General features: G+C 43.9%; 1 protein-coding gene across 1 annotated transcript; it reads right to left on the reverse strand.

Moving 5' to 3' along the window:
- Positions 1-8,642: 8,642 nt before the first annotated feature.
- RASGEF1C (RasGEF domain family member 1C) lies at positions 8,643-85,129 on the reverse strand. The gene is made up of 13 exons (XM_067304741.1): positions 85,063-85,129; positions 36,851-37,033; positions 34,831-34,953; positions 32,744-32,881; positions 27,249-27,461; positions 24,134-24,208; positions 19,565-19,660; positions 18,595-18,697; positions 18,415-18,494; positions 17,432-17,527; positions 12,263-12,358; positions 10,733-10,856; positions 8,643-8,719 (listed from the first exon to the last, which is right to left on the reverse strand). The coding sequence occupies exons 2-13, from the start codon at positions 37,025-37,027 to the stop codon at positions 8,643-8,645; spliced, it is 1,398 nt and encodes a 465-aa protein (XP_067160842.1). The 5' UTR covers positions 37,028-37,033; positions 85,063-85,129.
- Positions 85,130-144,179: the final 59,050 nt, after the last annotated feature.

Here is a 144,179-nt window from a genome sequence, read left to right on the forward strand (position 1 = left end):
TGAGTCTGGGACTCCTATTTGGGAAAACATTTTATTATGGGAGCTATTAAGAAACTTTGTCTTTTTCTTGTGATGTACAGTGCAGTGCAATCTCCTGAATGTACGAGGATGAAGAGAACAGCAGTAAAGCAGGAACAAGAGGAAGAGCAGAAACCACAGGTACTTTTGGGTTTACATGCATATTCATGAAATGCCCTGTTCAGTCAGGGATGTCTTTGTATTTTTAGTGTCTCAGAGCAACAACAGCTTCTTTACGTTCTGTAGATTTGTAGTTGTTGAAAGTCTCTCCTACAGATAAAACTGAACAAAAAAAGATCCACACTGCTGAGCCTTTTTTTTATTATTATTATTAGACACTCACATTACAAAATTTAGAAACCATAGACAGTTCAGGCAAACTGTTAAAACACAGTATAAATTAAGGTTTTTTAATATATAAATTCTATACATAGGTAAGTTAGCTCAAACATGACTGACAAAAGGATTTCATAACAATCTTACCACAACTGTATAAAAAGGCATGGGAGTAGGATGGGCACTATAATCATGAATGCAGGTTAAGACATTTTCCACAACAGCTATAAAGCGTAACAATGACCATGCTATTTTTGCGGTGTTTATGTGGGGTACAGTATGCATGTTACCATTAACATTTTGCAAGGTCTATGTACAGTCACAAAATCATAATAGCCACTTTCAAGTAACCTTACTCTTTTCTGTCTGTGCAATTAATAAAGTGTCAATATTTGTTGGAGGACTTCTAATTAAGCAAAGCTATATGTTTTGAGTATTATGGATGGTGTAGTGATTTCAATTTGTCCTGAAAAAGCTATTCATAATATAAAATAGTTTAATTTAAAGAAAAAGATACAGGAAAACCACTGCCCCTCATTACTAAGGCTCACGTGATCAGTGTCTACCAGTCTTTAAATCCATATTTCTTTTATTTCTCATCTTGACTCATACTTAAAAATTCACTTATAATTCAGTTCCCATTTTTCTAAGCACAGTTGTAAAAACGAGTTGTACCAGCAGAAATGTAAAACTAAAATTTTGATAACATTATAGGGTTTATTTTTGGAATGTACACACTCCCCAGGTGACCTGGGACATGTCATTCAAACTCTGTATTTCTCTATCTGAAAATAAGGATAGTGCTACTTACCCATTTTACTCTATGCTTTTAGGTCTGTGAATAAATGTTTCAGTAATATGTTTTTGGGAGTTTGCGTATAAGACAGCTGGAACTGTCACATTTCATAGAACTTGCTAAAAGCGCAAAAAATCTTAAAAATCTTATTTCTCACCTTTATAAATTGATGAATACTTGGTAAGAGTTAAGAGTTCTGAAACCTAGAAGCTGATTTATTTTTCCATCAGTGTTGCATACTAGCACTTCTATTTCTTTTTACAGACTGACTCCTAAGGGAAATAATTGCACATCTGTAAGAATCATATCTTCAAATGCTTAAATTTAATAGCTGTGTGCTTGTATCTTTCACTAAGTTTTAAAAATTAGGAGGATTCAATTGAAACAATTTCTTCTAGTTCAAGGTGAGGACATATGGTAGGTGATAACCCAACTTGGGCTGCTATGGAAACGCAGATGATGTCAACTGTCCAGGCTATAACCCCAGTTTTCTCAGCTGTGTTTACCTGTGTGCCAAGAATCAAGGAACCATCATATGCTTAGTTATTTCAGAAAGAATGGAATTTTAGAAGCATAATTAAGTAATTAAAGCAGTGATGTAATACTGACCAGTTACAGTTCACTGAGGAAGTCATTTTTCTCTGGAGGGAACCTGGACTTTGGAATTTTCTGGACAGCAATCCATTAAAATGGCTGTGCACATTTTAGGAGGGAGTTTCCTGTCCAAATATTTTACTTACAGGAGTTCTGATCTCTGAACTTTATAGTCTTCTGCATTCAAGAAGGCCTGGGAACATTGTTCTATTGCAATATTAGTCTGGGCTGGCAGTTTGAGGGCCACAGGGATGAAAGGGGAAGGACTCCCTATATTATATTCTGACAACTCTGGGGTATGATTATAGAGCCAGCATGTGGCAGAGAACTTGAAAAATGTCCCTCTAGCATTTTGCAAGAGCTGTTTATGGAGGAAAATATCACCTCTGTGGAGGGAAAGACATCAGGTGGAGAGATAGCGGTCTAAGCCACCCTGAATTTACAGCATTGCAGTCTGAGTCTGGCCACAGTGCAAGGCAGAGGATATAGACAGGAGTTACTCATCCTCAGCTTTTTTCAGTAACTGAGGTTATAGCCTGAGTTTCAGTGTCTTGCACTTGTGTAGAGTGCATGAATCATACAAGCTATTAGCTTTTAATATATATCTTGCATAATAAATAAAAATGCAAGATGTGATGCATTATACAAGCATGAACTTATTGTATTCAGTATTTCTGCATATCTGAAAATAGATAAGAGCTCTATTTTTAGAAGAATAGTAAGAAAGAAATGCAAAATGGATTAGCCTCCAGATTGGTTCCATTAAAAAAAAAAAGGTAACCTGCTTACTGGCTCATCTGCTCGGCGTGGGGACTGGCTCTCTACACTAAACAACACTAAAGCAAAAGTATTGATACAGCTTTCTGCATCAATATTTCACTGTATTCTCTCCTGGCTTGGTCTGCCTAGCTGCCATTGATATTAATGGCAATAGCATATGCACAGGTATCTTCTTCCATTCTGCTGCCATGCAGTGAAATAGGAAAGTTAACAACCATCAAGATATTTTCCATATTTTTTTAAGTACTTATTTTTCCTTGCTGCTTAGATCTTCCAATCTCTGTCAACTAAGTAAAAAAGTCTCCACTGTTTCCATTCCTCTAGAAGAACCCCTTTTAGTTCAAAGAATTTTCTCATAATTATTCTGCTGGATGGAGGAGGAAGCACACTTTGCCTCAGGTGAGCTTCCAGGAACTTCCTGCCTTTCAAAAGGGATGTGTCCTAGCTTAGGCAACCTAAGGGACCAGGCTCAGATAGGAATTTGCATGTCAGGTTTGTGCAGGATTGTCTAATCTCCTCTGTATCACCATGTTATTATAAATGCTGCCATACAGACACCAGATAGGTCTGTGTTGTTACCCATTCACATTCTGCATCAACTACTGAGGTAATTTCACTCAACAGATAACCCTAAAAAGGACAGAAGAAAAGAAAGTTTTTGGCCCCCAATTGAGCCTCTTCCATGTTTCCTTGTCACCTCCTAATTCCATTCTGTGATTACAATGGAACTCATCAGTTCGAAATCAAGAGGAGTTTAATTTCCAATGAAGGACACTCCTGAGACAGTAAGGCTAATTTCTACCAGTCTAAAAAGAGAAAAAAAATTCTTAAACCTTTTGAAGGTCAAATTCTGCTCTCAGACACATGATTTAATTCACAGGACCAAATGCAGTCTTTCAGTTTGCTGCTGAAATTTCAACAATGTTAAAGAAAACGTTTGCCAAGGCTGAATTTTCACCCTATGAAGTGCACCTGCCTATCTGAGAGTTGCACCTGGCTCAAAAGAAAGGCCAAGGACTATACCAGTTGCCAATGTAATTTAATCCCTATGAATAACTTTAAACTGTTCTGCAGTTACTAGTTGCTGGACTGCTCCAAAGCCTGTCAAAACCAATTGGAGTCTTTCCTCTAGCATGTCTCTGTACTTCAGATTAGTCTCTCTCTCTCCGTGGAACCCAGTCATTGTTAGGCCAGATAATATTAACTGTGTAATATTTTTACACTGATATGCCTAACCATATCTTTTCTACTAACAGATATTCTTTTTGACAACTGCAATTACATATTCAGTAATCTGAGCTCTGTTCTAAACTGGATTTACAGGCATGTGCAAACCAGTTCTCACGTGCTTTAATAAAAGGCGTATAAACCATTGCAAGAAAACATGATAAAGTAACCAGGGTATCAGTAATGGACAGGCTTGATTTTAAGTGGGTGACTATCTTATCACTACTGATCACATAATAAAATATTTTCAAGATGAGAAGAATATCTGAACGTTTAAGTTGTTTGAAGTGCCGTAGCAGCTGTGTCCACGCTTTGTTACAGCGCAGTCTCAGAAGTGGTCGAGAGTGCGGTTCTCCCCCAGGTCTGCATGTTCTCTATCCATGCGGGGAGCTCCCAGCCAGCTGTATGACACTAGTGTGTCACTTGCCTAAGAGAGGGATAATGATATGCTAATCGCAGTGTACTCGGGTACATGGGGTTCTTGTGTGCTAGACTCACTTCAAGGGTTTTTGCCAGTATGAAAAGAAATCTGATCTGGAGGTCGGCCTGCAGTCAGTCAAGCCACACCTGGCAGACCTATGCTTAACCATCCATCCACCTTTAATTAGCTCATGCGACTGATGCTGATGTAAAATTGAGAGCATGGTTTTCAGATTATGCACCTTTTGAAAGGCATTGAGCAAGTTCATCTACTGACTTCAACCCAAGCTGAAGGCACAAGAGTTTCATCATTATTTTTCACTGGGCTTTGGATCCAGCCCCATGCTGCAGAATGGCATCCTCAAGAAATAAAAAAGCATGGTTTTTGCAACTCCTCTAATCACACTAGAGGAGGTGCAGAAGAAGTGGTATTTGGTTTTCTCTTAAATATTGCCATGTGCACAGAAGTTACGTTAATGCAGCTGAAAGGCTCCGTATTATATATTCACATTTTACTAGCTTAGGGTTTTGATACTACACTACAGAACTATAGCTCTAGTTTCGCTCTGTTCTCTGTGTAGCATTAGCTCAAGCAGTTGTCAAGGAGGCAAATCCACTGAAAACAGTGGAGTTAGAAAGCCATGACATTACCATCAGTAAGCTGTCTAGATGTTAGTCTAATGACTACATGGCTTACAGTGGCTAGAGCTTGGTGTTAAGTGATACTGCTTTCTTTTATACATGGTAAGAGTTCTTTTCATGTTACTAGCAAAAGAAAAGTTAATTATTGGAGGTTTTTTTCTCATTTTGTATCTTGTGTAATGTTAACACAAGACTGTTGGAAGAAATCCATTCCCCAAATTGTCATCCTTTATTTTCAGTTGTATTCTCACTTTGTTAAACCTGCCAGTGAAGAAAGGCTCTAACCACTCTCCTGTCTTCTGGAGTTGTCCTCTCTAGTTAGGCCAGATAGGAATTACAAATGAAACTGACAGCTGTGATTTAAGGCTTGACCTTGTTTCTATTTAAATCAATGGGATTTTGGCCACTGAATTATGTAAAGACAAGCCACGATTCCTAAAGCCCAATTTTAGAAGGCCCTGTCTTCTCACTTTAAGCTGTTTTGTGCACTCATCTCCAAGTCATCTTGCAAGGTGCAGTCATCATCTCTGAAAATCAAATACTAAGGATCTGTATGCCACGTATCTCTATAAAACAATGATTGCCTCGGTATTCATTGAGAGGTAAGGGTGTTCAGCACCTCTGAAAAAAGTCTGTTTAAATGTGTAACTACATAAAGGCTTAAAGATAATTTGGTGCTTTTGAAAGTCTCACTATGCCCTTAATACCTCTGTAAATCTGACCTTTATGCTCCCATTTTAAGCACTGAGGTTTGAGAGTTTTGGAGTATGAAAGTGGTTCAGTTTGCAGCAGTGACAAACTTTATGAGATCTAATTTAAATCATACTAATAAAATTGTCTGAATTCATGGAAGGTGCCAAAGAATGTAAAGTATTTTCATGGGAAATCACATTTGAATTCATGTTCCGAGTGTTCCAGTCTCAGCTGTCCCAGCCTCCTTTGGCTCATTAAAAAAGGAGTGAGGATTTGCATTTCAAAAAGCAGTTTTTAAGAAAGGGCCCATCTACCTACATTGGATTTCAGATAAATAAAAAACCATTTCCTCCATGAAGTCACATTGTGCCAGTTAAAAAGATGTAGACATTAAGAAAAAATGACCATTTAGACCACAAAAAAATGACACACATAAGCCTTAGCATTGTTATAGATATGTTTATAGTTATTGCTCTGGATTTGGTTGGAATTTAACAAGCTTTTAATGGCATCATTTTGGAAATGGTTCTGCTTAAAGGAATGGCTGTGTGTGTACCTTTCTCTGTATAGCTCATGTACAAAAATTAACAAGCAGCTTATCAACACCATCCTTACACTTCGTTCTTCCATACACAGGCTTGAGTAAATGGATGACATTTTTATGTTCCCCTGGCTGGAACTCATGCTCTGATAGACTTATATGAAAAGGAGAATGGAAGCTCTGCCTCAAGCCCCTATGCATGCACATCTAGAAGTGGTCCTGCTCATCTCAAATGGCAGAACTGACAAGTACAAGAGCAGCATATTCCTGGTGGCCATGATCCAGACTGCACAGGCCTTCACAGATCAAAACGCAACAGAAGAACTGCATTACAGACACTACCAAGCTTTAGTATTTCACACAGAGCATGTCTCAGGCAGCTGTACCCTGGATCACCTCAATAGTCTGAGTTGTCCTCAAACACTAGCTCGCTAATGCCACACATTTCAACAACTCACTCAGGCACAGAAAACTGTTGTAAGGTCTGGCAGTGGGAAGGAATAGTCCCAGTTTCTGGCTGAACGCATAGGCCAACACAGCTAAGTTTTGTGATTAGCTTCACTTTTCAAAACACTACAGCCATTTGGACTTACTCTCTATTGAAATAAAGCTATTAATGATTTCAAAGAAAGGGCTGTGTCTTCTATTGTAGACAGAGAAAGACTGGAACATCTGAAAGGCCAGCATCAAGTCATTAATAAAATGCTGAGTTTAGTTTCACGTGGCATTAGGTTTCACTTAAGCTTTTGGTGGTCTTTTCTAGGGCAGGTGGGAGCAGTCCTTCCACATACAAACAATTAGTCTACTGTTAGGGCTTAGTTTTGAATCTAATATCCACATAGTCCATTGTAATTTAATATATGTGTTAAGATAGCACCACGACCATTGTACAAGTATAAACACAGACATAGTTCCTACTTCATATTATCTGTAAAGAAGTGGTGAATATGGTTTAGACACTAAAAATAAGAAAGAAAAAAAATGGTTATCTGCTCATGAATGACAAATTCTTTAGCTTAGTGCATTGGTTTCTAGAATGATACCCTTTGTCTTTTTTAAACCATACCATATAGTTCCCAAACTTAGAGCTATTATCTCCCCCTTCCTATTCTCTAGCATCATGTTGCAAAATAAACAGGACTGTATTAACTGGAACCTGATAGATTTTTTTTACATGATAATGCAATTTCTTTTTCTTTGAGTGTGATAAAGCCCTCTAAAGAACACATATCTCAGTATCAACCAAATTAGGGAATACACTACATACATTAACTAGAAGTGAGCTGAGTCTGGAGCCATTTTCTTCTTCAGCTTCAGATGTGGTAGGGGGGTCTTTAAGCAATACCATCTGCACTCTATGCCCTCCTCAAATCTGCCAAGATTCACAGTAAGAAAAGCAACAACAGTGGTGGGAAGAAGAACTAAGCACTAATCAAACTTCAAATTGTTCTCTGTAAAAATTCATGGGATTTGTACGACTCTCCCATGCTGATGAGATCTTTATGTGATGTGTGTATATATTTATATTTATATATATACATATATATGAGCGAGTGATATGAGTTTCATCCGCTGGAAGCTTATACTTGTTGCAGTCAGTGCATTGTTCAACAAGGCTGGGGGACTGCTGATGTAAGATTAAGTCCTTCTTTCTTCATACAGCAATTAACCAGATTGCTGCTTTGTCTGATTTAATTTTATAATCCTCAGAGGGTTTAAAGAGATCTGAAGCACCTGCTTCTAAAATAAGCATGTATATTTTTTGCTTTCTTTTTTTTTTAATACTTTTTCATTCTTTTTTGCAGTACCATTGTTCTCCATGCTCCTGGTTTTCTTATGTTTTCCTTCAGAGGCAAGCGTTACAGTGATCCTGATGCAGTTCGGGCACAGCCACAAATAGTCTGTCCTTCCTCTGTCTCCTAGTTAGAAAAGCATCATTGTGCACACAGTTCTGTTGATTTCAGTGGATGAATCCAGTTCATCCGTCATGTTAGGCAGTCAAAAAACCAACAAAAACCCAAACAAAACAAATTGTCTAAATCCCAAACAGGCATCTTTGGAATCAGTAGTGCAAAATGTTTACGGATTTTTTTCCTTGACCTACTGCAATAACCTCTTAGTCTTCAAGTCTTTCCTAAAATAGTGGATCTGCAAATTTAAAACATAAGAACAATGATAAGAAAGCAACTGTAAAAGTTTTTTTTTTTAAACCACTGCTTTTATTTTTGACTCTCTTTGGATTTTCTTTTACACCAAACATCTTTATGGTACCCTTATAAAGACATGTAAACTGTGGGAAGATCCAATTAACCTTGGACATTTTTCATCTACACCAGGCTTCTTTTGCATGGGTAAAGAATTGTAAAAATGCACTAGTGTAGGGGTTTCTTTAAATGGTGGATAATTTGAGATGAAGATTAGATTTTATTAGTGCAGCCCCAGCTCTGTAAATTAGTTACAAATTGAAAAGACCTCCATCAGAGGTCACATTTTAAGTGCCAGCACTTTACAAGCTTCAGGCCCAGTTAAGAGATTCCCTGACCATCAGTGCAGCACTTTGGCGGTACTTTAGAAGCGAGCTGATAAAATGAGTGGTTACCTTAAGGATTTCCACCTGTCTTTTTCAGTTTGGTTTTCTGGACTTTCACTTTCATAGGAAGCCAGGTACAAACCTGGAAAAGATGAAGATGTGTTATTTCAGCATATCTCTGTGGTGTCTTGTAGGTCCTATGCATTTTGTCTGTTCTTGCTACTGTACCACACAAGAAATTGAACTTTTTAAAACTTCATGGTCCATCAGGTAGCTGGTAGTGAGTAGGACACTCATGTTCAAAACATTTCTGCCTTTGGAAATCTGTTATGCTAATCCTGATGGAACAGTAAACGAGCCCAGAGTTGAAGATGTTAGTATGAATTTGTTACAACAATATTAAACAGTTAAATGGTCTCTGATTTTGAATAGAGATCTGCACCTATTTATTCCATCACAATACTGCTACCAAGGGTGTTATCAGAACATAAAAAAAAAGAGAGAGAGAGGACTGACAGCTAAACAAACTCTTTTACATTAAGAATCTTCCTGTCGCTTAACACAATTTAATCTTCCTCAGCAATCTTTCCAAGGCATTAAGGGACACGGTATCTTAAAAGGATACAAACCACCCCTCAAGATAAGAATGAGTTACAGAAGCCAGAACAGGAACACAGGAGTAGAAAATAGTTTTTTTTTTCTTCCTTGAAAAACTTTGCACTGTATGCTGCATTTTACGATGCCAAAATCTGTCTAGGCTGTAGAGTCTCCTCTGCATAAGCTGGAAGTGCATTAACATCTCACTGTCTTTACAGACTTTTTAAAAGCAGGTGGTGATTTGTGTTCACACACATTTCCTCATTTGATTATTTAGTTATGCTTTATTCTTTAATGCTAGAATCAGTACTCAGTATTCAAATCAGTGCTATAATTCAAGAGCATTTTTATATTTAAGAGTTGGCCTGCTATTCCTCCACATTGTGACTAGCACAGTACAGCTGTATTTTGCATAACAGTGCTGCATCTCTCTTTAGTATGTTCTCTCATTTTTTATTCAGGGCAGATCTTCCTGAACTGCTCTTCCCTCTGGCTACCAGGAGAGTTGTGATTTCTGCAGAGGGCGTCTCATGAAAGCAGTATGAATATGGTGCAGCATGTGGGGGAGAGAAACTGTGAACACTACTTCTGAGATACCCCTGACTTTCACTGTCTGCTCTTCAAGAGCCTAAATACAGAACAAATGCCCTGCCTGTCTCCTTTCAATATATAGTACTTCAATCACATTAATTATTCCATTTTGGCAGTCATTTCTCTTGGGATTTAGGCAGGATTTTTGAGACCGCATGTTGTCTTCTGAAGTAGTCTATGAAATAAAAACTGTCTGGTCTGATTAACTTGAACGAGTACAGAAAACTGCCTATAGAATCAAAAGGAAAAATAAATCCAACACCAGTTTAGCTTATGGGAACATAGCTTTAGACAATTTCTGTGTGTGACATGATATACCAAGAGGCAACTGATATCTGCCCATATGAAATGATGCAGTCTGACATGCTGGCTATTAAACTGAAACAGAAAACAGGACAGATAATAAAAAGACAATCAGAGAAATGATTTCAAAACAGGGCTTTCATTAGCTACAGTTTAAATTAATTACTAGAAAAGGTTTTTCTTAAAAATTATTTTCTGTAGATAACATTTCTTTGCTGCTGTGAAGGAGGTCAGCTACTACCCCTGCCCTAAGCTCTGTTGGTTGAAGAGATGACAGTGTTGGTTTGCAGAAGAGATTAGGCCTGGCTCCATCAATCACAGAATGAGTTTGGCTAGAGGACAAGTGACATCCATAGCAGTCCATGACATGGTTGTGTGTGGCCTCTTTCCGTGACTACAAAAATAGGGCCATCACAGCAACTTACTAGACAGTGCCTCACAGAGAAGTTACGGACAAGAAAAAAGCAACCAGCCAGCAGCTTCATGAGCCAGAAGGTAGTATTTGCATATGGATAGAGTGAGGACAAACAAGCTGCGAGACAGGAAAGCTACAGATGAACTTAGACTGGTCAGTGACAGAGATCACCAGAGCATGGATCAGGGTGTTAATGAGTAGCGATGAAGAGACCTATTTTCAGTGATTAGAGTTTGTACAGGGTCTTACCATCCTCAGTAAAAATGGGAGCAGTATGCAAGTAGTGGATGATATTAGGGTCCTGTTCAAAGGGACATTCCACTTGCTTCCAGGTTATAAATTCTCCTACTTGCTTAGCCAGTTCCAGAAATTTCTGTAAACATAAAACCATTCCATCAAGTTACAGTGAGATCATGTCACTAAAACAGCTGCATCTGAGCAGATCAGGATCCAGGATCCCTAATGCCAGCTACAGGGATATTAGGGAAAAGCAACCTTGTATAGTTTTAGATGGGTGCCTTTTCCTAGTTCATTTACAAGAGAAAGAGGCAGGAAAGGGTGTGCTGCATTTCTTCTTACAGGCAGTCTCAGTTTGTACTTGAAAAAAAAATGCATCCATGAACAAGTTATGGGTTACACATACGTACTTGAGAGCAGAGGGCATAAACTTTGATGGAACAGGAAGGAGCAGAATTTAATATAAATACATAAAGCAGATTGAATCCAACTCCTTGCCGCTCCTTGCCTTCAAACAGAAAACACGCATGGCAGAAGTGTTCTGATATAATTTAAGGGGATGCCGAGCTCAATATCCTATGCATTACTCACTATCTCACAATGCCAATAACTAAAGGAGAAGTTTAATGTAACCAACAAAAGACACACTGAAGAAGTAATTTACAAAAAATCTGAGAGCTGAAAAACTGTTTTCTCATTGACACTGGGCAGTTCTTTTGGAAGTCCCTCATCTCTGTCCTTCCACAGAAATACAAGAAAGTAGCAATTGCAATGCACAACACAATATAAAAAGTCTGGGTGCCTGCACATTGCAGTTAGCAACAAGTAGCACTAGAGTAAACCCATCCTCTCCGGCACAGAACTGGGATTATGCAGGATACGTGACTAATACTACCTAGTGCCATGCCTGCAGGGAGGATATAAGTCCTTCTAGGGGAGTTAATGGAAATTCTTTCATGTAAAACTTACAGGCAGGAAATAACACACTGATCCTTACACCAACAGCATGACTTTTACCCCATGAACACCGTGATTCTGTGTTCTGTATATAAAATCAGCTCATATTCTAAATTTCTCTAATGACTGCAACTAATTTTTGTCTTTATAAAAAATGAGAAAGGGCTAAAAATGCAGCTAAAGTATAAAGCATTTTATATTGACTTGTTTATTTGTGTATATAGGGAAAACATAGTTTTTCTTGTTTTCTGAAGAAGTCATTTCCTCCTCCAAGCCATTATGTATAATCATTTATACTGCTGACACTACATTTCTATCAGCCAACCCACATGAAGCAAGTTAGGATCTGCCATTCACTCAACATTTGAAAACCCCTCAGTTTGGTTTTTGATCTGCTTGTAATGTTTATATAAAATATACTTTTTTTTAAGACATTCTAGGATTGGTTTAACCTTCAAGCACAGTCACTCAAGACTGCCTGTTTTGACATATCCGGTCTTTGCCGGTCTGCACTGAAATTACAGGCAAGTGGTCTTAGATAGTGCTGTCAGAATGGGATAGATAAAAACATTTTTCAGATCTTACTTCAAAGTTGACATGTCCATTTGGAAGGCGATTAGCACATCCTTCATTCAAAAAATAAATGTCTTTGATCAATAGGCTGAAGAAGGGGATCACAATCTGTAAAGAGAAATGGCATAACTATTATCTTTCCAGCTCAGTATTTTCTCTGCATGAAAGAAGAACTCAATCAGGAGAGAAGAGAAAAAAGAAACATTAACTTTTCAGTGTGCTGTGCACTTAAAAAGCAGTATAGTGATAGGCAAGCAAAAGGGCAGCAGGGTACAGAGACACCTTCAGCAATCAGGAGATGACTGTACTCTGGAATAAATAGGCTCTGAGCACAATGGCAGGTAAGATGACTAAGAAAATACTAGTAACCCAGTTTCTTAACTCTCAGTATATCAGTAGTATCACTGAGCATAGAAAGAACAAAATTAAACTGCAGACCTTTCCTCTCTCTGTTGGGGTCTTTATCAGTAAAGACGTTGAATAGACAAATCAAGCAATTTAAAAACATTTGGGAACCAAAGAACAGCAAGGGAGGAAATACTTAGCACAGATACAGTTAGGTGACCACTATTGTCCCAGAACAAGGAAAGATGGAATAATAAAATTTGGTGGCCAAGGACTTATCTACAGACACAGTTTATCACCAGGAACAGTTGCATTTTCAACAGCTCCATTCATGGCTTTCTCTTGAGGCATGAAACTGCCTTTGTAGCAGCTGTTTAGTACAACCTGCTTCTCCAAATTAACCTGTAGAGGGTAGGGTTGAAAATACACAGTTTATTGAAAGGAGAGTGCCAACAGTAGGCAGAGAGATCTGAAAATAAGCCCTGGGCATCATCCGGGGCAAACTGGCATATTTTATTGATCCTTCTCTTTAACCTATCAGAGTCAGATCTTGATTTGCTATAGAAAACGTCTACTTCAGCGCTAAGGTAAAACTCTTGAAATTAATGGAATTGCAGCAGGCATAAATTCGATGCCAGATGTGCTACAGCAGAAAGTAGTGGCCGCGCTCCTGAAGTGCATCCCCAGCAGTTCAGCAGAGTGCCAGGGCACAGCAGACTTCCTCCGAGCCCTCTCGTGACACAGCTCTGAGTTGTGAGAACGTGAAGGACCAAGCCATGACAACGCTGACCTCCAGTAAGGGTTCTGGGACCCGATGTTCAGATCTGAGTCTTCACGACTCCTCTGCAGCAGCACTGTGATAGAAAAAGGCTGCATGGAGGGTTTGAGCACCCAGATCTGTGAGCATTTTCCTGCAGCAGCCATCTCTGTCTTTTAAGCCAGTAAGCACAGACATAATCACCATGAACGGATAGGAAAGCACATCATGTTGCAGAGTTTCCAAATGTTTCCGCTGGCCTACTGTAAATTAACTGAACTGTAGCTTGTTAAGTGTGCACCACAGTTCAAGTGCCTTCACGGCATGCAAGGCTGGCCAAGGGAGCTGCTGACAACAAAGCAATCGTTCAGTTAAGTACTTAATGTCCTACAGTTATTCCATCTCATGCTGAACATCAGCTGAAACGGTATCTGAAATGGACCTAGAACAGGGCGGCAGCTGCTATTTTTCAGTCTGTGGCCTTCATGTTGCAACAGCGAGTGCAAGCAACTCACACATGCTAAAACACTGATTGAGGGAAGGCCTCGTCAAGCCGCTGCCTGCTTTTGCTGTGAAAATGGAAGCCAATTTCTCCTTCAGCTAAAATACTACACGTAGGGAACTGCTAAAGATTTGCATTTCTGCTGGCTTTTTTATGGGACAGCTATAGACAAACTCTCTGATGTCAGTACAACAGCCATAAAAGGCTGGACTGACACTCCAGGAGCTACTGGCATTATCCTGGTACACCACACTGATATAATAAAGAAATGGGGACAAAGCAAACTCAGTATTTTGGACCTAACCCCACAAAGTGCTGGGCCCTCCTATCAGAGTCAGGTGGGGTGATTTCTAGTCACGAGCTGAGCCAAATGTGTTTCAGGGCTCATTTTTATATCATCCAAACTAGATGAATCAACCTGAGGTAAAGAATGCAATTCAGTATATGGTTTGTTTTCTACCAAAAATGCTGATACCCAGTAACCATTATGGCAGCGGTCTTACAAAGTGGAAAGATATTCACAGAGAGCTGGAGCCAGATACTGATCACCAGCTAGGAATTGCTGCCAGGTTCTGCCTAATGTTTTTGTGCAGGTCCATGTGAGCTTGTTCTGCCCTGCTCCACGCTGCCTGGGAGCTAGGTCACCATAATTAGTGGTACTAAACATAAACTAAAAGCCTTGCTGAGAGGGAAGGTATATTAATGTGGGCTCCATGCCATGTTAATAGAGCTACAAAGCCACCAGTCAGCTCAGAACATGGGTAGAGCTTGTTCTCATCCGCATCCAAAAGGCAGCAAAGACATCCCCTAGGACACCAATTCTCTGCACATATTTCCATAGGATTTCTGTCTTTGGGTCATCATTTATCTCCCCAATAAAAGTATGTCACTCTGCCTGTTTTGTTTCCCAAATTTCTGTAGTAAAGGCAACAAAAGTGGATATAGCTGCACTTTAATGCTGGCTTTAATCCAGGCACTTTGCTAGCATAAAATCTGGGCTAATGCCAGAAACTCATATTTCACTCCCTTTTGATTGCCCACCCTGAACCACCCAACTCACCCGCACGCTGGAGGACAACTGCCTCCTGCAGAACGAAGGAAGCTAATGAGATCAGGCATGTTCTTCTCCATGGCGTCAGACAGCAACAACACACAGTACCGCACTGTACACGCTCCCAACATTTCAAAGCCATTCAGAGAAACGGCATTAGCACAGTGCAGTGTTTCCCAGTGGAATGACTTAATTTGGGGGATGACACAGGTCAGCTGCCCGCATAGATAAAGGCAGCCTTAATTCCTGCCAAATACACTCCTCTGAATTCTGCATGAAACAACCCTTTTTCTTTACCAGTTCTCTCACTCTGCACTATGGTAGCTTTATTTCTGCCGCTGTATTGCAGTCTCGCAGCTTGGAGAGCTGCATGGCAATGCCTTCCTAGAAGCCTGCTCGTGAACAAATACAAATATCCTAGTTGTGCCGTTTACACACAGGCAGAAAGGCTGGATTGTGGTGGTGCCCAAGTGCGGCTGGTTCATCCCGTCTCTCCCTGAGGATGTCATTTAGCCCCCAAGCTGTGCCTCTGTTTAAGTGCTGTACAAAACTCAGCAGCCAAGGTAGCAGCCCTAAGGAAAAAAGGAAGTAACGTTTCTGGTGAAGTTGCCAGTTAAATATTAGCTCCTCCAAGCTAAAAGCAGTTTGTCTTCCTGCAAGACATAAGCCATGGCGCAATCTGTCGGTCTGTGACGAGCGCTCCTTCCAGAGCTCCTTCCTTCTCCAGCGGGTGGACAGGGCCCCGCAGCCTCCATGTGTGCTTTGTGGTGGCCACTTGTCGAGAAGGGGGTGGAGGAGGTTGGGATCTCAAACTGTTATAAGCCTGACCCAATTTGAAAATAAATATTTTGCTTCAAAAGGTAAGCTTTGCTCATAGCTTGTCACGAAACAAGGTAACATTTTAGATCAAAAAAGTGGTCATGTTCTTACAATTTTATTCATTCCAGTAAAATAAACAAGTAGGAATCTTGCTTATAATAAGCAACAAAATTTCTTAATTCCTAAAGCACAAATTACAGGTTCTGCTGTATCTGGCACTGTAATATACCCAGCATGATTAGCTACTAAGTCATACGTTTGAACATTTTCTTAAGCTAATATGTTATGTACACAAAGGAAACAGAGCATGGGCTTTTTAATGTAAAATAGATTCCTTTCAATCTAGTAACCTCTTTGCCCTTAGTCTTAACTAGCTGGGGTAGAGAAATGACAGAGATTGCTAACTTCCACAGGAAATTAAATCAAACAATAAAGCAGCTGGCTCAAATATGAGATTGTCACAGAAGAACTAGATTGCAGAAGCATCTCAGAATGACAAGTCCTAGCTGCAGCATGCGAGAGTTAAAAGAATTTCTCTGCTGCTCATAAACATCCAAACCATCATCTCCTCTTTGCCTAGAAAAGTGTTTTTCAGAACAACTCTGTGCACTCCCATCAGAGCTGAGTCAGCCCGTGACCAGATTCTGATCTTGTTTTGCTGTAATGCTGTGAGTTTTCATTCACTTCAGCAGATTTACATCAAATTTACAGTAGTATGAGATCAGCATCTGGGCTGCCTCTTCTAGCAAATGAACATTCAATTCTGTATTATGCTTGTGGATGCAGTATCTACTTTTCCTTAGTTTTGTTCTGTGCAGAGGTTGCCCATTTACAGCTACATGCAATTACAATGTTAAAAACAAACTTAATCTCATAAAAGAAAAAAGAGAACCAAATAGAGAAATAAAAAAGAAAATGAACAAGAAACACACCAGGGCACAAACAATGCAAGATCCTGCACCAAAATCTGATCAATCTGATCTATTCCCATATCAGAGACATCTCAGAAAGATACATATCTGCCATAAACACTGATAGAACACTTCAATTCTTGCTCAGCAAGATGGCAACAACCAAAGGAAATGAAAATTCATAAGGGCAGAATTTCACCCAGATCTGCTGCAATGGGGTCAGACTAAACTTGTTGGTGTGACTTGCGGTAAGTCATCTTTCCCTAACATAAGTGGAGAACCACCCCATCATCTCCGAGTGCTGCACCCTTTGCTCCCTATCTCAAATCACACACTACACAATACGGACTTGTCTGCACAGAGACGCTGGCTGGCACAGTTGTAACAAAATCGCCCTTCCACCCGGGCCTGCCGGGTTGATGCTCCATACCAAAATAAAAGTCATTTTAGTCTGGAATACATCTTCCACCTGGAAGCTGTTTGGTTCATCAATCTAGACAAAGTGAATTTTCAAGGGATGCTTGCACCAAAGAAGTCCTCCCTGCTGTGTGTCCCCCTGCCTCACTCCCCAGCATCTGAGGAGCAAGCCCACAAAAGCTCTGTGATCCATTTCAGACTCCCCTTGGCCGCAGACTGACATTTCTGATCCAATTCAGCAGTGCACTAGCCTTGGCCCCGGGGAAGCAGGAGAGCTGTTCATGCAAAGCACTCGCATCAAGTGCTTCAGTTGTTGACCCCAGCAGTGATGCTCCCCTCCCCATCCGTTGGGAGGCCCAGGAGCTGGGGTCACACCTACCTTCTCCCTGTTGCTGTGGGCAGTGAGGGATCTGTGAGCAGCCCCCCGCAGTGCTGTCCTGTAGTTATAGAAGTTACCAGTAGGGTCCATCTGGTGCTAGATCCACAAAAGAAGACACTTCGGTTAGAAAGTGAACTGTGTGCTCCAAAGACAGCTTTACCCATAGCTTTCCAAACCCTAACAGAGCCTAGCCTGCATCTTTGGAAAACCACCACATGCAAAAACCAGACGTGTGATCCACAGATACAATGAAAGCTCTAGAGGCACAGGCTGTGTTTGTTCGTACCTTTGATTTTATATTAATAAATGACTGAGCTTTTATTTGGAGAACAATTTATTTGTAGAATGAGGTGACTTACTTGGATTACAGGAGGACTGCACATTTTATATATGCCAAATCCTGGTTCTCTCAATAACAAAACCCAACCAACCGGATCCAATTCTTTGAATAGGTGGTGCAAAAATGTGCCCCCTAACCTCTGCTGATAGCAAGCCAAATTCCAGGGGGAAGGAGGGTCAGTCACTAGCAGTACTGCATAGCTGTACTTCCACGTAGCTAACAAACTCCCAAAGTCACGCATCCCTTTTGATCTTGTTCTATGTCCCAGGTAAAGCTTGGGAGCTTTACACTCACCATTGCGTCCATGGCCAAAGATAGCATATTACAAGGCAGAATCAGTGCTGTGAATGTGCCCTTCATAATATATTTTGTGTAGAATACACCTGTTTCTGACCTGTCCTCTCCAAGCCATTCCTCATTTTCTTTTAGTTTCTGAACTGTTTATCACTTTTTTTTTTTGCTATATGTTTCAGTGCTCCGATTCCCCTCTGCATATCAGCAGCTTTCCACACTACCCGCTAGGCACCGGCAGCCAGAATCTGGCCCTCTGCCTGTGAAACATGTCTACAAGCATCTCATACCTGCATAGCAATGTGAAAATTCACAAACAACAAAAAAAGTTGTTTGTTTGTTTGTTTTTTACCTCGAGAATGAAAAATTTGGCTGTTTTCACTTTTGACCAAGTCTTCTTTAGCCTGGAAACTGGACTCATGTTCATTCCAGCTATAGGAAGGAAGAAGAAAAAGGACAGTGGGTGCAATTCAGATTTTCCCTTTTCATCCACGATAGACGATGGAGAACTCTGTTGAGAAGCAGTACTTACAAATGATTGCCATCAGCGAATTAAAATTCCCTATGTTAAAACACTCTCGGGCGACGTCGATGAAGAACTCTATGACTTGTGCTCGCTGTTTCTTTTTTGCAGGCTGCAAATTAAAAAAAAAAAAGCTGTAACAAGAATATGCAGAATTGGAGGGCATCTCCAGTATTTGTTCCACACAAGTGGGCTCATCACCATGGACTTTCCTAAGGGCAGGATTTCCTGCCCATATAACAGCAGCTTCTTTGTCCCAGGAAGACTTTGTTTCACTGCATTAAACCCCTTCTGCTGTTCTGGGCCTTTTAAGAAGAAGGTCAGGCCAAGTGGTAGTTTGCATTTTCAAACCACATGTTCACTGTGCTGGAACACCCCACCTTTCCAAAGAAGTTCTCCAAATAGCAATGCTTTTGAGCCATAGGCAATCTGGGCTGCTCATCCCATTACTATTTCTCCCTTGCACATCCTTTTCAAAGGAGAAAACATTCAGTTCATTTTGATGGGGTCAAGTTAAAAAAAAAAGAAACAACTAAAACCATTACCAAGTTAAAAAACCCCTAGTCACAACTACAGGAACAGACAACAGGACAAAGAGCCATGCAATGGAAATTCACCTGCAGAGCAAAGCTTTAGGCGGACAGATAACAAATATTGCTCCACTAGAATCTTTTCCAGTAGAACTCACACGGGCTAATTCAAGGCTTTTTTTCCTCTATTTTTCCCTGCAGGGTTCATTAGTCCACACTGTGCTCCTACTACATCAAGAGAACCATGTATCCCCTGCGTGTCGCCAGCTCTGTTTCGCAATATGCTTATCATTTATCAGGTTGCTTCTGCGAGTGAGATATTACTAAAACTTACTGCCTGATGCTTGGCTAGGTTATAAGAAATAATCCCCAGGTTTGCTTATTAACATACCATCTCCAACTGGCACTTCAAGCATGTGGTAAAACACGGCCACATACATTTTACTTACCATGCAAATTTCTGTTGCTACAAGATAGCAGAGTCTATTGAACCATTTCACATAGGCCTCAAGGTTACTTGTCTTCTTCTGTTCACTGAAACAAGTCTGGGGGAGGAAAAAGGACAGAGAGACATTTAACTTGCAGTTAGCTGTCTGAGTGCTACGATACATGCTACGCAATGGTAATCACTTTGTCACATCTCTCTGACGCACTTGGAGGATGGTGCATTAAGGGCAGAGTTCAGAAAGTCAGTGGGCAGGTGGGTGGCTGGTGGATGGCTCTAGCTGAGTATGTCACTATGCAATTCATGTCAGCAGATGGAAAACAGCCCCGTTTTGCCTGCAGCAAGTGTTCACCAATGCACTGCGCACTGATCCTTGCTCAGTGGGATATTAACAGGCACTGCAGGATCCACAGAGCAACAACAATATGCAGAAAAATTAAATAGGACAAGCACAATCTTCCGCAACACGTTCACCTGGAACCTTCCATTCCAGGACCTTCTTCATGTTAGTAAATACAATCACCCGCAGCCCCTTTCTGGAGGGGAGAGTCCATAATTTAGTGAGGTGAACAGGAGGAGAGCAAGAGACAGTTATAATTGCTTCTTTGTGGGAAAAAATTATTTCCCTTGTTCTCTTGAGCATTCAGGATAATTCGCTCTCTGCTGACGGCTCTGTCTTGCCGGCTGCTCTGGAAACAGCCACTTACGCGCGTGAGAAACTTCGTCAGAAAGGGCCATTATAAGAAGTGCATTCTCCACTTTCTATACAGAATTATATATAAATTCCCACAACTGACACAGGCTGTGGGAGCAGATATTTGGCTGAACTCTTCCAGTTCCTTTGACTTCAACAGATAATTTGACTTCAGTGGAGGTATGGCAGTTCACACAGCCTAAAGATGTTGCTCAGGATCATGAGAATTCGAGTTCCTTTCCCAGACCTAAATTCTGAGAAAGTCCTAGGACTCACTGTTCTCTAGATTTCACGTGATTTATTTAAACATTCATTAACATCCACTAGAGGGTATCAGAGAATACTGAATTTTTCTTTTATTAAGATGAGCATTTCCCAGAGCTGCCATAAATATGTGCCACTAAGAAGAAAATCACAGTGCGTGAACACAGATTCATTAATGGCAATAAGAATGCCCGTATTACATAAGTTAAATACCTAAAAGCCTTTAAGGAATGTGGACTAATATGATTCCCAAAGTAACTGAAAAAAATATATTCATCTATGATTCTGTAGACAGGTGTTCAGAAACAGAAATCACAGAAATCATGAGGAAAGTCTTAACAAGCCTAAAATTCCTAGCTACTTTAAGACTAAATTACATATTCAATAGGAAAAATGCATTTTGAAAGCATCTCAAAAGTAACTATCAGCAAGTAATACATGAATATCAAACCAAGCAAAAGAAACCCAAACCATCCCCAGCCTATCAACAGCCATTGCTTTTCTTGCTCTCTGTGATACTTCTCATTCCCTGTTACAGCAAAAAAACTACACGAAACTTAGACTTTGCTCTGAACACAGTATTTCCATCATAACACTGCTGTCCTCTGCCAGGGCATAGAAACCACAGCTAATGCCACAAAACTTGTGAAGAATGTGCCCATTTAAAGTTGAACCTGACTGCTTTTTAAAGTTTAAGCTTTATAAATGGCAACAGTAATCTCCGCGGGTCAGGGCATGACCGGTCACTCTGCGTAAGGGCTGGGAAGGTTTGTGCTGCTCTGCCAGGTCCCACGTGATCTCTCAGCATAACACACCGTAGTGCAGAGGTTCTTCTCAGTCATTGCTGGGACTCCCCAACAGCCTGGCAGAAGGGAGAGAAAAGCTCCAGACTACCTCTACTTTCATCAGCCTTGCTGACTTTAGCCCCAATAACTGAGTCATGCCATGCCTTGTCGTAGTTTTTGCTTTACTACGTAGGTCCTTATTAGGGGGAAGATATTGCCTTCGACTTCAAAGGCAATACAGTGATGCATCCCTTGCTCTTGCCTCTGCTCTTTTCCCTGTTATTAAGGACTCCAATGAAGTCACAAGTGTGGTACTCATTTGCATTTGAAGAACCTGCATAACTATATATTCCTGTCATATTTTGAAAAATCTCTTATTTATCTTGGTCTATTGAGATGATTTGCTCAGATATCCCAACCTGCCATTATTTTCAGGCTCCCTGCCTTTCTTTCAGGCTCTCTGCTCTAGTCCTTCCTGTCCACCCTAGCTGATGTTTCCTTACATTTACTTTGTAACCTTAATTTCTCTTTACATCTTGATATTCCTCTGTGCCGGCACTGTGCTTGAAATTACAGATATAGCTATTGCCAGATGATGCACACAGCCATGGTGCATACCTCAGTTTATCACTGCACATTTCCTTCTTCCTCTCAGCATCCCTCCCCGCCATGGCTTTAGCCAATTTGATTTCACTCACTGCTGCTTCTCCTCCCATTTTTCCAAAATTCAGTCAAATTCAGTGCCTTCATTTGATCCCTTTCATTTCACTTGCAACAGAGATGATGACTTCCTGAGACACTTGTCCTTTTTCAGTTGTCCCTCATGTTCACAGCAGGTTGCTGAAGTCTCATGAAGGCTGGTTTGTCCTTTTCACTGTGTAACATTCCCAAGCAAAGATTTATGAAGACCAGCGTAGGGGGTAGTGGTTGATGGGTGTCTGAGAGCAACTACGAGGTAGTATGCTCAACTTCACCTGTTAAACTTCTTAGCTGTGACCTCTTCTTGTTGCTAGCAACCTCATCCTCCTAGGTACACCAGACATGATGGCATAGAGGTGATAGGAAAATGCAAAGCTTGTGTGCTGTAAGGATCAAGAAACACTAAGACTAGTTGCTGCCTTGTAGCCAAGAGCACATGCCACCCATGAAGTCATTTCTTGAAGTTCGTTAAGTGACTCATTAAGCTCATTAATTGTGACTCTCCTTGACAGAAGTGGCTGGCTGAAGGATATAGCAGCTACAGGGTCTCTTCTAGATGTGCCAGGCTGGTAACCAGCACAGGGATAGTCAGAGGGCTGCAGCAACCAATAAATCACTCATTGTGAGGGTGGCTCACTCTCACCATGGACAGTCCAGCAGCTCCACATGGGAGCCCATGACTCCTCCTCCAGCCTCTCCTCTTCCTTCTCCTAGCAGTAGGAGACTGCAGGAGCTGTTCCTGGGCACCATGACATTGGAAACCAGCCGAGTTTCTGCTTTTTCAAGTGGCAGAAGAATGATTTTATTGTCATTAAATCTGAGTGGAAAATGCTTAACTGCAAGTTCCTAGATTCTATCTAAAAAGAGATGATTTTTAGTCCATCTTTGATACACTGGTAACTCCTATGGAGACAGCAAAATTACTACAGGTATCAAAAAGAGACAGAATTCTTCTCGCCCCAGGACTCTTGACTAAAATTTGACTTGTGTTGGCTAAGCTGATAATAAATGTCATTTTCTCAGTGATCAAAAGCTCCAACAGTAATATTTTTCATTAAGAAAGTCTCCTTAATACACATCTAAGCCCAAGAAAGCATTTTCCTCAACACACATTTCTGTGAAGTTCTTTACTAATAATGACAATTATTTTTATGGCACTCAGAGCTTTCTTATTTCTGACACACCTTAGATATCTGAGGGTTCCTTCCTAAAGGATGTGATCAATGCTCAGAATACCTGAAACAACAGCTCTGCCCACTCCCAGCCAAGTGCAGAATTTCCAGAATTCCAGTGAGAGGAGAGAGCCCAGTGTTGCACTTTTTATCCATCCATCCATCCATCCATTTCTTCATCAATACAAATTATTCTCTTTGGACAGGACTAAAAACAGAGGTCTTTCTGTTATTTTCAGCATCTAAAGATGAAATTCTGCCATTGATGCATGATCTCTGTGGGAGCCCATATGCAGTTCTGCGAATGAATTTTCCACCCTTTCTTTTCTGACAGTATGTGAAATCTCAGACTCTCACTCTCTGGCCAGGAATCATTTTTCCTTATTGAGGCACTCACTGAAGTGCTGCTTCAAATCCCACTGGAATCAGTGGAAAGGCTCCAACTGGCTTCTCTGGACTTTGGATGAAGCCCTGATCAGGCACTCCATCCCCTACAGCGCTTTGGGTCAAAAGCTATTGTGTAGAGAGAGAAGAGTACGTTGATTCATGACGCACTGACTCATTACTGTGGTGTCTGGGCACACACTATGGGCATTACATCATGTCCAAAGTCTTTACGCCTTCATCACTGGGAACAGATATTCCCTGGTTCTTTACAGCCACAAGCCATCTGCCCTGATCAAAACACGTTAGGAGGAACGAGCAAGAGGCCAGGATATCGGGATGCTGGCCGTCTCCGGCTGGGACATATTCTCATCAGGAAGGAATGGCAATGACCTGCCAATGAGAGAGCTCTACCAAAGGTCCTGTCCCTGCTGCGAGAATATAGATGTCTGCCAGTGGGTCTGGTCCTGCTTGACATGTGCCCCAGGCCCTGTTCTTTTGGATCTCATTAGGTCAGTTCATCTGGAACAAACACAGTTATTGCAGGAGATATTTTGCATGCAGTCAAATCATACCTTGGTGCCATCCAAAGGGTCTTTATGTACAAACGCCTGCACAAATTCCTCAGGTCCAATGTGACTTAGCCTTTCCTTTTAGAGGGGAAAAAAGAGAGAGACAGCAAGAATGAGAAAGTACCCCAGAATCTCTTCTGTTTCTCTTGGTAAGACATTCCCGTTATCTGTCAGCTTTGAAAGGGTGTTACTGAACTGGTAGACAGCCAACTAGCACCAGACATTAAAATTCATAAGAGCAATCAGAGTTATTTCAGCAGAAAGAGGAGAATGAGAATAAAAATGTCGCATTACTGACAAGCCACAGTAAGAGCCCTCTCCACTGCACAGAGAGAAAGGTGCAGGATGCACAAAGTCCCATCTGGGAGTCAGGAGACCTCAGTTCTGCGCTTAGTGCTGCCATAGACCTGCTGTGGTCTAGCATCTCTCAATAGCTTTGTTTCCCAGCTGTTAAAATGGCAGTAATGCTGTGATCTGGTAACCATAGCAATCACTAGCTCCTCTGCACACACAGTGCTCTGACCCTACCTCCCTACCCAATGAAGCTCAGGTGGTGCCCTGGGGTACTGGCTCTGTGCCACTGAGGAAGGAAGGCATTAAAGATGCATGTGCTTACATTAGAGGCATTAGTTACATAGTAGTGTCCCAGGCACTACCCAAAAAAACAGTAAATAAAGAATACATAAGGGACAGTCCATCTCCACCAGCTCCTGAACAAAGCTGGCAGTCTCAGTCATGCCTCTGGGCGCTGTTCAGGAAGGACAGTGGTTATATTCCTCCACATCAAGAGGAAAGGACCACAGATGGGTTGCAGACTAAAAATAAGCTGGCATTTGTGATCCTGCCTCTATGGGAGCTCCCTTCGGTTCCCCAAAGAACTAAGTTTGCTGACAAAAGAGGGAAGGAAGTTCCTGATACTGTTTTGTGAAAGGTTTGTTTGGCATTGGCCCTGCAGCCCTGGAGGAGCTGAGCAGCTCTCCAGTGCTTCTGGAACATACGGTCATGGCAGCGAAGCTGTCCTTGACCCGACGGCTAACTTCTTTGCCACCGTGGTAAACTGCTTCCACTGCACCCCAGCTATTTCTCTGAGACTTGACATCTATCATATTGATAGATCTCGAAACTGTTGAGAAAAAACATGACGTGAGCTATGGTATTTTACAGCAGTTAGCATCGTGATTAATTATACTGAGTCTGGCTGCTGCTGAGCCTATTTAGCCTATTTCTTAATGAACTAGGCCCTCAGGGCCACATTTTCATATACACGCCTTAACTCCTTTTGAGTTCTGCTTCTGCCCATCAGCACAATTCAGTTGATGCTATGAAAAGGGGAGAGAAGATCACTTCCATCTTCTGCGAACAGAAGAAGCTAGTGCTAGTGATTGAGCTATTGGTGGGGCAGCACAGCCGGTAAAAGCTCAATGGTCTGGGAGCCAGAAGATGGGCACCAGTTATCCCTGCCCTGGGTCTTGGGCCTTTCACGTCTCATCTGTACATCTCTTTCCCCAGCCTGTGACAGTAATACTATGGTCTGCAAAATGCTTTGGAAGGCCCCTCATGAAAGCTGAGCTGTTAGTATGATCCCACTGGGTTACTAGATGTCAAAGGTGGTATTTTTAAGGAAGCGGTATGTCACTTCAACTCCCCATTTAGCAGTTCAGTTCCCTGAGACACGCTTATTAGAAGCAAGTACTTCCGAAAGATTACAGGCCTCCAAGATATGCCAGAGGAGATATTTTGGAACTCATACAGCCCAATCTTAAGACACTCAAGCAACAATAAAATCAATGGCAGTTTTACTTAAGTGGACACTTTATGGCTACTCTTATGGTATTTCTCTTGGCTTCTCACCTTGACACTCTGATAACAGTACAGAACTCTTACTAAAAAATAACTGTTATTAAATAAATAGCAAGTAATTCTTACTGACAAATCAGCACTAGACAGTTTCAGTGCAGAGTAATTGGTGCACAAGGTGCAATACGTGAAAGAGAAGACAGAGCACTGAGTATAGTAAAGTGGAACGAAAACCTCTGGCTGCATCACGGTTTCAAGAGTGCAGTTTGGTCACAGGGACTCTCCCCCTAGAGGGTAGTTGTATTGTGGAGGAAAAGAAAAACAAGAAAAAACTCCAGGCAAAAGGAGCTGTACTATCTAGCTTAAGCGATATAAAACTAAGAGTGCCAAAGCTGCATGTTCTCAAAACAAACCATGACCCTAAATCAGGGGTTTCTGAGCTATTCCAATTCTTGAGAAACAGAATATGAACTACTTTCAGAATTTCCAAAGCTAATTCAATGATATTCACTCCAATCTACAGTCCAGGCTTTCATTTAATGTTGTTTTTTTTTCCCAGTCTTCCTCTCAAAAATGAACAGTGTCTACTGGAGGACAGGCAGTGGGAAATTGTTAGAGCACTGAGACAGCAGCAGTAAGGTCGTGTACTCTTCCGTGGACCTCCGGGTCTATATGGAGGACCTGATAGTGGGAGAAGAATTATGTGCAACACAACATTGTCAAAGGTGTTGGCACTGAACTGGAGCAATTACCATCAAAAGCCTGTTTGAGAATGAGCTACCATTCAAGGAGAGAAACAGCAGAACTTTGTGTGGAAGTGGGGAGTGGTTTTTGTGTTTGCACACCCTTGTATGTGCATACAGAAAGTCCCAAAGGGAAGAATGAAGAACATATTAGGCAACTTGAATGCTTTGTGTATCTGCAGGAATAGATTTGAACTGCTAAAATTTCTTCCAAATTAATAAAAGAGCTAATAATCAGCCATTCCAATAATATCTTCAGGTTGTGGGGCTCAAAGCATCTTATAGAAGTCAACAAATGGACCCCCTTGACCTTTCTGGGAATATGACTCACATTTTACAAATATGCAAGCTGAAGAATAGAAAGAGGTAAAGTGACCTGTCCCAAGATACACAGAAACACTCTGATGTATCTCTTGCTTCTCAAGCATCTCTCTTAACCTGCCTCCTTCTGCAGTGCTGATACAGCATGGGATGTGCTGCAGCAGTGCAGGCATTTTGGTTGTGTCTGGAATACTTAGCAGCTGATGGCTTAAAAAAAAAATCTCTGACTGCAGAAGTTGGAAACCATTCCTACTTACCAACTCCACATGTGTGAGCTGCTGAGCCAGAGTGTAGGGGTCACTGCAGACACTCAGGATTTCTCTCTGGATTGATGGAGCTTTGCTTTTAAAGGCAACCAGCTTATCGGAGACAGCAGCACTGATCTTGACAATCCCTTCTTGCCCATGGCTGAGGGTTGCAAGCTTCTGATTCAGGGTTTGCAAAAGCTGATTCATTTTTTTCCAGTAGGCCTGGAAAAATGGAGAGAGAAAGAAACATAAACCACTCATAGAACTTGATAATAGTGTCTTTTATGTTGAACTTTCCTACTGCAAAATACTTCTAAGCCAGCAACAGGTCACCACTTTAGTTTCAAAGAGCCTATTTCAGAATAACCAGTTGCCTTAATTACAGTTCTGTGCTCTGGACCACAGAAGCAGACTGCAGTCAAGAGAAGAGGCAATCAGGACTGGTGGGTTGGGCTGGCAGCAGTACTAACATACTCCTGGCAACATCAGTGCTGGTGGGATAGGAGGAGAGGTAATGCTATTAATACGAGTTATACCAGCTTCTGGAGCAGAGCAGCATTCGGGCCCCATCCTTTATGTTAGGTAGAGTTCTTGGCCAACACTTAGCTGTTAATGTTGCCTAGTAAATTCCTGTTTACTAGGAATAAGAAATGTTTCTAATGATATACTCTCCATCCCTTTGAGCTGAGAGCAGTGGAAGCATGCTGTTATTCCTACTCTGTTGGAGAGGTCTGAGCATTGCATAGCTTTGAGTATTTAATATCCAAAATGTTAATTGCTATTGGAGGAAGCTCATATCGTATTCCAAGCACAGCCATGTGCTCAGCAGGATGATCATTACTAAGTTGCTCAGGTTGCTCTCAGAGCTGGAACAGCTCTTCACAGACAATAAGTGGAGCCGCTGGCCATGGAGGATGGGCAGAAATGCCTTCAACTCTTCATGACTGACAGATGTAGACATTATAAAACTGAGATAAATGAGAGAACAGGTGGATGGGCTCTAAAGACAGGATTAACTGGCAAAGTCCTTGGGCTAAAGCCTCATGTGGAGCAGAGGGTGGCTGTATCCTGCTGAACAACAAGGCCTCACGGGCTCTCCCTGGAGGAGAAAGGAGCATCAGTCACGTGTGGGATGGGTACTTGTTTGACTTCAGAGAGCACGGTCCCTTGGGAAAACAGTTTGCATGCTGGCCCACTGTGAGCTCCCCCTCCCAGCACACAGCTAGACAGTGGAGAGATGCCCTGGCTGATCACAAGTGGAAAAATTCCTCACTCCTCCTCCAAACAGAACTGAGCCACATCAAGCTGTCAGTAACACCAGTTTGTAAGCTGTCAGTGCATAATCTGAGCTGGCACAGAGCCCTCCTCTGCTACATCTGTACTACGCAGGTGGACACCATGGCACCCTCCATGCAGTCATGATCATCACACCAGCGACTTGGACAGAGCGTGCCTTCCCATGAAGACCAACACACACCTGTGTCACATCCCAAGTTGGATACAGCCCAAACGCACACTTGGAAAGTGCCCTTGAGCTCCATGATTTAGATACAGCCTTTGTCTTCAGACTCTTCGAGACTGTGGATACTCTGAAGTTGTAGGTGTTGACAGCACTCATGTTTTAGGTGTCCAAGCTACCAGGAGCCAGGCTCAGTGCTCTTCTCACCTACACAGGATCCCATCTGCATACAGGAAGCACTGTCTCCTACTGCTTCACAGGCTAGAATAACATGCTCTCATCTGCCCTGTTTTCATTATGGTCTGAGGCTGGAAACCCTCAGAACATCAAAGTGCTTCCACTTTTGCTGCAAGACTTTGTAACATTTGCTCGACTCTTCTAGCAGAAGGATTGGCATTATTGAGGTACCTCTCATTTCATGCATGGAAGATGCCCTCTTGAGCTGGGCTGGAGCATGGTCCAGTGAGCAGGATGTGGTCAGCCTATTTTGCAAAATATAGCTGACAAGCCCAAAATGAAGTAAATACCTGGAAGGCAGGAGGGACTCCTCTAGGAAAATGTTCAACACATGTTCCATTTAGAGGCAAATCACAGAGGAGGAGTGAGGAAGAGTGAAAAAATAATAATTGAAGTAATTTCTAAGAAAATAGGAATCATTCCTTCAAATTTCATCTGCTCCTGATGTACACTGGCTCCCAGGAAGACACTGCCAGGCTTCCTTCATGTAAATCCTCACTCAAACAGATGGTCACTCCTTTGATTTACAAAGGCCAGCCTGGACCCACACCACCGAACAGCATCCGAATGTTTCTTTGGTTTACATCCCAGGTGTGTTTGCAAATCTCAGCATAGCTTTTGAAGTCCTATGAATAGAATAGTATTTTTTAGTTGAAATTCAAATGGTGACATCTTTTGGTATTTTGTGAACATATTCTGCGAACTGGGGGAATTAATTTTTTTTGGTGGTGGGGGGGACACTGACATCAAAGTTTTCTACAGAACATCAGACACTTGCTCTGAAACTTTAAGCTGAAAACCCAGTTCTCTTTCAAAATGCAGTTTGGATGAGAAATCTTTGACTAGCCATGTCAGCACCAAATCCTTCACTGTTTGGATGAAAAGCCAGATAGCAGCATAAAATTGCTTGAAAGACAAGTATATCAGCAAGTCTTTCAATAAACCCTCATCAAGAGATCTAGTTTCACCTAGTTTTGTAGGAAATACGGCACAAAAATATATACAGACAAGAGTAAATGAAGATTCAGGTAGGCCGATCAGCAAAGGAGAATGAAATAAATCAGACACTTAACGAACACAAAAAAGATTATTCATAAATTAGAGCTTTTAAAGAAACTCACAAAAAGTTTGTTGAGTGCACCCTTTCCTGGATAGCTTTTCTATGAATATTGGGGGAGGAATAATAAAAAAAAAAAAGGGAAACACAACGTTTTTTGCCCTCTTAAAAGCATTTCCTGCCTTCTTTATAATATATTCACTAAGTCAAAATGACTTTTTTCATTACCTTTGACATGCTGGTAATTACCTTGCCACAAAGTGAACCCCCATTGTATGGGAGCTGCGTGCTGGACTCACTATCAACCTATTTTTCTTCACTCCCACATTAACAGTCAAAAGAAGCATGCTACTGTTTAATATTTAAAGAAAATGTTTCATTCTTAACTGAGAAAGTTCCTCTGAAGACAGCAGGCCTCAGCAGGTGGCTTAGGAGCTCAAATTTTAATTAAAATTTCTAACTCTAAATGCAAATCACAGCACTTACTAAGAAATGCTTCTCAGCATGGACACCCTTACAAGCATATCACAGAGCCTTTAGAAAGTGGACTATACAAAGGACAGGAGCATATACTGGAGGGGAAAATCCAGCATTAACCTACATGGACTAGAAGACCTAACAAATCTTTCAATCTTTAATTTCTATGATTCACAATGGGAACAACTTTCTTCTAAACAATGGGCACAACCACTCTTTCATGCTGTCCCTCCGAAAAGGAAATTTGCATTTGCAGGATAAAAGCTGTTCCTTAAATTAATTATTGATTTCACTCAGGCATAATCACTTGCAATTACAGTGCCTAGTAATATTTGAAAAACAATGATTTGGACCTAATCCAGCCTGAGGCCCCTCAGAGCACCTCTGAGCACCAGTACATAGAGCTATGCACTATGTGTGCACACGAAGGTGGGCAGCAATTGCTCAGGTCTGGCAAATAAACTGTTGCTTTGTATGCCAAAGGTCTTTCTTCATGGCTCTTTACCAGGAACATGGTTTAAAGAAGGCCGCAGGATGGGTCACCTCCCTCCCGCAGATGCGGTCAAGGCCACCCTAGCCCCTTCTGTTCCCTTCAGCTCCACCGAAGCGTCACGCCGCTTTTCCCCACGCTCTTCTCTCCCGTGGGCTGGCCAGCCCGACCAGCAGAGCCGTGCCAGCCTACAGCCAGCCCCAGAGTGCCAGCAGCGATGCCGGCCCAGTCCAAGAGCAGCTGTTTCCATTTCTCTTGTGTTTCATGTGGGTAGGAGGGTCCTATTTCATTTCCATTCTGCTTCAGCCCTGCTAATTGTTTCTCTTTTCTCTCCACCCCTCTCTTTTCCAGCCTCATGGGTATGTGCTTTTTGTTATACTGAATTGCACACATCTGTGGCCTGAAGCCAGGCCTTGATGTAGCCAATCGAGCTGAATTCTTCCACATCTCATGGTTAACCTAGAAGTAATTAGAGACTCTCAATGTGCTGTTTGCCCATATCCTTATTATTTTCATGGATTTTGTGGTATTTTTAATGTTTCTGAATTAATTTAAGGGGTTCGCCCACCAATTTGCATGCAGGTCTCTCAGAGACTCTCTGTTCACTGTGTCCTGCTCTGCCGCACACATACCTCGTGTATCTGAACGCCAAGAGGGAACCTGTATAACCATCTAGGCCAAACTTCTGTCCAGCAGGCCACATGCTGCTGTCTTTTGCCACTTTTATGCCCCAGAGAACCTGAGTGTCCATAAACATTTTTTAAAAATGTAAGGACTGTCCCTTGCTATCTCTCCAGGTCAGCAAAACAGACTGGATTCAAAAGGAGCTAATGTCCTGGCCCCCATAGGTCCTGTGGTCTTTAATGCGGATCCCAGAGGCATTAGGCTGTGATCGGAGTCTGCTACTCTATATCTGCTCACTCTCTGTCTGTGTCCCAGCTTTACAATATGAACCAGTTCTAGCATCAAGCCTGTGAAATGTTTTGCAAAGGACAGGAACGTGCAAGCCAAACCCTTGTTGGATTCACTAATGAAAAGATGATGACAAAAAGCAAAGATTGTTTCAAAAAAATTACCAGACTGTGAAGAGATGTAAACTAAGGAATGAAAAATTAGATTTCTGGGCAGGAGATCAAGGACGTACTGAAACGGGAGAAGGTGAGACAAAATAGGACCACGAATGTCCCTTGCTGATTCCACTTTCACAACCACTCATTTTCATTGAGAGAGGAAGCCTTCTTCAGGTACCTTCAAGCAACTGGTGATCTTCTTTAGCTCCCCCATGCAGTAACTTGAAGACTGGCTGCTTGCTCCACTCCTCATTTGCTAAATTAGACATCCAGGAACACTCCATGAGCCACTGCTTGGGCAGAATGGTTGGTCTTCAGTCATGATACTTAACTCCTCTGCTAGACTAGAATTTGGGAGATCACAGGGAGATTGCTATTTGAACTGTGAATGCCACATTCAGCCTATGCTATAACTCAAATCTTCCATCTGTAAAATGGGAAAGTTATTCTCGTAGAAAGTGGTGTGCAGTGGATAAATTCCACTGATAACTCTGATGTGTCCCCATGTCACTGCCACACGAATACCTAAACTGAGACACATGACTTTTGGGGAAGCTACTACAAGTTTTTACCAGCAGAGAACAAAATTGTAAGAGTTCCCAGGAACAGGCATGGAACAGAACATGGCAAGTAACAGGAGAAAAAGTAGGAGGAACCACGTGGGATAAATGAATTTAACATCTCCAAGCAATGTTCCCAGCCAGACATCCTCACCTCATCACATGGGGCTATCCTGTGAATCATGTCTTTCAGATGGCCGATCATCCGCTCTTCCTGAAAATCATATGGGAATGTTTCCGTCCACTCTGTCAGCAACTGTAAGATTTTGGGTCCAAATTTTCTGATCCGTGCCTGAAAAGGAAACCAGAGTGATGGATAGGGGGCAAGGAGGGGAATGGAGGGAACAACACTGTTGGTGCCTTCGTACTATCTCAATACACAGCCAGAGTGGCTGCTTCCAAAGCTTTCATCCTCCATTATCCAAGAACATGAAAAGAGGAAATTGCGTTAAACAATAAACTGTATTTTTATTTACAGAAAACACAGAACAAAACAAACAGCCTTCTTCTGCATACGTACTGTAGCTGAAGTGTACCCTGTAATCAGGAAAAATTATACTCTTGAGCTCCACAGAGCTCTGCTTTTCAACCAAGGTGGTTAAAATGCATATTTCAGCTTTCCACCAACAACAGGTTTCAATGAACCACATCTCTAAAAATAACTGCTGTCAGCTAGCATTAAACTCACGCTCAAAGACCAGCAGGTGGCTACTAAAAGGAAAGCTTTACTGGAAACTACAAAGGTCTGGGGATACATTTGCTCCAGCTGTGTAAACTGCTATTATGAATTGAAGGAGAGGACTTTATGCAAGTCACAGGACATGGCTCAAGGGATGGGAGGTCACTTGCATGCAGCCAGTTTCAAAGTCAGCCCCACTCTCAGGAACACAAAATCAGCTGCGTCCCACCAACTGTGCCTTACTACAGGGCTGTCCGAAATGCAGCTTCACTCAGAAGCAGCTTCGCTTCAGGCAGATTGGGAGATTTTTGTATTAAGACAATAAGATAATGTCTCTCATTTCTTGCAAAGTTTGATGAGCAGTGATAGTCTGCAGTGCTCACGTCTGAATCCTCATATACGTGCTTCAGGCATTGCACCTGCTTTAGAGAACATAACCTATCACACCTCAGAAAAATTGTTTTGGATGCTGCACCTGACACAAATTTTTGTATTGCGCTCAGACTGTATGTGCAAATCAAATATCAGACTTCTGCGTAGGCTGGCTGATTGCATGCTGTAGGGAAGGTGGAGCTCCTGTTACTCTTGCAACCAGCTGCCTGGGCAAAATCAAGCACACGTGCTCAGATGTTGGTGATTGATTCAGCATTGGATGCCAAAAACACTGTGTTTCAAAGCTGGGAAGGCTGATCCTGAGACACATTTCAGAATTCTGTTTGAGGTTTTTTGGTAAAATTGCAACTGATGCACATTATTCTCTCCTCCACTGCACTGAAGATATATCTCCTGCTCCAGGCAATGCACTGGACAGGTTTTCCTCAATACTCCAAGGAGAGCTGAGTGGAATCTGGCACTGAACAGGATCCAACGGGATCCGTCTCGCCCGCCGTGCCTTTGGGATTGCCAGAGGACACACGTGTGTTGTCACACACTGTATCAGTCTGCTCAGTCCTTAGGCAAATCAGGAGGAGCAGAGACGCAGTAACAGCTTGGATTTTCCCATTTTGTTAGCTTGTCAGAGCCTCGCTGCTGCTTCAGCTCGCTCCCGGTGCGCCAGACAGAGCCCTGCTCCGCAGCCCGGCTGCCCAAATGGCCTGTCAGTGCCGACAAGGGAGGGCTAGTGGGGAGCTGCACGCTCTTACGCTGCATTCGCAGTGACAGCAAAGGCCAAGGGGAGCTGTTACACACTGTACCAGAAGCAAGAAAGCAAAACGGCAGACGCATTAAGTAAAAATGGGAGAGTGCTGTGCTGACGTCGGCGACTGACAGTGCTGCGTTTACATCCTACCTCCTCGCATCCTGCAGGCTTCATCAGAGCCTTAAAATAAGAAGGAAAATCACCAGGGAAGACTGAGACGGGGGAAAGGGAAATTAGAAGAGGATTCATTGTGACCAGTGCCTGGGGCACCGCTCTGGACGCTGATACTAGGATGCCTCAACATCAGGATCTCAGCAACAACTATCGCCCTTATGAGAACACTTTTGTTCAACCCAAAGGGAGTCGAGGGACTCTCTGCCCCTTGAAAATACCTCACATTTTTCTGCTGTAAAGCCAAACTAACCTTGTCCAGCACCGGGTCGTCCAGCCGCTGCTGCTCAATGCACTTGTGACAGACTCGGGACAGAAGCTCGTGAGGTTCGATGAAGAGCCTGGAACTCAGCAGGAATGTAAAGATATAGGCTTTCTGCAGAAAAGAGACAAGCAGACCTACCGTAAGCCAGCCACCCGGTGGCTAAGATTAGCCAGAAACCCCCTGAACTCCATGGTTTTTGCTATGCTCCTACTGCAAAACAGTTTCCCCACTCAAAAAGCAATACAGACGCTGGAGCATAGTCCCTGCTTAGAGAGGACACAGCTTTTCATTAGACATGTCAGTAAGTCATGACTTACGGCTGCCAGGTGGATGTCTGCTCTTCTGTGTTTATTAAATACAAACTTTTGAACATTTACATTTCTTTTAAACAGCAAAACCCATTAGAGCAAACAATCTGCTCTTTTATAGCACGGCATTTGCACTGGGACAAAGCTGTATGTCTAAAAGACCTAAGGATTCCTGACCCTGAAACTGGTTACAGCGGGCGCATCCTGCCATTCCCATGAGCCAGTGGCATCTCCTACCTTCTCAGCACCCATTTCCAACCCTTGCTTGCCCAAACCCTTGGATATCTGCTGTGCGGAGGTCCAGTGAAGACCACCTCTAGCTCACTCTGCAAGAGCCAGCCCAGGTATTGGAGACAGCAGAAGCAGGGACAGATGGAGGCCAGCGACAGGTAAGTGAGCATTGCTCAGGCAGCCCTGGGCCACGCTGGCTTGGGAGCTGTAGACACCCCCACATTAGTAATATCTCCCCTTCACCGCCCTGCAGGTCTCACCTTGCCTGCTTTAGGGAAAGTTTCACTCGTTCTACTAACTCCCCCAAATTTGTTTCTAACACCCAAGCTGTATCATATGCAGTACCATTTCACTGAAGCTGTAGGAAGCAAGACTTTTGGATAAATCACTGGATTATTTAAAATACTCCTGGAGTGAATTTAAAATATATGCATGAATCCTCATTCGTTTGCATCCCAACCCCTCTTGGCGCCTGGATTATCTTCTTTTCCCCAGACCTAGCCATGCTCCTGAGCAGTAGGTGAAATTATTTCATATCACACATTGCTTACCGGAAATCTCACAGCCTAATCTCGCCATTACCTACTTTTATTGCCTCTCTGTTCTTTTTTAATTGATATGCTCCTTTATGACTTATTTTTAGCTGATCAGAAGCTGAGCTGCGGCTAATTTAAAACAAGCTGTCTGCTCTGCATTGATAACTTTAGTGGTCCTCTAAACTGCCCAGAAGCCAGTGCTATTCTGGCGCTTTGAAATACAAGCCTTTCCACAGGGACACATTAGCACTTAAAAGTCTTCCAGTCAAACTCTGCCCTAAATTCCACTGAGGATGTGCAAATCCAGTGAAGTCAATGGCTTGCAGGACCATAAACCTGCTTTCAGTTTAGATCCTTATATTATCAGTGAAGAAACACTGAATTTTCACTGAAGGAACAAAGATTAGGATCTGAGCTTTGCTGTCCAGTGACTGTAAAGTCTCTGTGCATACATCCATATAACCCTAGGTAAATTAAGAACCCATCAAAATTTCTCTATTTTTGCTGAGGGAATGCTTTATACATGCAGAGAAACCTTGATGGTTTTAGCAGCTGCTGAAATTCAGCTAATTTAATACCAGTTCAGACTCAAAGTTTTTTGCTTCAATCTTCATCTAAACCTCTCTGGGATGAACTGCTATTTTTTGAAGTTCTCCTACCGCTACATCACTAATTCATCATCACCGCAGCTTTTTTTTTTTTCCTGTTCTCTTGTTTAAAGGCAGTATCAACTTTGGGATCCGCTCTTTCATGGAAACAATTACAGAGCAGTGCAACAGCATTTAAAGCCGTGCATCAATTTACCAAGCTTTAATTGTATGCAGTTTTTAAATAAGCCCTCTTAATTCAAAATTGAACACATTTGCATTTTTGCATAAAGTGCTGTCCCAATTCATCAAAATTAAACTGTTTATTATACTGTGAATTGCTTACTTCAGGGTAGTAATCAGTGGTAGGTATAAGATGCTGGATTAGAGCATCCAGAGATGCTGAGGTAAGGTTTCCATCCTGGAAGATCAGTCCTCCTTGTTCATCTTCTTTTGAAGTATGTAGATGAGGGCTGAAGCCACATGGGGTAAACATGCTGGTAGACCTCAGTGTTTGGGGCATCCCTTCCTGCAACAGAGAGAAATTCATGTCAGGGACAAGATCTATCAGATTTACAGCCAGAGTCTCAACTGTCCTCTGCTGATGACTTGAAAAACACAAGCCGCTAACAAGAGTTTCCTGTTCACAAAATTAACATGATCCCTCCATGACACCCTCTGTGATACCCTCTTTTACAGTTGCCACCAGCAGATCACACCTGCGATGGGAAATACTCCCACAGGAAAATGCAACATTCTGCTTTTGCTTTTGGGCCACAAAATGACGGCGGCTGCTTTGGGCTCCCATCCCAGGCGAGATCTGTGGTAACCTCCCTTTCGCTATAGCCCAGGGCAGTGCCGGGCAGAAGAGGTGAGATACTTGGCACTCCAATTCAGCAGGCTCCTGAGGAGAGCAAAGCAGTAGCTTTGAACCTCCATCCCTCTGAGAACGAGCCTGAGAGGATTTAGGGGGAGAGAAGGGGGAAAAATGGTGCCAGCCAGGGCTTGCTCAGGAAGGACCTTGAGAAGCGCTCTGTGGCTGCTGAGGGACAGGAGAGTCGCCCGAGTAAGCAGTCGGGGGCGAGGGCAGATACAGGAGGATATGGTCAGCCAAGTGGAGGATGGAAAAAGGAAAAGAGAGGTGGGAGGAATGGAGAACGTGGGAGCTGAAGAAGAGATTAAAAAGCAAAGAAAAGAGAAATGATGAATAGGGAAAAGCCAGACACCTGCACTATTTTTGGAACCTAAAGTTACTCAGTCCTAGATCTATACTTAGGCACTAAATATATGTTTCAAAAAGATCCTGAGCACTCATCGACTTCACTAGAGCTGCAGGATCCTCAGCACCTTTGAAAAGGAGGCCACGCAAACTCAGAGCACGCAGCCCACCTTCCAGCTCCCTTTATTTCAGTTTTCTGGGCTGTACTGGTTTACTTTCCAGGCTCCATCTCGATTTTGTGGCTTACGATCAACTTGAACTGTTTATTCTGCTGATCAAAGTTGCTTTGCTTCCAAATTGATGTGAGGGGTGGAAGATTTTGCCCTGAGGGCTTTAAAGCATCTCCAGCTGCCTCTGCAATCCCCCACCTCAAAGCTGCTCTGCTCCCAGCTGGAGGCTGCATCACAGGACTTGGACCAGGAGAAGGATGGTGCTTTCTCACTCCCTGATCAGCCAGCGCATCGGCCCGAGCAAGGGTCTTTGCAAACAACACCCCTCTGTGACCTGCCAATCTGCTTCTAAATTTGATTTTCCTTGGGGTGAGGAAGGATGGGAAAATGCCGAAAGGGAAGAGTCCTAGCGCCACTCTCTACTCCCCTAAGCAGCAACAAAACATCATTCAGGACTCCAGCTCTCCCTCCCAAGCATCAGCTCTGCCTGCTTGAAGGACCACGTCTGCCCCACGACCCACCAGCCCAGCACGGACCTCCCTGTGGCTAGTGCTCAGCAACAGGGAGTGAGGGGACATGCTTTATTTTCCAATATCTTTCTCGACTGTTTGCTCTACCCTGTTCCACCTGGGTTTCTGCCTCTTTCCCACCTCACAAAACTTCAAAAGCTGCCCCACAGATTTGACTTGAAAACTCAGGTTTGTGTTTCTCCCTCACATATACCAGGGGACGTGCTATAATGCAGACAGCAAGCTCCACTTTAGTTACCTGTACAGCATGTTGTATTTATTCCTGCAAATACCCCTGTGTGCCCAAAGTGCCTCTTGGCCTGGCACAACCCAACTACTCCCCAAAGCTCAGGCTGCCAAACTTGCCCAGTCCAAGGGGTGCCGAAGACGCGAAGGGCAACGCGTCTGCGAGCCAGACAGGTGGGAAGCCCCAGGAGAGGCTGGGAGCTGAGCCCAAGCACCGTGGGAGCTCAGGCTTTGCTAGCAAAACACGGGTGACTTGATCCCTCAGAGGAGAGCCCGTTCCCCGGGAGCCGCGGTTGAGTTTCTGCATCACGCCGCATCTCCTGGGAGGCGCACAGCCTGCCACCGGGATTAGCAACCAGGAAGAAACCGCAAGAGGCAAATCCAGCAAATTCCTGCCTCAACGAAAAAAACAAACAGATGACAGGGATTTTAGTTTATTTTAAAGACCAGAACATCCAAATGTCATCCGAGCCAGAATGGAAGCTGAAGTATCTCATTTTAATGAACATGCAGATGTGCTCATTAATAAGACTCCAAGAGCAACTAATTGCTGCTTTTTGTACACAGCTCAGACTTAGTGTAGTAAATAGGAACGACTGCCAAATCCCGTTTGTTATTTCTAATGCTCTCTATGTTACGTCTTGTTTCTATGGCAATAATCCCAAGAAAGATTACATGTCCATATAGATCAAGAAATAAATCTCATGGACATCTAGCTGTCTAGATGAGGAAAAGAAAAAGTTAAAACCACTGTGAATTTATAGGACACTTCCTTGCTTCAATCTAAAATAGAGGACTCTAAGTAATAATTTATACAGTGTAATCCCTCACTGTCAACGCCATTTTTATTATCAAATAGAAACACATTTGAACAGAATATTGTCTGAACTTTTGCATCTCATCACGAGGAAACTTGATGAAACACATAGCAATGCTACGTAAGAAGAAGTTACTGTTATTTTTAAAACTGAATAAAAACAGCTGCACAGCTGTTGTTGACACAGTTTTGAGTATTGTTAAGAAATCAAATTTGACCTTCTACTCTCAAGTTCCTGGGCTAATCTAAAATTTACTGGTGAGGCCTGTGGCATATCTGAGCTGCTGCCTGGATGCTACCACACCTGCCACTTACGGGAGTCACACTTTTGGCATAAGAGAAAGGTACATATGTTGCAGTCCCGAAGGTGTTAACATCAAGCCGTTTTGCTCACCGCTGTCTGATGCTGTTACGGTAGGGTGAAGACCAACCATACAGAGACTAAGAACCTCTTGCACTACTAAGCTCGGTAATAACTACTATTTGTATTAGGCAGATAGGAGTTTAGGACAGTGACTTCTCTGCTTAAAACATCTCATTTCTTTTTCTGTTTATTCAGTTTCTGAAGCACTCTTTTGAAAAGCGCCTAACAGAAATAAGATCTTGCTTTGAAACAGAGTCTAGGTACGATTGCCTGCAGTAGGCAGATGGCTAGGCTATGCTGTCAATCAGTGGCAGAATACAGAAATGAGGAAAGTACTGAGAGAGTGGAAAACAAGCAAGCAAACAAGAACCCCAAGGAGATTTGTCTTGCTGTACCCACTGGTTTGTGGCATGGAAAAGGTAGCAGGTGTAGACAGAGCCAGACCCTTCTTGGAGGAGGAGCACAGTGAAAGGACAAGAGGCAACAGTCACGGGGTGCAAGAGGGAAATTCCAGTTGAACATAAAAAAAAAAATCCCTCCCATGAGCATAGTGTGAAGTCAGAACAGGGGCTCAGGGAAGATATTCAATCTCCATCCCGTGAGGTTTTCAAAACTCAACTATTCAAGGCCCTGAGCAACCTGAGCAAACTTTGAAGTTAGCCCTGCTTTGAGCAGGAGGTTGGACTAGAGATCACAAAAGGCCCCTTCTGATTAACTTTTCTATGATTCCAATACATGTCTTTTCTCAAACTGCTGCAATGTTATTCCATTTCTGGAATATACTCTTTCAGGGAGAGACTATCATGTGATAAAATGAAAGCTTCTTTTAAAGTTTAAACCATGGCAAGTAAAAATCTAGTCCAGGTCATTAGATATTTGTAAAGAAGTTCATTTTGGATGTAAAACTTTCTTCCACTATGCCTGGACACAACAGCCCACATGTGGTAAAAAGGCCAAGAACTGCATTTCAAGACCACTTGCACCTAACCTGAAATCAATGAGATTTAAGCATGTGAAAATTCAGTAGGTAAGTGCTTTTCTGAACTGCAGTCCAATTCAACATACAGTGTTTTGGTGAGCCTCTCATTTCAGAAAGTAGTGGGTTTAGGCCTGCAGGTGCTACCTGTGTGCCTGTACCCCCTTCAAAATCTTTTGTATCATTTGCCCAGTTTCAACCACAATTTTCAGGAGTAGATAGAGATCTCAAAAGCCCTTGAGTTCCTGTAAGTGCCACAAAGCTGAGCAGCTGAGTACAGGGGAAAGACCCAAAGCAGTGACCCTGTGGGCAGACAGCGGTGATGTGAGCTGACCTGTACCACTGCACTCCAGAGGACCTGTTTGGAGGGGAGAGACCTTAAGGAAACACCAGCTGCAGGAGCAGCATCAACCTGCCTTGCTAAGTACAGGAAAATCTACTCACGCAATAGAAAGCCAAAACCCCTTGTGCAAATTCTGCTGCTCTTACCCATACTTATTAAGACTGGAAATTTTCACCAGTAAACTTACTGGAAGGCTGGTGCCCCGTCTTTGGAAAGATGCTCTGCTATACACTGGACCCCAAACCTGATGTAGTGCTTGTGGATTCGGAAGGAGCATGGACACTTTGCTCACAGCATGCAACCTCTGGTGGCAGTGACAAGGGTAAAATATAGCATGCGCCTTGAAGAACCGCTTTGATAAATGGGCTCTGGGGGGAGTGCTGCTGGTAGGTGGTCTTAGCAAAGGGCACACTTCCACACCCCGCCACAGAAAATGATTGACGATACAGGTAGCTGCACACATACCAGCGTTCAAACTACCCCAGTGTTGTAAAAGACTGAGACCTGGAGCTGAGCAAACACCTATAAACATTTAGGGGAAAAAAAAACAACAAAAAGCACACCCTGCAAGGGAAGGGAACCTGCTGGGACCAGGCTCAGATAGCGAGTCTCCTGCTGGATGGGAGAGGGCAGGACGTGTAGCTCCTTGCTTTTGGAAGAGCCAGGTTATAAAATGGAAGAAAGCAGGTTGGACTCTGCACTGACGCCAGCACAAAGGCAACATAAAATGCTACTGAGCCGGTACTGTAGCATTTTCACCGAAATGTTATGACCACCCACAGTGGCACAGGGTAATCAGTAATCCCAGCCCAATGCAGGTCTGCTGAGCGAGAAGGCACAAGCCAGGTTCCTCCTTGTCTGTCTGTGTGTGTTGCAACACAGAGTCCCGGGGACCCTCTGTCCCCAGCAATGAGGAGGATATCGATGTTGTACCGGGCTGCTTGATGCTCTCCATGATGTTAGCGTTGTGCGTTCAGCCAAGGATATCCTGATCGGGAAATGCAACAGCTCGGGCGATGTCTTGTTCAACAAGGGCTCTTCTGAATAGTAAAAATGGGCTTTGCTGAGAGTGAGCCCACCTCCATTGCAGAGAAAATGCACTTTTGTGGTGTTATATGAATAACCGAAACAGAGAATCTTCTCCCTTCCTGTTCTTGTATTTCTTTCTACCTCTCTTCTCTAACTACTCATTAGTCCTTACCTTTCACCAGTTTTGAAGTGCTTTTTTCTGTACATTCTTTTAATATATTTCATACATTAAGATTTGAAAAGAAATAAAAAATGATAGCAATATACTCCTTTTTAATCCTTCTTTCTCCACTGGCCAGGACAGCTCAGTATCCAACACAGAGAGGAAGGCAGGTAATCCACAAGACGCTTCTCACTGCAAATTATGCTGCTTACACAAAAACATTTAAGTAACGACTTGATTCACGGAGCCAAAAATTGGAATGAAATGATGACCAAGCCAGCTGCAAACTCGGCACTTGCAACGCACTACAAGTATGTCAAAACCTCTGGGAAATGGTTTTCCATGCCCAAACCTAGGAAAAGTGAGCAGGGCACAACTTAAAGAAACAGCTGCCTAATCACGCACATAATGTGGGCCCATCTATCCGCCAAAAGCCTGTCTCCTCTCCCATTGCCATTTCTCCAGTCCCAAATGCAGACCGCCGCGCGAAAGGTGCGATGTGCTGGAGGACGGCGAAGGGGCTGCCAGCTCTGCCCTGCCCGGTGCCAGCCAGATGAGCTGCGGCAGAGCTGCCAACGTAAATACCTCGCCAGCACTCGCTGACTCCAGCAACTGTTGCCACAAATGTCCCTGTGGCAAGTACAGTTAATGCTTACGTGGATGCAAAATGTGTTTAATGTGTTTTTCAGCGGCTTTGATGTGATAAGTGTTTTATCCTTTTATCAAAAACTTAATTGCACTGTTTACTTTTGATCTGTGTTTCATCTTTGCCTTCCATCTGCTCTGCCTCTCTCAAGGGGAAACAAGGAGCCGGTACCTACCATGTGACGAACGGAGCAGGGCTGCAAACTCACCTTCCCTCCCACTTAACCTTCAGATTAACAAAATAAATAAAAACCTTCCCACTCCAGGGATGAAGTGCACAAGCTTTTGAAGATTTCCCACCAAAAGTACAGGAGCTGGAGAGGATGGTATGGGAAGGTCTGGTGGCTGGAGTGTCTGCCTGCGACGCGGGAGAGGCTCCTGTTTTGCTCCCTCTCCCTGACCGCAACGGCGGGCTCCTCCTCACAAGGACTCAGGACACATGAGGCAATGTCCAGTGACCATGAGCAGGGCGTTTGCCGAGGGCATGGGAGACCCAAGGTCGAGCGTAAGGCAACAGACTTGAACAAAAAACCCTAATCTAGTGTGAGCTGGACTGCTTCATACACCAGTCTGCAAACAGAGGTGGGGGACATCTCCCACCCCATTCCATCTTGACCCTGCAACATCTTTATCAGTCCAACTTTCACCAAAACCAGAGCTCAATGAAGTGAAAATAGTTCACGCTAAATGAACGTTTTGGAAGAAAGAACATCTTGGAAAATTCCTGGCCAGCTTTCATAATCAAACCTATTATCCAACCAGTGCTATTCACTTCATGTGAAGCTTGAAGAGCTTTGCTGAAGCATTTGCTCTGTTATGAAAGAATCAGGAACTGCAGGATGGAGGAGCAAGAGAAGAGAGGAGATCACAAGCAGCCGTCTCCTCTACATGGATGTTGGCCCAGATGATCCAAGGAACTGCGTGTAGCTGCTGAGGAGTGCTTGCAGTGCGGATTAGATGTATAGGTCTCTTCTCCATTGACGTTTAGTTGCACTGCAGTACCATCGAGACTGAGGGCCTCCTTGTTCTCATTCGCATACAGACGAGCCCTGCCCCAAGTGAAAACCAGTATGAGACAGACAAATCGTAGAAAGGGAAACTAGAGCATCAGGCAATCTACTCAATGCCACAGGTGGGAGAGAAACCAACTCCCAGTCGTATTCAGTTGACCCCGGGGTCCAAACTATAGCTGGAGTCACCAATGAGGTAGCTTATAAAAAAAGCTTTGAACCCTGAACTGACACTAGAGTAGGTAAAGCCTGAAGGAGTCAGAAACAATTACACTGTGGAGCAGGTCCTACAATGAAGGCAAGTTTGGGGCCCTCCTCACTGACAGCTTCCCAGACAGCCTGCAGGCAAAACCAGAGCCAGGAGGATTTCGCTGTTAGTAAACACATTATTTGGCAGGAAGACACTTTATCAATGATGGCTGAAAAAGACAGACACCTGTGTTTAAGATTAGGCTGAAGATACTTCTGTAGGCTCATTATGCCAGAGCTTTCACAGCTCTGTAATTGTCGGATGTAAAAACTGGCTTTTACACCTTAGGCTTATAGCTCCCAGTGCCTCCTTGACTGTTGACAATCAGCTTGGCCGTGGTGACTGTTGCAAGTATTAGGACTCGGACACCATGGGAATACATCCTCCACCGTGCCCAGCAGAGCAGAGGGGAAGCACTGAACCGGTCCATGTCGCTCATGCTTCTGCTTTTTCTGTGGCTGGCCAAGCCAGAAAACATCCTGCTGAGACCTTGTCCAACAGCACTGGCCCTTCTCTGCTTTCCCATGTCCTGCCGCTTCTTTTCATGCTGACTCCCTCCACTACGTCCAACATGCTCCCCTTTTTGGTACCCCCTTAGTAAAACACGCTCTGCGGTCCAAAGCCTCCTGCGAGTCACTGCCACGCACAGACCTGCCCGTCCAGTCCCTTGCATAGGCACTGCCCTGCTGGTATCTCACTCATCAGTCGATCAGGTGCTACTGGGATGCTCCGGGAAGGAAGGACACGGCGTGACAGCTCATGCTAACTGTTCTCGTCCTACAAAAGCATATAAATCTATCTCTCACCAAATGATGATATAACAGCATGTTGCTAAACCAGGGCAGGGAGCAGTGCCACCATGTCCAATATGATCTGTGGGAGCCAAAGATCAGTGTTTCTAATAAAAGCAGTATTAGACTGCAGAGAAATCCAGGGTTTCTAACCGAGTGTTTCTTAGGTAAGGTCTCTGAGGAGATAGGTATTTGTCAGAGTAAGTTTGGCTGGGACTACTGTATGATATAGCTTCCTGAAGTGGACGTTGAAACTAACTGCCCGCTTGGAAAAAATCTGCTTGGAGCACGTAAAGCAAACTCTGGCATACAGCTGCACTTCCAGCCTCTCCTCGAAATGAGACCTCTGCTCAGCCAGGGACCTGTGACATGCCTGCTTCCTCGTGCAAGCTTCAGTGCTGGGGTCTGCACTTCACCGGGGTGCACCCGTTAGATAAAACAACAGCCTCCCTATGGGCACAGGCCACAGCTGGTGCAAGAGCACCTAGTTCAAGTGGAAGATACCTGTGCTAACACAGAGCCCTACTGCAAAGATGGAAAGCTGCAACACAAGCATTTTGGGGATATCGTCCATGCTGACAACCCCCTAGAACATGATGAGAGGGAAGAAGTTGAGAGAGAGGGAGGGAGCGCTGTCCTTCTGCTGGATGCGCTGTCCGGAGGTGCAGGCAGTACCATCGCTGCTTCACCGCTTGGCCGCACGCTCCCTTTGGGTCCCAGCAGGACGAGGAGCGAGTCCGCCAGCCATTCTCCATAACGCACTCGCTCTCCATCCCATCCGCTGCAGAAACCCGCTCTGCGCTCTCAGCATGAGACATAATAGGGTCTCATCTGCCTCGCGTAGCTAACCACCACCGTCAGACAAGTCCTAAACACCAGTAGGCTCAGCAGAGACTTCAGTAACACATGCTCATTTTTTTTACATTAATTTCAGTAATTTTCAAGCTATTCATCTCTGCAGGCAAAAAAACTTAGGAAGATAATCAAAACAACTTAAAATTCAGACCTTTCTCTATTTCTTTTGTAAGGAGGGAAGCAGAGGAAGGAGGAGAAAAAAAATCTCCAGGGTTTCAGAAAATAAAAGGAAAACCACTGCAAAGTAATTGCTTCCATTTGTCAAGGCCACGGTTATAAATGTTTTTTTCCAGCAAGAGTACCTGGCATTAACAAACTCATAATGTATTTGATGCTGATGTAATTAGGAAACTGATAGCAGATGTAACTTTCTTTTCACCTTTTCAACAGTCCATAAAGGATTCAATTTACAGTCCATGAAGTTGTGAGATTGCACAAAACTCCACCTCTCAATCCCAATAATGTTGGAAATGGTAAAATGAGCAATATAATGAAGCTACACAACTTAGAAACACAAAAGAATCAGAAGGGATAAGAAGGGAAGGACTGGAAAGGTGGGAAAGAAAACGTTTAACTGCAATATTCTCCAAACTAAATGACAGTGATTACATCTAGAAGCAGGCAGGCTCTCTCACTTTTCCTATTCATACCTTGCATTGGCTGAGGCACTTCTACTCGGATTCACAGGAACGGAATTACAAGAAAAGGAAGACAATTCAGGGACTTTGGTTTTCAGGTATCTAATCAGAATTAAATGAAAATTCTATTTCCTTTGATGCCACCTGGTTCTCACCTCTAAGTCATCTCCTTTTCCAAATCATTCGCTCCCCTAAATCAGGTACATCCACAGCTCTCTCACGTGGAGTCTCCTTTGGGTGTTGAGAACAGGAAGCAGAAAGAAAACGTCTGCTGAACCTAAACCACCAAGAGTAAAAAGCAAACTTGTGTAAAATAAAGAAAATGAGAGCAGAAGAGTTCCAAAATGTGCCGTGGCACATGGCGACCCCTGAGGGGAGGTACATGGGTTAGGAGGAGACTTAGGATGCCTGCAAAACTTTTTTCTGCATAAAATTTCTCTTGAGGGGAGGGGAAATCCCAATACACACCTGGTTTGGCCCAAACCAAAGTGCTCTGGAGAAGAACCATCCTGGGAGTTTCTGGAGCTTGATGTTTGGGCAAGTCACTCCCCATCCCCGTTCCTGCAGAAGGGAGGCAACACGCGGCAAAGCCCCGGCCCTTAGGACAACGTGGCTCCAAAGAGGATGTGCTGGGAAGCTCCAGCCATGGAGAAGAACAAGGGTAGCAAAGTAACTGCACTACAGTTCCCACAGGGCACTGAGGAAGCATGTAAAACCCCAACCCTTTTAATCCAGTTTTCCCAGGAAAAAAACAAACCAGAAGGACCTCTTCCATAAAAAAAAAAATCAGCTAAACACTCACATACTAAACAAATCCTGACACATTTCCAATTTCCCCATGAAAAAGTGTTCTAACCACAAAGAATAATTCCAAAGCTTTAGTCCGGAAACACGGCCCAGGACCTCTGAACCAGCACCTATGTCGCTCCAGAAGTGACCTGAACACACAGACAGCCCGCACATCTCCATCCCTCTCCCTGTAAACAGTTGGGCAGATTGTGGAGCACAGACTCACATTTTTGGCACGCACAAAAAGGAATCTGGTTTCTTCCTTTGCAGCAATCCTCTAAGCCAGAAGAGCCCTGCACAAGCAGCGATAGCAGCTTAACTCCGTTCCACAAAAGACGTTGCAATGTGACAAAGGTTCAGCTCAAAATCCATAGAAATCACTAGGCTCTGAATCTCACGTATTTAGTGAGGGCTAGAACAAGAGCTTTTATTCTCTGATACATGCACATAACTGCATTCAAAGTCAGCCACACGGAGAGGCACGTGTATATCTACCAGCTGAATTTGTTCTGTCGTGACAGTGAGAATGATCATAGCTACTGTTGTGCTAGAGGTGTATGACAAATATCCTGCAATCAAAATACTGCAGTGAAAAAACAACTACTCCAACCAATTACCTAGAAATCTGATGGACATGCTTCAGAAAGAGGCCCAATTTATAGGTAAGGAGGAGGCATTAAATCAATTACCGCTACAGTGCTTGCAAGAACAAGGTCACCTTGCTGAAGGAATATTTCTGTTTATGCTCATGTCTGAGTATTTTGTTCGACAGAGAAAAACGAAAACCTGATTATCATGAATTTGGTGGACTGGTCTGAAGAAGAATGTAAATCAGAAGTGAGAAGATTTATAGCCCATTAAATTGAACTCCAATCAAAATCCCATTCAGGCAACAGTTCCCTGGGGGCTTCAATTTGTTAGTGCCACATTTTTTTAATAACTTTCTTTTTCATGTAACATCAGCAATAATAAAAGCCCTTCAATAACAAGCAGAGCAGTGAACACGTTATTTATCTTAAAATGCCATCATTGCTTAGAATCAAAAAGAATTGAAACCACACACTGTAATCACTCAGAAACAACCCCACATAAAACTACACTGGATGTAAAGGTTTTTTCTTGGTCTCGGAACAATTTCTGTTCTCCTTAAATTGGTGCAAGTCTGAAGTATTTCTCCCTACTGTAAGAGAGTGAGTTGGGATTAATCCTGGCACGAGACTGAACACAGCCTCTGACGTCTCCGAATCGTGAGCTCAAGCCTGTACGACTCACTTTCCTAATATTGGCATGTGCATGTGAAGTACAGGGCCTGTGGCGTATTTGTGCCTCATCATCGTCAGATTTTTAAAAACATTATAAGGAGAACCCCGCCAACGTATTCCAGATGCCCTTGACAGCACTCAAACGTACGCTAAATGCAGCAGTCTGGATGTCTCTCGCTTACGTTAGGCTACTAAATGCATTTTCTGCTCTAACCTGCCCTCAGTCCCCTTACGCCTCCCCCTGGTCCCCGAGTTCCTGGTAAAACTCTTAGACAACACAAAGACTATTCTAGGGGACGGGAACTAATTTTTTTTTTTTTTGCTTTAAGATGCGGATAAATAGAATGCAAATAGAATAAGGGAAATTGGAGTGTTTAAAGCGGGAATGAATAATTCTATCTTTTGGTAAACAGAGAATTGTAAAATTCACCCTGAGCAAAGTCAGGGCTGTCCCAGGCACAAATAAAAAGGGAAATCCGGGAACAAAACCAAACAGGCCGTGTTCCCAGAAACCTCCGACATCAACAGGAGCCTTTTGGCTCATTCGGTTGTGTCCAAAGGGCCATCACTGAGACTGCCTGGAAATCAGTCAAAACTTGGATTTTCTTGCTTCGATAGAAGAGGTGGCGAGGAGAGGAAGTTATTTAATGATAACTAACCGCTGTCGATCTGGAGAGTCGTGTGGTTTCGCAGGGCAGTCTGAGCTGCGACATTATCAAAATCGCACTTAGAAGCAAGAAAGCTGATGTGGGAATTTTATCTGATATCCAAATACAGGGGTATGATGCTGCTACCGCCTTCAGTCCCCTTCTCTCAAGGGCAGCCTCTTCGCAAACAAGCCTGGAGGAACCGGAGGGGCTTAAAAGCAGCAAGGCAGAGTCAGGCCCCTGCAACGCCGTCGGCGTTGCACAAGCAGGGGCGCCTCTCCCCATCCAAATGAACGCCGTCTCCGCCGGATGCTGCAAGAATTACAATGGAAAGCCCGTAAATAAAGCAAAAACGCAGACCTAAGTCCTACTCTCATGACATCTCAGTGAGAACAGGCCCTGACAGGAATAAAAAAAACCCAAAAAACTCCCACACTAAGCAAAGCAATTCTGCTATTTATGCAGAAGGAAGAAGGAAAGCTGTATATCAAACAAATAATTACACGAGCAGCTTTATCAGTCCCCGCTGATTGCTCTCAGCTCGGTTTGATGACTCTGCCCGCGCTCCGCAGGTTGTTCAGAGAGGTGCATGTCACAACATTTCATTCACACTCCTTTCATTTATTCGCACCTACTGCTACCTGTCTCGTATTCAAAAATCTTAGCATACATTTGTAAATTGGTCTCCTGGAGTCTGGCAGGGAGGTTTAAAAACCTATAAATCATATTTTTATATTCACACAAACAAACTCAGGCAGACTCCACATGCATATATGAATGCATAATGATATATTTTGGCATTATATAGATGCACTCATAAAGGCGCACACACTTTTATATAAGCATATGCACACACAGACAACCCCCCCAACATGTAAATACAGAAATTCAAATAACTGTTTATCACTGCTCTAGTTTGGGTGGGACAAGACATTTTACTTGGCTTTGGGCATTTTTTCCAGATGCACTAGAATATTTAAGGGAAGAGGGTCTAATCTTTATCTCAGAAAACGTCAATACAGTCTGAAGAGCAGCATAAGCTCTGCCAGTTACCAGTGTCAGCTTATCACTACCGTTAATTACACTGTATTTGAGAAATGTTCAGCTACCCGATTAACATGACCATCATATAGATTTTTGCTCTTAATTGCCACAGTCTGAGGGCATCCTTTAGATCTACGCCCTGCCGCGAGGCCTCCTTCGCCGCGAGCCCCTCTGCGTTTCGGCGTGCAGTTCCCTGCCGGCAGGACAGACCGACAGAGCCCTGGATTTACGGCACTCGCATCCCCCTGCCTATTTTTGCCTTCTCAAGAGCTTTGCAAGGGGTTGAGGGAGCAAGACCAAGCGTGCCGGCCTCCGCTTCCCACCGGGGAGGAGCGGCGGAGCACAGGGCTTACGCCAGCGTAGCCGGCACAAGGCTCTGCTCTTAGCTGGAGATTTGGGTTATTCCATTCTAGCACGCCCAGAGGACTTCCGACAACAAGTCGGCGCTCATGCCGGAGAGCTGGCATACGGATGCGTCTCCCTAAAAGAAATGGCACCTCAGTGGCACAAGACGGCAGAGCCGCAATGTCTGCTGCGGCCGCCCCCGAGCTCGGACACGTTGGCTCTGTAACACGCTTGGCCCACGCAAGCGCAACGTGCTTTTGGCCAGCCAAGGGGTCTTCTGCTGACAGATTCTCCCCGGCTGGATTAAGCGTATAAGAGAGACGCTGCTGGCAGTTGAAGTAACGCAACAAGGCTGCAGTTGGCTAATAAACCCCTCGCGCTGGAAACGGGAAATTTCAGCTGCAGCCCAAGCTCCGGCACCTCCCATCCGCGGCTCCCCCGATGAGGGTGCTCGGCCGACGCGGGTGCCCCGGGCTCCCCACCGCCTTCCCCTTCCCCTGTGGGCGAGGGGGCGCGCGGGAGCCAGCTGCCGAGCTCACTAATTGCTCGTTAGCGGGAATCAGCTTGGTGAGCCACTTGTGTGATCACCGCTAAGGGCCTGGCACTGAAAGGGGCTGCAGGCAGCAGTTCTGTGCTTCCCATCGGAGCGCCGGTGACAGGACGTTCTGGCTCCAGGAGGAGCAGCAGGAGATCGAATATCCATCCAAAAACTGCTATTGTCAGTTATTCTCAGTGCCCCTATAAAAGTTACAATCTTCGGGAATGAGCACAAGCCTTCCGAGGTCTGAGCTCGGGACCTCGGTGAAAGGCAAGCGCATTGGAGGCGCTGACTTGAAATACAAGGGGACGAATCCTTTCTTGGCATCGCTCCACTGACTTCGGTAGTGTAAAAGCCAGGGGTGACTTTGGGCCAAGACATACACGGAATAAGCTAAATTCTGCACTGCACTTGCCGACCTCATAAGTCACCAGCAGTTGAAACGCAGGTGACAAAGCCAACTTTCCTGAAGGGCGGGTTCGCTCGGCGGTGGGAGACCGAGCCGAGCTGTGTGAGCGCGCCACCGAGATATTTCCCACATAATCTACATTCATTCCATACTTTTTGGAAGTGCTCCTTGAAAGACAGTGTCAAGGGTGCAAATGCTATGGATCAGCGAGATATGCGATCCAGACTGTTTTTAACTCTTTATTCTGGTGTTTTGAGAAGCCCCAAACACTCTCGGTTTTTCCTCGTCCATCCAAGGCTACAAGGACTTGCTTGGTTTATAGACAGCCTGGATGGCTACGTATACGCACGCCGTTAACTCTTTAAGCAGGATATCCCATACAAGAATGCTTTGTCTATGTATAAGGCCCGCACGAAATATTATATTCATTCATTTTGCTTATTTCTCAAGCAATAGTGAATTTTTTTAAAGCAGCAACATCCAACACTACTATATTGTACTGTTTAAATAATATAACTACCTACTTGATACAAAATTTGAATAAACACTAGAGAAGTTATCCTGTGGTTAAATGTCTCACCCTCGCTTAATCTTCTAAGGCTCCAGACCTGCACAGACAGAGACACAACCAGGCTTTAAACACTGTAGGAGAATTTCTGGTGAAGTTATGCATATACAGATATGCAAATACATATAGGATTTGCAAAAGGAAGAGTCTAATGTCACCTGTAATCTCTCAAGCACATGGATTTACACATGCAATTGAAGAAAATCATTGACTTTCCACATACCAGCAAGGGAAATTAGATGAATCACATGCTCAAATTAGGTCTGGCACCCCCACATAACCGGGGCCAAATTCTGACAATCTTATTTCTCTTCAGTGGCCTCAAAGGGCCCTTGAAATCAGTGCGACTACTCCCAATCTACGCTTCTATTTCATGTGAATAAGGAGATTCAGCTCTGATCCCCAGATACCAACAATTACTCGTATAAATATTCACAGCAAGTTTGCATGTTGCCTTTAAAAATACAGTCTCTGGTATTTGCAAATTTTCTCGAGGTGCTAATACCCAAAGCAGAAATGTGCTACTTGTCTTGAAGCATTTATTCAGCTAAATAATCATTTCAATTTGAATAATTCTAAAGGAGCTGAGCCAGCCGCCTGTTTCAAACAAAGAATATTGACGGGAGTGAGCAAACATGGGCTTATGCTCAATTTAAGGCAGTAACTAAAAGAAACATACAGCATGTTCTCAAACAGATACAAAACAAGCGGGCATATGTGCTAGGAGAAAGAGAGGCCTCAGAAGCTGTTTTTGCACTGATCTCTATTATTATTTAAATTCTGCATTTCCAATGTCCAAAGTTCCTTTTTAGGAGTCCCTGCTATATTTTTAGAGCGCCCCGAAACTTCACAGTCGGTGTTTCCTTGATGCCACGCAGAACGACCGAGAGAACCCATTTAGAAAGGAGCCGGAGAGGTAACCAGCTGGAAACCCCCGATGAAGGAAACGACTTGTTACCTCCCCGAGGGAGATGGGGGTGAGTAAAAGCTAACGGCAGGATAATCAGCAACTCTTCAGGGGTATCAGTTTATAGGGCACGAGCATATTTAACCATGAGACTTTTTTGCATATCAAGGGACTACGGGAGAAGGTGTGACAGGCAAATGCAGCTTATGAAAATATGGCTATCTGTAAAGCCGATAGCTTCTTTGCACGTGAAAACACAATCCTCCCGACGCTCAGCTTGGCAGCTGAAGGCTAAATAACATCAATGCATCTGGTTCGGGCAGCCTGCGCAGTGAAATCGCTTCTTATGACATTTACACTGTTTTCAGCAGATGTGCCTGGGACTCAGAGAAACAAGCTGTTTTGGGGGATTTCAAGGATCTCCTCTCAAAATATCAAAAGAAGAAAAAAGAAATACCCATACTTCAAAACAACACGGTGGAACTGGATACTTTTTAATGATCAGTGAAGAAAAACAACCCTGAAACGGCTCAAAAAAATGTCAAGCTATGTTCCAAGAACAGAAAGGGATGCAATTCAGTTTTAGACAGAGCTGTGGGCATTTAAGTTCCTCAAAGAATTTTAACAGATTGAATTGCAGAGCTGCTGCAGCGACTGGGCACATTTGGGTGCCCTTCAAACACCGAACGCAGCGCTGGGCAGGTCTGCAGCCGCGCCACCTCACCTGGCCATTTCCCCGTCTCTCTGCAGGGCTGAGAGTCCCTCTCCGGTCTGCTGTGGGAGACCTTCCGGGGAAATACGGAGACTCACGCTTGCATTTTCACGTGACGTTTCTCCTTTGCAGTTCGCCCATATCCGATTTCCTACCCTGCAGCAATCGGCGCTTTGTTTGAATGCTCTTTTCAATAAAAATATCTGTGAAGATATCTCCCCTTCCCGCCAATACTCCAGTTCACTTCCATTCTGCACATTTAAATACTCGCCCCAGTAGCCGGTGCGAGAGCGGAGGAGCTTTGGCCAGGTCTGTGCTCGGACCTTCCTGCCAACCTCGGCACAAAACTCTCCTTCCCCTCCTGCACCGAACGGGTTGGCAGTATTGCTGCAGACTATTAAGTGGTATGAAAGGGAGCTGATTATTGAAAGCTTCTCACTGGGATAAGCACTCAAACGCACGATTTTATTATTAGAATCTGTTTTGTTGAAAAGGAGGATATTAGCCAAGATTATCTCATTCTGTTTTGTGATCGCTTCTGTGAAATCTTTCATTTTGGCCAAATCCAGAAATTTGGGGGAAATTAAGTTATTTATCCTATTATGGCACTTTTACCATGCTAATGACTAATATACTACTTCATTGTCAGGGAATTTTTAAATGTGCCTGTCATTCATAAATATATAATTGCTATCTTGTTTACAACTTTTATGTCAACATATTAAATACTTGGATGGATACCACATAATTACCTGGAGAGAAAAAATTCCCTCTTACACGTGATCCGATGCACCAACATTTTCCAAACTATAGCCCATTTTACTAGCTGAGTCATTTCTCAGCGGGAACTCGATTCAGAAATTCCCCAATCCTCCGCTTTTTAAGCATTCTTTTTATGTTACAATGGCTCTTCATTCCACTCCACTGACACACCACGGGCGGTGAAAAGCTCAAGTCAAAAGGTTATTCTGGAACTCAGTCCATCATTATTCAATGCCCATTTCTACAAAAGTGGCCAGGAGCTTTTAAGTTCAGAGCTACCCTCAGATAACGAGAGGTTTTGCTCTAGCACCACGTTTCCATACTCTCTAGAAGCCCACCATTTTTCTTCTCTCACATCTGCCAATCTTGGATAATTTTCACCTTCTCAAGGCAGTTCAATGACACTTTTGATTTGCAAGTAAGTTCAGGCAGGGATTTTAGCGGATGAGTAGCTTCGCTCTCTGCATGCATTTTGCTATCACATTAGTATTGGCCCTCTTCCAAACGGGAGGCTTGTCAGCATCCCAGCGAGGTCTTTGTACTCAGACCAAGCCTTCTGCTCAGCTGTGGGCACTATCTGTAAAGCGACTCTATGAAAATGACATCATTGTGTGGCAAACTTGTTCTTCCTACCGTAAATTTGTTTGGCACGCAAGTCAAACCCAAGCTTCTTCAAATTGTCAGCATCTTGAGCTCAGTCTTGCAGCTAAACGCCACGTCGTGCTCCTTCTAGTCCACGTCTAACGCATCAGCAACAGCGAGAACGGAGCAATCAAACCTGAGCTGGCGTTTTTTTCTGATGACTCACAAAGCTGATTAAAACGCAGTTGCTCTCCCAGATCCGCACTGGCTCCAAACTGCAGCGAATGTATCAAAGAGGTGTCTCTTAATTCCCCACCCTTTGTTCCAAAAATTAAACACACACAGAGAAGAGACAGATGCGGTAATGGAGTGCACATTTTCCCGTCATTTGTAACCAATCCAGCCCTTAACTAATGGGACTTAATGTCGTCGTACATTACGATTTCAGATGGGTGTCTTTGCTCCCGCTGAGTTACGCTCTCCATGAGTAGCAGTAACAAAACAGCGCGCTCACAAATTGAAGCATTGAGAAATAAGGCCACTGTTAGACTCTGTAAGTTAAAATGACATTTAGCAGCATAACAGCCACATAACCGCAAGATACAGACTCTTAACCCATAGCAGGCTTATTTCTAACGCTGTGTTTGTCACAGGTGACAAGAAATTACTCCCCAGACAGCACTGACACATAATAGAGAAACCTTCAGTCTCTCCGAAGGCAAAAATATTTGTCCTTGTCACCCAGGCGAAGGATGGTAACCCCAGCCCGGCGTGTGCTGTAATCACACATGCACAGCGAAACCAGGGAGAAGAAAATTAAAGCAACAAAGAGGTAGCGCCTACCTTTTGAATCAATTTATCTTAGGGCATGCCTGTAACCCTTCTCTGTGAGACACTGCTGCCGGGCAATGGCAACGTCTTTAAAAGTCTCCCTAGCAGCCAGCAAGTATCGACCTCTAAAAAGCCAGCCCGGCTCTTCTCTGCAAGCCTTGGATGTGACTCAGCGTGGGAATATGCCTTCAAAGCAAGGATTTCAGAAAGCACTCTCTTAAAAAACTTGCAAACAAACAACTTAGTTCCTTGCAAATCGTTCTTCCTTTCATTTTTGTTTTTAATTGCACCAGGAATGAGTTTTTCTGGGCTACTATTTTAAGAGTTTAGGCCCAGAGGAAGTTCTGCCAAGTCCTAGCAAAACACAACGCAATTTTAAAATTACAGCCTCACAAATTGCTGCTTAGAAGAATGATCATCTTTTAATGATCGGGCAGGCTGTCTCAAATCGCTGCTTTACATCAGTTAGAGAAAGGGCCACAAGAACGTGTAGCGGTCACTGTTCCAACTCCTCACAGCCTGGGACGTCAAAGACATCAGAACATCTCCACATTATTAATCAAAATCCCAGAGAATTGCTCTGCACCATTGTTATTCAGTGTGAATTTGGTGAAATATCAGAACGGTACTGATGCAAGTCTGTTCATGTCTTGTTACAACTCCAGAATGATACCACACGGCTACAATAAATAATAAGAAATGATGTCTCCCAGATATGATTAAGACCCTTTGTATTAAATAAATCTGAGCTGGAGTGAGCACTAGAGAATATCACACAGAGACTGGGCACACTAGAGATCATCTAACCAAATCCAATACTCCAGACACAGCAATCTGGATTCAGCTGGATGTGGGACTGAAAGACCAGTGATGGATGATCTCTGGGTCTCAGCACAGATGGCAGAGACATCTATTTTCATTCCTACAGACCCCTCAGCAGCTTTCAGTGCTGTCAACAATAATGTCACCTGGCAGAAGCAAAGTTGTCCTGGATAGCACCGTGACACGGTTCTACCAAATACATAGGAGTGATGGCACCACCACTATCAAGCCCCTCTCTTGGATCACCTTCTGCTCTGCCCCCATTTAGCATCTCCAGGTACCACAACGCGATGGGACATGCAATGAGGATTTGAGAAACCAGCAACAGACAGCCAAGATAGTGCCGCCTGCCCGTTCCTCTACGCAGCCATACCGTACCACCAAGACGACGCACTGCATCTGCAAGGACGACGACCGGCTGGGAAGCAGCTGGCTGCAACTGAGCATAGCCTTAAGAGAAGTGATGCTACTCAGCCAAGGAAAGTGGTTTTGAGGAAGTTCCAGCTACAACGCAGGCTCTTCTGGCCAAAGGCCTAAACAAGCCAGTCCCCTGCGCACGTTCCTCCCAGGCCAGGCCGAGGGAACAGCCATCCGACGTGCCAGCCACGCTGCTTACAGCCTTGCTGGAAGGCTGTGGGCCAGCACGGCACTTCACGGCCCCCTTCAGCCTGTGCCTTCCTCCAGCCAGCGCCTTCCTCCAGCCAGCTACAGGCTCCCCGTGGCCGCAGCCACAGCTTGGGACACAGCACTCGTCAGGCAGAAGCACCGTTACGCTGCTGCACGCTTCGGCTAGACTTGAACTTACGCCTTGAGCTGAATACCCAGAGTCTGCGCCAACTGCTGCCTCCAGGCAAGCAGGATGTGAGGATGAAAGCAGGGAAGAGGTGGATTGACCAGTGGGCGTTTGATCAAAGCACAAGCTGATTTATCCAGGGAGAGAATTCACCACTGAATTTGCCCCAAAAGGAGGGGCAAATTCACTTCTAAGACTTGACAGACTTGGGAAAAAAAAAAAAAGAAGAGCTTGAGCCTGTGTCCCAGTTTTCTGGCTTTAGGAATCTGCAGAGCCCTACTTGCCATGGTGGCTGTAACCTGGAGCATTACGCTGCCCAAGATTTATGTTTAAAGCATATTAGTAACACTTTTTAATGATGAGGGAGGCATTTCAGCAAACAGTAAATTCTGCAGAAGCTCTGTTTGGCAGAGTTATCAATAATCCTATTAATGACAAGGTGCAATTTACAGCAAACTGGAAGTGGAACGGAGATGCAGGACTTAAGTGAAACAAAAAGATAATACAGCATTATTCCATTGACTGTGCGTTCTCTTAATTGCCTTGTTATGCACACTCAGGGCACGCAATCTATCATGGATGAAGCTGCTTGTTTGTAAAGCAGCACACAGGAATTTTTAATCCAAGATCCCTCTAGCTGCATTTCAGGATTTATTTCAAAATTGCCTTTAATTTTTTCTAAATTCCCTGCAAGTTTATCCTAATACTGGGAACCACTCCTCTGAAAAGATGAACTGCTGTGCTTAGTTGTGTTACTCACACTCAATTATGTGACTGCTTACTGAACCTTTATTTAATAAGGCTACACAGAGGCATAACTTGCAAAACAGATTCCAGATCCCTTTTGTTGCTCTTTTGCTGCCCCAGGTTTATGGCAGGGCAGTTGATGCTCAGGACAAAACCTGACTGCTGCTCATTCGTATCTGCTAAAGCAACCTGTGCCCAGCTTGCCAGGTTCAGCGTGCATGCAATAACACAAGCATCAAGAACGCCCTTTGTGCAAATATAAATAACTCTACCAAACTGAATGCCCTAATTTTAACATAGCAAGCAAACTTCACCCCTAAGAATGTATCTGACTTTCACACTAATACATGAAAGACACTGGAAGCTTTCAAGACCATACAAAGATATATTTGAGGCTTTAAAATTATTTAAATGATTTGTTTTCTTTTCAACATTAAGTCATCTTCAGGTGTCTGTGTGGGAGGGCAGACAGACGGTTACTCAGTTGAGGAGCTTTGTTACCATTATACATGGAAGGGCCTAATCAGCGGTCTGAAATCCTGAAGATGGGCTTTAGACCAGGCAAAAGTCCAAACGCAGGAGGAAAGACTACAGAAACATCATTTAAGGGAACGGCTCAGATCTAGCTTTTGTGTGGTTTTGCTTCTGTTCAGATTCCCAAGACTCTCACAGATGGATTTGGTCATTACCCTATGAATAACTAAAAAGCCCAAGGTGCACATTTTAATACCATATATAGTGCTAAGAATGTAAACTATGCTGGGAATGAAAATGATGAATGAATTTATTTTATTTGTAGTTTTAATTATCAGCTGAATTCCATTTACCACCTAGAATGTGAATATGTTTTATTACAATAATAAGCCTCAGGCATGAAGCCAAAAAAGACCTATCAAGCAAAGGGGAGGGGGCATTAAATTGCGCTGGCTTGCGTAGAAAGCACTTGACATTTCTCCATTTCATTTCCTAGGTGCAACATCATAAATAAGCTCAATAAACTGTTGCTTACAGCCCTGGCCAATTTGAAACCCTACCCAATAGATTTATTTCAAGTATACTCTGTCCTCCAAAGCTGCTGGGAAACAACAACTTATCATTGCCAACCTACTTCTGGACCCTACACTGTCTGTAGCATCAGCAAGCCGTTCCCAGTGCTTGTTTGCACAAAGTTGCTAACAGTGACTGGAAGCTGATGGTTGCCTGCACTCATCACTGAAGAGGTAACAGATAAGCTGAGTGGCTTTTAACTGCTGTACATCACTTGTTCTGTCAAAAGCAGAGACCCCATTAAAATGCAAGAATAGGTCTAGATTCTTTCAATTCATATTGCACCACTCAAGAGAACTAACAAAATATTCCTTGCTTCGTATTACGACACTGGCCAATCTTTTTCTATAGCTTTACTCATAGCAACTAAGTTAATTTGTATTGGAGGATTTCAAAGTTATTCAAACTTTCTCCTGCAGAAACTGTCAGCTTGACTTTACATGCCTTTGGCAAGCACAGAGCAAAAATCAGCTGAGGGTGTTTCTCCAGGTGGGCACTTGTTAAAATATGCCCACGTGTTTGGCATCCTCCACACAGATGACTGATGTTAACAGGATTGGACTGGGACTTTCCAATTTGTAAAGAGTTCTTAGCTTAAAACAAGCTGCAGATGAGATAGTCACGGTCTGCTCTATTAGTTCAGGTATACAGTGGAATCAGAGAAACCCACTCAGTCCGGGGATCCTACACCTTTTTGGAAAGCACGGCAACCGCTTTGTACAGCTGATGCATACTGGTACCCTCACGCGGCACGAAGGAGTCGCAAAGCATACCTATCTTCAGGTTCTCCGATGCGGAGGACATAAAGCTATTGCAGACTCCTGCTGCTAAGATGCTCTGGTTGACATTCCTGCTTAAAAATAAATAAATAAATAAATAAATAAATAAAATAATAAAAAAAAAAAAAATCAAACCCTGCCCCATCCATCCCTCCAATCCGTTTGCTGCCCACCATCCTCTGCAGGCCCAGAGTCCTATGGCAGCATTTCCCTCTTGCACACATGCAAGGCAACAGTTTGGCCTCTCATCCCAGCTGGAGCTGCCAGGCAGAGGGAGACAGTCCAAGAGATTTTGGCATTTCCATGGCTCTCCATGAATGACTTCAAAGGAATGCGCAGATCCTATCTTCAGGAGCTTAGCTGAAACTGTAATGCCCACGTAGGCAAGCTTGTTCCAGTCTTTTATCCTTTAAGTTGCAGGAACATCATGCAGCTGTGGAGAGAGAATTCAGAACCACATTTGCCAAAGCCTCCTACTCTGGGTGTGCAGGAGGTCTTCCAGCTGCCAGAGCTATATGGATGATGGTGCAACACCTATAGCCTATCTTATGGGACTCAGAGATGTTCATTCCAACATACACAGCAACAACCATTTTGCTTAGTAAGTATTCAAATCCCGTCCTGTTTTCAGTTCCAGAATTACTTTTACTAGTTAGTTTACACAACATAATTACATTTCCACAAACACAAAGCCTGTTTCCTGTCATGCCTTTACATTCAAATAAACAGCTCAATAACACACAAACGCACGTGTCTGACGGATGGCAAGCACCTGGGAGCTTCGGGTGCAACTTTACGTGAAGAAACTTTGCCTGCAAAGCAAAGAACGGGAGCTGCACCTGTCATGAACAGTAAATACGCTGCATTGAAAAACTACATGTGGGTTCCTACGTGCAACTGCTAAGCCCAGGGGAAGCTCCATATGCTGTTAAATTCCTATTTAGTGCTGTCAGACAAAGGCTCCTTGGGCTCTGCGCAACCTGCTACGGATGGGCCCAGCACAGTCCTCGCTCATGGCTCCATGCGAACGGGGTGGCAAAGAAAAGGAAGGCGCAAGGTTCCCGCTCCCGGAGGAAAGCTCGGGCTGCGCCAAGCCGTGCTGCCGCCTAACGAAACGCTCCGGCTCGGCTCCGCATTAGCAGTCTGGAGCACAACTTTACCTTCCCGCCTCGGAGAGCAGCCCTTGCTTTGCATAAATCTTTAATGAAACGCTCTGCCTCAAGCACTGATGCCTACGCACAAAAGGCAGAGTTGAAGGAAAACATGGTTTTGCCTCCAAAAAACCAGAGCACTTCTACAGATAGCACATGAAAATTACATTTGCTACACCTCTCCGGGATCCCCGAGGCTCCGTTAAAGACAGGGTACAGCATTAAGGAAAGTGAGGCGCTGGGAATAATTGTAAGTACTTTCCAGAAAGGCAGGGAGGAGGCTAGTTTAACTGTGGCACACGTTAAAACACAGCAGGGTCGATCCAGCCTTCTGATGTGCGTGTCTAGTTTCTGCATGTGCAGGAGATTATAGGCTGCGCGTGCGGCGTTGCCAGCCCCGAACGCTCCTCAGCGACGAAGCAGGCTTCCCGCGGATCAGCAGGCTGACGTTAAAGCCTCGAGATCTAAAAACACACACGCAAGTCCATCAATTTTATGTTTCCTCTGGGATTCTGGGCGTTTATGGTGAATGCTGTCAAGCGTTTCCCCTGTTTCTTTCGCCAGTGTAAAGGCTGTAAATGCCCATCTCCCTGCTCGCCCCCAGCACAAACCAAGTAGAAATAATAACTGAAATTGCACCATTGCGATCCAGGACTAGGAATTATGGTTTTAAGATAAAACTCTAAGTATTATGAAACTAAAGATAAAATTGCAGTGGCCAGCAACACAGTGCGATAAGGACAGTTATGGTTCTGCTGCAAAGCAGTGACTGGGACATGTTGCAAGGCCTGTGGAGCTGAGCATGCAGCCTGGTATGCAAAGAAACCAAGTATTTAAGGCTTTGTACTGTAACACTTGATTGATGTTTTCAAAGCAGTCTACAGGAATTAAGACATGTATCTTCCATTAATCTTAATGGAAAATGTTTGCTTAAATCCCCAAGACTGCTTTGAAAAAGAAATATCTCAGCTTCACAGTCTGGGTTGGATGCCTGAACTTTCATTTTAATATTCACATCTGCATGCAGGCCCCAGGTCAGTAAATCATTTAAACATGTGCTTCAACATGCAACAGCCAATATGTGCTCAAAATTAAGTAAACATATGAGGGTCGCATTGAGCGGAGATGGGCTCGCTCACATAGTTCTGTGTTTTGCTGAACTGGTGCCTAAAACGTGCACAGAGGTGGCCATAAGGAAGTCAGTATTTTGACAACAAATACCATCGTGTTACCGTACTTATTCTTGTAAAGCGAGATGAAAGGCAATCTTGGAGACACGCTCTGAGACATGCTCACGTCTCCGAGACATCAGATACTTGTGAATCTTGGCTTTGTCATACATATTTTGGGCTCCCAAATCAGGGATCTGAGAACTAAGTTGAAAAACTGGGCCCGATTTAATATTTTTGATATATCCCTTGAGACTTTCTGAGTATCAAGAATCCTGGACTAGGTTTTCTTTATCACTTAATAAGCTATGGTGAGGATTAAAAATAAAACAACCAAAAGACGCAATCCCTTGAAATAACAGTAACAGAGTAGTACAAACCATCCTCCCCAACTGGATTTAAAATATGCCAACTAGAGAGGGCTTGGGTAATTCAATGTACTTTCAGCTCCCTTACCTCTGCAAGCGCCCATCTGCCTCGCTGGCAGCACGGGACGCCCGGGGACAAGAACTTAACTGAGTGGCCAAAGCTAGGAAGGATAGTTGCTCCCTTTAGGATCAAGTGTTTTGGGAAGAATCACCCATTCGGACCTAACCTCAGGCTTGGGCACTGAGGTATCTGGAGAGTGGAAGTATTTGCATCCAGTCATCCAGTTCTCACCCCAGTCAGCACAAGAGTTTGACGATGAATTAATGACTCCGTGCACACAAACTGTTAGCCTTTTTTTAAAAGCCAAACAACTACTTGCGGCTGCATTTTAAAACTCAGAACCCAACACCAGATATAGAAAAGCTCAACAGTTTTTATTTGCAGATGCACCCAAGATAAAGCGTAAGCAGGTAAGACAGCAGTTTGCTGATAAATGTAAACTGGTGTGACCACGAGCAGTGGGAAGGGGAGATCCTGCTCCCTCCCCAACCGCTGCCTGCTGCTTCCCTTGCAACAGATACGGCAACTGGGAGACAAGTGGGATGAAGCCATCCAGGCCAGTCTGCTGATCGAGCAGAAAATTAACACATCAAAAGAAAAAAAAAAAAACACCCAGGGATTCCTCTGCCCCTTATCAAAACTCAATGTCCCCCACAGGATCAGCCCGCTGGCTCGGCTCCCCTGTCAGCCACCCAGTCCACCAAGCTGAGGCAAGGGAGCGGGAGGAGATGCACATCCGGGAAAGAGGAAAGGGACTGCTCTTCTTGGCATCAGTTCCCAGTTTCACTGAAGTAGGGCAAAACTTCAAACCACGCTCTTGGTGAGCAAGTAGCACCCAGCACGTGTAGGGGCAGACACAACTGGCGCTTTTTGGGGCTAGCCAACAGACAGCGGCAGCTTTGCAGAATAACGCATAACCAGGGCATGCAGAAACACGCGCATAAATCACAGCACGTGGCTGGCAATCTGTGCAATTCTTTCGCCCAGCGGTGCCAAGAGGCACGCTCAAATGCGAATCGCACATTTGGCCTGTCAATCCGTACAGCTGTTAAGGTCGGCCGAAGCCCCGCCAAGCACAGAGGAGCGCCACTTTTAACACCAAATCCTGCCCTCCCAAATACATTCTGCTCCATGCACTCTTGTAACGTGGAAGGAAGAACACACGTGATAGAAAGGCAACAGGATTCACCCGACCAGGGTGCTTTTATGGAAGAGGTGTCAAACGGATAGGGCCCATTTGCACCGCAAGTACTGGTCACAGGCTCAAGCTGACAGAAATCCACTGCAGCAGCTAGCTGTGGGACAACTGCACACACTTCCACCACCTTCCTGGGGCAGGCGTTGCAGTCTGAGCTGCATCCATGTTGTACCAGGGACAGACACCCAGCTACTGCCAAAAAACGGAAACAATCTTTTACTCTTTGCATTGGTGCTTCCAGCAGATAGAAAGCTGCAATATTTTCCGCAGCCCTTTACTCATATTCTCTGTGGCACCCAGACTCTTCAGCAGACTTTCTTGAAAAATCACAGCAAAGGCAGCTTCAGGATCTCTCTTCCTATCCGCGCCTTCCCGAACATACACCTACCCCTACATTATGGCAAAACAAGGACTTTTGCGAGCAGGTACCAGGGGTCACAGTGCACATGCAGACCACTGTGATCATCTTGTCTAACCCTGAGTATAAAATGGGGTTTCCTTGAATTCATTTCTGCGTGAATGACAACACCCTTTTCAGAAAAAGAAACTTGCCTTGATCCATCCGAATAATACCACTGATGGCGAATCAGCTGCAGCACCACTGGCAGATTGCTCCACGGCTCGCTGATTATGCTCAGTGGGGATAAGTATACGGCTCAAACAGGCTGGTTCAGGCACCACTGAAGACAAATCAGGGCAGGAAGCGATGGCTAAAGTGGTGCATCCACCTGTACAGGAACCACAAGAGCACCTTGGCTCAAGGAGAACAGCAATAGGTGCCTTTACAGCTTCAGAGAACTGAGCTCCAGAAGATCTGCTGCCCCAAGTCTTGTTTGTTCTTCCCCGTGGCAATATCCTGCTCCCGCGTGGATGGGCCGCTTCACGCTGCGGTCCCAAACGTGCATTTGGTATGCATGACGGCGCTCCTGAGGGCAGCGCCTACACGAAGCAATGCGAAACATGCTGACAAAGGCAAGAGAAGTGACCTGGAAATGACAAAGTGAAGCAAAGCAAGGAGCATAGATGAGGTGGCAGAGCAGAAACATTTGCATGGTTATATCGATAAAGCCCGCCGAGGAAAGGCAATGGGTTTTGTCTGATACAGCTGGTGCAGTGCAGGCGTTGCTAGGTGTCTCCAGTTTGGGCACGAGCTCTGTAGACTGGCAGCCAGAAGATTAATATTGCGCCGCCCAGAAGTAGCGGGGGCTACACAGAGCAGAAAAAAAAATTGCTACTTTAGTTTTCTATCACGTAGAATATTGCATTGAACAGCACACGTAGCATCCTGAGCACAGGAGCAGCTTCCTGGCAGCAAGCACAGATCTGCCACACCGTTCTTAGAAGCGTAAGCTGTAATTCTTAAAGCTGAGGTCCCTTTTCATATCAAGAAGCAGCAGGGGAAAAAAAAAAAAAAAAAAAAATCACTTGTAACATCCAAAAAAGATCAGTTGTAAAAATCAAAGATCAAACCTAACAAAAAAAAAAAAGCAACTTTTCATGACAGATGATGTTTTAAACACTGCAAGACAGAAGAGAGTTCCCTTAAATAGGTGCCAGTTAATTAATGAGATTTGGTAAGAGAGCGCGTTTCCTGTGCAACAGACTACAGACTTCCACTTGGAAAGTACATCATGTTAGACTGGAGAAAGGCCTATTATTCTGGAATAAAAGACTGCCCACTGGAGGGGTCATACTAAAATAAGTATTCCAAGAATATCTTCATCCAGGAAGACAAGCAGTATATTTTCAAGTAGAGACTAAGCAACCCTTAAATATCCTGATATCTCTTAAAGGAATGAGTACAGTAAAAGATTAATCTTCTAGTAGCCAAAGAAAACACAGTGGCTGGGCCTGTCGGTTTATACAGAAGCTCAGGAGACAGCGGGATGAGCTGCCTCTTGTGCGTACAAGACCCTTGGGGCATCTGCATGCTCTATAGCACAGAGTCACAAACCGGCACCGTACCCAGCGCTAACCCGGCAGACATCACGCCTCTCAGCCCCTCTCAGTACCCTGGGACCACAGAGAACTTTTATTTAAGCAGAGAGCTATGATCTGAGCGGGTTTGTGCAGAGTTAGCCCAAGCATTTGGGCACCATGCTGCATTGCAGAGTACGGACCAGACGGGGCGAGCACCCACAGCACCGTGGACCGACCTGGGCTGTTATCAGCAGGGTGCAAGGTAGTGGTGGAGACCACACAGGGGATACATGCTCCCACTTCACACTGGGGGAGAAGACAGACATGGCAGCTTTGTATCACAGTCCCCCAGTGCCTGACACCCTAAACTCTGCGAGATGTCAACCCGGAGGGAGTCATGCTCACTGAGTGCTTCACCCAGTGGGCTCCTAAGCTTATAACTCACAGGGGCAGACACTGTCTTGCCAACAAACACACAGGTATCCATTCCTTGAGCCAAAAGTTGATAATCCTTAGCAGATTCCTGACACGGAAATACTATTTGAGTTATTCTCCAGAATAATAAGCATCATTGTTACCTCCTAAGGACTGTATCTCTGAGCTCCCCCCTGCAAACAGCCAAAGTCAACTTGCTGGGATGCCAAACTCTTGACTTTCATGATGGTAAATTATTCACAGCAGAAGTGTCACGTTAGCAGTGCAAATTCCACACCATTATAAATATTTTCGAGTCATGACTTTCCTTCTCTTACACTTACAGAGTCTTAGACCACACTGGTCTCTTTAACCTGCAAGGCTGTTCCCACACGGAGGACTGCCCCCAACTTACCGGAACATAGAGCAAAACTCAGAAGAGCTCTCAACATTTTCAGAAAGAAGCGTTAATATTTATTTCTTACAGTACTTTCACTGATTTTTCAAGTTCCCTCAAATACATTCTCTTTTCTGACCAGAAGGCCCAATTATGCAAACATTCCATCTTCGGTATAATCAATATATTGATACAGAAGTGAAGACCTCTCAGTACATCTTTTTACAGCTTTAAGACCCTGACTTTTCCCTACGGCAATGTGAATTAAATCTATTCTAAACCTTAACTGTCCTTCTGTATCAGTGATTTCCAATTCAATTGCTTTGCACTGTCAAATACACACATGCATACACATATGTACATGCACATCTTCTATGAATAGAGTAAGAGATACCCGAGTCCTTTAAGATTCTTTCCAAAGCCTTTTACCATTTTCCTATCAATTAACCATACTGAAACATCTGTGTTGTTCAATGCCTTTACAACAGGTTTCTCTCTACACAGTGGTCAGAGAAAGACAGGACCATGTTACAGAACCATGTGTTAATCTTTTCATACGCAGATACTAAGTCCTGGCTTGCCTATAATCTCTTTTTTTTTTTTTTTTTGCTAACGTATCTGTGGAAGAAAAAAAACCCTTAGTATGGCTTGTTCACAACTCCACTTACGCATGCTTATTTTTGGTAGTTCATAGCAGGACTGCTGAGCCCCGGTATCAGAAACATCACCGTATCCTCAGCGATTTGTCTGGCGTGGCCAGTACTAGTTGTCAAGACAGATTTTTGGACATGTTAACAGGATGACCAGGACTGTATGGCAACAGGACACAAGAAAGGTATTTTAGAGCAGCTGGAGCGGCTGCGACGCACCGTACCCCGATCGCCCCAATGTGTCACCCCCCGAGATGGCAGCAGTGACAGAGCCCCGCTTTCCACCTCCACGCCTGGCTTCGCGCGGGCAGCCGCACTGCGGTGGGGCCGCGGGCAGCTTGCTGAGAGGTGGGCAGCAAACGAACCTGGCACAGACACAACAGGGCTGGAAGTCCGCAAGGGTCTTCTCTTCCACTCAGCTCACATCAAAACAGCTGGGGAAACAACAGGGAGACTCAGTTCCTGGATGTTCCCCAAAACATTGATCTACAGTCAACCCTCTGAGAAGCTACTTGCGTTTCCATAATGTCTTCAGGACCACACTAGTCCTCCTCTGTAGGCTGCAAGCAAAAGATAAGAGTAGTCCCTTCCACAAGCCCCAGTGGCCCAAGTACGCTTTCTGGAAGCAAATCTCCAATTTCTCAGTCTGTGTTTTTTTAAATCAAAATCAGCTGCAGTGTCCTGTTTAGAAAGGCTTTTCCTAATGGGCCTTTGTCCATTGGGATAAACACACATTTCTGTGTTCTGGTCAAAAACTCAGACTTTTTCTTGAGCTAAGAAACTGAAACTTCTGCGTTGCATTAAACACTACAGAAAAGAAAATACTTTTCCTAGCTGAGGAGGAAAAAATAAGAGAATCCTTCCTACATAAACATTATAGAATAGACACTTAAGTCACATACCAAGCATTTTACTGTGGTTTGGGAGAGAAAAGAAATACAAAATTTGGAGTTAACATTCCTCATGGAATGAGATTAGAGATATTTGTTTTACGCCCTACTTGAAACATCATTGTAATTTTCATCTGCACTAATAAAAATAAATCAGAAGCTGATCCTCCATGCATTAAAATTACCATTTCAGGCAACAGTCACAATGTTTGAGACATATGTGCCCTTTGGAACTCATGTCACAGATAGAGCTGAATTTAAGGACTGCAGTGTGCATGAATTTATTACATCAATTCTTTGCAAAGGAGGAGATTGCCATATACAAAATACAATGTGGGGAGCTAGAGAAAAGCTTCCAACACTGGAGTAAAAACTCCTGGCTTTCAAGGGGAAAATAATCAGAACTAAACACAAGATGTTGAAAGAAATAATCATATGGCATGACACCAACTGCTGAGTGACCAGCACAGCCTTGTTCACAGGATACTCATCACCCAGACATGAATTAATGAATTAGCAAGCAGTCCTCACGTCTACAGCTCAGCCTGGCACAAAGTTGCTCATTTGCAGAGCACGCTACAACTTGCTGTAAGACAGGAGAAGTTCAATATTCATTAACAAAGAAGTCCCCCACTTTGTGTTGCTGTCTGCAGTACAAATCATCAGCACACGGGTTTTGTCAATCCCATCACCCGCTGTTTTGTGAATGCTGTATCTAGAGACACCACGAAATACATCAATATTCCCAGCCCTCAGACGGGGCACCTTCATGTCCAGAGCCCAGAACTGGCAAAATGAAATTGCTTTTTTTTTTTTTTTTTTTTAGCAATTAAAATAAAAAATGCTGGAAAGACAAAAGATTTCATCTTTGGAATATGCATACAGCAACTCCTCCTAATAGCAGCTCACTCCGAGGAAGAGCTGTGCAAAAGGGAAGCATTGCACTGGGCAGGCGCCACAGCGTGAGATTTGCTCCAAATCCTCCTGGGTAATTCTGCGGCAGGCTTGCAAGCGCGTGCTTTTCTTTTGCAACTCAGGATGGCAATACGTTCAACTGCGCTAAAGCAAAACTGTCAGGCACACAGTTTAAGGAGATAATACAGTGAAGGCTCAGGGACTAGATATAATAAAAAAAACATAGCAGGAAGAAGCTGCTTGTTCCTTGTTCTTTACTGTCACATGTCCCCCTTCTTATATTGGATGGGGAAGTAGGAACACAGTTGTTTTGGAGGAAAGGGAGCCTGGGGTAACCTCTTCAGCTGCCCAAGGCAGTCTCATGATCCAAATCTAAACCCAGCTTTCTCACCATCACCCTTGTTCTTCTCTTTCTAAGACGACATTGGCTCTGCTCACCAGTGCAAACTGCTGCATTCCTGTGTGTGAGACACTAGATGTAGAGTGGTCCACTCCGCTCTAGCAAACACCATTAGGCGAAAATAAGTCTCTTAAAAGGTCAAGGAAGACCTTTCCTGGATTATTCCGTGTCTACATTTCTGGTACTGAGCTCAGTAGTAAACCACGGCTGCACGCGGACAGCCTCAGCCTCAGTACTACACAGCAGTCATATCAGTGCACTTGAAAAAGCTGCTTTCAAGTTTCTGAAAGCCACATAGAAAAAGGTGTTTGCAGCCATCTCCTTGGTCTCTGTAAGCACTCAGTCCTGGCAGAGGCACTGTGGATGCTGGAAAAAGAATCCAGTAACCTGCAAAGCCCCACAGCGACATGGGCTGAAGTCTTCTACCCCAGTGCTGGCAGTGCTTGGCCATACATGTTTTTCTCTTTCTATCATATGCCTGAAGATGCTCTCTTTAGAAAATACCTATTTCATACAGTCTTGTCACCATTTTCATATAATTCATACAAATGTCTCATGTTTTTCAAGTGGCATCATAAAATGTGGGGCTGCACACGCCACAAATTGATATATTTCACTAATACAATCCAGTAGCACCACACAGAGAATATTTATACCACTTTTTTTATGAAAGGTAAATGACCCTTTTGTTGAAATGGTGACTTACATAAACAGCATCTTTGTTTCTAGGAAAAAATACTAATGGGGGGTGGGTGGGTCAGAGAGCTTGCAAGTTATGGGTACAAATTGCTCTGGTCCTTTTGTAAAGGAAAAAAAATTATTTTCTTCCTAAGATTCACTGTCATTCATCTTTCAAGCTGGTCTTGCTAAACTAGTTACTTGACACAGTAATTAGAATAAATAAGAAAAAGTTAAAGATATAAATAAAATCCATATATTGATTACGTGATCCTGAGTCTTGACACACAAATTTCCATGATCTGAAAGTTACCTTCTTGAGATAATTTTGTATCTTAAGGTCAAATACTTCTAAATGAGGAAGCAAGTGACTCTGCTTACTAGTGCAGGGCTAATACGAAGCAAAGGTAGCTGTACATGGCGATGGGCTAAAGCATTCCCAGGCCCAGGAAGCAGTAAGATTTCAGAAGTCTGTGAGTCTAAGTCTTCCCAACTGCTGTTTTACTATTTCAGGAGGATCAGTTTTGTCATGGATTTAGCAGATACTGAACAATTAAGCGGAATGCAGCATTAATTCCTAGTTTATCTATGGAGGAAGGCCAACACGTGTGCGAACTCAAGGAAAAAAAAAATCAGAATGATGTAATACTAGCACACATCATCTCATGAGCTGGTAAGCCAAGAAACCAGCACCTGCTCTGTGCAGCACCCATGGTGGGGGATCACTTCAGTGGCCTCGGCCCAAGCAGGTAACAAAACACCAAAACCTTACATCTTTGCGCTTGTGCTTTGCTCTCCGACAGTGATAACACCCTTTGAAGGCCATGCCAGAGTGAATACTTTGTCATATTACAAAGTATTCTTTTTCATATATGTTTTCTGGTACTCTACTTTATAATATTTCAGGCAAAAATCTATTCACATTTCTAAAGACATTTCACTATCTCATATCTTTGCAAAAAAGATCTCTTCTGCTGCTAATATCGAACCTAGCCCTCTTCTACTCTTCAATATTTTAAGCACTCACAGAACCCCCAAACGTACTCACAGTCTCGTGCGAAACAAATCAGTGCTTTTCTACAGCTGGAGGATAAGCAGATATAAACTTGCAATGCTGCTATTCCAATTTCCATGGCTGGTAGAGCCTGCTCCACTCTCCACCGTATATCACTGAAGGGCTTCCAATGTCATTGCTTACATACCGGTCTGAATCGGGGCTGAACTGATGTGAGCACCTACATAGCATAAGCACTCTTAAACCACGACACTGGCAGCCTCTCCACTATTCTGGCAGCAGCAGCAAGAGGCAATAGAGATGCCGAGGGAAGGTCTCTTGACTTTTAGCACATACTCACCTGTCTCCCTCTCTGATCTGCGTCACAGTGACCTGTGCTACTTCTGTAGTGGGTTTCCTGGCACATGAACCTCACGAGCACTGATACTTTTCAGGCTCCAGTGTCCCATCCAGCTTCTTTTGAAATGCCAAAATGCAGATTACAGGTACAATTCTACCAACTGTGGCCTTTCTGGTCTTTTCCCACCAGTCTGGGAAGGACCTTGGTGGCAGCATGTGGCCAACACTTTGGGAAGATGACCTGCCGCTGCTGCAGAAGTAAAGCAGGAACAGAACAAGGCTGCGAGAGTCTGAACAGGTTTGATGCAGATACTCTGTGGGCACCATACAGAGCACAAGGAGCGAACAGATAAACTGTGCTCCTGGGGGTATTCTGGGAGGGGTCTGGAGATGGTCAGCATTTGAGCTGAGCTGCTGCCCACAGCTCAGAGGAGCTGGAGCACCAGTGTGAACAGAAGCAAAGCCGGGGGTCTGCTCCCAGTGGGACCAGCTGGCCTGGGATTTAAAGCACCACCAAATTCACTTGAGATGCTTTTGTTTCACAGCTGAGCTTTGGACCACAATAAAGCAGGAGCTTTTTATGGCACAACACAGACAGTCTCAAGAATTAGTGGCCTTTCTGTGCTTGCCTACCTTTCTTTGGGGCAATCCTCATCTCAGGACAACATGGAAAAGCCACCCAAAGGAAACACAGGTACAAACTCCGCACACAGAACCCGGACGGCAGATCATCACAGTTACAGGAGTAACACTGGAACAAGGGCAAGACTGAACACATCAGTATATCAGACAATGAAAATGTCATATCTCTGCATGTTTATTTTTCTGCATCCCAGAGTCTTCTCCTGTGTCAAGGTAACAGTCAGTGGTGAGGTTTTTAAGCTGGCCTACTGGTTAAAAAGCACCTCAGCCTCACTGACTGTTGTTGCAAACACAATATGGGGAACTGAGTTGCCTCTTGGACCCATAACATTCACTTTGCAGGCACAGAAAGGGAATAAGCAATCTGTGGTTTCATAATACGCCTAAGGCAATTGTTCCAGCCCATCCCAGAGCAGCTCTGCTGACCGGGGCTTTCACCCTGAGCTCTGGCAAGGGTTTCTTTCCCTGCTGAATCAGCCAGGCAGGTGCAGTGTCAATTTGCATGGCTCCGGCATTTGGAAACCAGGAGCTATCTGGAGTAATGTGGAAGAAATAGGGCTAGTCCATCCCCCTTATCAGCACAGGATCACCTTGGGGACATCAGCCAGAGCCATTTGAAAAGCCCGAGTGACACTCTCCCAAACACCTTTCCCTTGGGAGGCAACGTAAGAACAAGATCTGCTAATTTGAAATAGTCAAGTCTTGCTGCTTTCTCTACAAATTTCATTTTGGTTCCTCTCTCCATCCCTCTGAGAAACCCTTGGCTCGCTCCTGCCTTCAGTCCAGATGCACTTCTCCAAAGGACATCAGTGAAAGCTCCCCAGGGTCCCCAGGCAGTGTGCAAACCACACCTTGAAGGGAACAAACACTGGGTTTCCAATTGTTCTTTTTATTCAGATGCTTGCAAATCATTTCTATGCACATGCTTGCTGGTTTTCCCAAGCCTTTGCAATAGCTACGGAGGAAGCTCTACACTGAAGGAGGATTTTTGCAGTGACCATGATAAAACATATGGGGAGCAGTTCTCCTCCCTTTGAGAGGAAACTGCCTCTGCTTCCCTCTCTGCTGTGTGGGACACAGTGCTCCAAGGCGCTGATGGGACAGGACTGTCACTCTCCCTTCTCCGGTCTGGTTTTGGGGATCTAAGGCAGGAGATAGTGCCAGATTTGTGCAGTATCTGTTTGCCCTCCCAAGGACGGGCAGAGGAAGAACTGTCCAAGAATCAGGGGACCAGGCTGAGTTTTAGGGTAACAGAGGTCAATTTTGTGCTCTGCTTTATCAGAGTGACTTCTAGACAAGTCCCATAATCTCACTGTCCCTCTGTTTCCCGTCTGTCAGAAGTGGATAACAGCATGTCTTTAACAGGGAAGGATGCCTTGATAAATGCACTAATTATCACCAGACACCCCTCCCAGCAAGAGAGAAAATAGAAGGCATCTATTCGCCTGAAAAACTTCTAGCTATAAAGCCACTGCTGGAAAATTCTGCAAGACCCTGGAACCCGATTTAATTAAATCAATGGGGATTATATCATTAATTTATAAGAAAGCTCAAACCTAACAGGAAATTGTTTATATTGACCAGCATACAAAATCCTTTCATATGCTCACTGGCAGCTGAGAGCAAATGCATTTTTATTACTCCTAGCACTGCAGAAGCCTGACATCAAGCTGCCCAGCGGTACTTCCACTGTCAAACAGCCCATGCAACCCAGCTGCACCTACATTGCTCCATTTGTCATCTCAATGTACCGTTTGTTCCTCAGAACCCAGATCAGCTTACACAAAGCAGTCGTCATGCATCTTCCCAGTGCTGGCCATTTCAAGCTCTTCACACATTCCTCTCTACACGCGCTCATAAAAATCACTTGCCATATGACTTTTTTAAAGGGATCTCATCACAACATCACGATTGAAGGTACTCTCAAGACAGAACCTCAAAATTCTTGTGCTCTTTACTGAAATACCCATACACACAGCCTTATACAGTAGGCTTTTCTTTTCAATACACATCGCTGATATATTTGGACACAGCTTGAAAAGGAGAAGAACCCTTCTGGGAGAAGAGGTGAGGGAGAGACAACAATCTTAAAACAAACTTCATGCACATAAAAGCCTACAAAAATTAAAGCCTGGTTATCACTAATAGCAACTGTTAGAAAGTGGTTTAAAGTAGTTTGGAAATACAGTTCCAGTGGCTGTCTGAACACAGCTTTAATACACAAACGCTCAACAGGCTATTTATATTCCATGGGGAAAAGTTTCACCTACCCAAGCACAAAAGGCCAGATGCTATTCTCAGTGAAAAGGACAAATTTTGAGCAACTTGAATGGACATGAATGAGTCACTAGATTTATCTCATTTTAACAGATTTCAGAAAATTTACAGAAGGAATACTCAAGCTCTCCCAGTCTCCGAGATACTCAGCCCCCTACTAGATCTGCTGTGGTGTAGATAGCATTTGCTGATTTATTGACTGCAAAACGCTTTGGATCAAGCCTTAGTGTTTGCTAATACCTCTGCTGAAATTGGCCTTTAATGGTCCAGTGCAACTTCCATTAACAAGAAAGGAATGACTCCTATTTTCTTTAATGGGAGTTGAATGAAGTTGTAGCTGTTAGCGTCTGATCAGGAAAAATATAACATCCAGACCAATTAATCTTACTGACTGCACCTTCTCCGTTATGAAAATTCCAAATCTAGGGCTACAACAGCGAATTTCAATTATACTGCTCCTTCCAAATAATAATAAAAAAAAGGTGGCAAGAAGTAGAAATCCACTTTTCATTCATTTGGGTGTAATTCAGAAGTAACCCTGGTGAAGTCAGAGCAGCTCCAGAGACATAAAGCAACAGGGGAATCCAAGCCACTATTCGCATCACATATTTCATGTTTCTTTCTATTTCACAGTAATATACCAAGTTAAGCTGCTTATTAGATGGGCTCATTTTCCTAACGGCTGCACGGATTTGTATTTTGTGTTGGGTTTGCCATCAGTAGTGACGGCCCTTCAATCAAAATACCGCTGTCATTTATGGTTCCACTTAGGAAGTTACTAGCTTTAATACATAAACTGGGCGGCTGTTAACAACCCTGTTATACCCCAGAAGAAAGAGGCACATGAGTAAAGCTATGACGGAGACTTTGTCATAACAATCCCTGTTTATATAGACCTCTGTTAGAAAAATATCTAACAATCTCTACTCTTGAATATCTGTTAGTCTACATGAAACTGTGGCATGTCCTTCTGAGCCCCACAGCACACCAATTTACAATTAATGTTCTTCCTGAAATGACCTAATAACTGTGCCAAAAAGAACAAAAATATTTGTTGTGCAGAAAAATTACTATGGAATGGAAAAAAAACACCTAAATTCTTTTCATTAGTGGGATCCCTAATGGCTGCATACTTGTCATGTGATCAATTTATTTTTGAGAAATGCTTAATATCTGTTAAAAAAAGTTATCCTAGAAAACAATAACAAACCCAGAAATGGCAATTTCAAAATGCACACTGTGGCATGGCAGCTTATGAATGAAATGCTCTGTAGGTGTTTGGATGCATTTCTAATTTATCCAGCAGTGGTAAGAAATAAGACGTCTGCACATGACAAGCTGCCATTCTCCTGGTTGTGTACACTCCTTAATGATATCTTCTAGCAGATCTTAGCTAGTCTCATGACCAACTTCTCATCCAAGAGACAAACAACAGGATCCAACAGGACCTCTCTAGCATCTACTGAACTGCACTGGCTCTGCCATCACTAAGTTTGGATTGTTGGTGTTTTAAAGCAAAAACATCTACACAGAGAGCAGCTGAAATGCTGTTGAACACATGCATACACTGAGAACAAAAGAACAAATCCTGATGCACGCAGTGAGGATATAGGGTTTATGCTGGTAATCTCCACGGAGGCGAGAAGGAAGAGTCTTTCCTCCAGGCCTCAGCGCAGGAGCAGAGAAGCTGCTGACCTTGCCCTCCAGTGGTACGCAGAGATGGGTGGTGCGATTCGCCCAGCTGCCCTCACCCTCCATCTCCTCTCTGCGGAGAGAGGCAGAAAGGTGCTGGGGATACCACTCCCTAGGAGAGACAAACATCATGGCCCGTTGCCTAGCTCTTGCCTCTCCCACGTTGTGGGCACAAGGCATGAGCGGTTCAGTAGGGTTAAGGCCTCCCACATTTACTGAAAGAGAAGGGTCGCATCCTGCCTCGCTCTAGTCTGAATCCTGCTTTCAACCTGCATCCCAAACTTGCATAAAATCACTGTGAATCTCACAGACGGAGATGTCCACATCTAACAGAACATGGAGGACCAAAAAAGCTAAGTACCCTATGGGTCAGTAAGAAAAAAATCCCTTCTCCAAATAGCTAGCAGCCCATGGCTTTAATCTGCAAATGCTGAGGCTCAGATATTGTGCCTACTCACTTCTGAAGGACTGCTTATATGCCCCAAATTATTCAGGTATTTAAAATATCTGGAAGATCACAGGTTTAATATACTTGTCAATTTGTCCTAACAGTGTATTTTAAAGAGGGGAAAGTGAAGAGCATTCAAGCCCTGAGCTTTCAAACCTTGCTTGCTTCCTGACTTGGTTGCAGTTTGATGCAATTGAGACTGTGACCAGATTTTAAAAGTGAGACACATCTGACTTTTTTGTTTTGGTGTGGTTTTGTTTGTTTCAACTTCAGCACATAACTATCTGATCCTGTTAGATCAGGTCGCTGTGGTCAGGTGCCATGACAAAGAAGAATGAGTCAACAAGTCAAGAAGCTCAGTTAACATCCCGTCTTTTACTTTGTTTTATAGTTGTTATTATCTGCTGACAGCTTTTTTTTTTTTTATATATATATATATATCCCTGATCTTTGAGGAAAATGAGAAGAATCCCTTTGGTTTCTATAGCTCAGGTAACAGCAAAAGGTGTTGGGTAAAAGCTCCTTAAACATCTCCAACTACTAGAACAAAGAGACTTGCAGCAACTCCAGCTTTTGGGTAGCAGAAAGGGAAACAGGAACAAGCTGCTCCCTTAGTAAAAAAAAAAGCACAACAAACTATTAGTGGATAGCCTACACAAAGGTATTGGATGCTTCACACCCCAAACACCAGGACCTCTGCATTCTGAAGATATGAAAGCCTGAACCATGGATGCAGCAACTGTAGGGTCAGCCACTTCAGAGCATAACACCAAAGTAGGCCCAACTACATGCTCAGCTTTAAGCGAGCCCCATGCTCAGGGAGAAATCTCCAGGTGCAGTTTTGAGCACATAACTGAATCCTATGAAATTTGGTGAGACTTAGACTCTTCTCTACATACCAGCCAGGAGTGGACTTGATTGAAGTGTGCACAGAAGTGCTTCACTGATTCAGGTCTCATGCAATGACTGGGTCATAGGATAATTTATACAACACTTCCACATGCTCTTGATCTTTCAAACTGAATTTCTCTAATGGATCCACTGTCTGCAGTTGTATCTGTAACCTTGGTAAATTATTTCATACTGTCATCCTAATGATCAAATCATAGGTGACCCATGTAACTTTAACCTCAGATTCCCTTCTCCACATGTGGATAAGGAAGCTCTGCAGAACTTCAGATCCACAAACTAAAGGACAGGTTTGAATGAAGGGATTGAAAAGACCTGAAGATCTCAACAGTTGTTTTTACTCTCCACAAACTCACTAAGCACACGTAGCATCTTGCTTTTATTTCCCTTTCTGCACAGCAAAAGTCCGCAGAGAGCAATCCAAGGACTGACTGCCGCTGAGACAAGGGAGCCTTGATGCTTTCAGAGGGCATTTTCTCCAGGGTCAGCAAGGAACACAGGGAAGCAGCCCACACAGCAGAACAAAGGGTTGTGCAAAGATGCTCTTTGCCTGAAATTTGATCTCCTGCCCAACAGAAGAACTTCTATATCCCTCCATACTCCTCATTCCTACACCCTCTGCAGGGTGGGAGCTCAGGAAAAAACATCAGGTCTTTTTGCCTGCAGCAATGTGGAATGTTATAGTTTCTTGCACTTGTGGCTTTCTCTTACATCTGCTTTGATTTGTAGAAGATAAATTCTCTGGAATGTGAGCCACAAGCCACGGTGACCAGACTGTGCATGCTATATGATGTTTATACACATGCATTGAAACAGAATATAGGTCCATGTCCTAAATCACTGTAATCAGGAAATGAGCCATGAAATGTGCAAATGATGGCACATTAATAATCTGTTTTATAGCTTAAACTAGCATCACTGGAATTTCACAGCCAGAGACTTTTAAATAGGTCAAAAATGCAGTAATCACACTTAATGATCACACTCCAATATGCACTGCATCAGAGCTAGCAGCAAGGGAACATGATCAGCATGGATATGAACTTCTGGCACATCCAAAAAAGCATTTAGTGAATCCCAAGTAATATTTATGCCAAGAGAAAAACACATAGCCCAGGCCAAAGTTTTTTTTTGCTTTTGGTCCTGCGCTATGGAAAGAAGCTCTGAGACTCTATATGAGCATGTAAATCAAAAGCTATATTTACGTACCTTCCTTTTCAATGGCACTGCAGATTAGCAAAGGCTCCAGATTTGACCTTTTACAACTAGTTAGCATTTTGTGGTGAAAAGACAACCTTTCCCAATAAGGGACATTACTGGACTTGCCCATGCACATTTCATCTGAGGTACACAGCGTTAAAACACATTCCTTGATATCTGCATTTTGAATTCTTTTAAAAGAAAGACCAAGAATCCACAGACCAATCACAATAATCATCTAGGCTCCAAACCAGGGAAACACTTCAAAGTTCTTCTAAATTTAGATACAGGCTTATGTTCCCTTTAGGCCAAATGGACTTTACGTACAATAAACAAAGACATAGAGAAATGGCACAAAGAATCAGGATTTCAGTGAAGCAGACAGTATCTGCTAATTAATCCTGTCAAGCTGCTCAGGCATAATGAAAAAGGTCAACCAAGAAAAAAAATCAGCTATATTCTCTGTATCAAACAGGGAAACAAAGTCAATGTTTGCCTACTGTGAAAATACAAAGTCAGCAGGGGAGACCCTTCGGAAGCTATATAAGAAAGCTACGGAGACATTTTTTTTCCCCCCCTCCAGTCAAAATTGGCTCCTGCTCCTAAAAAACAAAGCAAGGCAAAAGATGAAAGGGCTTCTTTTCTGAAGCCAAAGATGAAGGATACAAAGAATATTAATGACTAACAAGTCTGTCCATAAATGCCATGAGCTTAGCTGTAGTAGGGACAAAAAGGAGGAAGAGCAGCACTAGTAACTAATCCAGTTTCTGATCTAACAAGCGATGATGAAGGCTGATTGTGTCATTTGTGGAAGGGAGCGTGAGCTTAGAAGAGCACAGGTTACCTATGGAGGATAAAAGGAAAGAGGGAAGATGCCATTATATACATGTGAAAGCTCAGGATGATTGCGGTTTATTCGCAAAGCAGGGAGTGAAAGTAAATTCAGAATTAGAGCTCGTCTCCCTCTCTTTCACACGTTTGTGCACACAGGTACGCGAGATGTCCATCCTGCGGGAAACGACAGAATTTGGAAATAATTTTGCTTTTATAATGGAAGTTAGATGCAACTGAATTTTTGTGGAATGAAATTTTATAAGCCTCTCCCCCCCCCCAAAAAAAAAAAAAAATCAGATCTATCACTTTCCTCATACGGTACTTCCTAGGCATAGGAATGACAAGACACTGGATTTTGATGAATCAGCATTTCCCAAGGGAAAACTTCAAAACACACATAGGCTTGCTTTCATCACCATTGCTGACTCTAACACAAAGGGAGAGAAGCCCATCCGGGCCCTGCAGCTTCCCGGGATCCCAGCGTCCACCGAGGGCCCACAAGCACCTTATTGACAAAGGGCGGGCGGCTGCCCAGTGGCAGCCGGCGCCTCCCGTCCGCGCTCCTATGGACACGCCGTGCCCTGAGCTGCAAGGTCAGCGCAAAGCACGTCCATCCACATTTGAAGTTTACCCGTTCTCTTGTGAGAAATTCTTGTAACTTCAGGAAAGGAAGCAAAACAAAAGCAGGCAGCAGGGGGAAAGCAAAGACAAAAAGAGTCAGAGCCAGAAACGACATGAAGCAAACTTCAGATTTGGAACCAACCGATTCGTTTGCCAACTCTTAGGGCATACACACCTACTATGTCTATTTTTATACGCATAGACTCAGCTTCTCTGCATTGTAAAGGTATTCTGAGTATTTTTAAACCAGCCAGAGATCAAAAATCATTGCAATTACAGAGAAGATGAAAAATATCCCCTTTTCTCTAAGCTGTAACTGTTCAGGTAACAGGAGCCTTGTGACAGCAGCCCTTCCTCGCTCACAGTATCCAGCAAGACTAAGAGCCAGGATGGATACAGAATTTTCTTGGACACTCTTCCCCTTCACCAGCTTTTGCTCGCTCCTGCAGACAGACCGTATTTTGGACCGGAGCCTGACACAGCAGATGATATCAGAAGTCTCGGGGTTAACTCCAGAGGCTGGTGGATGGAAATCTGGGGAGCACTCTGATAACATGAAGGATGGCGATGTTTAACCAAGTGCTGCCAGGGAGCTGTGCTGCTGTCCCTGCCTTACAGAGCTGGGAATTAAAAGCTGCAAGTTCAATGCCCAGCTTTTTCCATCACCCACAGTGGCCTCAGGCAGATCAAACTCTCTCAACATCTCCTTCTGGAAAATGGGGATAACAACATGTCTCAGCACTATCATGAAGGTTCGTTAATGCTTGTAAGCACTTTGAAGATAAAAAGCATGAAGACAGCAATTAGCAGAGGGATTTCCGGCAGAGAGAGACATAAATCCAAAATGTTCATATCATATACGCTTTTAGATAAGCATAGTTGCAGATCAGTTCCCTGCATTTAGCGATTGTGGGCTCCATCCTGCCAACACACCAAGCACTCAGCCTTTGATCCAAAAAAACGAGTCCAGGGAGAACTTTCACATGTTTAACGTTAATCATCTGCTTAAATCCTCTGGATCTATAAAGTGAGTAAAAGAGAAAAGTGTTCCCCAGCTGCAAAACAAACACAAATTCCCAGAGGTTATTTGTAGGACATGAGCAAACATTCAACCACCAGAGGAAAGGCCTGTGCTATGCACCTGCTAAGTTTCTGCATCCCTAAAGAAACGCACAGGTGGGAAGAGTCTCTGAAGTGAGTTTGCTCTGACAAAACATTTCCAGCATAGCCAGCGCAATGCTATTAAAAAGAAACACCCCAAGGTATTGAACTCGTATTCCACTAGCAGAAAGGGTCCTTGAGAAAGGAAAGGAGAAAAAATAAATAAATAAATGAAGTTTACTAAGGAACTCACCACACAGATTTAAACTTACCATTATGAATTCACTTGCTACTATTAATTCCTTAATTTGCTGTCCGCTGGGAGAAAACAGGTCCTCCTCAGCAGACAGGCACTGCCACCTGGATGGGGGAGTGGTGCACCTCACCAACTCCACGTGCCTTGCAGCAGGCATCGTCAGCAGCCAGGAAGCATTTTCTAGCATCAGAGAACAACTTAAACACTAAGCCAAAAGCTTTACATCCTCCTTAAAGCCTTGCTCATTTTAAACACACCACTGTTCTGTCTCATCGTAGCTATCTGAAACATCTAACTCATTTGTACATCCTGCTAAAGTTCTGGCCCGGCTAACGCTTTGGGGCTAATGCTTCCCTACAGTTGCTGGCCAGGGTGTCCGGAATTCTCTCCTCTTCCATCAACCCCACCTCAATCTATTCCCTGCAGGTGCATCCAGCCTACAGTCACTGCAGCAAGGAGATAACGTTGCTTTTGTACAGGTGAACTCAACATGGCAAGAGCAAATACCTGGGGCATTGGGGTGCCCGGAGCAGAGGTACGCTACTGCAGAGCAAGAAGTGCTTCAAGCTGTGGCCATGACTGCGGTGTAGACATATCCCTGACCAGATCAGTATTTGTAGCATAAACAAATAATTGGCTTCCAGAGATAATTTTCAAAAGTCTGTTAAACAAGCATGTACAGTGCGAAAAGCCTCAGGCAATTAAAAGGACCACTATCCCGAGCGTGACTGCTGAAACAGATCTGTAAACATTACCCAGCTTACTCACAGCAACATCACGCTTAGCCAGTGATGTGAAAAGGACAAATCACTCTCTTACCAGCCTAAATCAGCCAAGATGCTAAATAAGGCTGCTAATTATTTCCAAGGTCTTAAAAAAAAAAAAATCCTTTTAATATTATTGTCCCCAAATTTGATTAAATACCACTTTAAATCCTTTCTACTAAACATCATTAGGTAAAGTTGGCTTCATGGTATAATAGAAATGTTTTCTCCTCAACTAATAGCTTTTTTGTGAAATGTGCTGTATTGTAACATTACATACCACTTTTAACTTAATAAACCAGAAGGGATTGTACCAGTCACATCTTACAAAGAGTTAAAAAGGCAATTATCTTCCTTGGCTGACTGAATTAGAACTATGTAAAACACTATGCTTTACACCAGGCAGAAGCATACTCCTATCCTCACCTGCCATAAACCAAAAATCCCAAGGGGTGGAATTACCTTGCGGGGTGAGGCTGCAAGAAGTCCAAGGGAAGTTAACACAGCAGTAGAAATGCTGGGTTTTATTTCTCCATCTCCTTTGCAAGAAACCTTTCTGTCCCAAGGCTTATAGGTACTACAGAACAAAAAGTACGCTACCACTTCAACCCGTCAGCATGAGCTGGCCAACCTCGGTACTGGGGAAACCCTCTTGAGAGCGCTAAACGAGGTGTCCCAGAAGATACCACTGCGACCTTCTTCCCCATCGTTTTCCCAGAGGAAGAAGCACTGTCTCTCCTCGTGGCCAAGCTGTGAGGTGCACCACCAAACCCAGGCAACCTCAGAGCATCTCTGACAACCAGCTAGGACCTCTCAGACACCCCCCGTGTCTTCACCTGGTTCTGTGCCTCCACTAGTGCCCTCCCAGCAGGACGGCTCGAGCAGACCTTCACTGCCCCATACTTTCCCCTGGCTAGAGCTGCTCCTTGACTTGTTCTTTGTTCTACCTTTTTTTTCTTGTAGCCTATAAAGAGCCAGTGGGTAACAAATGACTGCACTTGCCATCCTCACCCCTTTACCCAGTCCTTCCCCACACTGCACAGGGCAGCCCACTCCTCCTCCTATCCCGATCAAAACAAGAAAGCTCCAGCAAGTCTTGGAAAGCGGCACGCCAGCAAGGTGCATCTGTCAGCGCTGAAGCGGGAGACACATCCAGGCAGCACGTGAGCCCGGTCCTTGCCTGCTCTGGAGAGCCCAGGTATCACACAACGGGAGCTGAACCTGTGGACAGATTGCTAGGATAGACCTTTTGTGCTATACCGGCCTAAGAGTAACAATTTAATCACAGTCAAATTTCTTTCTGATCTACAGATCAAAGTCCAGAATAAATCCAATGAAGTCAATTACCAGTGCGCAGTCACTCCGCATTTTGGCTCCAGATAAGGATCCTAAGAAGCTACTAAAATGAAGACAATTTTTTGATCTAGGAAATACCTGCCAAGCAAATTTCTTCCACAAAACATACGTGTTAGCGTTTTAGGTTTCAGTAAGAACACAAAACACACTGCCTCTGCTCTGCCCGGAAAACACAGGGACAGAGAACGACAGCCCTCCTCCACAGCCGCTGTATTAAACGAACATCAAGTCCAGAGAACACGGTTCAGACGCAAACGGCTCCTCCTCCACGTTTCCCTTTCCCCCTCACCTCCCAGTTTTCACGCCGTGCCAGAGCATCGCTGAGGGACCACTGCCCAGCGGGGAGCACTCGCACGAGCTGTCACAGCACCCCAAGCTAAACGGTGTCACTCAGCAACAGCCGGTACTAAAGCCACCCCTAGCAGGGTCCGTGCCGCCGCTCCCGTGTCCTGTTAACGAGGTACCACGGACACGCTCGTGCTGTAAGCGCATCTTTGGCATAACAGAGCACGACAATTTCTGCGGAGCCACAGAAATGCGGGGCATGCAAATAAACCCGACCGCTGAAGCCCCTTCCTTGTCCGCGAGAACATGCACATTGCACCTGTTACAGCCAAGGGCACCGCTCGCGCCTTGCAGCCGACACCTCGGCATCTGACGAACCTGCCTGTCTTGGAGGGCTGCTCGATGCCAGCAGCAAACACAACACAGCGGAATTATTTCAAGAAAAGAAATCGTTACCAAATATACACAGAGAGATCTTTAAACGCAAGGTAGAGAAAACAATCCGCAAACTAACATCTTTCCTCCGAGCTTCTCCTACAACAGCTGAGTCAGTTTAAATTAAATTTAGTTGAAAGAAAATAACTCCGAGGTTGACGCTGGTCAAGTCTCAGCCCGAAAATAAGCGTCTGGAGGGCGGCAGCAGCCCCCAGCCCGCGGTTCACGCGGGGAAGGGGAGAGGACGCGGCGCCGCAGCGGGGCCCCCCGGCGCGCAGAGGGACCGGCCCGGGGGCAGCTCCGCGGCTCCGCGCCCCGGGCGCCGCCGCAGGTGGCGGCCGCGCAGCCCCGCGCAGCGCCGCGGACAGGCAGCGCCCCTCCGCCGCGCGCGGGGCGGCCGCGGCCGTTTGGAAGTGGGGAGGCAACATAAACTGAAATTAAAAAAAAAAGGGGGGGGGTAAAGGAGCCGGGGGGGGAGGCGCGCAGCATCCGCGGCTGCGGCAGCGCGGCCGCGGGGACGGGGACGGGACCCGCCGCGAAGGTCACGGCGGCGCCGGGACTCACCGAGCTACGCGCGGCTGCTGCCCCCGCTGCCGTCCATGGGGGCGGCGGGCCGGGAGCCCGCTGCGGGCGAGAGCCTGGCCGCGGCGCCCCGCCGCCCGGCGATCCGCATCTGCCCGCCGCCGCCGACGAGGAGGAGGAGGAGGAAGAGCCGAGCCGAGTCGAGCCGAGCCGCCCCGGCGCAGCCCGGCCGCAGAGCGCCGCCTGCCCGCCGCGCCCGGGATGGGAACCGGCTGGGGGGGGGGGGGGGGAGGGGGGCGGCGCGGCCCCGCTCCCCGCTGCGCGGCCGCGGGGCAGGTGCAGCCGCCCGGGGCGGGATGGGACGGGACGCGACGGGACGGGGCGGCGCAGCGCAGCCGGGCGCGGCCCCGCAGCTGCCGGCGCGGGGGGAGCCGCAGCGGCGCCCCGGGCTGCGGCGCGGAGCGAGGGCGGGCGGCGGGGGGGGGGGGGATAGAAGCGGCAGGAAGCGCCAGTGCATAATGTGGCCGGGCGTGAATCAGCCCTGCAAGGTTTCTTAATGAAGTACAGATGTTCCCTAATATAATTATATTTTCTCTTTCTGATAATTGGCTTTGGCAGTCGTGCTGATCGAAATCCCCCGGCGGGGCTCCCGTGCAGTCCCTCCCGCTCGCTCCGGGGCAGCGGGAGAACCGGTGCCTCCGACAGAAACCGCAGCCAGACCCCGTCTCCGGCTGGGCTGTGGACCCACAGTGCGTGGGAAGGCCTGCCACGCACCCAAGGCCACTGCTCCTGCAAGCTTTGCGTTTAGGGACCTCTGATTTCGATCGAAACTCTGCCTTGGGCTGAGACACAGCTCACAATGGGGGGAAAATAAGGCGCAATGCCTATTTATGTATTTTTTTTAAGTTCATGTCCTTAGAAAGAGAAATGAAGTGACTGGGCCACCTGCAGAAAGAAGGGGTGCAAGACCTCAGTATACAGACCACAGGTTATTGCAAATGCTGGTGGAAAGCCACCTTGTTGAATAGGAGCACAGCAACCCTGTAGGATAGCTATAGGGGATGTCCTGGATGGATGGGACAGGACCAGCGTTCCCCCTGTGCAGCCCCTTTGCTTTACCTGCCCTCCAAGCAAGCCAGGTGAGCTGCAGCTGGTTAAAACCCTCCAATTCTCCCCAGCCTGGTTTGTCTTTAGAGAAATTGCCAGTGAGGACACGCTAATACAAGCCAGCTGCAAGGGCGTTTTATGCAAGTGTGTGGGGATAATGGATCAAGCCCACAAATTCATCTCGCAGAGGACAAGCAGCCAACACACAATAATGATTTCTAGTCACTACAGGCCCCAGACCAGATTTCTTGCACCTGATGACTCAAAGCTGAAATGCAGCTGTGCCATGCTTACTGATGCTTGGGCGCTACAAGGACTGTAAATACGTTAGCTAAGCAGGGAGGATTAGGGAATTCTCCTAGCCCCAGGACTGCTCAGAAGTCAGGGAAATCTACTTGATTTCGGTGATATAAGCGACGCTGTATCTTTCAGTGACTATTTTTCATATTCCTGCTTTCTGTTCTTGATTTAATCAGGGTCCCTAGAGAGCGAAGGCACTAGAAAGGTGAAACGTCAGAGGCTGCTGGGTGTATTCCATGAGCCCGGATGCTGCAGCAGTGAACACCTGGGAGGCAGGACAGAGATGCTGACCCTTTCCTCCAGTTTCAGGTCAGCTGTGGTGGAATCTTATCTTAGAAGGATATAAATATAGAAGAGGTGAGGGAAACCCCAAATCAATACAGCCTGGAACAATGTAGTTTGAGCCAGATGGTGAGCAGCCCGACAGACTGATTCCTCAGTCTTTCTCGTAAGTTCTTTTCTCTAAATGTTGACTTTTTTATTCTTAAAGACCCATCATAATTACAACCTCTGACTCAGACTTCCCCATCTCCATCTAAAAACAACATAGAAATAACATCAAAGGATTACCTAGTGTAGTCTTTCTCCCAGGACAGATGAAGGAAAAGGTTAACCCTAAATGGAGGATTCATCCAGTTTGAGAGGTCTCAAAGTGAAAATACAACTAGTTTAGCAAACTTACCTTAGGGACAACATCCTTGTTTTTCTTATGCCTCATAGACATTTCAGAAGGAGTATGTAGGTCTCCTCCCCCTCCAGTTCTACAGATCAGTAGTTTTCAGCTGTCCTTCATTGCCTCATTTTTTCTATCACCTTTCCAGGTGTTAAGCTGATAGGTGTGTGATTTCCAGGGATCTGCTTTGTCAAAAAGAGGAGGAACAGTATATTTGCTCCTCTCTGACCTCTGTTATATTTCCCATCCTCCACCCTTTATTAAAGGTAGATTGTTCAGAGCTGGCTTCAACTTGTTCCATAGATATTCCAGGATAATCTTCTTCAGGCTTTGCCCATTTAACGGTGCCTTCTGTTTCTGCTGCCCCTCCGCAAGCATTTTTGTGTTGTTTCCTTAAGCTGTTCTCCTAGAAATAGAGAATAGGGAAGCTTGCTGTAGAATTCAACTAGTAACAGGTCAATCACTGATTTTGGTCTTTCTTTCATTTCATTTTAAGAATACACGCTTTCTTAAAAGAAACAAAGTTACATAACTATTTGATTCTGAACAAATCACAGCAACGCCTTTTTTCCCCTGGTATAAGGCATCTGTCCAACATTTTATTAACTTTGCTAATTGCATTAAGCATCATGCAGTGCTGAACAGTCCTCAGCTGTTAATTCCCAGCTCGGTATAGTTTAGTTGACTGTTAAATGAGAAAAATCCATAGCAGGGAGAAAAAAAAGAGCCGTTTTAGAGCCACAGTAGCAAACAAATGATCGTGCATTTCTGAATTCTGATCAGCTTCTAACAAGGTTCGTATTTTATGAGCCGCTAGAAGATGATGTTAGAACTTGTGCAACAAATGTGACATGCTTCTGAGCTGTTTGGGTACAAGTGAGATTGATTGATAGTTCTTACATGTTCAGACATTTATACAAACAAGAAAAATTAGTTTTCCATATATGAATATTTTATGCAGATTTTTATGCAGATAACTTGTATCTGCTCTTTCATTTTGTTACCTGTAGTATTACATATGAACACAATAATAATCTGAATTTACATACAGAAATTACCGGAAGGTCTGGGTCTGGCACATTGGGAAGTAAATCCTGCCTGGAAATTTTAGCAGTCTGATAACTTTTAGGCAACTATATGAAATGAAATAAGTGCTTGTCAAGAAAAACGCATTGTTATGAAAACTGGAATTGTTATATTCTCAAATAAAAACATAGATTGTGAAAAAGAGTTAACCAGAAGAATGTCTCCTGACACTTGTTTCTTTTCTCCTTTTCCTGGGGTGCAATCCTGCCATTCAGGAGCAGAGAGCTCAGGAAGCAGAAGCAGTAGTACCGTGCTTCAGATCTGGGAAAGCAGTAAATCAGCACTCAAAACAGGGGGTTTGCAGATGTCCCGTGGTTCACATTGGTGTCTCTACCTGCGGGGATCAAACATGCATGTGCCAGAGGTGGATCTCATCCAGGATGTGGGTGTATCGCACACATGAGGATTGGCTGTGCATGCACGGTAGTTTTGATGTAGGAAATGCTAGACTTCATACTTTTGGACTTGACAGTAGTTAAGATCTGAGTTCTTCTCCATAACTAACAGGAGAAGAAACAAGGTTATAGGAGACCTATGGAAGAAGCTGCAGCTGCTCTGCAACCACTGACAGGCAGTGGTTTCCTGATGACATGTATCCACATTTTCCATTCTTTGTCTTAAGAAGTATGAGGGCAAGGCTCAAAGTTCAACCTGATTTCAATCATGTGCAATTTTCGCCTCAGCCTCCTCCAACTTAATTACTTTAACTCCGTACTGGGAAGACAGATTATCCCGCATCTCTGGTAACATCTCTACCAGAAATTAATGTGGGTCAAGTTCACATATAATATAGTCCTGCATAAGAACGCAGGCACCCTCTGTTGATATTTTTCCAACTTATAATATGTCATGTATCTTAAATTGCCATCAGCATGTGAAAATCTTACCAGGATGTCTCTCCATCAGGGATCTGAGAGCATGTTTCTCTTTTGACAGTGCTTATGGGGTATGACCATTATTTCTGCCTTTTCCTCTTTGATCACCAGGGATCTCATTCTAAGGCCGGCCTGAAGAAAACTATATGGAAGGAAGCAGGGGAAAAAAAAAAAAAAAGCCAGTCAAGCTACTACTACTACTATTATTAGTTTATATTAGTTTATATATGTTGTTCATTATTAGCCTGTTTAACCATTAGTTTCCTTTCTTCAATAAAAATTGCATCTTTAAAGGACCCTTGCCTTGTCCGCTGTCTTTGTGACAGGCAGTAGAGATATGTACCAATTACATGGCTGTTATTTAGTAAGTTCTGCAAAGGACCTTGATGCAGCAGCATTGTAAATTCTCAGTAGCAGCTAATTGTCTCATTTTAACTCATTTTTAATGAGATACCTCAGAGAATGAAGAAACAACATGAAACCACAAAAACGCAAGAATATTTTTGAGTTGGCCTTCCAGTTCCTCCTTATTTCTGCTTTTTTATAAAGTGACTTTTTAGTATTAGCACACAAAGAAGCAGTCCCTTAGCTTCACCCAGCTGTATAACAGCATCGTTGTCTGCCACATCACAGACCATCTCCCACACAGCAAGGGAAGATGATGGTAGAACTGGTAAAATGCCATGGCCTCCATCTCCTGAGCGCTGCCATGGAAGGAATCCAGAGAGAACAGGCCTCCTCTTCTTCTATGTTCTGGATCTCCATCATTTCTCTTTCTTTAGGCAACAAAGCCACATTTGCTATGTTGCTGGCAGGCTATAGAAGAAGAGGTAGGCTTGTCACTCATCATCATTTGACATGTATATGTTGTTCTCAGATAAGAATAAAAAGAGGTGGCAAATGGATATATTTTCTTCATTAGCTCCTGAATCACTCTAATTTTTTTTGTGACAGTGGGGGAAGGCTTCCTGTGATAGTCACCAGCTTGGAACTAACCCTGTGAGCTCAGGCTATACAATAAGACTTGCCCCAAGATAAGGAATCTCTATGTAAAATTTCTGAAGATAACTGTTTCAGGCCAAATGTATGTAAATGAATAGCTGTCCAGGAAGAAATTGCTCTAGTCAGGCAGTGGGATAAAGTTTCCCTAGTTACGGTAGATTCCCACCTTCTTGACTGTCACTCACCCTGCTTAGGGCAGTTGAGGTACTTCCACTATATCTTACTCTCATGTCTGTGGGCTGATGTGGTCTTTATATGGTCTTGACTCTCAGCAGAAGAAAACTGTCCTCCCTGCTGTGAAGTCTGCCAAAAGTAAGGTTATTCTGTGTATAAAGACTGCAGCCGCTGGTTTGGAATACATTTTGCAACAAACGTGAGATCATTTGGTCAAACAGGCTTTTCTGCAAAACCATTTATCTTTAGCATTTGTAAACCTGGGTCATTACCAAATCCACAGAAACATCTGTTAAAGAAATAACTTTTTAGCCAATGCCTTTCAGAATCACTTTGAAGCATCCTCTTTTTTCTTTAGGCTCACTTTCATGGATCAGCTTGAAGGATCTTAACAGAGAAAATGGGAAAATACAGGGTAATGGGGTTAAAAGTAAGGTTTTCTTTTGGTAAACACATGTGTTTTTTTATTAGCAACATGACTATTTTTACCATCTGAGGACCATCAGCAGTCACAAGGCAGCTGGATCACAGTAACCACAGGAGCCATCATCACAGGAGCAGCATCTCCAGTGGCCCCCCAGTGACAATGGCTCGAGCCCCTCACGGTTGTGCTAAGCCCCATCCTGGCCCCTCATTTTTTCATAGCAATCTCCATCTTTAGCTCTGAAATCTTTACAAGAATCTGGCAAACAGTCAGGTTTATAGGAAGACCTACAAGTTTCAGTTGTGGCTTGGAAGTAACTGTGGATGCTCTTGTACACAGAGCTAATGCTGTAAAATCACAGCTGGGCACCTCTGGTTACTGCTGGCCTGCCCAGGTGCCTTAGCCTGCAGTCACTAACTCATTTCAGCTGAGGAGAACTCTGGTCCAAGCCCAGTATCTTTGATCCTAAGCAGCATAATGATATTTTATACTATTAGCATGCCAACAAGCTGACTTTTTCTTATGTACTTATTTTAGCTGCTTAATGCGTAAAGGAGCTTTGCACATGTGGAGAAGTGAGACAAGGGGCTTGTTGATTCCAGTAGAAGGGCTCTTGAGCCTCTGGTAGGCCGTGGTAGAGTGCCTAGCGCAAACACGTGGAGTTTTATCTTGCTCGGTTGCAAAACTCCCCATGAATTTTGCTGCTTCTGGGAAATGCCCTCGAGTGAGATGAGCTGTCTCCTTCCAGCGGGAGCTGCAAGGCTGCTGAATTTGTTTGAAACATGGGGCAGACGGTCATGTTGCGACCATGGGGTCAGGGGGAGGGTCACTTTTGGGAAATGAGCATGGATATACTCAATCTACTATTACAGAAGAAGAAAACAAATACTGTAGCATGTAACAGTCCTTTGTTGATGGAGATTATTTTGACAAGACCTCTAGGAAGCTTGTTTTCTCACTGCAAACCGGTTTTCAGGCTATTTTTGTCCATGCTGTATTTCATCGCTTTTTCTAAGATGGACCTTTTCCCTGCAGATGAGATCCCAGTTTCTTTCCAGACGTGGACAATGGTGCAGTTGAGGAGGGTGACAACAACAAGCTTCTTCTCAAACTACCGCACAAAAGACTTCAGTGAGAGTATTTACAACAAATACAAGCGCCGAGTGTGAGGGCTTCCATTTCCTGGCAGCGTTGCTCTACACAGCGTTTTCTCTGGAAGGAATCTATTACATCAGTGACCTCGGGGATGTATCTTGAGATGGTTTAATCAGGGTTGAAAATCACAGTACAGAAGGGGGCTTCAGTTCTTTTGGCCTGACAGAACGTACCCAGTTTGGGAGCCCCTAAGGAATTTCGTTGCTATTAGTGACATTCTTTAGCTCATCTTGGTCCAGTGATGGCCCTGATTCAGCAAAGCACGTGTTAAACTTTAATTTCTTCAATTAGACTTAAATACGTGCTTTGGGCTGAGCATATGCCACAACACCCACAGAAAATCACAGCACTGTTCAACAGGTAATTTGTTTTGGCCAGTGAATCCCTCTGTAGATAGACATTTTGTCATGTTTCCCATGTTCCTGTCTGCTGCTTGGATCTCCTTATTGACTTTATTCTTACATTGCTGGGCAGTCTTTCAGGGCACAGCACTTTATTATTTATTTGTACATCAAGTACAAACAAGGCTGCAGTTTCTATAGCTCCTGTAATACCAATAATTACAACAGGAATGGATTTAAGCCCAGGCTTTGTTGTCTTCCTAAACAGAGGCCTATATTTAGAGCCCTTATCTTTCTTCTGTTTTCCTCTGTGTGTGAAATGGGTCTTTACTCAGTCCAGCTTGCTTTAGATCCCCACGGGGCAAATTATCTGTGGGTGAAATGACATCTATTTGAAAGGAACAATATTAAGTGAGAAGTAAAGATTAAAATGTCTGGAAAACTTTTAAGACTTCAGCTGACATTTTGAGTAGCGCCAAGGTTGTGGCAAGGTGACAGAAGCGGCGTTCCTGTGCAACTCGAGAAGCTATGGAAGAGCAGCATGTTTCTGCAGTAAATTAATCTGTTGATAAGACCTAAAAGCAGTGGTCAGCTCGAGAGCAGGTTCAAGGGAAAGCTCAGCCCAGGCTACGAATTTCCTGCTTCTGTGATACAGAATGAGGTTTGAGAGGAAGTACTTTATGGAGGGGAATGGGCAAGAGGCTGGGCCAAAGCCCACTCTGATCCATCGGTATAAAAGTGATATCAGGGGCAACAGATTCGGGCTGATAATCATCAGTAAGATTCAGTGAACACGGGAATTGGCTGCTTACTTGTGTGAGAGTTGTAAGAGAAAGATGAAGGTGTATCTAAGTCATTATCCAAAGGCAAGTTCTAACACTGCAGGATAAACATTTTGCTGAAGGGTCTTTCTTAGGTATCAGGTTTTTATCTGAATTCTATCAACTGCATTCCTAGGAGGAGGAAGAAAGCCTGCGAGAGCAAACCCTCTCCAAGTGAAGGAATAATATATGCTTGATTGACAGTCATGTACTTTTTGTTTAAATTAGATTTTACAAAAGGGTAGGGCCAAGCACTTTCCCTTGCAGAAGATCAAGGGTCACATCCTTTACAGGTCTAGCACAACTCAGTCTCACTGACTCCTTTGTTGATTTATAGCAGCTGAGTGTCTCCACCAAAACGATAGGCCAGACATGGGATCAGGAGCACACCCATGCCTGATCCAGTCGTGAAATAAAACATGATTCACACCCCAAGCAGAAGCGGAATGCAAAACGCAAACAGAAGACAAGGTGAAATGTAATTACATTTCCTTAATTGCAGATAAAAAAAAAAAAGGTGTAACACTAAAATTGTTCATTAGATTCTTTCTCTTTAAAAACCTGTAAACCATGAAGGCAGGCTCTTTGTTGAATCCTGCTTTTTTGGCAGAAAAATAAATATTGTTGTAGGAGTCATTGGAACATACTTCCAATTAAAATCTTCAAGCAGAAATGTATTGCTAATGTAAGCTATTAAGCTGAGCTGAAATGTACAGATCATTTAAACTGAAAGGAGGTAAATAATCCATTGCTCTTATGCGATTTCCATTGGCAGAAAAGGAAACAATGCAGAATTATGATAAACGGCGTGGCCAATAATGGAAGCTGTGGCTTGCGTCCCTGAAGGAGGCACCACCCAAAAGTGGTAAGTAAAGAAAGTAGTAAAGTAAATAAAGTAGTAGTAAGACTGAGAATGCAAAATCTATTTTGTAAACCACAGGTTTGAATGTAGAGACTTCTAATCTAAAGACTAAAATTCCAGTATGTAGGAATGGCAGGGTTAGTGAAGCTTCAGCTAACCTGACAGCGTGATTTGTTGGCATTTAATCCTGCTGTGTGACAGGCAGGTAGGTGTATGCATGTGTGTAGTGGTGCATGGGCTGTTCTCCATTTCAGCCCAAAATGGAAGGTGACAGTTTACTTTAATTAGTTTTAACTGGTTCAAATTATGTAAACATTAATTTCACACTTATGGGTTGAGATAATAGATACTGTCAAAAGAAAAATTAAAAGAAAAATGTGTGCACAAGAGTAGAAAGAGTTGCTGCTCAGCAGCACAGAAGAAAAGAAAACTCTCTGCAGAGCTCTGCAAGGGAGATATAGCAGCCACCTTGACCAGGCATTACCCCATAGGAGCAAAGTGATTTCTTAGTGAAAACAGAAAGCAATTTTTATTTTTGCCACAGAAGATATTTGTGCTCGCTATCTGTGATAGTGTGTGTGACTTCAGAACCGGCAGAATAATATGGTGTGCATCCAATATCAAGCTGCAAACAACAATTGATTTGCCTTTCCCATCAGAACATACTCTGTTCCGACTGGGGCATAATTTTAAAGCTCAACTCTCGCGCTGACTCTGAAAGTTTCTATTAAGAAAGAAATCTCCCAGATAATAGAAAATTATCCTAGTCCCTGTTGTCCCTATTCTCTTGCTTCTCAGTCTCTCAATGTTAAACCAAGCTCATCATTGCTATAATAGAGCACCTTTAAAGGAGGTTTTGAAAGGCCAACACCTTCTAACAGTGTCCCTGTCCTCCTTCCTCCACTGTTGTCTCTTTTCTTCCCTTGTTTCTGGGAATCAGTTATCACTGCAGGTAAGCTCTGGTAAGGAGAGAGGTCTTGCACTGAGTTTGTAAGGTGTCAAGATTTGATATCATTTTGATCTCTTGCAGCAATATATCCTGCAGCCAAAGGTCGCCTTCCTGGAAAACTCTGATTTGGACTCTCCTCCCACTAGTGTTGCCTGTTACGCCTTGTGGATTAGAGGTAACATTTGGTCTTGAATGTAAAAAGTTAGTTCTTGAAACAACCCCTGGGAGCAGCTCATCATCACACCAGGACCAGCCGCAAGAGCAATCACTGCAATTCTCCAGTTTCTCACTTCAGCACCTGTGCTGTGCTCTGCTGAGCGCTCTCGCAGCGCTGACTGCAAGGTGCTTCGGGCTGCCCCGCGGGGAACTCGGCAAAGTGGACCTGAGCTGCTCCTAACAGCCTCCTCACTGCCCCACCTCCCCACAGCATGAGACCGTTCAGAGCAACAGTTTTTCTCAGAAAGGCATTTTGTAGGTTAACACATTTCCAGGAGGTTCAGACAACAGTGAAGAAGCTAAACTGGGACTCCTGTACCAAACCTACTCCATCCCTGAAGCTGAAATCTCCTGGCAGCAGCAGCCTGGCCCCAGCTCGCACCAGCCACAGCAAGGCAGCCAGGCCTGCACGAGTCTCCTTCCCTCCCCGGCTCTGCCCTGCTCCTGCTTTTCCTGTAGGAGGGCATCCCGGACCCTAGGCTCTTTTACAGAAAGATGCATATATACAACAGAAATCAGAAAGAGAGCAGACAGCCTCATTCCATTACTTTCTGATTTAGTCATCCAGAGAGTTATACTTACAAAGTGATAGTAAACATTGTTATCTCTGTGTGCCGGGTGGGTGTAAAATATAACTTGAAGGACACACTCTCAAAGCTATTATTGGCTTGCTTTACGTTGTAGACTTTCCTAATGGAGCTGAATGTACTATATACTCTGTACTATATCACAGAAGGAGACTGGGTTTACTTAATATCCAAAGATGCCAGCCCAGACAAGAGGCAACACAGCTCTCCATCAGCAGATGGAGAGGAAAAATACAGTCCAGTTCTCTAGTGTATTTGTTTTAACATCTTTCATTGCCAGCATTCAATTAGTCAGCAAGGTTAATCTTTAGCTAGAGTTCTTTGTCAGGATTGTGTTTCCTTCCTCCTTTCTGCCAGAGTTCCCTGTACGTGCAGCCTTGAGCTTGTACGTTTGCAAAGGTAGGGACTGGCCTGGGGGCAAATGTGAAGTTGTCCTCTCCTCTCCTCCCGCAAATTCCACCTGGGTGAGCAGACGGTGCACCAGACCGCATTAGGGTATCCCCACTGCTGGCCTGTTTTCCCATTGACCCAAGCCTAATTCAAAATAGCAACAACCCAAGCCAAAGCAACCTCTAATGATGTTATAATTGCTCTTAAATTTTCAAGCTGGGGATTGCAGCAGACGCACTGCCCACACCGGTCAGAACTCGCTTTCACAGTGTTTTCAGGCAGGTTTACTGCAGCCCAAAGTTGTCAGGAGAGACAGCAACTCCTCCAGAGCAGAGACACTCAAGAAAAAAAAGGGCATGAAATGAACAGTCATATTTCACACATGAACTCATTTCTTTTGAAGATGGAATAATAAACTTGGGAAAGAAAACTCCAGATTGTGAAGTTCAGATCTCTTCCCAGCAGAATACCCTTATCTTGCTCCAGACCGAATACAGGCATGGGAGAGTAGTGCAGCTTGAGACGTGATCACTGCTTCCCCTTTTGTTAGGAGGAAGTTATGGGAAAACCAAGCCAGGAAAGATGATTTGTCTATGTATTAGTCAGCCAAAGAACTCATACTCTTGCAGAACAAAACCATCACCAACAATAATTCAGGCTCTCCAAGGAACACATTAGGGAATGTAAAGTCTGGAGACCAAAAGACAAGTTGGGATGAGGGGGAATACTTGCTTCCCCATGATGTGAACAAACTATTCAAGTCCGTCACACCACCGGCGTGCCATGTTGAGATCCGCGATGTAGCTCTGAATGAGCAAGTCCGCACTGAGCATGGTACGGCATCGTGCAAGGGCATCGCCTCGTCCGCGCAGGGCTGGAGAGCAACATAGCTCGCGTCAATGCCACACTAACTACAGAAGCTGGAAAGCTGCTGCCTGTGGAGCTACCTCAATCAAAATCAGGTGAAATATCTGCAACACGCTTGATTGCACAGTGTAGACTTGAGGCTTTGTGTCTCAGAAATGCATTTGGGGGGTTATTTTCTCTGGTACTTTAGAAAAGTAAGCGCTGCAAGACGTCGCTGGTTACACACAATTGCAAGGCATTTAGCAAAGAGAAAGGATTTTAAAAAGCTATTTACAAGACTTTGTTACAGGCCCCCTAAGGAAGAAGAATAACTGGACTATGAAATAACCAGTCAATGTGAAAGGACATGGAGAGGCCAAAGTCCTAGTAATAGGAGATTTTATTTGTCCAGACAAACTAGAAAAGACCATCAAGGAAAATTAGATTGGAAGTCTGTTTGGTTTTGGTGCCGGATTGTGTTTTTCAAGCTGAAGAAGTGTATCCAACAGGGAATGGAGTGGTGCAAAATTTGATCAAGCAATAAAGGGGCTAGAACTGAAGCCACAATAGCTGGGCAGGGTGGGCAGAACAAAGCTCAGATTGGAAAGATTAAAGGAAAGGTGCACCAAAAGAGAGAAGCACTTCGCTCAGAACAGTAGGCAGGCAGGCAAACTAATTTTTCAAAGTACGTTATTATGTTATGAGAGGCATCAGCTCCCACCAACATTGAAAACTTTTGCCTCCATTGCCTACCAAGTCCAAGGTAGGTATTAATCTCCAAACAAGGAGAATTGTTGGCTCTAAGGGACTCCTGCTCTGAAGACGAATAGATGAGCAAAGAGGCAAGGAGAGGATCTAGCATTTCAGCCAGGTGGCAAGAGCCACTTCTTTGCAGCCCGTGGCGTACACTAAGAGGTTTATCTTCCATGAGGAGGATGTATAAATTGTCTGCAGCTGCCCTTCACACTTGCCATACTAAGTCAGATGATTTTTCTGAGGCATCCTGGAAAAACACCCCCCAGCCAAAACCAAACAAAGCATTTGTAGACGCCTTGCAGGTAATTTGGAGAGCAAAGGCTAGGTGCACACCAGCGGGTTGTGGCAAAACACAAGGGGAAGTTTGTCAGAGAAGCTGCCAGAGGCGGACGGACATGACAGCAAACGAGGGCAATCACCGGAGGAGGTCCTGCCGGGCACCGGCGTTAAACGTGGGTCAGCGGAGAGCAGCGGAGAGCAGCGGTGAGCAGCGGCCCGGCCGCGCAGCTGGGGTGGCCATGCCAAGGCCTCCTCCGCGGCGGCGGCCGCCCTCGGGCTTCCCCCTGCCCGGGGCGCGGGGACTGCCCAGCACCTGCCGCCGGCCCCGCCGCGCTGCTGCGACCTGCCCCCCGGCCCCTTTGACACAGCGATTAATACACAGAGAACAAAGCGACCGGCAAAGATAATTACCAAGCGAGTCAATTGGCTGGCGGAGTTCATTATGCAGGGAGCCAAACGAGCAGCAAACCGAGTGACTGCAGCAGAATAAAGAAACATTTGGCAGTGACAAATGGCAAAACAAGTTCCTCAGACAGGGCGTCAAGCGGGCTGGACACCGGATGCATTTTGCAGTAGGAGGAGCTGGCACGGTGTCAGCAAACGCTCGCTGCGGCGCCGCGTCGAGTGCGGCTCCCCGGGCAGCGGAGGAGCCCGAGCGCTGCCGCCTCGGCCCGGCTCTGCCTTTGCTTCTGCCACTTAATGACTCTGTGGCCTCGAGCCTCAGGACTGCTCGCGGTCCCCATTGCACCGGATCAGTCAGTGCCGTGTTCTCTTTGGCCAGATATAAAGCAGACGTATTGACCCGAAAGGGAAAAATATTAACTAAAACGAGAAGCAGCTCGGGTCTGTGTCCTTGCACGCGTTCTGACGGCCGCCAGCAGCAGCCACCTCTGCTCCGCACTCGTGCGTTTAAAGGAAAGCAGCCGCTCTTCTGCTGTGATTACTGTTGCAAAGGGGAAGAAACGCACCGGCTCCGGCAGAGAGGTTTTGCTATCACACACTCACTAACCAGCTGTGTATTAACGGGAAGCCAGCAAGGATTTATTTCTCCTGACTACGAGTATGACACTTCTGGAGGGCTTAGTGAGGGAAGACGGCACAGAGCTTTGAGAACCCTTTGGGAAAGGTTACATACTTCATTTCCATATATTATATTATAAAAATAGTAAGAGCTCTCAAGTGACCTGCAAAGGACGAAAGGGAGACAGATAATTGTGGCCTTTTTATTCCCTACAATTTCTAAGCCAACCCAGAAGTGTTAAGATTCAAGCGTTTGGTTTTGCTCCTTGCTTGTTTCTACATTAGATATCCTGCACGGACATCACAACTAGAGACCAAAACAATTACAATAACACTAGAAATAAAGAAACAAAATTCAAGCTATTCAAAAAAGAATGTTTAGTCCTGCTCTCTGTAATACTTCGGGTTTTATTAACATTTACTTAATTCTGCTGGCCAGTCAGTGCTGTTGGACAATGCAAGGCTTTAAGAGAACATCTATAGTGAAAGCTCAAGTATCTATAACAATGCAATTTTACAGCCAAGTCCTCCAGTAAAATAAAAAAAAAGGAAGTCAACTTTCCTTAACTTCCTGCAAAGATAGTTTTTCCAAACAATCCTAGTGTTTTCCATAAAAATTCCATTCTTCACATGCAACATTTTCTGGCCTTGCTCTTGCATTTTATTTGAAAGCAACATGCTTATTTTGGGATGAGTTATGCTACTATGGTCATGAGGTTCAAAAAAAAAAAAAACAAGGAGGAAAGGAAAACAAGGAAAAGTAACTCCAGAACACTCGGCTGTTTAGAACAAAGGAAACAAACAACAATAGCAAAAAATAAACATGGTACATGAAAATTAAATCCTTTCTAGGTCACGCTTAAATTTGCATTAATGGCCTTCTTGTCAAATTATCTCAGGGGAACTTCAGATTAGCATGCAAAAGCAGTGTGATACAAACTAGAGCAATAATACTTGTTTTATTTACCAGACCATTTTCTCCAAAGGAACTAAATATCAGAATTTTGAGGGATCTGACTTTCATCTTTTATAAAGGAAGCTCAGTCAGAAAGAGCTCATCATAATTAGCATCTAGTCAAGTAATATGTGATTCCTTCCTGTATTTACTCAGCAGTGTGTACTTTAATCATGGAAAACATTAAACTGACCCTAACCATCTCCTTCCATAGACTGCTCAGAGCTCATTTGTTCAGCTCTTAGATCAGCTCTTACAGAAACAAATCTTACAAAGCACATTAAAAAGTAAGTATAGGGTATTCTGAAATCTGCATCGAAAACATATTTAATAAACAAGATAGAGAGTGGCGGGGGGAAAAGACATAAGCATTTGGTCTGCAAGTCTGATGTGTAAGTGCGGTGAGGTCATCTAAGGCTTGTTGTTGTTTTGGAGTGGCAGGGTGTAGTTTTGACAAGTTTGGGGAATTATTAGGGATCCTGGCTTTTACGGTGTGCCAGTGTCCCAGCGTGTGAGGAATACCTTGGTGTTCCTGCTGCTTCAGCTGGCCGTGGGGGGTTCTCCCCACATCAGCGTTTTGGTCCACGCGCCTTATCAGCATGAAATGGGACCTCTGACCATAGTCTTTTCTTCTTACTGTGCAGCTGTACAGAAAGCGTGTGTGATCTGGAGGACACTCCACGTCTCAGATGGTAGTGACGGTTATGTTTTACAATGCTGCCTCTCTCCTGGTAGGCCATGGCACAGCCAATCAATGAAGTTTCTGTTTAGAAAATCCGTTAAGGTCTACTACATAACCAACCTACTGCTCGTACAAAGGGAGCCTGAGATAACAAGTGGACCTCTGCACTTGACTCTGAAGCATCTTGGAACGTGCAGGTAGAAAGGCCACCTAACTTCCAAAGGAAGTATCATTTGTGCCATGGGAATGACGGACTGCACCAGGAAGCCTCTTCTCCTATGCAGCACTCACCTCTACCGCAGCAGTATACCAGGGCACAAGGAGACTGCCCTTGTCATCACTTCAGGCTGAGAAAATTGAAACAAACCCTTTGAATTAACCATCATGTTTAATAGTAGCTGACTGCCGCTAAGTTCTTGGACCTTCTTGAAATTCCTCTGACTTTTAAAGCTAGTCAAGGCTTTGCAGGTCGAATGGGAGTAGAGAACCCAGCGTGGACATTGCTGCTCTAGGCAAAGAGCCTCAACAGGGAGAACAGAACAGAAATAAGACACCCCAACGGGTGGGAACTACTTACACCCACTTAATGCAGTCACCAATAGTTACAGGGGGCAAGCAGTGGAAAAATCATGCCCAAAGACTATTTAAGGCATTTACCAGCCAGACCAGGACACAAGACAGCTGCTGAAAACTTGTCTTTAGAGCTAAAATTGGCACCTACAATGAATACAGAGTTACCTGTTTTCATCCTGGCATTCAAATGCTGCTTTTTGGAAATGTAAGTCCCATGTATTAATGTGGTTTGATGAGCAGTTCTACTTCCCTGCTCAACCATGGCTGCTTTCGTTATCTGCCGTCCATCTGTACCATTGGTATGCTTGGCTCTTTTACAGTGTTGATCATGTCTGATTTAACATGCCAGGTTACATTAACAGCTCTGAAACCCAAACGACCACACAAGTCCTGAAAAAGCAGTTGGGCTGCTTTGCTGTTGTTACACATTATATTCCTCTTCTCATTGTCACTAAATCCAACCTGAGAAGCACGGCTAGGGTGAGACCATTAGCCACTGAACACCCGCGGGCGTCACGGCAGTCAACAAAACTGATACTTTCTGCCAGCTGACCAGCAGCTCAAAAATGTGCAGACTTTGTAAAGTTTCTGGGCACCCCTCCTCCCTCCAGTAAGTCATACCAGGGACTTCTCTGTACAAGGAATTCGGAAGAAGAAAAAAAATAGCTTTTCCTCTGGCTTCCAATTTAATGAAAAGCTTTAAAGTTCAGTGAATTCTAAGAATGTAACCTTTGGAGCTCTTGTGAAGAACAATGAAAATAAGAAAATTTAATGTTTCTCATATAAAGATGTCCTTACAACTGTTAGAAATTTCAGATTTTGGTGGAAACAAACCGGAGGTAGCTCACAGTCTTGTCAGACTGCTATAAGATTAAATAGTCTATTAATCAGAAATCAGATTAACAACACTTTGTTAAAGCTAATTACGTGAGGAAAGCCAGTCTCTTGTTGAACTGCCAAAATATTGGATAATTTTTTTTCTTATTCATTGCACCATTTTAGACCAAATGTTTTGGCAGCTTAATTAGAGGCAGGTGGTGCCGTTGCCATAATTGCATAGAAGTCCTCATATTTTGTCATCATGCTTAATTAGAGCTGTTGATTCAGCGTGAAAGGGAAGCATCCTGGCCAGCCAAATATTCCAGCAGCCTTTATGGGAAATGCAATGCACCTTTAGATGGCAAGTGCCTGGTTTAGAGGATGCCAAGTATTTATTTCAGGTTTGGGAAATTACTGCCTTCTCTAATAGGGAATAGTTAAATTAAACTGAAAGCCCTCAACTGCAAATGAAACCCAAACCCACTGTCGTCAATGGCAAAGTTCCCATTGACTTAACTGGGACCAAAACTTTGCTGGCTTTCCTGAACAGAGCAGGACTGATTTTTTCAGGATGAGTGTGGGACAACTCCAGAAATATAAATGAGATGAGAATTTGGCTCATTAATCCCACAGTTGGGCTGTCTTCAGGCAAGGGAAAGCAAGAGCTGAATGTGGTTTGTGCGACACCTCAGCATCACAACCCTTGGCTGCCTCCACTCTAGCAGGAAATAACATTTCTCTCACCAGGTCCTACCAAGACTTACGCTGAAGTTGAAAGGAGACTGGCCATCTTCAGTTCAAGGTATGGCAGAACGTAAACACATATCAAAGAGCCTATGGTTGCCTCACCCACGCTGCTATTCATTCACTCAAGGTTTGAAAAAAAGCTTTAGCAAGCTTCAACTGCTGTTGCCACCTTCATAGATCTCACTTCCAGTGGGATGTCAACTGGGGCAGACCTCTCCAGTTTAAACAGTCCCAAAGCTTGTGTTGCACCAGCTGGTACAAATGGGAAATTTGTGTCTCATGCCAGCTAAATGGCTGATTATGAAGAGTGACAGAGCAAGTGTAGGTGGCAATGTTACAGTCTGTACATCCCAAGGAGTCGAATACCCGCTCAGCCTCAGATGGTCCATCTGGGCTAGGGGAATTACACCATGGCACACAAAGGAGTGGCTCAACCAGCATCACATCCAGCCATTTCCAACACCCCAGACTGAACTCCGTACAGACTGACTTGTGGTAAAAATCCAGAATAAGGTCTTTGAACACACAGCTTGCACTTCAACAGATCCTGCAACACATATACGAGATAATAGATACCTACATTTTTAACACTTTTGCCCTCTTTACCATTTCTGCCATCCCTGCTTTTTCACCCACATGAATTATCTTACTGTTGCCTCCCTTAGACTGAGCTTTGGGGGCCCAGCATAGCTCCGGTGTGAGGAACTCCCTCTGACTGGGAAATAGTGCTTCTAACATCAGAGACCTATTAATCAAAATCAGTATGGACTGTGAGTAAGAAAGTCCTTTAGCACCACATTTCCATTTAACCTTCTCAATTATCCTAGAGATTTTACCGCCTGTTGAAAGTTAGTGACAGGACTCGATTTCCCATTTGTGCTTGGTAATTTCTTGTCGATCTTAGAGGTCTTAGGCCTTTCAATCCAGATAGCTTTCCTAGGGGGAATGGGGCTAAGCTAACATCTCTCAGAGAACAGACTAGGAAAATCACTTGGGGAAAATGGTGGAAAATGCCCAGTTTCCCATGATTCCTTGGTCATTTGGGGAACAACTTGAAGAAATCAGTGCTATGCTCCCCTCTGCTTTTTCTGAATGTAGAGCCCAACTCTTGCATACACATTAGAGGCAGAGGAGCTACCAACCTAAAAGATATTTTGATTTCCCTGTGTTGGGATGTTTCCGTGAGCCCAATTCTGCTGCTACAAAACTAACAGGAGCTCTACTTCTTATCAGAAAGAAAAATCAGTATTTTCCCAGTTTGTCTGGGCACAGTGCTGGAAAGAATAAATTGCAACATAATCAGTCATACATTTTATCCCATATCTAATGTATGTAGCAGCTTTAAAACCTTGTGGCTATTATTATATTTAATGCCAATAACCTAGCAATAATCTTATTACAGCTGTAGCTCCAGTGAAATACTTAATATGTCACAAAGTCTAGTAAAGTGCAATCAACTCAACAGCCTGAGTAAAGATATTGCAGATTATCAGATTTTAGGTTGTTTTCCCTTTACAGAACTAATGAATCCTGAAAGGCATTAAAAAAGCCCAACAACAAATAAAGATTATGAGGCTATAAAAGATCTTATTTATTTAAGATATTTTCATACCTAAAAAAACCCAAGTATGTGCTGGCCCTTTGGGTAAACTCCAAAGGCTGCAATGAAGGAAAAATCTCATAAAATGAATTCCTGGACTTTTAAGTTCTCAAGAAATAGAACAAGCCTGTCCAACAGCATTTACCTGAAATGAGTGCTCAGCCACACTGAGAAGCCAGAGTCAGGCTTGAACCCAAAACTTGCGTTGTTTTTATATAGGGGGTGGCGACAAGAGGAGAGGATTGAGCAGTTGCTAGAATTACAGCTTGATCTGTATTCCTGCATTTCTGTTTTAGAAAGACTCCAAGCTCCAAGCTCTGCCCTATGCCACAAGGGAGTTCTGATCCACCCCAAATTTAGCAGAGACTGCATCCCCCTCCCTGTGGCAGTGTGCATTTAACAGAGTGCTACTGCAGTCAGTTCCCTCTTTTCCGAGTGCACCACTACAGAGAAAAATCTCCATGTTTCATTTTTATTATTTTCTAAATGAAATGGCAGGGAAGTTTCCCCAAGGGGAAACTCACCACTCAGCCTTACAAGCTGGCTGGTTCAGCATGCAGCTGAGTCGTGGAAAAACTCTGCCGAAACTCCTGCATGAATATCAATGCCTTCGAAAGGCTCAGCCTGTGCTCCCAGACGCGCTGGCCCAACTCCATTCGCTTTGGTATTGTGCTGGGGCCAGGCTAGTTCAGGTGGAGAAGGAAGCGTTCAGCTGCTCAGGCTGTTTTCATGAATATAGCCCGAGCAGCTGAACGCTTCCTTCTCCATCAGCATACAGCTGAAAGCTTACAGCCAACAGCAGTAACGGTGGTAAACGGGTAAAATGAGCTTGGGAAACCCTTGCTGAGTTGAAACAAGAATATAACTCCTTTCCTTTTTTCCAAGGGGAGAAAGGAAACATCAGTAGTTTGCCCAATCACAGCCGGATGGCACATTCTTCAGTTCCACATTTTGCTTCACTTAATTACCCAGGCTTTTTCTATTTAAATTAAAGGTGTTTCCTGGAAGAATTGAAGACACAAACAAATAAAGTATGTCTGCAGATTTTAAGATTTTTATGATGGATGATCACAGTTCAATTTACAGTGTAAGAGAGGTCAGAGACACTCTGAACATCAAGCTTACAGCTTCCGTTTGGATAATTGTGCATCTCTGAGATGTGGGGTATCTGTCTGTAGGTGACTGCTGTGGGGCATGCAATGAGACACTTCTTTCATTTCAGGCTCAGCTGTATGGTGCACCACATGCACATGGAGTGCCTCCCTGGAAACTAAAGTCTTTCAGGAAGAGAAGAATTTGAAGACTACATCAGATTCATGGTTTAACCAACCCAATATCCCATGGCAGCCAACATCAGCCTCTTTGGGAGGAAGTGTCAAGACCCACCATGAGACAGCCACTGGGCAGTAGACCTTCCTAGTGTGTCTCTTCTTAACCTCTAGTATAAGAGACTTGTTCATTCCCTGAAGCATGAAGATTTAACACGTACAACATGTTGCAGGTCAAGGGCAACTATTAGAGGAATCTAGTACCGCATTTATGTACCTTTGGCCTTCCCTTTGTGAGGGCCCTGCCCACGGGCTCCGTTTCAGCTCAGCCCTGGGCCTTCGGTCCCTGCCTGAGCTATGCTGTAGGAGTACCTGTCTCCAGCTCTGCCACACAGTCTGTAACTTACTTCTAGCTTTAATTTTAGTAGCTCCTGCAATGGTCTATGAAACGTATGCTTTTCCATGGCCATTATAGTATCTATAGTACATGAGGTTGGGGGGAAAGTGTTTTATCTGAAAATCACTTAAAGCAAAATGATCCCTGCCAGTTTTATTCACTGCATGTTTTAAAGGAAGAGAGAGTACAAACTGTGTGTTGCTTATGCAGTTCTTATTTCTTCCTTTCTAGTTCCAAGAAAATTGATCGTTGGCACTATACAAATATGATATGGGTAGGGCATGGTTATAATACCTGTGCTGGTATGAAAGAGATATCTCATGATTTAATATTCTTATCATTAGTATTCACCCTTTGATCATGTACTATTTGTTTTTATGCTGGTTGATTCACACCCCAATAAGTAACAAAAAAGAGGGCTTAGTTCAGCCCAGGCATTTCCTTTATGAATGCTTTGTAGTAATGGTGTTTATTTGTTCATTGTCGCCCAATACTGTTAACACTAGAAACTGTTGGGAGGATGCAGCAGCCATCTCCCTTTCTGTTGCAACCCCTGTTGTCTTCAAGAAATGCCACCTCGAGGAGTCACAGGCTGCACGGTTCTGATTATGAATATTACTCGTGACTACATTGACATACATGTGGTGCTTGAAACAGCCAGGAAGCAGGTAAAAGAGCTCCCCAGTGTGCTTAGTTCTGGTGTTTCCCTGCACTGCTCCAGGGAAGATGAATTAGAGCCATTCTTGTAGGTCCAGTAGGCTTCTTCTAACAATTTCCAATGCTACTAGCATGGTCCAATGTTCCTTGACATAGGTAATAAAAACTCACAGGCCAGAAGTGTCCATGAAATGGGATGGACTCAGGACTCTACACACCAAGATTGTATGTTGGAAAACAAGTGTACAACTGGCCATGCCAGTGTCAGCACCTTTTCATGGCAAGCCCTTGGGGGGACACAGGGCAGCTTCAGCACTTTGTGAGCTTGCTGAGTAAGGATGTTACTCAGAAGCCCTATCAGATTTCTGGGGTATGGACACTGGTCCAGCTGCCACAAGACTGAGGAAGTGTGAAGTCACTTCTGACATGGGCTGGAGTCCTAAAACATGAAAGGCTGGATGTCCCACTACCTGTTCCCCAAGATCCTTCCATCTCTGCTTTCTTTATACTTTGATGCTTCCAGCTGTACTTTAAAGGCTTTGACCCTGCAATCCTTAATCAAGAAAATCAAAAGGAATTTTACTAGATTAAATCAAAAGCAGATTTACAAGATTAAAGCCTGTAGCATCAGGAATTCAGGTTGAAAAGGAGAAACTCTGCAGTGCTCAAAATACAGCAAAGGAATATAGTTTTCCTTATGTGTTGGGGCTGGGGATTTCCCAGTAGGTGCGATGGAGGAAGGCACCCAGATCCCACTGAAATTCTTGGGAGCCTGGCGCCTAATTGCATTAGGGCACTTTAAAAATCTCAGTCATGCTTATTAATTGTCTATGATAAAATTTAAGTGATATATTTGCCCTTCTGTTTTACAAGGCAATAACCCAATTAATGTGTGGATAAACTAGGAGGCCAAAGGGAATTGGATTACGTCTGAGGAAAACAGAGGAGCAATTAAAGTATCGCTATTATAGGACAGATTGAATTAACATAGTAATGAAAACATTCCTCCCTGTTTGGGGAATGGGGGCTAAGTCTCCAGTTTTGTGTCTGGGGATTATGGGCTGTGAGAGCCCCCTGTAACAGTCTATCAGTTGACATCGCAGACATCATTTCACTGCACATGAGGTAGCTACAAAGGAAGAGTAAAAGAGCAAGGATAAAAAGATTAAAAGTTCATGCACCTCTTCCTACTCCAGTGCTCCACTCTCCTGCCAACCTCAGGCCTCCTTCTCACATCCACACCCAGGGGCTGCTGCTCCCCTGGTTCCCAACACTTTAGTTTTGAGTCCAAGTGAATGTTTTAATTAACAGAGAGCAACTTATACCTAGAGCAATCTCATTAAACACACGAATCCAACACTGGTCATGATTTGCCCTCAAAATTAAAACGGTGCCTCTAGGAAAACACAAGACTCTTACAAACCCACAGAAAACTATAACCATAAACCAAAACACCTCAGAGTAACAGAACAGCTTCATTTTACCCAAACTGCCAAGTCTTTTTCAGGATTGTAATTTGAGTCCATGGGCCTGCTTGGCTTTACTAAGTATAAAAGTCATGAGTGCAAAAAAAGGATATACAATGGTTATTGCTAGTTTATGGCTTCTCTCCCTCTATTGTGCAAGTGCCAGGTTATAGTTTATAGCTCATACAGTAAGATCAATGTGCACAATGGTGGAAAATGAATTATTTCTCAGTGTAACAGAATGGCTTCTGAAATCATGATGATAATGCTTAATTATGTACTTTGCAGACTATGTTCCCCTGAGTCATAAGGATGCAAAACAGTGCTGGAAATACATTAACAAGAGAAAGAAGGACTTCTACCTCTGCTATGGCTTTGTTAAAACTCTGCATTTTGCATTGTCCTTCCCAGCGATACGAGTTTAGGCCTGGGAATATTTAACAAACCAACAAGCTAATGAGTTTTGCCAATGAGTAAGTTTTCAAATTTACAGCCAGGCTTAGGTTTGTTTTAATTGAGAATTTTGATAATGCTGTGTTTCAGCTGTGTGCTAAAAAGTACTTGTTCACACACCAACAAGGATTATTTTCTTGCTCAACTGGAACATAGCAGCAAAAATTACTACTCCTAATCCATGCACTTGTGTTAGCAACACTATAGCGACCATACAGAGACTAGTTGAGATGATGTGTGAACAAGCTGGCAGTACGTATCTTTTGTTCTCAAGATAAAAATATACAGTATCATGACAAGAAGCCACGTTTCGAGCCAGGGCACCTACATGCACTGTTTGGCCAATCCAGCTTCTCAGCATCTAGGCTGAGCTCAGCACGTCAGGCACAACAAAATCAAGCTTATGGAAGAGATTATTCAGACATGCAGATATGATTTAGAAGTATAAGCACCATTATGTATGCTTTTAAGACTAAGGACAATTCATAGCTGAACAGCCTGTTTTGGGGATGTGACAGACTGTCCCTTACATCTAAAAGATGTATTTTATCTCAGCTAGACTGTAAGGTAGAAAAACTCTATGATGTTATATAAATCAGGCTTAATCTTTTCAATGGCTTAATTCAATCCTTAAAATATACAACCACAATTTTTAAAGCCAGCCACACTAATCCATAGCAGACTACTGTTTAATTCCCCGTATTTCTGGAAATCTGCCTATCAGGGTCTGCACTCTGGCCAAGCAACCAGGGTTCTGCAGAGATCTCAAAGTCCAGAGTATCCTCATTTGAGAGCCTGGATTTGAAGTCATGACCAAAAAGTCTCCTTTGACTAGCTGAGTGTGACAGGGTCAAAGCAATGGGCTACCCCAGAGCAGTCTCTTTGTATGGGGTATGCTTGCTCCAGGTGGGATGGGGAAGGAGCTCAGCTCAGTCCCTGTGCCCCCTGCATCCCCACATCCTCTGCAGGAGTTCAATGGCTCCATCTCCATCTGTACTAGCGCATGCAGAATTTAACCTTGAAATTCAAACAAGAGTAGAGTTGGGGCAAATTCCTTGCTTAAAGTCAAAACTAAACTAGAACTATATCTGAGTAACACAAGAAGTCTAAGACAAACATTCCCACTAAGTCCCTTCCTCAGAACATCAGGCATTTGTAAACAGACTTTCCCATCACATTGCACTGTGGAATGAAACAGGGGCTTCTCAGGGCCCCAAAGGCTTACAGCTGAATGACTAAGTCTGTACTCCACAAATAATTTTAAGTCCCCTTCAGCATCAAACTCTTAAACCTATTCTCCTAACCCATACTCATTAACAGCAGTAGTGTCTTTAATCACATGTAATCTAGTTGAAAGCTTTCATTCCCCTCCAGGCCTGTAGAGGATAAAACTAACACTGTACACACAAGCCCGGTTTTGCAAAAATCAGAGGTGTATTAGCCGCCCTCCAGAAATTCAGGGAGCATCTGTTTCCAGCATAGGATGGCTCTGCTCCACAGCTTGCCCTGTTAGCCTATACTAATCTCACAAAAAACCTTAGACACTTGAGGGTAACCAAATCTGCCTTGTTAACTGTACTTCCTGGGGAAGGCAACAACTGCTAAGGGTGGATTACACACCATAGCTAAGATGTTCTCACAGCTCAACACCAAAGAGGGCAGAAGGTTCTGCTCTCTGCCTTGCTTCAGCTCTGGCATTTATCACCTCATGTGGTGAGCCAACTGTGTGTGCCAATCCAGCAAAAAAAAGTCTTTTCGTTCTGTGAGGATAGTCTTCTGCTAGGTTAACAAATAAATTTGGCTCAGTGCAAGGTCCAACAAACATCAGGTCCAACACAGAACAAGCAGAAGGGACTGGGGGCCAAACAGTCCTATCCTTTTTGGCACCAGTAGGTTGGACCAGCTGCCACTTATTTTGTAGAAACTAACCATAGGAATTCCTGAGAGAGATGACAGGTTTAACCATGTTCACCTTCCTTCCCACAGCCTTTAGCATCATTCACAGAGCTCTGTCAGCTCTGGACTAACTGCCCCAAACTTTGGTAAACTCTGGTAAACAAATGCACAGAGACATACCAATCACTTGCACTTGCATCAGTCTTGGTAGATAAACAGAAACTGCTTCTTGTTTGAGATGACCGGCAGGGAAACCTCGCAGCTGATGTGTGTCCACACCCTTGCAGTAACTACTATATGCCAGCTGCAGGCTTCGTTCTCGTGCACTGCTTCATCCTGGGGCTGTGCCCCATGGATGTGAGCCGTATGCTCCTAGACGCGTGCGTGGCATGAACTCACCCTCTACCCAAGCCAGCAAGTACCACAACAACACAGCTCATGCTGCTGGCTGACATTGCCCTTCTTATTTAAGCTGATTTGACCCTGTAGGTTACAGCATTTGAGAAGACTGCAGGGGACCCATGATATTAAAAATCAGAAGAGCTAGGAGAAGCCAGGCCTGAAGATTCCTAACCAGAGTTGAGCAGTGGTTATTGAGCAATAAATACAGAAGCTGATGAATTATTGAGGAAAGAGAAGCCTTTTACATGCAAAATGTCCTTAGCAGAATTGGAAGAAACACTGACCGCAAATTAATTATTCAAAGAATTTATCCTGTTTTTGGCTCATAAATCAATCCCAATGAATGCATCCATTATTCCTAAATATTCATCAAATTTCAGCCAAGGGGTTATATGCTTCAAATGGTCAGTGCTCACTGTTTGTGACGCGCGTCTAAATTCAAGATGTTGTTTCTTCCTCTTTGGATGGCCAAAATTTTTTAAGTAAGAGGATGGTGGATGAATGGCAAATACTGAGTTTCAAGGTGGAGTTATGTGCGGAAATAATTAACCCCACTAAGATGCAAAAACTGCAAAAGCTTAAACAAGACAGACTTCATCAAAAAATGAGCATCATCAATCAAAAGAAAATACAGAAAGAACACTACTTTGATCCATGAAAATATTTGCAAATCTCTTTTCAACCAGCCTGGACTTACTGATAAATCCTAATGGAAGAAGAATGCAAACCTCATGTGTTTTTTATGATGGTTTTAGGAGCTTGTTTTAAAAAGGTACATAGAAATGTGGTCTATTACTAGCACACCACCCTGGCCACACTTCTTCACAAGTATTCCCTCCATTGCAATGAATAAGGTCCTACACTCCTTGGAGTTATCACTATGACATTTCAGCTAGAAGGAAAATGAGGAAAAAGATCATGAAGACTAAGAGATAACACAAGAGGCAGAAGGTTCATAGCTGCAGTAAGGAAGCGAAAGGCAATTACAAGATCTGGTCAAAAAAAAAAAGTTCTCATTTTGGAAATTCAAAATCGATTTGAAGAGGTGATAGTTGGAAAAAAAATGGGACTTGGAAGTATACAGACAAAATTCATCTACACATTTCTCATTTTTTTGAGCTGACATTTCTGCTCATTGTTAATACTTCAGCTTGTCTGCAGTATCATAATTCAGAAGATGTAGCCTGAACCTGGCTAACCTAAAAGCTGATAACTATGTATTTATTGCAATGTGCATTCAGCACACAACAGCCGTAAATTTGCCCAGGCTGGGTTTCTCAGTTCACTCAGGACCCCCTGTTGCTGCAGTGAGACAGTTATTAGTGGGTTACAGTCGGTCTGGGCATGTGCACACCAAGTCCAGTATCCTGATGCAGACATAAAATATCAGTGCTCATAGAGGCAGCCAAACAAATTTTCTAGCCCATTTGATTTTAAAGTGTGCAACAGGAAGATCTGAAAGCAGTTTTATTTTTTTCACATTGAAATGCTTTTAATCTTCCTTGGAAAGGAAGTTTCTTCAGACTGCTGCCTTGCTTTCTTCTTTGCCTCTCCTCAGACTGCAGCACCTCTGCTTTTTTAATAAGCTTTCAGTCCCTTAACACTTCTTCTCATTCAAACATTTCTTAACAAGTGCCTAGAGAGGGAACAGGAGGAAAAAAAATGATTACTTTCAATCCCTTTGCTAGTCAAACTCTTACATTTCAACTGCACTTAAATTCATTAGAAAATTATAGGTGAAGGATTTGGAGTAAGAGTCAAAGTAGCTTTCATGGAAACAATTCCCAGCAGTCTGGTTATTGAGTGGCTAAAGGAAAAAAACCCACATTGAGATAAACATTTCTCCTTCAAAAAGTACTTTTTTGTAAAGCTATTCCTCCAAAACAGTTAAAATTTCCTTTAAATGGTTAATATTAATAATTCTAAAAATGGAATCATTTCAGTGATTGCAGCTTTTTTTTTTTTCCAAGCATCTTCAGATGCTTGTATCTTCAGAGATTTAAGGCAGTCAGCGTTTAACTGAGACTATGTTAACTTACGTAGAGAGAAGGATTATTCTGTGGTTAAGGTCCCACTAATGTTCAGGAGAGTTAAGTTCAATTCAGCTTCTGCCATGGAGTATTTGTGGGACCCTGGAAGTCATTTAGTCAGTTTGCTTTCAGCAACAGGCGTTTCCTCCATCTTTTCTAATAGAAAATAAATAGAGCTTACTAGGAAACCAGACTTTGGTTTCAAGAAAAAACAAGTTTCCAGAAATGTCTTCGGCCAAAACCTTCAGTCTTTTCATGGAATTGAAACCCTACACTATTTATTTCATTTGACAGGGGATTTTGGAAAGGCTGGGGCTTCTACATGAGTAGGAAGTACTGACCATTCAGATATGCATAGGCTCTCTCAGAAGTCTGAGACGTCAGGTAATTTCCATGAAACCAGTCAGATTTGACAACTGCAGAATCCTAATTCAAGAAGTTCCCTCCTAGTTCTGCAGATGAACTCCAACTATTAGCTTTTCAGGGCAGAGATGAGCTCTAATTATCCAAATGTATAGATATCAGCAACAGGGGACACCTGCCATTGGTTCAGCTCACCACATGCTAACTAATGGCATGTACCTAATGAAGAGCAACTTCTTTAATATGCAAGATGTACATTACGGAATTAGAAGGAACCTTTTGACAAGCTGCTTTCAAATGTCTCATTTACACTGCAAAAGCTTCTGCTTCCTGTAATAATTGGGAGGGAGCAGAGGGAAAACACAGGTAAGCCGCTCGGCTCCCCCCAGGTGCCTGCGCACACAGCTCCTGCCAGATCAAAGAGGAGACACGCATGGAGTCTGCTGAGGGGAGAAGTTGGCCCCCGGCACTTTACAGAGAAATACGCCAGAGCATGCCTTGTATTTAGTCAGTACCCTGCACGTATCTTTGATGTGTGATAACAGTGAGGCAGGTAAAAGCCTAAGGGGAGGCCTAACAAGTTATAGCGTAAGTGGGAGATGCAGTTACAAGTCCAAGGTAAGTCGAATGAAGTAAAACTTGCGCTTCTCTAAGAGCCTACACATACACCTCAACCATGAAACGATCCAGGCAAAGGCACAAAAGCGCAAGATCCAGAAACTTGCAGACAATTAATAAACTTGGAGGTAAGGTGAATTACCTGGGAGCTGATACAGCTGCCTTTGGTGTAGGGGATCAAAATTAGGAGATGGCCACAAAAAATGCAGGGGCTAAGCCTCAACCATCATCAACATCTCAAATCCCATCTGAACCTTGGAGGTTTCCAGCCATCCAGTGCTGCCCACCTTCCATCTCTCCGTACTTGCATGGTCTTTGCCCTACTTGGGAATTAGCCAAAAACAATCCCTGCTTCCAAAGTTATAAGACAGCACTCGAATAATCTTTATTAGGCTTTTAGGAAGGGCAGCTTTCCCTGCTGGTGATGTGTTTCAAGTGCAGGGCACTTCAAAGTGCAACATTTGCACGTTTTGCACTTACAGGCCTATGGCACAAAGCCTTTCAGAACGGAATGAAGCCACTGCATAAATGAAGTCAGATTTTCTGCTCTCCATTTAGCACTTTTGGTTCGTTAGGGGGAAAAAACCATCCTGGCTGGATTTTTAAACTAGGCTTAATTCAGCACAGAAGAATTGTGCAGGGAAGTCACGTTTGCGCATGCTGCACACATGTTTGAATGGCAAAAATAAGCTACTATGTAGAAACAATGTTATTATGCACCTGACAGAAAGCCAACCCCCCCCCCCCAAACTTGGCCTGATTTAATTGGCTTTAACTTTTGTAGGATGCCTTTAGCAAACTTTTGTTCTTCTCTGACTTTACGATGAAGCAACTGCAAAAAGACTGGAAAATGTTCCTTTGAAAAGCTTCTGTGTAAAAGAAGGAGAGAATTTAAATTCCCTAAAAAATGAGAAAAAAATTAGGCTGCTTCAGAAGATTCTTATCTCCTAGATAAATCATTTTCTGCCACTCTTAAAGACGTGATTGATTTGGTGGCCAGAAAGAATATGACTACTGCAGCCACTTGTTAGGGGCTGACAGCTATGAATCATCAGCATTCAGAGAGGGACCAAATGTCAGTTTAACCTTCTTAGTCCTACAAAAAACACCAGCTAGTCTTATCATTTTGGCAATCAGTGTCACTACCAGGAGATGGGAGAAGGAAGAGGGCTTGACAAGGGGGATGTAAAGAATGGCACCAGATGATGTTTGCCTTGGATATTGAGAACATCCTGGTAAAACTGGAATTGTCATTTAGAACGGATGGCTTTTTTTTTTTTTAAACCAAATCTTAATATTGTGATCAACTTCATTTTCCAGCTCAGTGTCCTTTTAGAAGACTATTCTGCATGAGTACAAATCCAAATATATCTTTTGCCTGTCAGCATCTCCTAATCACTAAGGTCTATTCACCTTAGCAGTGAAAGCAGCAGAGGCAAAAAAAAAGTACAAATGCCGAAGGGAAACCACCAGGTTTGCAGGCTGCAAGGGAACGCTACTGAGGTAGCTGTGAAGAGTCATGCTGCCAACATTAAACCATTTTAAAAAAGCTCCAAATGTTTTCCTGAGTTTCTGGAACTTGCTCCCAAAGTTTTTCTTGCTGCCATAAGCAAATATCTCCCCCAAACTTTTTGGTATTAACTTGCTGCCCAATCTCAGCTGGAAAATGAGACCCATTTGCATGTATACAGCAATGCCACTTCCCAGTGCCTCCTGAACTCCAGTCTTGCCGATCGCAAGATCTTTGATACTGCAGTTATCGTAAGATGCCTTTCTCATTCCCAGTCTCTCTTCCTTCCTTGAATATGATACTGCAGAAAGACGTTGCTAAAATGTATTCCTGCCTTTGCCAGGCAAAGGGACCAAATGTCCTGTCTAAATAATTTCACCAAAGACAAATGGGAAATCAGAGATGTCTCCCATATTAAAATAATGCACGGCTCTCAGGAAATGCTGGGAAGTGAGACATTGAGACATTTATGTTTTCCCTGTTAGTTTTATTTTAAAAGTTCTTCTCTAATTTCAAATTAGCTTTGAAAAACAGCAGAAGAAATTTGTTTGAAAGAAAAAGGATTTTTTAAATAACACGATGTCTATCATACAGTTTTGGGTTTTTTTTAAGCAACCTTCACACAAATGCATGCCAACACTTTTCTGAGCCATATGTGGATTTGTGTTGTCAGATAAAAATCTTGAATACCCCATGCAGGAACTACTGAATAAAGCTGTTTATATTATAGAAGTAAACAGAAAAATTTTGGATGATTCTTTTCACTTCATCTTTATATCCAGTTTAAGGCACTTTCATACATATTAAAGTTTGCATTGTTCAAAAAGCATCAAGTTTTATGAGTAGAAACAGACATTGTATTTAATATGATCTTTTCAGCAACAACAGCTGCAGCTGACTACAGAACTAATGCTTTTCAAGCCAAGAACCATCTTTTTGTTTTGTGATTATGCAGTGCCTCACATCAGAGGTTTATCCTCAAACCAATAATTCTTCTAATAGAGGTTTACCCTTTAGGATCAATCTATCTGGCACAGGACTCAACAGCTCCATTTTCCACTGAAGCAAATGCTTGCAACTCTCATCCCCTAAGCAAGCCAGGGATTCAAATTTGCTATCATGGAAAAATTGAAAAAGAGAAAAACTCCAGGGTGTCAGCTCCCTGCTTCTCTCTCCATCATCGTAAAAACACAAGAGCAAGAGCCAATGCTGCAGCTCACTTACTGAGAGCTGAAAGCCACGATCCAGCTGCTTTGGCTGGTGCAGCTCTTTAATATCTCTGGAATTCCCCCGGCGTCACTCTCACTTTACAGTCCGGATGAGTCTGAGCAGTTTGTTTGTACGAAGCGTAATGCTCAGCACACGGTGCCCTTCGGATGGAGAGAGCCGTGTCAGGCTGCCATTAAAATGCACCGAGAACTGCAAACTGAAGAAACACTATTTTCTTCTCCCAGATCATTATCTGTGCTTCCCTTTGCTTTCTTGGGACAGCTCAGCCTATAGGAGCCTATAGGAGGCTACTGTGGGTGCACCCAGGGTGTTAGTGCAGGCAGTACAATCAGCTGCAGTGATGACACATTAAGTCAAAATCTTGACCAGAATAGCATTAGAGACAGCAGGTCCTACAGCTAAAAAGCATCCAAACATGAAAGGTTTTAGAGCTACTGGTGAGCTTTTAGCAGAAGCCACATGCCTTTGAGTCAGTGCTCACTGCAGGTTTGGGAGCACAGTTCTGCTGGAGTGGACAGGTCTGAGATTAAGTAGAGTTGTTAAAGATCTTGCCTTATGTTTTGTAAAATAAGTATACAGGGATTAGCATCCTGGTTGATACCTTGCTCTGCCATCAGTGTTTCCCCCCCTACCTGCTCTAACTATGCTCTGTGGTTTCTGGGTTATGAATGGTCTCTCAAGCTGTTGAATAGAGGCTGTTTTCCCAGCTCTGGTCCAAGGTACAGAAAGGACCAGTCCTAGTTATCTTCTCGGTGGTGGTCTAATGTTCTGAGTGTATGCTTTGAAAACAGAAGCACCTGAGAGTCCATATCCAGGTCTCCCACTAATATTTGTTAAATGGACAAGTTGCCGTTTATTATTTATATTGCAGAGAGACTGTGACAGTAGAGTCCTACGGTGTCAAACCCCAACTAAGCATGGCTGGACAAAAACCATTACTCTGATATGGTATCATTTACAATGACAGTCCCCATACCAAAGTAGCTGCAATCCAAATTAACAAGACAGATGAGCAACACCAGTAAAATAGAACAGTGTTGGGGGAGAAACCAAGGCACAAATTAGGTGATCTGCCCATGGTCACACATCCTTCTCCTTCTGCCACAGACCTTCTTTTCCTTCCAAGCCCCAATCCCGTGTTCTGCCACAAGACCATCCTCCCTTGCTGCCCCAGCATGTCTACTCCTTCATTCTCCAAAATAGGGCTAGTATTAACTGCCAGCTTTGAGTGGGCTGTATGCATCCTAAATGTTTTAAATACTAGCAAAATACCAGGCATTTTGTACTATACAATGGATGCTTCCATGGAAAGTTAAGACTCACTATTTCAAATTGCTCTCTTGAACTATTAAAATCAGTCTGATTTTTTGCTTTTTAAAGAATTTGCACTGACAGCAGCCTCTCTCATTTAAAAAGGAATATAAATTTTTATCAAAGCCTACTAAAATGCAAATTGCTGAATCTTCGCTATTTTGGAGAATGATATTTATGAGTTGACAAACAGTCTACTCACCATCTGAGAGAACTTGTCACAACACACATAAATTAACCCTCCCCCACATACAGAGTATGGTAAGCCAAAAAATAGATTTTTCTTTCTTCTACTACAAACTATGGAAAATTATCTTCTTTGCAGAGCTTCTTGTGATGTATTGCTGCTCAGTCATGCATGCACCTCTGAAACAGCATCACAGGTTCTTCCTGACAGCAAGGAATGTGTTCCTACTCCAAGGTTACCTTTGTTCAAAATATACAATAGAAACTAGATGCTAATGAGAAAATAAATGCACAGCGCAGTCTTTGGAAATGGCACTGCTGAAGCTATCACCTTGCCTCAAGCAATAAATTCCAGGCAAGCACAGACTGTGTTTTTAAAATATATCTCCTCACAGACTAACAAGCATTGATTATATGTTTCTCTTTGAGTAATTGCCAATATCATTAATATGTTCAAAGTTGTACTTCACTTGAAAACAGAAGAGGAATATTGTACTCTTGCAAAGGAGATGTATGAAGTACAGAGACTAAAACTCACTTTGTTATCAGGAGAAACTCCTGAGAAGCCCCCATCTTCAGTCAACAGGGACAAATTCAGTTAGAAAACAGGGTCATATTGTCACCAAGATTGCAGTGACAGATTAGGGGGAAAGTCCTTAGGTTCCACAACAGGGACTTAAGGAGTTTCAGTGTTGCACAACAGTGTTTGAACATCATGTCCTGGAGTAGCTTAACTGGAGAAAAGGGGACTGCTCATGCACCTGCAGTTAGGCGCCAGTACGTGTGCTGGCATGGCCTGGACAGACAGATATCCTCATGGGAGCACAAGACAATCAGCATACCCCACTGACCCATCCATTTAGTCAGCCTAGGAGAACTACTCGTACCAAGTTCTCCCTTAGCTGCCTTGCTTCCCTGGGGCTGTCAACATGACCAGCCTGACCATGATCCATATTCTGAGCAGCCTACTTCACAGGGCCAGGCTCTGCCAGCCACCTCCTGCACATGGGAGCCCACGTCTCCCTCAGCGGTCCCAACTGGCAGCCCCTGTTCAGGACTTCACGAAGAAGCAGAGTTCAGAAGCTCTGCAAGTGCTTCCAAAGCAGGCAGATGGTCCAACTCTGACTGCTTTTTCATCTCCAAGTTGAAGTGAGTTGTGTTCTCCTACGGCAACCTCATTTAAATCCAGTTAACTAAAGATAGTTTGGGGGGGGCTTTCCTCCCCTTCGCCTGGTACAGAAACACCAGAATAAAATTCTCCTTCGGAGCTGTTGCAACATATTAGTAGCAATCCCAGACCAGGAACATTTAGCTCCACGGCCTATGTCAGCACAGCCTTCCATGAAGGGACAAGCCAAGGGCAGGGCACAGGAGTAGTTCCCAGCTGTTAGGAGCAACACTGCAGGGAAGAGTGAGGGGAGAGAGAGAAGCAGCTTATTTTCTCACTCCATTTCAGTGGTGTTTGCTGATCTCTGCTACACCTAGGGTTATCATTACATGACAACCAAGTGCTTCATTCCGGCTGTCAAAGAACTGACTCTAAGTTTTACAGAAGATACTTGTTAAAACATCCAATCAAGCAGGCTCCTCACCTCTGTGGACAATGGAATTAGGAGTATTTCTCTGGAGAAGGGTTTGCCTTACCTTCTTTAGGAAATTCTGGAAGTGTCATTGGGTTAGTGAGACAGGTGTAAATCATAGAGGAGTCTGTATGGAAGCCCAGCTCCACAACTCTCACCTCCACTCTGCAATCAGAAGACCCATCTCTCAGTTCTTCACATCCCCCAGCCTCTCATCAGGGATATGAGAATCAAAATGAGACCTGGGTTAATATTTGTGGCACTTATCTATGTCATATTTCCTCACGCTGCCACTGTACATTTCAGCTGAGCCGTTGAAATCCTATCTCAAAGAGACAGTTGAAACAGAGGAGCCCTGGATAAGCAGCGATACATTTTTCCCTACACAACATTATAGATAAGAAAAAAGCTGCTCATTTATCGATTGTCAGCATTCTAACAACGCTAAAACACTTTCATTTCTGAATATCATCCTTAAACATGTCCTGAACAATTAACCAGTGTATAGAACAAAATAACCAGAGTCCAATGTAGATAAGAGAAATATCTTTGTGGAAGAAGAGCCTTAAGAAATCCTCAAATATTAGATATATATCATACACATTCTAAATTTAAGATTGAGGGTAATTATTTTAATGTGGAACTTTCAATCACTGCTCACCCTCCAGAGCTTCCCCATGGATCTGAGTTTGAGTAATGCAGTAATGACAGCATTACCACTTGTAATAGAAGGAATCATTATAGCATCATTATCAAGGAATTACTCTTGCAATTAGTAATAATTCCCACATTCACAGTCAAATAAGTAACGCTTTCCCCATTAGTTTAATTTTCCCCTGAAAGGCTAGAGTAAGCAACTATTCTTATCACTGTGTTTTAACACACCTGTCTGCTTCTTTGTCTAAATAGTTCCTAATCCTCTGCTTTCAAAGAGCAACGCGTCTAGTCAGATAGTTTCACAAGAATTGAACTACCTGATCCGTCAGGTTACCAGGCAGGTAAAAAATGAATCCCTCAAGTTTGACCTGGTTCTACAGCGTACTCTAAATGGAAATCATGCCCTTCAGGTGAGTTTACAACAGGAGAAGAATGATAACTGAGGACAGCATAAGACATTATCCTGTGCACATCCACTTATTTGCAGTGACTCCCTAACTACCACTGGTGAGCAGTAGCTCATGAGAGAGTTGCTGTGAAATTAGTGGGGCTCACAGGGATACATTCCTGCTCAGAGGGGTTGATCCAAAGCCCAGTCAAGCTATTGGAAAGAGCAGCCCAGGTTCAGAGTTCAGGACCATGCACTGTGTGTGGGAGGGGTGTTTATTTGCTTGTCCTTCTGAGCATGCAGACTTCTCCAGGGAGGGTCAGGCAATGAGGGCTTCTGTCCTCGGTAGCCCCAATTTCACCTGCTCCTCCCTCACAGCCTCCCACTACAGATGAGGTTTCAAGGAAGAATTTAAACCTGCAATTTTACAAAATACTTCATGCAAATACATTTTATATCAGAATGAGCCATATATATTGGAGCCATATATGTTGAGGCTCTAGAGTATTTTCTTTCTCAAGAACTAGGATGCAATTCAGTGCAGAGGAAGGATGAGTTTTTTTCCTGGTCCTTCCAATGATGCCAATGGCAGATGTTAAATCACAGAAAGTGTTCTAATTTTCTCTGCTTGTTTATCCTGGGGAAAAATTTGGCAACTTGGATCAATTTTTTCACACAAAATTGTCCTGCAGCCTCCTTATGTCATGCCACATATGCCCTATTGAAGAGACAGCTGCAGAATTCAAAACACGCCACTCCCTGCGTACTGTAACCACCCAAAATGACTGCAGCCAGTCACCCTCTCACTGCAGGCATCTGGCAGCTAGGAAGACCACAGCACTCATCTGTGCTCCATTCCTCTGAGCTTACTGTGACATCTTTTCTTCATGGCAGACGTAAGGAAAGAGCTGAGCATAGCAAGCGCGGGTGCAAGGAGAGACATGTCTGTTGGCTTCCCTATCGGAAAAAACAGTTATGGTCACTGCTTACAGGGCTTTCGGATGAGGCTTTTGGGGATCATGATCCAGGCCCATTTGAGACCCTGGCTCCTCTGTACAATGCCTAAGTGGAAGCCAAAATCTCATCCTAGTCATGGGCACTGAATTTCTGAAGTCCTTTTGTAAGTTCCAAGCACACAAAGAAATAGAGAGAACAAAACCAACCTTATGACGCTATTGCCCATAGCAAGTTAGATGGATGAGGCAATCATGCATAATTCTATCATGTTCCCCTTCATCCTCCAGCTTAATTCTTTGCAGAAGCCCTCCTTAGTGAAACCTTAGAGCTTCTTTACCTGAAGGCTGATGAATACTTTCATTGTTCCTACACAACTCCAAGGCATATAGTTCCTTAGTAAATCAGACATTCAATACACAGAGGAAAACACTGTAAAATAGTACAAGATACTACAGTAAGTAGCACTTGGATTACTATCAATAATTAAACAGAAGCCATTGGAGAGTAAATCTGCTGATGTTCCTCACGCAGATTTTTCCTGTTTCGGTGATGTTATGTATCATCATTTTACTTCAGCGCATGTTCCCTTAGGACTGAAGAGGATCTCCTGAGCCATCAAACCAAACCTCCTATCACATGCTCCCATGTCATACAATCCTTCAAAAAATAATCAAACATCAGTTTACGGCTGCTTCAAGTTCTTTGCCTACATTATACTTAACACGAATCTCCTCCAAATCCCTGCAGCTCTCATGCTTAGAAACCTTCTCATGTCCAGACTAAGTTTATTCTCAATTAAACTGTAAGTGTTTTAGTGCTAAGCATAGAACATTGCTTTTTCTTACATTCTTAGACCATGATAGCTAAGTCTGCAGGGAGAGGCATTACATTTCATTAGATCAACTGATACAATGGGAAAGCACTGGGCAAGCTCACAGATGCACAAGCAAACTACAGAGCTCTTCTCCTTCCTACTATCTATTCCCTTTTTATTTATAGCCAGCAATCACACTCCCTTCCCAGTCTTCATTTCATGAGACTGTGCAAGCCTACCTGTTTCTCCAATGAAAGCCTCAACCTCCTGTCTTAATATCAAAGGAGATTTCTTGTTCTTTATAGTGAGATCATCAGCCGTAGCATACATCTCCCAGCCTATTCAGCGTCAGGGATGCCAGCCCACCGCTCCACTCTTTCAAACACTGTAGTATCAATCCCCGAGAGGCAATACAAGACCCATCAGAAGAATGGAAACCAGAGGTTCAAGCATTGCAGGAAGCAATTTTTTTTGCCATTTGCAGTCTTCTCAGAAAGAAAAGACATAACACGTTTATATTAACAATTGTCATATCAAGAACAGAAGCCTGTTTTCTGAGGCTGAGAGATGATTTCCATTGTCTGATACCTAAAACAATCCTGGGTGCTTTGGTTCTGCTCTTTAATACTATGCATAATTAGAGATCCGCTTCTTGCCTCCCTCTGTGCAATGCTTCCCAACTTCAGTGTTGATGGAAAGTAGTGGTGAAGGGCATACCACAGAAGTGATTAATGCCACAAGTAGGAATTTTGTCCCTGCATCACTCGCACAAATGAATATGTAGTCTGCTTGACAGGAAGGTCTCTTTCTTGGATGATTCTAACTCATTGTGCTTTGTAAAGCCCTGAGGTCAGATAAGTTTTCTTGCTATGAGTGAAGGCAAAAAACTTGGCATTCACCCAATCATAGTAAAATGAAAAATACTGAGATCTCACAGAGCAATTTGTTCTAGCAGAGTGCTCAGACTGTGGAACTTGAGCTTGATCCTGCAAATCAGAGCTCTGCAAACAAAGCCCTGTATTTACAACAAAACAGCCCCTCCCCAGGCTGTTGGGATCTCAGCTTGCAAGTGCCATACAAGGACCCAGATCAGCTATGAGATGCCCCCATCTTCTATTTCCGCACAGAGCGGCGGTGTCCAGGGAGTCACTCTGCCCAGAATCCTGGAGCCCAGGTGAAAGAAAGAAGATGGGAATTGTGCTTTGGATCAGGTCTCCCTCCTTAAAAATCACTGAGAAGTCCATGCGCAGGGAAGAGCGAAACAGTGGCCTTCATGGCCTTTGGCTTTCACTCCAGAACAAGAAGTTGAGCTTGCCTGAGGCTAAGCCCGAGCTAATAAGTCCTATTACAAAGCAGATATATTGTTTGCAGTCACAAGAAACCATCACTTCCCTGGTCTGCAATTGCTTTGTACAGTACCTAGCATTTTTTTTTGGGGGGGGGGGGGAAAGGGGGGGAGCAGACTGTTTGTCATCTTATTTGCGTTGCAAGTATTTTGTTTACAATCACCATGCTCAGCAGACTGAGTGCTGGATGAAGATCATGAAAAGAATTTGCCATGAATTAAAAATGAACAACAGTTAAAAATCCCATTTGCCTAGTCTCTCAGCAGCATGCAGCACAGCAAGGTAACTTTTCAAAGAAAGCCTCATCAGTTCTGACAGTTTATAAAATGCAGAGCCTGACCTGTTCAGCATTTACATAGTTCACTGATCCATTATGATGCAGTATTAAATACCAGTACTCAGCACACAGATATTTCTCCAACTTGGCCCTCTGACCTCCTCACACAGTTATGATCTTTTTTCCTACTTGCCCTGCAGAATAGATCAGCCTTAATTATTCCACAAAAGACCAGTGTTGACCCAAATTTATTAGAAAATTGAGGGATGGTCATACGAGACTGAAGCCTGAAATCATATCAAAACCAACTCATAGCACTGTTACATAACTCTGCAGCCAAGACTTCAGTGCAACTCAACTCTTTCAGACCAAAACGCACGGGAGCCTTGCAGGAAATCACCTCTTAATCAGCAGCCCAACACCGCCAGCAATTTTTTGTTCTCCCCTGTCTTCTCTAGGCTCCCAGCATCCCCCGAAGTAGGGTGAGATCAGAGGGCTCACTACAGCTGCTGAGCACCATAAAGACTGAAAACAGCAGCCATAAAGCCAGCCTGCCTGGGCAGCAGCAGATGTCCACAGGCACGGTGTACCCAGCCCTGGGGGCAAGACATTCTGGGGACTAGAGCACTGATTTAGTATCAGGAGACCGGGGCTCAAGAGAGACCTTGAACAAGTCATTCACCTCCCCTGTAAAACAAAAGGCGAGATCTTCCGCACTAACTCCGTTATTAGAGGATCAAACCCTTTATTAATTACAGCTTCTTGTCACAAAGGTATTTCAGTGCTGACTCCCACCACTGTGAAAGGGTGTTAGGCCTAGATTGTAAGGATGTATTAAGTATATAGGCTGGCTCTAGAAGAGGGAAGTTAATTAAAACTCACTCATAAATCAGTGTAATTAGAAATAAAATAAATGCGAGAAGTAGCCGTAACAGGAGAGTTATTCATGAATACAGAAGAGGCAAATCATCCAACTGGGTGCTGTGCAGAGAGATTGAACACTGCCCTAAGAAGCATATTTCCCAATTTGAGTTACAGCCGAGGTGTTTGCAAGCATAAAAGCCTGTGTGGCATTTCCCTTCGCTTTTCAGTGCCATGCTTTATACATACCCAGAGCAGTGGCAGCTTAGAAACATAATCAGTATGGATTGATGCACATACAAACGTTCTATTTTAAGTGTTACATTTTCTGAGGCATTCGTTGGGACTGAGCGCCGAACTGGAGGACAGAGGCAGCAGCTGCGCAGCAGATTTGTGGTGGGGCAGAACTTCTCGCAGGGAAATTCCACAAGTTAAGTATGAAAATGAGACTGTGGCTGGAATAAATGTACACCAGAAAGCCAGCTTATTGACAGAGAGAAGTACCATTGCTCCAGCACTGTTCTCCCACGCAGGTAAAGGTGTGCTGGTAGGGCCCTGCTTTTTTCCTGGGAATTGGCAGGTAATATTGCTGTTCAGTGTGTGTGAGAGAAGCTTTCCATAGTGGGTTGAGTCAAAGATGGGCAACTGCTGATTATATCCAAATTACAAACAAATTAACTACCTGCTTGGCAAATCAGAGAAGACAGGTCCCTTTGTGTGTATTTCTCTCTTGGACAGGATTTTTTTCTTCAAGGAAAAAAAAAATAGCCTGCATATTGAACCAAAAGTGTTAAAAATGCATTGATGAGGTTGACTACAAATTAGGTCCTGAGCTCCCCCAACCCTCTGCTCCTGATAAATCCCAGAAGATGCTCAGACTCCAGCAGAATCACATTTCAAATAACACATGAGGATTGCCCCAACAAGCCCACTCAACAAAATACAGCCTCAGACCCTGGGGGAAGTCCAGGCCTGCATCCAGATAATCGCCTCTGGTCCAGCTCTGCTACATCTAATGACTTCAAGGGAATAATGACAGACTAACCCAGCTGAGTGCCCAGCTTTTACTATAGACTGAGCCCCTATCCCACCAGATATGGCAATTCACTGCACCAGTGAATTAGCATAAGAGAGTAGGGCTGAAACACTGTGTACAACTTCCTAAACAGCAACATTTAGAAGATTTAATATTTATGTTGTGGCAATACCCAAGACTTCAATTAGGACTGGAGTCCTACAGTGGTAAATACTGTATAAACAGATAAGAAATGATTCTCCTATGCCCCTTCCTTCCTGAGACTTTGCAGTTTAATCAGAGATAAAGCTTGGAAAATAGTGGAAACAGCTCTAATAGGAACGCATGCAGACTGAATGCAGCAATGCAGATAGAGCCCAATAGCTCCAAAATACTGACACCTTTTAAGTAGCTACGTAGTATGTCTCAGCAATTCCTTCCAGATCTACATTTTTAGACGAGGAATCAGTTTGACTCAACCTGCATTAGATTCAAAAGCTTTTTTTTTTTTTTTCTTCTTCTTCCTCCAAACTCTAATTCACAGTCTTCATTAGTGATTGTTTTACAGTGGAAGTAATGGAGCAGGAAAATGAAGTACTTAATATACCAAGTAGTTAACTTAAAGCAGCTATTTAAATTCATGTACTGCTCAGCTTCAGCTCCAATAGAAGTTGCTTTTTTCTGTTAGCTTCTCTGCTGGTGTGCATCAGTGTAAAGTCCAGGGAATGACACCCACTTCCATCGGATAAGAACATTTCATGATATTATCTGCCTGCCCTGAGGTGCTGGCTGAAATTCTGAATCCCATGGGTCATTCCAGTCTGGAGAAATAATTAATGGTGGAGTCATATCTTTGACACAACTCTGTTTGCTTTCAAATTATATACAAAGCCTTGTTTCCCTTCACACATCAGGAATGAAGCGGCAGGAGAGAGCTCCAAGTCCCTTTTTAGCCAGCAAAAAGCGTTTTCTCCAGACCGCGCTGCCAGTGCTTTCCCTCCACCTTCCCTGGCTGCTGTCTTCCCCAGGTGGTCCGATGCCTTTCTCCGAGAGCCCTGCAAACCTTCGCAGAACAGCATCTCGCAAAGCCCCTACAACTACTGCAACTTAAGAACTTCACGTTTTAGTGGATGCTTTGGTGCATGAAGGGGGAGATCAACTATTTGCTATATATTTTTTTGGAAACGAAGAGGCAGCCATCAATGCCAAGGTTCACTGTGATTCAGTAGTTACTAAGTTTAATGCAACTTATGCTATAATTTATTCTTTTGCTCTAACATATGTAAATATATTTATACATCTTGTTGCAACACCAAGATAGGGCATCCGTCTCCCCAGCCCCAGCAGCTTCTTCTGTTTCTTTCCTTGCTGCTGGGACAGACCCCAGAGCAGGGAGTTGCACCACCACCCTTTCAGCTAAAAGGCTGGTATTTTGGCACAGCAACCAACTGACTGAGGCTATACATATGTATATATATTTAAGGCAGCCAGCTGCTGGGCACTAAGCAGCAACAGACAGGCAATTTAGGAAAGTGCTGCATGGCGTGTGCCACTTTGTTCAGCAGAATGCTTCAAGGTTGAAACCTTGCCACTAACTTTTTTTTTTATTATTATTATTGTCACTGTGTATTTATGGCACATCTTAGTTTCATTTTAACCCACATGCTGAGGCAGCATCCCACTGTTTTGCTTTTTGTTCCCAGACTGCGGATTGCATCTATAAAACATGTGCGCAGGCACACGCAGGGGTGCAAAAGCCAGCATCGCACAAGTCCCTGCTCCCCCTCGCAAGTTTGCTCAGGGCCATAATTTGACTCCTGTTGTATCTGCAATTGGGAGACATTTGCATTCAGACAAGTCTTTAAAGACCCTTTGCATTCGTTACAGGAGCCATCGCTGGGATCACGGTGTAAATCAATGCGCTAAGGGTAAGAAATATCGATTTCCCTCCGAGGTGTGTTTGCAGGATGGCTGAAAGACCTAATATTAAGAGATAAGAAATCGAGCAGCCTCGCAGCTCAGCGGAGGGTCGGGCAGCGGCACGTGGGTGCAGCGCTACTGCGCGGGACTGCGTCCCCCCGGGACGGGGCAGGAGGAAGGCGCTCCCGAAATGCCGACCGCGCTGGGACCCGCAGAGAGCATGGGTGAGCCCCAGCTGGCCCTGCCACAGTGCGAGGGCGGCACACGCTCGCCTCACCGCACACGGGACACGTCTCCTCCCGGCCCCACAGGCAGGGGCGGCCATCTCGAGGCGGGCACTGACGGCAGCCATTTTGCAGGCCCCCCCCCCCCCCCCGAGGCAGCGCCCGGCGTGAGGCGCTGCCTGTGCGCCCAGGCCCCCTTCAGCCTGTTTCACACTCTTTTTTTCTTTTCTCAGGAGTGCGACCGGTGCCTTCCTCCTGCAGGCTGCTCTGACAGTAACAAGGCCAGCCAGAAATGGTGCCGGGTGTTACCTCACGCAAACCGCTGGTGCCTTATGCACGACGGTACGCAGGGATCAGCTCCCTCCTGGCGGCCGTTCTTCCCTCGCAGATTTACCTCCATCGGCCTCGGCAGCTCCCCGGACGCCTCCTGACTCGGGGCCCGTTTGCAAGCGCAGCCTGCGCACGCAGGAGCGGGCACCCGCCAGGAGCTCCATGCGGGCCAGCGGCAGGACTGGGACCAAATCCCTGTTCACAGTCTCCCAGTTCCATACGCTGGGCTGCCCCATTTCTTGTACGGCCCTGCTCTTTTGAAGGGGATACGGCTTGCAGCGTTGTTCGCTCACTCCTGGAGGAAGGGCCCGCAGGGAACGTGCTCCTCAGCGCCACAATGGAGGCGCCGTGCCCTTCCAGAGAGCCACAAGAGCACGGAGCACCGGCTCCGAGACCGGCGTGGGGGAAACCCATCAGCCACCTGCAGGCCCCAAGGGAGGCCGAAGTCACATGAGCGCAGGCTTTAGTCAGTTACTTTGGGAAATTAATTTGAGTTTCGCCGCTTCCCCTCCTGCTCCGTTGGCCCTGTGACGGTCATTTGTCACTGCTGCTCCAGAGAAAGGCAATTTTCAGGAAGCCAATGAGGCATTTGACAAGCTTTCCAGTTCAGTGTGGAAACATCACACAGTGTCATATAATAGCACTGTAAGCAGCTACGCCTCTCGGACGAGTTGATGGTTACATCTCTAGGTAGTGATGAAAGCTCCTTTTGTTAGGGTAAAGAAGGAGCTCAGGGAGGATATGCTTCAGCGCAGGGAAAGATATGAATAAGCGGAGGGTGATTAGAGGCTCAGTCACACAGACATCATGAAAATAAATTGGTGGGGAAATCAGAAACCCCTTAGAGTGCGCCAAATTCTGCAGTCTTAACTTCCCCCAGCCTCCCAGTTGTGGCACAGCCTTGGGTCACTTACTGGTAATATTATTTCTTTGCTAGAGTTTGATAAGCCTCCTCCACACGCATACCTGACTTACATAAGTGTATAGACAAGCCCTGCCAGTGACATTTGCTAGAAACTTTCCCAAAGCCTGTATTGAATTAGCTTTTCTCCCCAGGCGATCCCAGGCCCCGTGTTGAAATCCTGCAGCACTTCCTCATGGAGAGGCTAAGTCCTGCCTGACATAACCTGCAGATGTTTGTTTAGTGCAAGAAACAGGCTTGAATGCAACAAGAACTCTTTTGACCTTGTTGAGCAAAGGGTTTGCAGAAACTTTATAAATATTCTTTATTTTAGGGGCCATTAATTGAACAGTGACCAGCTTCCTTGTCAGGTAAGGACAACAGGACCCTTTCAGCAGCATGAGAACATACCTTCCTTGTCCTGCCAGCCTCCTAACCTTCTGAAGTCTGCTACTTTCCCAGCTAAACTCCTCCATCTCAAGGAAGATTTGATTCATAGTCTGGATACCAAGCAGAGGTCAGTGGGAAGGTACAAGATGGTATAAGTTATGGTAGGAATAAGTTGAACATCTTGGCTCCAGCAGAGAATGTAACCTAAGATGAGGTACTGCCTACTTCAGTCAACACTTCCTTATCACCTCTTCTTGTCTTTCTAGATACACCCTGCTCTTCCAGCTCTTTACACAAAAAAAATCTAGCTCAGGTAGACTGAGCCAGTTCTGGGGTGGCATGTGAGTAGTTGTAATATATGTGGGTGTCAACCAAAGGGCAACAAAACTGGTTTGATTTGCATACTGAAGGGTCTGGCAGAAGGTGCCAGCGATACCAGTTTTGGCTTAGTTTTGAAGTTATAACTGTTGTCTCCATCAGTTTGTCAAGAGATATGTATGCTTTTACTCCAGCTAGCTAATTCTTTCCAATTCTGGTTCTGAAGGGATAAAATATAGGACTTATTTCCTTGTTGTCTTGTGTGGCTCAAGACCCCATTTTGAAAAGAGCACAAAGGTATAGCCATTTTCCTTTCATATTTACCTGTGCCTTCACACCTGCATGGCACTGGAGGAAATAGAGACTTAAGGTCTAAGGCAAAGGTGAAACTTGTCTGTGATCAACAGTCAGGAGCTGGCCTGAGACTTCAGAATGGATTTTTCCAGGAGCTAAAAAGCATCACAAACATCCCTGCTTCTAACTGAAGTACCAGCTGTGCACTTTTTTCAGGCTGACTTCAAGAGCATGCAAAGCAAATCCTATTTGTAACACAGATAAGAGATGCAGAGAGACAGAATGAATCTCTCATGCCAGACACTAGACTTTTTGCTTAATGGTTACAGGAAGAGGCTGGGACACTGTTGATGGAAGTTTTAAAAGCCTAGACAGATTAACATAAAAAAAGGTAAATTCAGAAGTGCTTGTATTAATGTGACCTCTTATTGCAGACATCCCTGTTTATTTTGGTACCAAATGCATTGTTTCATGCAGTAAGTTTCTGACATTCTGTCCGTAGACTGGGAAGGAAAGGCCACCTAAGGGCAGCCAGTATTTTGCAGGACCTTTGCTGTTTCAAGTGCCAGTTGTTTCCAGAAGAGATCTGATCCTTCTTGAGGTCAGTGCTCTGAACAGACAGACAAGCATGCTGAGAGCAGAGAGAAGGGGAGGGGGAAAAAAACAAAACAAACCCACACAACCACACACACACACCACTCCCAAAATACAAGCCCCACCATCAATAATAGAAGTAGCTGCCTGGAAGAACAAAGTGGGTGCACCCTCATATTTGACAATAGAGATCTTCTGTGTCCTTAAATGAGTCCATAGGAGAAGATTTCAGAAGCTCTTGAAGGAGTGAGTGTGTGCATGCACACGTGTGCACGTTAGCCTTCCATTAACACGGTCTTGTTTGTTCCCCAAATGTCCACTGACTCAGTGAAATGCTGGATACACAAAAGCAGTAAGACAGGGCAATGAGTAACAGAACATGGAGATATTTGTCCATTCCTCCTAACCAATAAAAGCAAAATACATCAGCCATGAGAAATAAAACAGCTAGCTCTCCTCAAAAATCCCTGCAATTCATGATCGTATTGTGCATTCCGCAGATTCAGTTTTTGTTCTGGACCATTACGATGAATGAAAACCTGAAACAATGAAAAGGAAGAAATAGAACATGTTGGACTTGCTCCTAGTCCTATTTATAGCACCATTGATCTCAGTGAAAGCTGGATCAGGTTCAGAGGCACCAGTTTAAACTGGGGCAGTGTTCAAGTGTGTATTTAACTTCATTGGAGTTGATAAGACTGAAGCATCAGACTTCAAACTGAACATATCCTGAAGTGCTATTGCAAGGTGAATAGCTTCACAGAAATCAGTGAGGAGAGAATCCGTCCCTCTAATCTCAGGCATCTGTAGTAGTTGCACCTTTTTTTGCCCAGGTCAGCATTATGGCCTGTCTCCATTTTATCTGCGTGCACTCCAGGTGAGGTTTATCACATTCCCAGCTGTTTAGAACACCACTTCTCACACCAAAACAGCCACAAAACAAGACCATGCTTGTAATAATATAAAGCAGTCACTTACCCCTGAGCAAGTCATTTATCTCAGACCAGAATGCCAGAGTAATAACTGGGATTAAAGATAAAGCAGTCAAGACAAAAGAAAGGTAAATCAATCACTACATTAGGATATTTGAAGAATCATTTGCATGTACTTAGAAAGTATGATACTTGCTATTAAGCCTAGCTGTAAGAGTCCCAAATTCATAAATATTCATCAAATAACCTTTTAGCAAAACTCAGTGACTATGATGGTGGCCAGCTACTGAATTCAAACTAATTGAAAACCTGAGAAGTAATGAAATGATTGCATGTCTGTCTCTTCATTAAAGCAGTGTGCAAATTTGCATAGATTAATTTGTGTCAAATTAATAGCTCCACTCTTGGCTTATAGCCAACAGGACTTATGATCAATATAGAGTTTTAATTCCATTTTGCACTCCCAAAGTGTGTGGTTTTGGCTATTTTAGAGACAAAGAAAAAAGAGACTAATATCAGTTTTGCTACTTCTATCATTTTTTTTCCTATTTCTTGCATTATGCTGATTAATTATAATAAAATGTGCACATGATTAAAAAGCAATCAGTCTCAGCCAGAGAACTGAGGTCTGGCTTGCTTTTCTGGAAATAAAAAAAAATAAAAGACGCATTGGAATGCTCAATTCCTCAACTACATCAAATTCAACACGGGGTGGTATATGACTGTGGCTGCTGGCGCTGAACAGCTAACTTGGTCTGTTATATGGCCCAGAGCAGTCCGAGACTGCTGGAGCCCTGGGTATCGTGGCACAACGCCTCCTGTCATTCGTCTGATCCCCAGCCCACTATGCTCTGCTCTTCAAGAGGATGCAGAACTTGTGGTACCTATGCAAGTGTTTGATCCCCAGAAGGTTTAGAATATATTTAAACATTCTGACTTTCAATGTGCTGAGATCTCTCAGGAAAACAATGAATCTTCATTTATTTGAATTTAATAATAGGGATAGACAGTGCACTCATTTACACTTTCAGCTTGTTTCTATTTCATTTAACCTAATTTTTTTACAATCAGGTTCTAATTCAGGACATTTGATTAATCAAACTCAGACCATCTGCTGCAGTCCTGTCTCCTGCTGATCTGCATTGCCTGAAGTCAGCAACATGCTTCAGGGCTGCAGTCTCACACTGTCTCTTCCTCTGCCAGCTGACTTATTGCAAATCTGCTTCTTTCACCCAACTTACAGTGATCGGGCTTTGTTTACTGCGGTGACCATTTAGGATAGCTGTAGTGCTAGACAATTTGTATCAAAATACAGGACATGTGCAAAAGCCAGTTATACAACAAACTGTCATATTAGCATGAACTAAAGAAATCATGACAATCCAAAGAAAAAGACCTCTTTGCTAAGATAATCCAAATACTTCTGGTAGCAACAAGCAATTTTAGCTTTCTTACTTGTAATTTACACTTTCCAGCAACAACGGGGATTCTGCAGGCATATGTCTGTCTTCTTTCATGTTCAGAGACAGATCCAGAAATAAGAGCGTGAAGAGCTAGATAACATGAACTTGTGCAGCTCAGCTGATTTTGATATAAATTAGGATTTTGATAGGATTAGACTAGTTTTTTTTGGCAAGGCATGTCCTAGTACTGGGTGTAGCATGAGCACAGAGATGTAGGTTACTGCATCATGTGTTTATGGGTGTAAGCACTGCACTGAGCAGCTATATTTGGGAGGGAGGGGGGAATATGACCTTTCAACACCTCTACCACTCAGCAGATCCATAGCAGCTTTCAGAGTTAAGCGGGGAAAATAGCATGGTTAGATGGCAATAAAGGACAGCGTAAGGTTTAATCACCATTTGAGACCTAGTTTTTGGTAAGGTGCAGGCTTGCTGCAGAGGGACCAATGTCATCTCTATTGATGTTAGATGTAGGAGTTGATCTCAGCGAAGACGAGTGGGAACAGAGCCTTCAGAGAATCAGCCCTCACTTAGAAATCAGAGCCAGTGGCCAGATTTTCAGAAGATATATGTACATTAATTATTGAAAGTGTGGTTATCTAGTTTTCCATAGTAATTCCAAAATGATTAGCAGAGTACCAACAAGCCAGATTCCAAAAAGCAGAGCTAGTTTTTACTCGTCTCACTGGCTACCACTAAGATACTTGAATTTGCTAGGTTTCTGAATGCCTGAAGATGGGATTCAGCACACATGAGCAATTGTCAAGCCCGGGGGAATTCACCAAGAGGGTTACTGCCTCATTACCAGAGGATCAGGGCTCTTCTGTGCTGAACACAGCACGCAAGAATAGAGCCATGACCTGCACTAAGACCCTATCGGATAAATAAACAAGTTGAGGTAGGAAAATAGGAGCCCAGAAAGATGAAGGCTACATAGTAGGGGGAGTGATAGGATTCAGGTCTCCAGAGGCAGAGACTGGCATCCCAATACATTCTACCCAGTTGTTTCCTCTAAAAGCCGGTTTACCGACAGCATCTGCAGCAAAGAGCTGATCAGTAGGCCTGAAGTCTGCATCACACAGCCTAACTGATAAAAGCATCAGAGAAGGGTTTGTTACCCTACCTAAGCAGGAAAAACTGTGATGCTATTGGAGCCATTTGCCTTGGTATTCACCAGTAGAATACAGGTCTGTACCTCCGCAGCACTCTGCCTGCCAGAAGGCCCAAGAGGCAAGCAAGGTGCACCATTTCAAAACAGTGCCTCAATTTAAGTGAACAAGGGAAGTACCTGCAGGCTCAGAACCAGAAGTCTCAGACAAAACCATCCAAAGAAAGTAACTTCTACCAGAGGTGCCACAAGTCTGTCACTGCCATGAGTAATGCACAGCTCCACACATCACTGGGCTTGAGCACCTCCTGCTGGCACCTGTGAAGCTTCAAAAGGGGCAGGGACTGCACATGCCGGGCTCTCCGCCGGAACGGGACAACAGCTATCCAACAGCCTTGGATAACAAGCATCCTCCAGCTACTGAGGCTAACACAATAAAGGAGAATTTCATTTTGGCATAAGAAAAACCTGAGGGAACGACCTGATGTATTGGCAAGATTCCAGTTATATGAGGCCAAAGAGATAGCTTCAAAAAAGAAAAAAGAAAAAAGATTAGGCCTTTATTAATTGAGAAACAGCGATACTGCATTTCAGAACAGGCTTAACACCCGCTAATTTCATTCCAGTGCTGGTGACGCTGAGTCAGTTAACTGAACCTGTCTTGATCAGGCACTTTCATAGCAGCAAAGAGATTCCTTGCCTTAGTGGCAAAGTTTTCTTCTCTTTACTAAAGACAGAGAGCAGGGGATGCTGCCACCCCTCCTTAAAGCTTTAAGGCTGTCAATCCCTCAGCTCTAGCTGCACAAATAAAGAGATTAAGAAGCATCACATATTCAAGAAAATCCCAGTAAATGACTATAACTTCCACCAATGCTGCAAACATAAAAGAGGATTATTTCCCCTCCCCTTGCAAAAGGGGAGTTGAAACCTGGACTAAGTGACTTTCACTGAGTCATGAGGTCAGTGAGAAGTCAGGAACAGACCCAGGTCCCGAGTCCCATTGCAGCAGACTCATCCTCTCACTGTCCTCTACTCCCTGCTAGCTGAATATCTCCTCCTCCCTCTCAGTACCTTTGCTCTGCCCTTCACTCTGGAAAAGCCAAAATTTATCTCCCTGGCTGCAGGGAAAGCAAGCTCCTGCTGCCAAGGAGGCTGCCCTAGAAACACAGGGAAGGCTGGCACGTAAATCAAGCACTGGTAAAGAGTCCCAACAGCTTCTTCTACTGCTCAAAAATCAGTTCAGCTGGCAGCCAGTCCAGTGGGACTGGGCAGTCCTGGGCAACAAAATTGGTTCCCTTCCTGCTAGTGGATGAGCTGGCAAACACAAATTAAAAGCTCCACTTGCTGTAAACCATGAATTTACTGGCAACTCAAGCAGCACAGCACCCAGGAAAGTACACCTATGTGAGAGTTTGCATTCCCATCCATGTTGCACATGTATATTTTTTAGTCTTATGTCTCCTCCATGTGAGGAACATACAGTCAACTCCCCATTGCCATGGAGTGCAATATGTGACTTTTAGAATAAGTCCATCAGGGATACAGAGCCAACCTGGGTCTGCCTGGCCTCATTAGCGCAGGTACAACATTACTGGAATCCGACCATACCATTTGCTTTGCAAGACCATTCTGAATCTGACAGCAGCTCACTAACTTCCACTTACTACAAGGAAGCCATTCCACATTCGTTCTGCTGCTTGCAGAGTATCTTGTTTCAATTGCCCATGTTTATCAAAAGTTAAAATTTCAATGGCTTCAGAGAGGACTTGAAACAGATTCTACAGTAAAAGGACCACAGTAGGCCAAACTCTTATTTTCTTATTGCTTTCATTCTATCTGAAGACAATTTTCATCCCAAGGCTAATTATGAGAACCTTGAGTCAGCTCTAAGTGATAAGGGAAGCCATTTTGCATCCTCAACTACAGCATTTGCTATCAGTGGAAACTATAATGCTAAAACCGTACAATAGCTCAATAGTTGATAATATAGCATACACCTCATTTTCCTTGACAAAAAGGTATAGTAATAGCAATAAGCATTGCAAACCAACCGTAATATACTGAAACAGAACTTACTTCACCAGGATTGGCATTTACTACAGGCTTATATAGTTCATTTATATGGTACAAAAGGCAATTGTGAAGTGACTGGAAATGTAATATGGAAGAACATAATTGGGCTTGCTGGAGATTGATAGGTGGTCATTTATGAAAAGTAACTTTCAGAAGCAAAAGTTGGATTGTCTTCTCAGTTTCGCGTATAAAGCGGTGTGATCCCATGATCAAATAAAGCCCCATATATTTACTGTCCATACGGTTCAGGCTGACTTGAAGGTAGAACTAATGTGTCAAGACATAACTTTTTTGGACCCTGCCATAGTCCTTGCTGGCCAGATGGAACTTAAGTATTCTCATGTTTAATTTTTTTTCTTTCTGATGCCCTTTCATCAGAATGCATTAGGTGACAGTCTTCCACCCTTACAAGAACCTACAGCTTACATCTCTGTAAGGCATGGGGCCCAGGGCAGTCTGCCTGGCTGTCATACACCTGGAGCATGTAGATGAGACACAGTGAGAAGAAAGGTATTTCAGTGTAATGAGAAATTGAGTCCTTTGTTCTGCAGGCTGCAAACATTATTATCAAGGAGGTCCTCAGCTCGGAAAGGATAGTTACAACAAATGTTCAGATAACCTGGAAAGCACCAACTACTGCAGAGCAAACAACAGTTCACTGTTGGGCAAAACAAGCAACACCTCCCTGCAAGTTTTTGCCCCCCCAAAGCTCTTACACAATCACAAGTCCAGGGAAAGGTTTGCTTTTTCCCCCCCCTCAACTTAGCCTGTTCTTACCCTTATCCCTTACACCAGTATAAAACAGCAAAAACCCCTATAAACTCCACCAAGAGAAAATTGACATAAGGAAAATGATAATGGCTTAGAAATATGGGCTATTGAGAGAGAAGCCACAAGACTGCCCTTTCTCCACTTTCTAATTTCAGATGCAAAACGAGTTCTTTGTAAATGCATCATCTGGCCCACTACAGTGAGAGACAGCTTACAATGACAGGTGGATATTACAGACACAAAAGGTCAAGTACTCCATATTCCTCTGGGTCAAATACCTTTTGTTCTTTGTTCCATATTTTTGATTTCCAGAGCCCTCAGTACAATAGATGTTGAACTCTCTCAAAAAACAGTGGATACAAAAGTTTAAGCAGCTCTTGGTGGATATGTAAGTTTGCTCCCATCCAGAACAATCAATATTTAATAAACAGTATATCAAAATTCAAGTATAATGATAGTGGGCAGAAGGCCAGTAGAATCATAACAGAAGTTTTCCGGTAATAAATGAACTAACTTGCCTCTATATCACTAAGCCTTTTTTTTTTTTTTAAATGTCCAAACAACACACAAACAATAACAGTAGCTAGTTTTATAGAGGATGATATGCAGTTGTAACAAAAAGCAAGCACGGAGGTCTTGTATTTGTACAAATCCATAAAGAACAGGAAATCCTCATCCCACCTCCACCTTCCCTGGGACATAAACCTCCTCCCCTGGCAAACATCCCAGGACAGTCACAGGAGCATGGGAGCAAACTGCAAGAAATCAACCACTTAATCTCACCCCCACTTCAAAATCCACAGAATTGAAACACTGCAAGTGAGAACATTCAGCATCAAACTAGCCCAGGGACTGCTGCTTACCTGAGCCTTCAGAAACACTCAGGTTGCAGGATAACTTCATAAAACTGTTTAATGCAGTAATAAAGAAAGGGGAAAAGGGGGAACAGGAATCCTCACACACTGGAGTAGCTACTCCCCCATAATTGATAGCTCTCTGGAGCATGGCTATATAACATCATCTAGGAAGGTGTGGGTTGCAGGATGGAGACCAGGGGAGTGGAAGAGAGAGCAGCTGGCAGTGATTCAGGGCTATTCATCAGCTAAAAGGATGGTCCCCCTCCATCACCAGCTGCTGTTGGGGCATATGAAGTGACTCAGGTGATGGACTGGTTGCACCTGGAATGACTTACCAAATGTGGTTAATAGCTCTAAGTGACAACATGTACCCCCCCTCCCTTAGCTCAAGAGGATCTTGCTCCGAAGGCAAGCCTGTCAGAGACGCTGTGTGTGTGTGTCTTGCTGTGCTATCGAGCAATTAGAACAGCTAAAACTGAGACGCAGTAGCTGACCTGATTTCTAATATCATTTGATCTTTGGTATTTTATTAATGGCAGTGCACCAGCCTGAGCTGCAGGACAACACAAACGAGGAGCAGTAATAAAACACAAGCGCTATAGCAGCCGCATAACATTCCTTTGGGAGATTTTTGCTCTGTCTCGGTGAGAACAGACGAGACATGAACATGAACGAGTCTGCCTTCAATACTGCAGGTCTGCCTGGGAGTAGAGAACTCCTGGGAGAAGAAAGCTGATCTCTCAAGGGGAAGATTTCTCCTTTCAAATGACATTTAAAGACCATGAGGCCCCTTTGTATTTTAGATACAATACATAAGCAAAAATAATAATGCTTTGAATTTGCACAGCACTTCCCATTAGCAATCCTAGTGTGCTTGACAAACATTTAAAGTGGGCTTTGCCAGAGCATCTGTAGGAATTAGGAGTGTAATTACAGAATCTTTAATGCTTTAAAAGAAATCCCACTCTAATGTTAACTTCCTCCTCATGATGCCTCTGTACCTTTGGTATTACCAGAGCTGGGATCCTCAAAGCTTGTAAAAACATGTGCCTAAAATTAGGAACCAGATTCTGGCACCTAATAAATATATAACTTAACGAAAGCGACCTGTTTTTTAGGATTTTTTTCATGCTGTTGTTGTGTCCCAAGAGAAAATCCCTTTCCTTACAAGATGATTTGAATTCTGCATCTTTTCAAGCCTGAGGGTGGACTTTATCCATCAGCTATAAGAAGAAACATCCCTAAATACAGCTGTCCTTTTGTTTTCAGAGCTACTCAAGGACATTTTATGCCTATACTGGCCCCTTTGCACTGACTGTCACAGCTCTAAAGTTAAAAGCATGAGTGGGAAGACAAAGTTCGGTGCAGAAACCTGGAGCAAACCCTGCTGGGACAGCTGTGTGCAAAGGAGCAGGCTGTGTTTCAGCCGGGAGGCTATGTATTGAAAAGGGACCATATGACAAGGTGACAGACCAAGCCCTTAGTCTCTGATGCAGAAAGGCTGCCGTGTTTGCCAAAGGGCTAATGTGGACCTGTGCAATGCCAGCTAAATTCTCCCGGCTGAGGAGGCTGCAGGGTAGGCCTGTTCGGGCAACATCCATGGGACACGCTCTGGCACAGTGTCCTTGGCATCCTGGAACATGTGCATGTGTGAGGAGAGTTAAACCTCGATGACTTTGCCTTCCTCGGTGTCTTGCAGCATATGGGAACAAGCAACTCGTGGTTCCTTACCGCCAGCCAAATGGAGTAAGGGGACAGGAGTCATGGCTGGAAAGGATGGCTTCTGGGCGCTGTTATCTCCTGTCCTGAGGCTAAGCATAAAAATGCTTCATCTTGCAGCAGATTGTCTCCCTTACTCACTGGATCCGGGGCACTGAATGATATTTTAAGCAGAAAGTGCTGGTGCAGGGACATACGAAATGTGGCGCTCAACATCCCTTTGTAGAAAGTGCTATCTAACCTTGCTGTTGCCCTCAGGGGTGACTCTGTTCCCTCTTGTCCCGCTGACATGCTGACAGAATAGCTAACACCACAGGGGAGGTTCTCAGTCATCCGTGTAGTGGCCTTGCGCAAAGCAACACTAACTCATCCCTGACTTCAGAGGCAGCCAGCTGCTGGCTTCCCTGCGGTCCCCCTGCGATGACCACAGGTACCACCTTGGCTAGAAGAATGATGATTCACCACGTATTAGAGGTGGTGGCTTCAGCTGCTCTGCTGGAGCAGAGCTCTGTATTGAGCTGAGAGCTCTAGTGAGAGCTAGACCTTTGCCAGGCTAAATTTATATATTTTGTCAGCATGCTGGAAAGGAGCCTTTGGATATATTTTCAGCTCATGTCAAAACACCACATATGTTATTCTGATCCCAGTGCTTACATTCTAAAATGTTTTAAATCTGCTTTCATATTTGATATTTTTAAATAAGGAGTGTTTACATGTGCAGTACCGTGGTGACAGGAAAATAAAAATAAAGACAAGGGAAAAAATCCTCTAGAGCATCAAAATCTATTTAGAATACATACACCATTAACATATCTAAACTAATCAATAGGGTATGGATGCCTTGTGAGTACCATTTCGATCAATAACAGAATAGGTATTACGATAAATTCCTGTTACAAAGTCCTTATAGATTTTAAGGTCTCTGCCCAGTTCATCAACATCCGCCTTGTAATTAACCCCAGAGAATGTGAATCAATCTTTTCCTCCAGCATCAGTTCTTCCAACATCTTCCCTGAAATGGGCCCTCACCCTCTCTGACCACCAGTATTATGACCCAAACCAGAGCCCACATGAGGTGATGAGACTCTTTCTCTTGACTCGCTGTTGAGCCCATCCAGGTGTCCCAGCCCACAAGCTGGCCCTGCTTTGCTGGCTGCTCCCATTGCCATCTTTCCTGAGGTCCCTTCAGCCTTGGGCAGGACTAGGTTGTGCCTAGAAAAACCATTTTGGCCATGCCATTCCTCTTTCTTGAAGGACTGTCATTCATGTGAGTAGAGCTTTTGGTACTCTAGTAACACAAACAACATGAGTACATTCATTTTATAACATGAAAATTCACAAAACAAATAAATATCCTTATGAGTTTCCCAGGCATCACAGCCAAAGCTAACTCTCAGGAGAGTTCTATTTCAAATGAAGAGAAACCCAGAAAATACCTGTTAAAAAGATCACTGCTCTGCAAAGACGATCCCTATTGAGCTCTGAAAACAAACTGGCTGCACTCGCAGGCAGTACTTATTAAGGTCTGGTAACAGGGAAACGAGAACACGCCGCAGTTCTCCCTTGCTCTGCATTTATTACGGGGATGCAGACTACAGTTTTTCTACTACTGGGATCTTAGATCTTGAAGTTACAACCCCAGAGGGCTGTAAAAAGTTGCAGCTGTCACATATAAATCAGTCTTCTTCATAAAAATGACATGGTTTGACATGCAGGGATAATATTATAAGGTAACTACCACAGAGGTTTCATGCTTGGGTATGTTCAAAAGGATGTTTCTCTTTATCCTTGACCGCAAATACTTTTTGATGGTTTTTTGTCAGTCTCTTGAAAGCCTTAAAGATCTGCTATCTCGGCTGGGGTCTGCTCCTTGGCTGAACTTTTCATTAACCTCTGATCATTCTCCAGAGCATTTTTTACCAAGCGGTTGAAAAATTCAAAGTGCTACAATGCATTCATATGTGTGTGGGGGAGAAGAAGAGGAGGTGAAGATTTTTTATAGACATGCATGTACATCTTGTACAAATATGCATCTAAGTTCTTAACTCTGAACAGGGCTAGAGGAAACAGAAATGGGTTCTTCTATTTTTAAGATTTTGCAAAATCAGATGTGAGGTGGAAAAGGCTTTATTCTCCCCAGTTGACTTACAGGATGAGAACTGTACCTCTCATCCAGCCTCTTCACCCCAGGGAAAAGAGCAGGTGTGGTATAAAGGGACTTTAGAGCCCCATACTTAGTGTGGATGTCTCCAAAGCAGGCACTCCGGAGGCAGCCCGGCTTCCCAACGGAGGGTGCACCCTAGATTTGGATGGAGCCTGGCCAGAGAAGGTGGTGGTGCTGGGAGGACTTCAAGCACTGCTGCAGGCTATTGGGAAACTGGGAGCCCACAATCCCCTGGTTGGTTAGAAAGGGCACAGAGATATAAAAATCCAGCATGCTCCCCTGCCCTTTTTGGCTCCAAGGTGTGGTGTGGTTTCCACCTGGCGAGCTGGTTAAACCCCATCGGGCTGCCTGTGTGATCTCGCCTCCAGAAAGAGCCTGTCCTGTCTGTGCTGGGACTTCAAACGAAGAGGAACTGGAAGCACAGGAAACATGGTGGTTTCATGCCAGCGGCCATAATGCTGCTTTCCAGCCCTATCTGAACTTTGCAAATGCACTGGTAATGAAAATGTAATCAACATCGGCTCTTGTTCTCTGCTGAACTGATCAGCACTGGAAAGGCTTTGCCTCGCTGGGAAATCTCAGCTTTCCTACCAGCTGAATTTTCATATGCACCTGAAAGGCAAATAACAAGTGGAGCAGGCTGTTTGGAAATGATGGGTGAGATGCCTGCTGCCTTGCTGGGGCAGCTGGTTGGCACGGCTGGCCGCGAGCTCGCCAGTGGCGCTGTCTGGAGGGAGCAGCACGAGCTAGCAACCCCCCCCAAAAATGAGGGCTGCACATGTGCCACAGAGCTGCAGCTTGTTGGCGCAGTCCTGAAAACACAGAACACAGGTTCATTCATTAGGTGGAACAGTTCATTAGAGCGCTGTAGATGACAACACCCACTGTGATACATTTTACCTTTTGTTCCGGTCCTTTGCAAATTTTACTTAAAGGATTTTTCTCCTAAGCAAACACACCCTGCTAGCGTTTGTTCACAGAGGTGTTTTTATGCATTTAATTTTCTTTGTGTGATATCGCAGCATTCACCACGCTCTCTGCATCTCTTTTTTTTAGGATGCCTTTTCTTTCTAACAATCATCAGGTCAAACAGCATGTTAAAGTGCAGGGTAAGCTTGCAAGCTGGCAACTGTACCAAATTTTCAAGAATACGAAGCAGATGTGCTCATGATTCTTCCACTTGCCCTTGTTTTGCCAAGGCAGGTTAATTGCTTCTTCATGCAAGCATTCACACCGGTGCCAGAAATGCCATTAGATTCAAGCATGCTGGGAGGTGTAGTCTTTTGGGAGATTTGTGTTTGCAAGGAGGATACAGGACTGCATTTCCGATTTTATGGCTCACCTTGATTTGTATTTTAGGTGCTTGTATTTTGTTTCGCTAAATGGGTTTCACTGTACTGAGAATATAAATCTCAATATGTTTCTATGAGTACAGGAGTGTAATGAATTTGAAATGCCTGAAAATAAACACGGCTCTTCTGTTCACAGCAGCTCTGATGTTTCCAAAGAGGATTAAATAAATAACAGCATGTTGCTTAATCGTAGCAAGGTGCGGAAGCTGAATTGATCTGGGGACTTAAGGGCATTAATTTTGTTTGGGAAAATGCCTAAAGACAGTGCCGTTAAAGATAAATAAATGGTGCTGGTCTTTCTAGTTGACTGTTAGAGAGATGTAGAAAGGTTTCAGGTCAGGTTTTTCACTGCCTGCAGCCTTTGCACTGGGCAGTGCCTGTACGGAGCAGCAATGACCATTAGCCATGTCTGGAGACGTGGGTACACGGATGCATCCTCCAGCTGACAGCCCTGTGCCCACGCCACCGATCATGCCCCCCTCTGCTGCGCTGAGGCACACGTTTTTAGGGCACAGGATTTAATCTGCATGGATCCGATTCCTGGGGCAGCCCTGCACAGCGGTGCATGCGAGGGGATGGCAAACCAGCAGAAACAGGTGGGTACGTCTGAATTTGCCTTGGCTGCTGGAGAAAATGCTTGAGTAACTGCACCCGGAGTTTATTTCTGATGGGAAAAAGGATCTATTTTAATGATGTATTTGATATGAAAGGGCACGGTGCTTCAGTGTGTAGCTTGCAATAAGAGGAAAGCAGATATGACAGCTGAGGCTTTGCAATGTTAGAAACGGGCCTTTCAGACTCTAAGACAAGAAAAGCAAACACTGAAGG

This window comes from Apteryx mantelli, chromosome 14 (assembly GCF_036417845.1).
Source record: "Apteryx mantelli isolate bAptMan1 chromosome 14, bAptMan1.hap1, whole genome shotgun sequence".
Lineage (NCBI taxonomy): Eukaryota > Metazoa > Chordata > Aves > Apterygiformes > Apterygidae > Apteryx > Apteryx mantelli.

Bases quoted from the DNA above. Each gene is read 5' to 3' on its own strand.
- RASGEF1C (XM_067304741.1), bottom strand. From the start codon at position 37,027: ATGCCCCAAACACTGAGGTCTACCAGCATGTTTACCCCATGTGGCTTC. The intron at 24,209-27,248 runs GTAAGTAGGAAT...CCCCTCTAAAAG, and splicing joins AGCTCACACATGTGGAGTTG to GAAAGGCTAAGTCACATTGG. The intron at 17,528-18,414 runs GTAAAAAACAAA...TTGTGGATCTAG, and splicing joins CCAAATTTTTCATTCTCGAG to CACCAGATGGACCCTACTGG.